Here is a 144,179-nt window from a genome sequence, read left to right on the forward strand (position 1 = left end):
TGTAAATGAGAACTTGTTCTCAACTGGCCTACCTGGTTAAATAAAGGTGAAATAAAAAAAAATACATAAAATTTTTTTAACAGACTTGCCAAACGTAGGTCTGTTGTAGACCCACTTCCTCTCTGCTAACCTCATGTCAAAAATAAAAGTCCCCCAAAATGTATTCCTTTATTGTCCACATGGCGCATGTACAGGACTTTTATTCTGACATGACGTAAGCAGAATGGAAGTTGGTCAACAAGAGACCCACGTTTGGAAAGTCCTTTTGATAATACGATCCTTTAGATATTTTCTCAAATTAACCCCATCATAATGCCCAATCATCCTCTCCACCGGCATAGTAAATTGAAATGGAATTGTATTTAACTTCTGGCTTCCCACTTACTGTTTTTGTGCAACCCAATACAATTGAGAGAAATGCTAGTGTATGCTAAATACACTCACGTTGCTAAAAGCAGCTAGTCTTGGACATGTTTGTATCTAAAGTACAGAGCAAAAAACAAGATCCTGTTCTTATTTTGATTACCTTTATGTAAACTCGACCTCCTTTCGCAAGGAAGAAACAGGCTAGATATCTGAGCATACAGAAACAATGTGCATAAAAGATTAACAGAGGCAAATATTTCAGTTCACAATTACAAAAAAAGCTAACTGCATTAAGTACAAAACAGTTGTAGTGGTCAAAAATATTATACATTTATCTGTACAATTTAACAATACCTAGAGTGGACCACCGACAGGCCAGTGGCCACCACCAACTCCTCTCACATCCTCTCCCCTTATGATCAGAAATGTCATGTAATCTTGATAAAGTGCACCTGTAAGGTTTTGAAATCAAGAAGCACAAAAAAAAAAAAAAATGGCTTGTTTTCTTGACACAGATTAATAAACCTAGTTCTGGACTCGAAGGCATTAACATTTTCATTGAAAGTGCTTTTTAGTCAAGGACTTCGCTTAATCTGGTTCGGGGAAACCAGACAGGTAGGTCAAGACAACACCTGATTTGAGGCAATACCAATTGTTACATATAACAAATCCCCAACAAGAGGACCTTACTATAGGCCCGGATTAAATGGAATGTACATGTCGGTGATCTGGGTGACAAACATAGTCCTCATGAATTATGATATTATAATAAAAAATGTATATGCTACAAATTAAATGACATGCATAGACAGGCATTTTTTTTAACTTTCAATGAAAATGCAAACTTATAATTTCATAGCGAGGATTATTTTGCATTTGGGACTAACAAAACCTTAATGGTAAAGGTTCTCACCCTTTCCAGTTCTCTTGGAAAATACATTGATTACACTTAGTAGTTGAGTGTCTTGTCCCATTTATCGATTAAGTTATACATCTTTTGACCGTGTGGTCTATAAATGCTTATGAGGTTGTTTTATGCAGTTAAATTGAAATCATGTGAATATAATCTCTTTTTTTCTCTCCTCTCTTTCCAATTTTACAAGCAGAGAGCTCACTTCTTCAACCAGTGACAGAGTTAAAATTGAGTGTTTCATTAACATTTTAATCATTGAATCAAAAATGTAATGTTGAAGCATTGATTAAAAAAAAATATTATTTTGTGTGAAAAAGCTGTAGTCCCAACAACAACATGATCTGCTTCATAGTAACTCAACTCTATTCCCTTAAAATCCAACACACCGGTCTCTAGTTCTTATTAGAACCAGCCACACAGCCAACAGTAAAAAGTGGAGGGCAAAAAAACAAAGTGATTATCTTAAATTGACAGAAGTAGAACAGAGATGAACACCTGTAAACACTACAACAGAGGGGGTAAACCCAGCCCTGCATCCCAATAATTTGTCATTTCTACCAGTGAGCACTGGTGAAATTTTTATAGCAGTCCTTTCTTTAAAATCCATGAAGGGAAGTCGGGAGAAATGACAGGTTGTGATGCAGGGCAGGTCTTGGAGAGCAGCAGGTGTTTTGCTTTCCGTCTCAGCAGCACAGTGCAGTGATGGATTCATTTGATGAGTGGGCCTGTGAGTGGCTGCTACTGGAGAAATACTGTCTGTTCGTTCTTCAGCTCTCAACAGAGACCAGAGTCTAACCGCTCCTGCAATCTGACACCATTACATGTTCATCACTGATTCTCATGATTCCTTCAAAACACTTGATAAATTATAACTGGGGTCAAAACCATCATCAATCCTTAGTAAGACAATCTGAATAACATCTCCCCTCCCAACTAGCCCAGTCCTGGAGTCACTGAGCCAGCAAGCAAGCGTTTAATTTTATCCAATTTCACATCATGATTACTTTGATCAAAAAAACAAATTTTATAAATTCTACTTCATAAGTCCTGCTAGAACTTTAACATATTTGTATAGACTGGAATGACTAGTACAGAGGTTGTGGTCCGTCCGTAACTCTGTCCAATTACTTTCCAGGAAGTTAGACCTGGCTGCTACTGCCGTGAAGCCACCTTGCCTGGTGTTGCCCAGCCCACAGTGCCATGGTGGTGAGCCAGGCACGACTGGCACCCCATAACAGGAAGATGAAGGGAGGGAGGGAGGGTCAGATGGATGGAGGGGCATGCTATCCAGTGCTGTTAGGACACCCCACCCAAAGTCAGCACGTCGAAGCAGATGTCACAGACCCTCACAGGCTTGTTCAGGTCAAACTTAATGATGGGGATTTCCTTTATGGAACACTTGTGGCAGAGCAAGCGGCCGCAGTGACGGCTGGGTGGAGACAGGAGAGAAGGAGGGAGACAGGGAGCGGGAAGGAGATGAGTAAGAAGAAAAGAGTGGGGGAGACAGAGCGTTAGGTAATTAAGGTCAACAGGACAGACTCAAATTCAGATATAATATTTGACAAAAATGTTTTAAAACCTTGTGGGAATACTTTGGAAGAGATTTACAAAGCAAAAAAAAATGTAAATCACATGGAGCTGATTTGCTGGTGTTTTTACAGTCTTATGTCCCAAAAAAATAAATAATACAATCACCCGCGAGTCGCCAGTTGGGGAACCCTGCTATAAAGTATTTGTTTATATTTACATTGTTTACAATGTAAAACATTGGAGTAAAACAAGCTGATATTTTGGGTTCTGAAGTTCAACCAAGCTCACGGAGGCATCAATAGTGCTATATTACTCAAGAATCAATGGCTATACCATTAATTCATTTATAAGTAAAAAAAAAATTTTTTTTAAAGTCACAACTGCAGATTGCTCCTTTAAAAGGACTGAAGCAGTCTTTATTAGGAAACAGTTTTTCCTGTTCTTACCAGTGATGTTTTCTTGTGGTGACTCCAAACTTGGCAGCACATTCATAACAGTTTGAGCCATCACACCACGGGGGCTCTTTGGACAACATATCTAAAACACACAAAAGGTAAGGTTACCTGCGTAACCCTGGTTATCTGTGTAACCCTGTTTATCTGTTAATATGAGTGAGATGTATCATGTGGGGTTTGCTAGGACCGCCTACTCTATTGGAAGTACCTATCAAAAGCTTCTCTGTTGTAGACAGACTGGTAGCGCCGAATGAGAAGAGACCCTCACTTCCATAAAAGGAGCCACTTTCCCGCCCTCTGGTTATCCTCAAGCATGCTTCTCTTTCTCACGCTCTTGCAAACAGGAGAATGCGGGATACAGCTCAGTCATTATCAAAGAACCGGAGTTACGCAAGTAACCTTAAGTTCTCTTTCAAATGCACGTGGGGATATGGCCTACTCCGGTTTGGCAAAGCATCCTCTCCGAAGCCAGGGTAGTCCCAACATCAGCACCCCTCAGGTCCCAAAACTATAGGAGTATGCACCGAGAAGGTGCAGGGACACCACCCATCGGGGAAAAACATAAAAGTGAGGGAAGCCCAGTACATGCCGCACAAAAACAGTGCACAAGAGGTACATTCGTCTGCAGGAGTGCGCTCTTCAAGGCCCCTCCGAAGGCCATCACCCATGCCATTATAAATACATATAAATGGTCTCCATGATCCGGCAGGATATAGTCAAAAAGAGAACGATTAGGTTTCCCCATGCCTTGTTGTATAGAGTAGCAGCGCCCTCTGTCGGGAAAACTGGAGCGGTGCATACCAAAACTGGCTAGACTGGCAGTCCGCGCCATAGCAGTCAGAGGCAAAAGGCCATAGGCACGGGGGGAAAAGAGCCACAGTGGATGGCGAAAGAGATTGCCTTACTGCTCCATGTGTCGGTGAGACCGGAGGGAGTGCTGACATGCAGACTTCTGCCACTGGCTGAAAACCTGAGAAGGCGCTGGGGGGAGAGCTTGAGGGAGGCAGGCACTCGGGGGAGGACACACAAAGTGCATCTACTCCATTCTCTCATATAAGCACGGTCATAAAAGTGAGCTTCTGCACAGATACGTTTTTTTTCTTAAAGCAGCTCTGCATCCCCACTGCTGCGAAACTCGGAGTGGAAGGAGTAGCAACCGTTAAACCCAAAGAGAAAGAGAGTAGGGCAGAAAGCCGTAGACCCTGCACACCAGCTTCCTCAGCCAAAAGGGCTGCGCCCTAGGTTGGCCGACCCTTACCTTCATTACGAGGGTTAGAGGGGTGGATCCTTGATGCTGCTGCAGTGTAAAACTACTTCCCTACAGGTTTGAACTGGTTCAGGGGCCTAGCCTGAGTTTTGGCAGACTGTTGTGTTGCAGAGGATCTCATTCCCCCAAGGCCAGCTCTTTGTTCCTTGCCAGCTGTGAGCAAGATGCAGGAACCAACAGGCTGCCACAGGGGCCCCGTTAGCTAGCTGTTTCAAGCCATCTCGTGGACCGGATCACCACCTAGCAGGGCCGGCTCATTAAGCACAACGCAATCAATGCTAGGCAAACTAAATACCAGTGCTAAGCTAGCAATAGCCAGACTGGTTAGCTAGCTGGTGTTAGCAGTGAGGACTAGTAGACTGGCCATGCACATGCCTGTACTCAGTAAAATCTCACTCGCAGGACTTGTTAGAGAATTTCACATTGCAGGGGCCATAACTCTGGGGGAAAAGCATTGCATAACCGGGTTATGTGTGCTAGTCAACGCTTAGCCATTAGGCTTTCGGTGTTGCTAGCTAGTGTTCACTCACCTAGCTGGTGAATGGCCGAGCTAGCCAGAACCATGTTAGCCAAAGACAACCGAGTGAATAGCGTTGTTTCTTCGGGTTTGAGAGTCTCTTTTTACCATAGGACTGTAAGGTGTAGCTGGTCAGTTTAGCCAATGAAAGTGAGTGAACATTAGGTGTACTAAAACGAGAGAAGCAAGCTTATCAGCATTGCTGCAAATTAGCCTTGACAGACGTGAGCTACTTCATTAGATGCCTCACGGCTAATGGCTAGCTGAAGTGAGCACTATGTATGAATGCTATAGCCATGAGGCTAGTGTAGGCGTTAGCTAGCTAGCAACCACCTTGTGAGGCTAAGGGTAATCTACAGCTAATATAGCGCTATCCGAAAGGAACAGCATGGGTGCATTGTTTGAAATCGGGCTGAAAATCTCCACAACCATAATGCCGTGAAACTAAACCAGTCAGTCGAGTCAACACAAAAGAGTGAACATAGGTTGTACTAAACGAGAGAAGGGAGCTAGCAATACTACCATCTGGGCAGGAAGGGAACTCGTTTCTGCGTTATCAAGCCATGCTAATGCAATCGTACGTGTAGGTAGGAATGCTAGTGTGGTTAGCTTGCTTTTCAGCGAGCTAGCCACAGTAAGATAGCTAGTTAGAAGCCTCGTGGCTAATGCTAGCTGGGGTGAGCATAGTAATGTGCACGCTAGCATCTACCTCGTGGCTAAGGAATGCTGTATCTAGCATAGTGCTAGCCGAAAGGAACCGCATGGGGGCAGTTCAACTTCGGGTAGGTATTCTCCCACGACTGCAGTGTCGTGAGGTTAGCCAGTCGCTCTAGTTAATACAAACAAATAAACTTAGGCTAAACGAGACAAGAGAAGGGAGTTAGCAATATTACCATGTTGCAAGTAGTAATGCTGATGTAAATGTAATGCTGGTGTGGTTAGCTTTCCTGGGGCGTTAGCTAACAAGCAGCTACATTGTGGTGAAGGTCTGCCGTGGCAAGCTCAGTGTTGGCTGAAGGAAACCGTGTTGGGGCAGAGTTGGCCTTAAGATTGTGCTCCCGCGACCGACTGAGCCTTGAGGCAGAGACGGTCGGTCTAGTTAACACAACGGGTAAACGTAGGTTAAACTAGACAAGAGAAGGTAGCTAGCAATGCCACCATGTTGCAGGTAGGGTATTCTAGTGAGGTTAGCTTACCTCTCAGCGAGCTAGCCATGTTAGCCTTGCAGCGTGGGCTAACAGTCTCAATAGCTAGCCATGAGACAGAAGTAGAAAAGGAATTTCTACATAAAAAAAAAAACTTAAGATTCAACCAGCGATATCAACCAGCGATATCCTTCACGGTTATCTTGTAAGCAGATTAAGAAGGCAAACAGGTATCCAGCCGATATGAGGAGAGCTAGAGTAGTGAGGAAGAGAAGCAATAAAAAACAGAGGGTGGGAGAGTGGCTCTTTTTGATAGGTATTCCCAAGAGAGAAGGCAGTCCTAGCGATACATCAAAACGAGTATTTGAAAGTGAACATAATGACAATTGCACCCCTTCTTAAAAATACCTATTAAAATTGTACAGACCGTGACGATCATGATTAATGCATAGATCAAAAGATCAAATAAACTCTTCTCTATGCTTAACTGATATATAACTACTGTAAACTACAGACTGTATTCTTATGAACTGTACTCTATGCTGAACTACTGTACAACAAACCAATTGCAGTGAATAGCATATCTATTCAAGAGTACACCAGGACCAAGCGTCTCACCTAGAAGGCGGAAGAGCAGCTGCTTGGTGGCTACTTGGTAGTTGAAGATGTTGATTCCCTGGTTGTTGTTGAGGCCCATACGAGCTCCAGACCTCACAATGGCACGGCAGAGGTTAGCATTGCCCTTCATGTAGGCCAGCAACAGAACTGAGGAACAAAAATGTTTGATGTTATTCTTTAGAACAGGGGTGTCAAACATATGGCCAGAGGGTGGTTTGAGGAAAACATTTATTTTCTGCCATTGAAATGATTGAAACGGTGTATAAATGAATCTACCTACATTTATAGTCTTCACTCTGTCCAACTTGCAAAGAGTCATCGAAACAAAAGCTAGACAGTCAGGGAGCATCGAATCCCAAAAGCGAAGGAAAGAGGACTATTTATAGCTCATTTTGACCGTGAGGAAATATAATACATTTTATGTTTGAAACCACTGTTCTAAAGAATAACATCTTAACATCAGTAAGACCAAGAAAGAGGAGAGAGAGCACACCCCCATCCACATCAACGGGGCTGTAGTGAAGCGGATCGAGAGCTTCAAGTTCCTTGGCATCCACATCAGTAAGGAGTTAACATGGTAGACACACACCCGCACAGTCATTAAGAGGGCATGACAGCGCCTCTTCCCCCACAGAAGGCTGAAAAGATTTGGCATGGGCCCTTAGATCCTAAAGAAGTTCTACAGCTGCACCGTCGAGATTATCTTGCTTGGCTGCATCACCGCTTGGTATGGAAAATGCACCACCCTCGACCGCAAAGCACTACAGAGGGTGGTGCAGACAGCCTATTACATCACTGGGGCAGAGCTCCCTGCCATCTAGGACCTCTATACCAGGCGGTCCAAGTGTAAGATCAGAACAATTGTCAAAGACTCCAGACAACCAAGCAATAGACTGTTGACTTTGCTACTGTCCGGTAAACAGTACCGGAGCATCAGCTCTCAGACCAACAGGCTGCGACACAGCTTGTATCCCCATAAGACTGTTAAAATAGCCATAAGACTATTAAAACTAGTTAAAAGGTAGAATGTGTAGAAATCGTTAAGAAATTTCCTTGTTGCTAAAATTCTAATAGTTCACCTCATTTCAATTTATGCGACAAAACAAGCAGTCGTGTAGAGAATCATTGTACCATCTAAGCTGCTGTGAAATATATTTTCCATAACCAAAAATATTATATTTTTAGCTGTTTGAAGCTGGTGTACAAAACCGATAGTAAAAGACGCAAAAATGAAACAAGCACGGGAACCATAGAAACAGCGCACATTGAACAGATCTACTGCTTCTTAGACTTGCCTTCATAGAAAATGACAAATCAATAAATCACATTCCTATGTGAATTTGGTCGGGTCGCCGAAAAAGTTACATATTGCAGCTTTGATTAATGGTTACCCGGACTATCTGCACTGACCCTATCTTGCAGTGACTATGCACACTAACAAGACTATATACAGTGCCTTCAGAAAGTATTCACACCGCTTGAGTTTTTCCACATTTTGTTGTGTTACAGCATGAATTTAAAACCGATTAAATTGTGTCACTGATCGACACACAATACTTCATAATCGCAAAGTGGAATTTTGTTGGTAGACATTTTTGGAATGTAAAGATACCTTAATATACAATGAAAAGTAAAATGTGAGTCACCCAGTAAAATTCTACTTGAGTAAAAGTACATATACTTAAAATAAATCCTTATAGTAAGCAAACCAGACTACACAATGTTCTTTTTTTTTACATTTACGCACAGCCAGTGGTACGCTCCAACACGCCGACATCATTTACAAACAAAGCATTTGTATTTAGTGAGTGCGCCAGATCAGAGGCAGTAGGGATGTTCTCTTGATAAATGTGTGAATTGAACCATTTTCTGTCCTTCTAAGCATTCAAAATGTAACGAGTGCTATTGGGTGTCAGGGAAAATGTGTAACGTACATTATTTTCTTTAAGAATGTAGTGAAGTAAAAGTCAAAGTTGTCAAAAATAAATAGTAAAGTATAGATACACCAAAAAACAAATGAAGTAGTACTTTAAAGTATTTTTACTTAAGTACTTTACGCCACTGAATGCCTTTGGACAATAAGTATTCAACCCCTTTGTTATTTTACCTTTATTTAACTAGGCAGGTCAGTTGAGAACAAATTCTTATTTTCAATGACGGCCTAGGAACAGTGGGTTAACTGCCTTGTTCAGGGGCAGAATGACAGATTTGTACCTTGTCAGCTCGGGGATTCGATCTTGCAACCTTACTAGTCCAACGGTTACTAGTCCAACGCTCTAACCACTAGGCTACGCAGCCGCCTAAAACTTCAGGAGTAAATATACTCTTAACAAATCACATAATAAAAGTTGCATGGACTCATTCTGTGTTCAATAATAGCGGTTAACATGATTTTTGAGCAACTACCTCATCTCTGTACCCCACACATACAACCATCTGTAAGTTCCCTCAATCAAGCAGTGAATTTAGAGCACAGATTTAAGCACAAAGTACAGGGAGGTTTCTCAATGCCTTGCAAAGAACGACACCAATTGGTGGATGTGATTATTATTGAATTTTTTTAAATAAGCAGACGCTGAGCATGTTGAAGTTATTAATTTGGCTTTGGATGGTGTATCAATACACCCAGTCACTACAATGATAAAAAGTGTTCTTCTTAACTTGCAGGAGAGGAACAAAACTGCTTAGGGATTTAACATAAGACCAATTGGTGATTTTAAAACAGTTACAGAGTTTAATAGTCATGATAAGAAAACTAAGGATGTATCAACAACGTAGTTACTCCAAAATACTAACTACAGGTCGACCAATTATGATTTTTCAACGCCGACACTGATTGTTGGATCAAAAAAAAGCCAATACCGTTAATCTGACAATTTTTACATATATATTTATAATAATGACAATTACAACAATACTGAATGAACACTTATTTTAACTTAATATAATACATAAATAAAATCAATTTAGTCCCAAATAAATAATGAAACATGTCCAATTTGGTTTAAATAATGCAAAAACACAGTGTTGGAGAAGAAAGTTAAAGTGCAACATGTGTCATGTAAAAAAGCTAACATTTAAGTTCCTTGCTCAGAACATGAGAACAAATGAAGGCTGGTGGTTCTGGCAAATTAATTACGGTCTTTGTTAGGAAGAAATGGTCTTCACACAGTTCGCAACAAGATAGGCAGCCCAAGCTGCTGCATATACCCTGACTCTGCTTGCACTGAAAGCAAGAGAAGTGACAATTTCCCTAGTTGATATTGCCTGCTAACATGAATTTCTTTAAACTAAATATGCAGGTTTAAAAAAATATACTTGTGTATTGATTTTAAGAAAGGCATTGATGTTTGTGGTTAGGTACATTTGTGCAACGAATGTGTTTTTTGCACTTTTGTTAAATAATCACTTAGGATTCACTTTTGGCAAAGTTGAAGGAGCATGTGATTCGATGATAAATTAACAGGCACCGCATTGATTATATGCAATGCAGGACAAGCTAGTTAAACCAGTAATATCATCAACCATGTGTAGTTAAGTAATCCAACAACACATCAAGGAGTACCACTCTTCATATTTTCAAGCATGGCGATGGCTGCATCATGTTATGGGTATGCTTGACTAGGGAGTTTTTTGGGGGTAAAAAGAAACAATACAGACATAAGCACAGGAAAAATCATAGAGGAAAACCTGGTTGAGTTTGCTCTCCAACAGACACTGGGAGACAAATTAATCTTTCAGCAGGACAATAACCTAAAACACAAGGCCAAATCTACAGGAGTTGCTTACCAAGATGACATTGAATATTCCTGAGGGGCCTAGTTAGTTTGACTTAAATCAGCTTGAAAATCTATTGCAAGACTTGAAAAATGGCTGTCTAGCAATGCTCAACAATCAAATTCTTCAAGCTAGGCAAGTCAGTTAAGAACAAATTCTTATTTTCAATGACGGGCTTGGAACAGTGGGTTAACTGCCTTGTTCAGGGGCAGAACGACAGATTTTGTACCTTGTCAGCTCGGGGATTCAAACTTGCAACCTTTCGGTTACTAGCCCAACGCTCTACCCACTAGGCTACCCTGCCGCCCTGCCTTAGTCTCCAGGTGTGTAAAGCTCTTAGAGACTTATGGGAAAGTTTCCATACATCATTTAAAAAAACATGTTTTCAATATGCAGGCCTGGGCAATTCCAGTCCTCAAGGGCCTGATTGCTGTCAAAGTTTTGCCCCAGCTAACACAGCTGACACCAATAACCACCTAATCATGATCTTCAGCAAAATTGTGAGTGAGCCCACTCCCTTGCTGAGAAGCAAAACCTACAAATGAACGGTCTCAGGATGCTTTACTGCTGGCATGACACAGGACTGATGGTAGCGCTCACCTTGTCTTCTCCAAACAAACTTTTTTTCCGGATGCCCCAAACAATCGGAAAGGGGATTCATCAGAGAAAATGACTTTACCCCAGTCCTCAGCAGTCCAATCCCTGTACGTTTTGCAGAATATCAGTCTGTCCCTGATGTGTTTCCTGGAGAGAAGTGGCTTCTTTGCTGCCCTTCTTGACACCAGGCCACCACCAACACTCACACCCGTGTTAACAAGAGAATCACTGACATGATGTCAGCTGGTTCTTTTGTGGCAGTGCTGAAATGCAGTGGAAATGTTTTTGGGGGATTCAGTTCATTTGCATGGCAAAGAAGGACTTTGCAATTAACTTCTTGTAGCTGGCATTATAGAAAATAAACACAGGTCTCAAACAGTCTCTCAAGCACAAGCCCATGTGCTAGCTAGCTAATCTTTATAATTCAAGTTTAGCCAAATTGGATCCATTTGCTAGCTAACAAGGTAGAACAGTTGAATTGTTATGAAAACACTCTTCTGTCCGTCTCCAACTGAATGTAAAGCATGCTACCATGTGCACTTTGTTCAGATGTTGAAATCTACCTTATTTCTCAGTATGAGAACGAGTTGCCAATTCCTTATATAAATTGTGTTTTATGCTTATTGCACATTTATAAAACAAACTAGACAGCCAATATCACAGTCTTTGCCTAAAATGCTGCCAGCAGTACCGCAATGCCGCGTGCGGCAAACTGAGAATACATTTTCCAGAATCAATGTTCTTAATACTCCTGTTTTAGTAGTTTCTGCTCTGCGTGCAATTTGAGTAGTTGATACATAAAAAAGGTATCATTAGAAAGGTTAACTCCTCTATTACAGTTAAATAATGTCTCAAAGTCTTTCGGTGTCCATATGATCGATACTGTTGGACCAAAACTCAAATAGTGAGTTGAAACCGCTTGTCAGAGAGGAAGAAGTGATCTCAAATCTTTTTTATTGTGAGTGGCAGGGGAAGGGGTTTGGTGTGTATGTGTGTAAATGGGAAGGTGTACAGTCACAGCAGAAGGAGCGAAGGAGATGAGACCAAAAAGACAACAAGTGGACATAAATGCTCATAAAAAAATTAAAAAAATAGATTTTTGCAATACAGGTATCTGGAATATCTCCCTAAAACATTACATTTGAATTAAATGTGATATATTACTCAGTCCTACCTGTGTTCCCTTCATTGTCCGGTTTGTCCAGAGGGTACTCAGGCATACATTCCAAGAACAGTTCAAAGATGGCCGCTGCATTCTCTTTCCCATATTGCCCCAGAACGTGCATCGGTGACTGGCCCCTACAAAACAAACAATATCTCAGTGAACAAACACATTTAACCTTTCTCTTTGTCCTTCAACATCTTGATCTTACTTGGTGTTTTTAATGTAAGAGCTTCGGCGAGAAAGATGTCCAATGTATTTTTACATTAAGTAAATCAATTTGAACTGTAAAATTGAACTGAAGTACTGTTGAGAGAGGGAGTGTACCTGAGATTGAAGGCCTCCGCGTCAATGTTGGACTCTGTGAGAAGGGCACGCACATTATTAAGGCGACCCTGCATTACGGCCAGGTGCAGGGCTGAGGAGAGAAAAGACAGAAGAAAACCTGAGTATTAGCACGAGCTAAACTGAGATTAGAGACAAAGAAACAGTTAAACGAGAGTGCAGGGTAATGGTACTGCATAGTAGAATTTCAAACTAATTCAATTTCAGGAGTTGGGAATTGAATCTAAGCTGAAACAGCCCCATCTACGGTTGTGTCCCAAATGGCACCATCATCTCTACTTCCCTGGTCAAAAGTAGTGCACTATATATAGGGAATAGGGTGCCATTTGTGTTACAGCCTACATTACGGCTCAGTCAGTACCATTGTTGCCATTCTCATCTACAGCGGTGAAGTCCACTCCGTTCTCCAGCAGCACAGAGCAGATAGTAGCAAGGTCCTGCTGGGCTGCCAGGTGTAGAGCTGTCTGTCTGTGTTTGGTCAGCTCATTCACTTTGGCCCCTGCCAGCAGCTGCAATGGACATACAAGAGTCAGATAGGAGTCGAAATCAGACACACAAGCATCTCAGACATGCACACAGACATTGGTTGCATTCCAGGTTGTGTCTTTCACATTTGAGTTGCGTATCTCAGAACAGCATATTAAATGTGGTTCCTGACATTAAACACTTCACAATCTGATCATCTGCACACCATGACTGCAATTATGATGGAACATCCTTGACAGACAATTGGGGCTCTATTTTGCTGGGTTTGGATAATACCACCACACAGTTACAGTATTAAGCCACGGAGCATGTTGATTGGCCAGTGAGTGGTCAAGCCCATGTCACACCTGTAAGTTATTAATGCATCAAAAGCCAGCCCTTTCTTGCCACAGGCAGCTACTGCGCCATTGATACCCACTGTGCTACAGCGCCACACAAGAGCGCCAAGATCGACTTAGGTGTGTTAAAATAGAACCCAAAGACACTGGTGAGAAAGCCGCTTAGCTACTGGTGAGGAGGTAGGGTAGGCATCATTACTAGGTTGCGGACGATGATCTCCGAGCCAGCCTGAACAGCCAGGTGTAGAGGAGTCTGCTTGGCAGCGTCCTGCACCCGGGAGTTCACGTTGACCTGGACACTGATCAGGAACAGAACACTCTCGATGTCAGAGTTCTGCACCGCCACATGCAAGAAGTTACGCCCTTTGTTGTCCACCTGAGAGGAAAGAGAAGGATGGTGGGGTTTAGACTTCTTCATACACAATGTGTTTGGCGTTAGTAACAAAGTAGGGATGGGCACGTTTATTTCAATATCCGAACGGACGTTAGGATTCGGCCTATTTTAACTCTTTACACTCGTACCTGTATACGGACTCAAAATAGCAGATTTGAAAACTGATAAGCACCTAAATTGGAACACAGTGGCTGTACAGTAACACCTTATACATTATGTCAGAGCTCAAGGTCTCCGCTTCACAGCGAAGTATTGTTTTGACTGACAGCGGATCTGAACTTGAACTCCGCGAGAAAAGAAGTGGCTCCCATCACTCCCGCTAATTGGGCGACATTGCAAATGTTTTGTTGTCGGAGTGAGGGAACTGCTTTAAATAGGACTCAATGTATTTTCAAAGAGGAGTATTATAATAATTACCGCTTTGATGTCAAACAAGCAATCCAAGCACCCGTTAGTCCAAATGTGCACTTCACATATCCAGATCATAAAACTCATGTCATACACATTGTCAATGTTTATGATCACCATGCTTGATGTAAAGCTACAAGATGACAAAGGATCATACGTTGGGTTGTTCTGAACAGAATGAGCCTGTTTGTCGTATTGTGAAAAGATTTGGCAGGGAACACGACTTGAATGCACCGGACTATTCTAGGCGCACTTAAATTACGATCGTATTTTGTAACATGTTGGCAATAGAACACGCTTTCAAATGATTGCTCTATCCCGAGAAAGTCTCCAATTAAGTTTAAAATATATATAAACTGTAATATTTATTTAGATTATGCAGCTATACCCCCCCAATTATATAATTTGAATAGTGAAATCATTTCAAATGCCCATACCTGTGTATGTCTCTCACCTGTTCGGCAGCCCCGGGCTCTCTCTTGAGGATGGACTCTGCAGCCTTGTTGTTTTTGTGTGTCATGGCACAGGCAAAGGGGGTCATGCCCAGCCGATCACGCGCGTTCAGACGTATGTCCGGGTGGGATATGAGCTGCTGGATGATGACATTGTGCTGGCTGCTAATGGCAACGTGGATAGGCGCTCGGCCCTCTGCGTCCTGGGTAGACACAGCTCATATTAGCCACAATAAACGGGGTTTGATGGGACAGACACGAGATACTCCTCACTCACTCATTAAGCATGCTTTTGGATCACAACTCTCAAAGTGGAGGAATCGATTAAAAGTGAGGAGTGGGAGATGCCTGTGCTTAGAGGAGTGACTGCCTGGTGAAACTGACCTGTGGATTGACAGACAGTGAGACTGCATATGCTGAAAAACTGCAGTAGATTGATTGCCTAGGCTCCAGGAGGAATAAAAAACCTAAGTAAGTAAGTAAGTAAGTAAGTAAGTGACCTGTGTGTTGACATTGGCCCCAAACTCCAGAAGGCACTGCACCACCTCCTCCAGCCCCCAGCTGCCTGCCAGATGGAGGGGTGACTGTCCGTCCCTGGCCTCCTCATCCCCCTCTCCGTTAAGACCTGGACGCCGTGGGCTGTTCACATCACAACCACTAGAGGAGAGACAGGGTTAGATTAGACACAGTCATTAGGCACAGATCACACTGGTTAACCATGAAACTACTTCCTCTTGCTGACTCATTTAGAACCAAGATGGATTCCTCAACTATGCTGAATAAAAATATCTAAAAAACGCAACAATTTCAAATATTTTACTGAGTTACAGTTCATATAAGGAAATCAGTCAATTTAAATAAATTCATTAGGCCCCAATCTATGGACTTCACATGACTGGGCAGGGGTGCAGCCATGGGTGGGCCTTTGAGGGCATAGGCCCAGCCACTGGGGAGCCAGGCCCAGCCTATCAGAATATGTTTTTCCCCCACAAAAGGGCTTTAATACAGACAGAAATACCAGCCTACCTCATTATTCAGAACTACACATACTGGTTTAATTATTTATTTACTCGCTTACTAAATAATAACACAATACACATACACCCTTTACATGAGAAAGGTCCTTAGTGGACCGACAAGATATGACTGCTTGTTACAACAGATACAGTTGAAGTCGGAAGTTACATACACCTTAGCCAAATACATTTAACCTCAGTTTCATAATTCCTGACATTTAATCCTTGTAAAAATTCCCTGTCTTAGGTCAGTTAGGACCACCACTTTATTTTGAGAATGTGAAACGTCAGAATAATAGTAGAGAGAATGATTTATTTCAGCACATTCCCAGTGGGTTAGAAGTTTACATACACTCAATTAGTATTTGGTAGCATTGCCTTTAAATTGTTTAACTTGGGTCAAACATTTCAGGTAGCCTTCCACAAGCTTCCCACAATAAGTTGGGTGAATTTTGGCCCATATCTCCTGACAGAGCTGGTGTAACTGAGTCAGGTTTCTAGGCCTCATTGCTCGCACACGCATTTTCAGTTCTGCCCACAAATTTTCTATAGGATTGAGGTCAGGGCTTTGTGATGGCCACTCCAATACCTTGACTTTGATGTCCTTAAGTGATTTGCCACAACTTTGGAAGTATGCTTGGGGTCATTGTCCATTTGCGACCAAGCTTTAACTTCCTGACTGATGTCTTGAGAAGTTGCTTCAATATAGCCACAAGTTTCTTTCCTCATGATGCCATCTATTTTGTGAAGTGCACCAGTCCCTCCTGCAGCAAAGCAACCCCACAACATGATGCTGCCACCCCCGTGCTTCACGGTTGGGATGGTGTTCTTCGGCTTGCAAGCATGCCTCTTTTTCCTCCAAACATAACGATGGTCATTATGGTCAAAAATTATATTTTTGTTTCATTAGACCAGAGGACATTTCTCCAAAAAGTATGATCTTTGCCCCTATGTGCAGTTGCAAACCGTAGTGTGTCTTTTTTAATGGTGGTTTTGGAGCAGTGGCATCTTCCTTGCCGAGCGGCCTTTCAGGTTATGTCGATATAGGACTCGTTTTACTGTGGATATAGATACTTTTGTACCTGTTTCATCCAGCATCTTCACAAGGTCCTTTGCTGTTGTTCTGGGATTGATAAGCACTTTTCGCACCAAAGTACATTCATCTCTAGGAGACAGCGCGTCTCCTTCCTGAGCGATATGACGGCTGCGTAGTCCCACGGTGTTTATACTTGCGTACTATTGTTTGATTTTCCCATGATGTAAAGCAAAAAGGCCTTGAAATACAGTCACAGGTACACTTCCAATTGACTCAAATGATGTCAATTAGCCTATCAGAAGCTTCTAAAGCCATGACGTAATTTTCTGGAATTTTCCAAGCTGTTTAAAGGCACAGTCAACTTAGTGTATGTAAACTTCTGACCCACTGGAATTGTGATAGGGAATTATAAGTGAAATAATCAGTCTGTAAACAATTGTTGGAAAAATGACTTGTCATGCACAAAGTAGATGTCCTAACCAACTTGCCAAAACTATAGTTTGTTAACAAGAAATTTGTGGATTGATTGAAAAACAAGTTAATGACTCCAACCTAAGTGTATGTAAACTTCCGACTTCAACTGTAGATAGCGAATGAGAGCGAGAGAGAGAACGAGAGAGAGGACGCTTATCATGGATACATTCTAGGACTGTCCTCATATTAATCATATAACTTGCATACGAACCGGAGCCAGTTTGGATTAAGAAATCATTAATGTATTTACGTGTGAAATGCCTTCATTCATCGTTTATCTCGGTCGGAACCAAGCTTTCTCTGAAATTTGTTGGCCTTCCCACTGTATGGCTCTGATTGTCCGAAAGGGGTCTCCACTTTCCCGTCTTCTACTGTTGTTCACTCTGGAAGATAACCAGCCATGTCGACGGTTTCCATTGGTGATGAGGGTAGTACGATAGTCTCACTTTTATTCGCTTTTCTCGATATCTGACTTAAGACAGCTATTCAGCTGTACCAGTGATTGTCTGATGTGAGCTTCTCGCCTCTTCCTCCTCGTGTTGGTATTCAGGATTCAGACAACGATGTACATAAGCTACATCTCTTCGTCTCTCTGGTCCAAAGGAAGGCGAGTTCATTTCTTCACCTCATGTTGAGGTTCAAAGCGTCAACCATTTCCAACATGAAGCTACCCGCCTCACGTTTCAAGGTTGAAACCTGTTCCAAGCCTTTATGCAATCTTGGTCAAAAGGTTCATTCTGTCATGCTGACAAGCTCTCTGACGTCACCTCGGGGCGTGGCTACTTAAATGTGCAAAGGATATGATTACAAGTTATCTTAAGACTCCTAAATTCACATTCCTATCTTAACAACATTACTTTCATAATTTGGCATATTGTATGCACCACATATTGGATGAAAACTTGACAGATAAAGGGGGTATCATTTCCAAGTTACAGTATTTGATCATTACAGTTTTTACTGACATCACAAATGGCAAAAAAATCAAGTTTGTTTTCTACATCTACCCACTGACCATTCCCCACGTTCTTCTGTTAGAAATATTGTTCCGATATTCACTTTTTGGACATTAGAGTTTTGGGTGGGCAAAAGTCTCTCTAGACAAAGGCTTTCCTTTGGTTGATACTAAAACGGAGAAAGAGAGAGAACGAGATCTCTCCTGCTTAAATTTACGCCCGGGTATGAACGGTCAACCATCCAGCACCCCCCCTCTCCCCTCTGTGGCAGAAAGAGAAGCCTGGTTACTGTCACAATCCCACCAGTCTGATCCTCACAGGACAGTCATGACAATAGTGATACCACAGGGTTTGCCACGCCAATAATTAAACAAATATAACAAACCCCATCACTGTCTGCACACCCCAGCTTGCCATCATGTCTAAATATCAAAACTGATGGCGATGCGCAGAAAGAACGGACGATGAGAAGCAGCTGAGTAGGCTAATGGCTGGTTAGGGGGATGCGACTGGCTGCTCACAGCTGTCACACAGGATATTGGATGAAGCACCCATTCTGATAGAACATATCTGACATCACACTCTGAACTCTGATACTATATTTGTAGGGCAAGGATGCATTCTTTGCTCAGTCATTAATTTCGAAAGAGAAGGTAGTGATCACACAGGGAATAGATCTGTTCGCGGCCCTCTTTTATAGCTCAATTGGAGATACACTCTGCTTCTGCGCACTTTGTCAGACCCCCCTCATGACTTTCTATGCGCACCAAAATTACGATCCGTTTCTCTGAATTGTCTTGTGAAAGCTTAGCACTAAGACCGTATTTTATAATTTAGCTAGTCATGTTGGCAATGGAACAAGCTTTCAAATCATGCCCACCTTACCCAGATTGCGATTTATAATACACCGTTTTTGGATTGCCTAAAGAGTAATTGTGTGATGGCAGGGACGCAGGGATGTGTTCCAAATTAACTTAGTGTGCTTGCTCTAGTTCCTAAACAGCCCAGCTAAGAGAGCTCCAAAAAGTACCTTATAGTTGAAGAATCTTCTTTGAGTCAAAAGTGCATTGAAATTGCTTAGGAACTGTGTACACTTTGGACAGGTGTGTGGCCACTTGGAGACACCAGTTAGTCCTCATTCAAACCCTTGTAAATGTTTTGTTTTACAGTATGGTTGCACCTAGCCCACATTTTCCACGAATAGTCTCATGTTACTGAATGTATCCAGAGATGGGGCTGAGCGGTGTACCGTATTTTACTATATACCGGTATTGATGCAAAGACCAGTTTGGGTTTTTACTTTACCTTGTATTACGGAATTTGAATGTTTGGTTTGTTAAAATGTGATATGCTGTGTTTTACGTACATCTTTATAGTTTACACCACTACTTGAGTCATCCCTCTCCACTCTCTCTGCCACTTTCCACACAGACCTAGCCCTGCCCCATCACTCAAGGAGCACATTGGCTGTTGCTTGACCAGGGGGGGACTTGTGTTCAGTCTGCATGGTCAATGCAGCACATGCAACAATGTTGATGACAACGATGTTTCCACTTTGCTTATTAATACAAATCCACAAGCGTTCTATAAATGCACTATTAGTTTGTGTTTCTTACTTCTGCAAACAGCTAGTTTGTATTTTCTTAGCAAGTTTTAGCTAAATTGTGTTAGCTAGCTCGCTAATAAATCTACTGAGTCAGAGCTATGCAGCCTGATACCCGTGATGGCATAGGCCTAAATTAGCATATTGTTTGTGCAACAGTATCTTCTAAATCAAAGAGGAATAGCCAAAGAAGAAACATTTAATGTAGCCATTGTTTATACAGTCCCCTAGATAAACCACTGACAAACACTTTGGTTCCTACCCAGTCAGAATAACTCCTCCTTGGCATTTTCATTCGTTGTCATGGCAAACACTGTATTCAAAGTGCCCTCAAATTTCATTGATTCCGACAGTTCACCCAAGTGTTTTGATCTAAATTGTAAGTCAAATAGCAATTGCAACATTAGGTTAAAAATAAGGCCTCGGTTTTTTGCCCATATCGTGCATCCTTAAGTGCTAGTGTGAAAATTCCCTCAAATCAGTGCAGGAAATTAAGAAATTGATAAAAATACGGGGGGGGTTGAACAGTATAAAACAATCAGAATGGAGAAAGACCCATTGAAATCCCTTAGAATGTATGTGTTGCCACCCTAGGATCACGCACTACTCATAAAGCAAAATGTGTAACTTTTATTATTCAAAAAACATGACACAGCGTCAAAGATATGAAAAAATATTGTGATACTATATTTGGCCCTAATTGCCCAGCCATATCCAGAGTATTTTCAGATTTAGTTATCAACAAATGGCGCAAAAAGTACAGTAAATGTAAAAGGCACATAAAATCAACAGTGTAATGTTTGGATTCAGCCTTGTGTCAGGTGAACTGTTGTGTATTCACCTTTGGTCTAATAATTTGTATGCAGTTGAAGTCGGAAGTTTACGTACACTTAGGTTGGAGTCATTAAAACTAGTTTTGGCAAGTCAGTTAGGACATCTACTTTGTACATGACACAAGTACATTTTCCAACAATTGTTTACAGACAGATTATTTCACTGTATCACAATTCCAGTGGGTCAGCTTTTTACATACACTAAGTTGACTGTGCCTTTAAACAGCTCAGAAAATTCCAGAACATTATGTCATGGCTTTAGAAGCTTCTGATAGGCTAATTGACATCATTTGAGTCAATTGGAGGTGTACCTGTGGATGTATTTCAAGGCCAACCTTCAAACTCAGTGCCTCTTTGCTTGACATCATGGGAAAATCCAAAAAAAGCAAATCGAAAAGTTGTAGACCTCCACAAGTCTGGTTCATCCTTGGGAGCAATTTCCAAACGCCTGAAGGTACCACGTTCATCTGTACAAACAATAGTACGCAAGTATAAACACCATGGGACCACGCAGCCGTCATACCGCTCAGGAAGGAGACGCGTTCTGTCTCCTAGAGATGAACGTACTTTGGTGCGAAAAGTGCAAATCAATCCCAGAAGAACAGCAAAGGACCTTGTGAAGATGCTGGAGGAAATGGGTACAAAAGTACCTATATCCACAGTAAAATGAGTCCCATATCGAAATAACCTGAAAGGCTGCTCAGCAAGGAAGAAGCCACTGCTCCAAAACCGCCATAAAAAAGCCAGACTACGGTTTGCAACTGCACATGGGGACAAAGATGGTACTTTTTGGAGAAATGTCATCTGGTCTGATGAAACAAAAATGTAACTGTTTGGCCATAATGACCATTGCTATGTTTGGAGGAAAAAGGGGGAGGCTTGCAAGCCGAAGAACACCATCCCAACCGTGAAGCACGGGGGTGGCAGCATCATTCAGACAATAGATGATTTGCAGTATCGATCAGAAGGTCATTACCACTAAATTAATTAATAGGGAAACTTTAGGTGTGCCGCAGAATTTTATATGCCATCAAGATGCCACAAAAAAATTTAATGTTGGAAACCACTGCTGTGTAGCTCAGTTGGTAGAGCATGGCACTTGCAATGCAAGGAATATGGGCACATTGAGGGATAAGGGCATTAAAAGGTGAGGTGCCACTCAGATATAAAAAACAGTTTATATATTTGCTATAAAGAGGGATGAGTTTAATTTGCTGTGAGACCACAGTAAGGGATGAGTGCAGCCACCCGTTGAGGGATGAGTGCATTAGAAGGTGAGACGCGTCGGCAACACTCGCTCCATTATACAAATATGTTAATTTGATCAAGAGGAATGAGTGCGTTGTGAGGGATGAGTGTGATCAGACAGACCTGCGGATGAGGAAGCAGGCGGTGACCTCGTTGTTCTCGTCCACAGCCCTGTGGAGGAGGGTCTGCTGACAGCCTGAGGGACCAGAGCTCCAACTGGTGGCGTCACAACCGTGTCGGACCTACAGTAGCAGAGACAAGCAGACAATCACATACCAATCCCACTCAAAACTAGGACCGGCCAGAAGTTCTCTCCTGACCTGGATGACTCCTGGCCCTACTCATGACATGCACGTTATTGACTAGAATACTTGAGGCTCTCACATACAACCATCACGGGATTACATGGTCACTTATTTACATTCACCTGTGGGCTCCCATTTCCACAACCACCCCCTTCCTCTTCCTCCCCCCATCGCTTTCTCCTTTACCCCCCTCTTCCTCCCCTCTCACCAGTGTGGAAGCGATGTCCTCGAGACCGTTCTCCAGGGCCAGCCACAGAGGGGGGTGTCCCCTCTCGTCCACCACGGACATGTCGGCCCCCCGTGTGCAGATGGCGTCCACCACCAGGGGGAGTTGGTTACTGATGGCCAGCTGCAGCGCCGTCTCACCCTCCTGGGTTCTGCAGGGAGAGAGACACGTTGTTTTTTACACCTACTAACATAAACACCTCACAGGGATACTCAGCCAATGTGTAACATTACAGATCATAGCACCTATGGCTTGTGCTTCCATACATCTTTGCATTGTTGTATAAAATGGGAGACTGCTCCACAGTTTCTTTATGATACGTTATCTGACTTTTAAGATGGCAAATTAAAATTCCCCTCAAGGGGAAATAAAGAACTGAGAAATGCATCTGCTGGTTTATGAAGCTCCTGATCTGAGTCCTCCTACTTGACATTGATGTCAGCCTGGTGCTCCAGGAGGAACAGGGCACTCTTGCTGTCCTGTCTGCGGATGGCCATGTGCAGCAGGGTCTGACCGTTGGACATGGTGTCGTTGATGGACGCCCCAGAGCCTAGGAGTTGGGCCGCTATGGTGTGCATACCTGAGGGACAGACGAGAGGACACAGACATACTGAAAGCTGTGGATCCCGAATGGCACCGAGGTTGAACACATGATCTGATGCAGATCATTGATCCGTGAGACCAAACTACCCTTTTAAAATCCTGTCAATTGCACTCCACATCTCCACTGTTAATTTGTTCGGTATCTTGATCTAAGAGGGGGAAAAGTCCAAAAGGAGCAGGTGCAAAGCACAGGCAAAGCAGTGGAGCACACAGCAGGATCCAGAACTCAATCTGGGATAATCTGTAAGGGGAACTACAGCTCGACTCCAGCGAGGACTACGTCTATAGCAGCGGTTCCCAACCTTCTCCTTTCCGGGGACCACCAAATTAGTCAAAAGCTTAAGGACCACCATTTGCAGAGTCAAAAATCATTTTAACAAAATCTCTTGGCGGTCAAATTTAGTCCATTTTAGCAGTGAAAGGCCTATTATTAACAATTTGCATTGTGAAAAGTAAATGTAAAAATTGCTTAAAATACTATAGTTTTTATAGGAAGTATCAATAGTAATTAGGAAGAAAACAAATCTATATTTTTCTTAAGTTTAAAATGTGTGGACCCACAGGTTGAAAACCACTGGTCTATGGACTTTGTTTTAGGTTGGATTATCATGACTAGATACGTTTGGCTGCACATACCTCCTCTGTTTGTCTCGCTATCCATGGCATGCGAGACTGGAAAAGGAGGAGGAAGTGTGAAGGTGTGAGCCCTACAAGGACATTAAACTACTCCGTTTTTAAAGTGATACGCCGCAATTCTGGCAATTAAGTCATCTTTCTACTTACCCAGAGTCAGATGAACTGGTGGAGTACCCGTAGTCTTCCGATGACTGGAAGTCTACAGGTAGGTACATTAGCATATGCTAGCGTACCTGTAGAGTTGAGTCATTGCGCTTACGCTTGTTAACATTGGCTCACAAAATGACCTCTAATTTCTTTCATACTGCACGCAGAAAGATAAAAATCGTGTCCACAAGTTAATCCGACTCTGGTTATGTAGACAAAGGCCATAGCATTTTAAATTGAGAGAGCGTCGGCAGGCTCTTTCACACTGACATAGCTAGTAGCTACCCATCTGATGAGTAAAGCGTTTTTGTTGTTGGTGAAACCTACCTGTCCAAAGGGCTAGGCCCAACACCGTCTGGTCCATGGAGTCTTTGAGGCTGAAGTCTGGGATGATCTGCAGGTTGTTGGTGGCGTGAAGAACATTGGCTGGAAACACCAGGAAATGAAATTGTCAGTATGCAGGTAACAATTCCAATTTTCCCTCTGGGTGTCAATCATGTTCATTCATCTCCCTGGGCTGCTTGACATGGAGATGCTGCCCACTGTCCACTAACCTACCTTTCTGCTCCAGGATGACTGACACCACGTCGGGGTGGTTGTGTATGATGGCCATGTGGAGCGGGCTCTGCAGGGACACCCCCTGGGCCAGGGCCAGGGTCTCGTCGGGGAGGGCCTTCTGCGTTTGCAGGTTAGGGTTAGCCCCCTGATGGAGAAGCTCTGCCGTCAGGCCAGCCAAACCACAGCGACACGCCGTGTGGAGAGGGGTCTCACCCTATGGGGGAGAGGAGACACACACAGAGTCAGACATACAAACAGACAGGATGGGGGGGGGTTTAGCTTGTATGACGCAGTAGTTTGTGATGCAGTGCAGTTTCAAGCAGTATAACTTATGATTCACTATTGCACTTTAGTGTCTGAAGTAGTAATTTGTGATGAACTGGCAGAGATTATGTTTCATGTGATCCTGCAGTACATCATTACATACCCATTTGTTGGCATGGTTGACCTTTGCCCCGTGTGTGGCCAGGAAGAGGGCAGCAGCCTCACTGCCTACACCCGTTGCCCTCTGCATGAGACAGTTCTCTGAGGAGGAATGGGGGGGAATATGCGAGAGAAAGAAAGGGGAAAAGAAAGTAAGATTCAAAAACATAATAGTGCACTGATTTCCGTATTGTTTAATACTTTATTTTATTGCATCATATTCATAAACATGTACATAAACATGTATACATTTTAGCATGTTCCCTTCAAATCAGACATTTTACCTGTGGCTGTGTCTGGTGCGTCTGGGTTACTGCCTCTCTGGATGAGCTGGGCAGCAAAGCTGTTTTCATCAAACAGTGTTCCATTCTCCACCACCGGAGCATCGTCCTCAAATGGGTTAACGTTGGCGTCAGAGGACACGGTGATGTACTGCAGGGCCAGCCACAGAGCTGTGCTCCCCTCATGGTCCTTCAGCTCCAGGTCCAGCCTCAGGAGAGAGTCACAGGAGGGAAGTGAGGAGGAAAGAGCAGAGGAAAGAGGGAGGGACGAGAGGAAAGATGACAGAATTACACCAGGAAATAGAGGCTACTCCATCGGCTGTTTTAAATAAGGTCAATGGGGAGTAGGACCCAGGTCGTTGGTTTAGTAAATGTTTTTCTGTTTTAACTCACTGTTTACACTGTAGGAGCTGGTTGAACACAGGCTCATTCCCCGACACCACTACTTCATGTAGGGGAGTTCTGGGAAACAAAAAATGTATAAAGTCACAGTATCGGGATCATGACAAAAATACGTCATGTAACACAAACAGATCAAAGTATTGGAAGCAATGGCAGATTTTCTCTATAAAGTTCGGATGCTGATTTGAAGTCAGAACAATCAGTCGAAACATCAACTCCCATTTGAATAGACCGTTGCTATATTACACCAGATGGGCTCAATGGATCAGAGGGATTGCCATATAGTATTACCCACCTTCCCTTGCTGTTCTGCCTGTTGGGGTTGGCCCCTGTCTTGAGCAGGGCCTCTGCGATGTGGGCCATGCCACTCATCACCTCCCCAGAGTGCTTCTTGGGGCTAAAGGAACACACCAGGTGCAGGGGGGTCTCTACCGCCCCAACCGTGGCCGCGTTCACCTGGGCCAAGTGGCGGATCAGGAAGGTGGAGGAAAACTCATCACCTGCGGGGGCGGAGGGAGAGAAGGGGCCAGGGGAATCATGATCTGTCTCTCCATTCTCCACACTTTTCCATTCCATGACTGGCTGTGTGCAGGTGCTGTAGTAGTGTGCACATCAGGAGACGTGTGGAGAATTAGGACGCACAATGGGGTGTATCTTTACCCTTAATATTCAACACGGTTAATCTCTAGCCCAGCATTGAGTTTACATAGGGAGGGCTGTGTTGTTGTGGATAACGCAATGTGCCTGAAGCCATATAGTACGTGACATATGGTTGAGAGAATGTGCGGCACCCCCTACCTCTTTGGATGGCTTTGTGAAGGAGGCTCCAGCCACTCTGGTCCACCATGTCCACATCTGCTTTGTTGTTGACCAGCGTGGTGGCGATACTCTCCAGTTTACGAGACAGAGCCAGGTCCAGGGCCAAGTCGCCATTGTTGTCCAGTTCATTCAGCTTCCCAGGCAACTGCAGATGTGGAGAATACAAGATGTATATAAAATAAGGGAAAAAAAGGTATAGTTGGCTTCTCAACACTGGTCTGTAAACTGATCCTTTATCAGCACTCCTCATATATCCAATTCATCTTTTAGCGCCATGTTCCAAATTGCTGTATCGCAAGAATCAAGGTTTTTATATTTTTTCATTTTTGTCTCTTCTTCGCTCCTTCCCACTTGCAGACACTAAGCTCCTCCCCCTGCCACTCGACAATGACAAAATATCACTTATTTCTCTCTGACAACAAGCAGTTTCAACTCGCTATTTGCATTTGAGTTTTGGGCCAACAGAAATCGGTTGATTCCCTTACCCTTTTTTATGTATCAACTTCCAAAATTTAGCAGAGCAGACCCTACTAAAACGAGAGTATTAATGATTGCGGAAAATTACGCTCAGTTTGTCACACTGCTAGCAGCATAAAATGTATTTATATAAGGAATTGACATAGCAACTCGAGAAATGCTTATCTTCTTATCCAGGTAGGGCACTTGATTTCACTAGATCTAAACAAAGTGAACAGGTTGTTCTAACAGTTGGAGGTTGGAGACAGACAGGAGGGTGTATAACGATTCAACCTTGTTAGCAAGCAAATAGATCCAAGTTGGCTAAACTTTAAATATAAAGATTAGCTGGCTACTGACTTGCATGTGGGCTTGTGCTTGAGAGATTGTTTATGGTCATTATTAGTGAATGTGCATTATGCATGGTTCTGGTAAAAATTGTAACAAAAAGGGCATTTTCATAGACAGACTTGAAAGCCAGATCCGTGACTATTGAAATAAAAGCAGGTTTAACCTGTCTGGGGTATGTGGGACACACTGCCAACAGCCAGTGAAATAGCAGGGTGCCAAATTCAAAACAACAAAAATCTCATAATTCAAATCTCAAAACATACAACTATTTTACACCATTTTAAAGATAAACTTCTCGTTAATCCAACCACATTGTCCGATTTCAAAAAGGCTTTACGGCGAAAGCATCGCATTAGATTATGTTAGGACAGCACCTAGACAAGAAAAACCACACAGCCATTTTCCAAGCAAGGAGAGGCGTCACAAAAACCAGAAATACAGCTAAAATGAATCACTAACCTTTGATGATCTTCATCAGATGGCACTCGTAGGACTTCATGTTACACAATACATGGATGTTTTGCTCGATAAAGTTCATATTTATATCCAAAAACCCCATTTTACATTGGCGTGTAATGTTCAGAAATGTTTTGCCTCCCATAAATGTCCAGTGAATGAGCACATCAATTTACAGAAATACTCATCATAAACGTTGATAAAATATTAAACTGTTATTCAAAGAATTATAGATACACTTCTCCTTAATGCAACTGCTGTGTCAGATTTCAAAAAAACTTTACAGAGAAAGCACACTTTGCAATAATCTGAGTACAGCGTTCAGACACAAAACCAAACCCGCCATTTTGTGGAGTCAACAAAACTCAGAAATAATATTATAAATATTCACTTACCTTTGATGATCTTCGTCGGAATGCACTCCCAGGAATCCCAGTTCCCCAATAAATGTTCATTTGTTTCGATAAAGTCCATATATATGTCCAAATACCTCCTTTTTGTTTGCGCGTTCGGTCGAGTACTCCAAATGCGCTGTGCTCACGCATTAAATTCAGACGAAAAGTCTAAATAGTTCCATTACAGTTCGTAGAACCAAGTCAAATGATGTATAGAATCAATCTTTAGGATGTTTTTATCATAAATCTCCCATAATATTCCAACCGGACAAGACCTTCGTCTTCAAAAAAGAAAAGGAATACAGCTAACTCTCACGTGAGTGCGCGCATCTGAGCTCAGTTTACTACGGGCATGCCTTTCATCCGGGCGACAAAATATTGCCCCCTACCCTAGAGAAGTTAAACAATTTCGATAAAATATTGTCATCATTAGTGGGTCTTATGGTTGTTCAAGGCTTATATTTAGCCTAGATATATTTTTTTACAAGGCCTAAATTCATTAGAATATCCCTAACTGTTTGAAATAAAGTGTATTGACCTTTAAATTGCGCAACAAAGCTTATTTAAAGAAAAAGTTTTAGAAAATATATATAGTGAATCGGCCATCATAAATTGGCGGGGCGGGGTATGACTTTTAGGACATATCGCCCAGCCCTAATACAGGCCCTGCTCCAACTGAGAACAGCATATTGGTCTTCAGTGAAATTACTTGTCAGAGGAAAACCTGTGAAGCTCTCTCACCTGCGAGTCCATCTCAATGAGGTAGAGGAAGACCACGTCTTCCCTCTCGACTTTGATGGCTTTGTGGAGAGGGAAATCTGTTTTAGACTTGATCATCTTGAAGAGCAGTGGAGCACTCATAGTGCTGAAGTCCTCTTTCCTCAGGTCATCCTGTTGAGACAAAGATAGGAGTTTATTAAAAATAATATATGAAAAAAGCTCTGTAATCTGGGTCCTAGAAGTATTACTAGAACAGACATTCCCATTGAAAGTGGCCTTAAGGAGGGACTTTTTACCTTCTAGAAATTCTATGATCTAGGAGGTGTTACAATTAGACAGGTGGATGCATTTTTATTCTATATTTCATTTTACTATTTTCTTTTGTCTTTAATGAAACCACCTGACAGTGCCAAATTATATTCATATTGAAAATCAGTTCAATCTCCTCAGTCCAAACCTCTAATCAAAGCCTACACCAGAGTAATTAAGTATAGTGAAACAGCAAATTGGAGGCTTCAGGAGCCACAGCAGTCAGTCAGACATAGTCAGCAGCAGCACTAACAGGAGTCAGTCAGATGAAGAATGCTGAAAAGTAATTTCCTCGGTCCTAGTCATTAACAGAAACTTGAGAATCACAGGGATCTGGCCTCTGAGCACGGGACTAATGAGGTGATAAGACGATGGGCTCCTTGACACGCAGAGATATAACTCAGGTATGGGCTCAGGACTTAAAATACATGGGATACACCCCACAGACTGGACACAAGGAGACAGTACAGATGACCAGTTGCAGTGTTTCCCCTACAATTTTTTTCAGCAGCGATGGGAATGACCACTGGTCTGGTCTCTGACCTACATTTTTTGAATCTGTCCTTTTAGACAAAATGTTGCTGTTTAAAAGCACATTTTCTGTTCTACACATTTTGCCATGGGCAGAGAAAAGTACAGTTTTAAAGCAGGTTTCCTGCAATTCTACACATTTTGTCATGGGGCTGAGAGAAGAAATGGCAGTTTCAAAGCTAATTTCCTGCAATGCGACATTTTGCCATTGCTTATGCCGTGTTCTTATGCTATCCGAGTGACTTAAAAACAACAACAACAAAAGCCATGGCCCATGGAATTTTTGATTCTCCCTGACTGTCTAGTTTATTTTGGTCATTGTTAGTGCTCAATTATGATATTATTTACAAACATATTGATATATTATCTTTTCTAGATACTGCCTATCCTGGTTTCAGTCATTTAAGTTTACACTGACAACATTATACCATCCAGAAAATTGTAAAAAAAAATATATAATAAAAAAAAAAAAAATGTCTCTCTCAAAAAAGTTATCATACAGTATCTTTTGCAGTGGCAGCCTGCTGCTGCTGAATAAATATAGGGTAATCACTGCCGTTGCTATGGGAAACTAGGTAGTGATACCATAGAGATTCAGCTGTTGAGTACAACTTGGCTGCTAGATTATTGACTGGATTGATTTTAATTTTAAAGAAGGACAGGTTGCACGATATATTTCCAAAAATCTAGCAGCGTAGATGGAATATAATCTATTTAAACGCTCTATTTGCAAAAGTTTATGCACAACAAATATTACGGACTTCTATTTTCGCAATTTGAATTACATTTGTCAAAAGCTCATACCAACAATACATTGCGGCTTTGACGTCAAGAGAAGAAAGGCCTGGTGGTGGCGGCAGTGCACTGTTCACCGGCATGCATGTTTGGTCGAAATTTCAAGAAGAAAGTTGTACCACTTCAGGCAGACTGGGTCATGGGAATCCCTGGCCCTTCAGACATAGTTGGGGCTCACAGGGCCTCCCGAACGCTGCATCGCAGTGCGAGCTGTGTTACTACAGATCCTGGTTAGATTCCAGGCTGTGTCGCAGCCGGCCACGACCGGGAGACCCATGAGGTGGCGCACAATTGGCCCAGCGTCGTCCGGTTTAGTGGAGGGTTGGGCCGGCCGGGATGTCCTTGTACCATCGCGCTCTTGCAACCCCTGTGGCAGGCCAGATGCATGCACGCTGACACAGTCACCAGTTGTATGGTTTTTCCTCCGACACATTGATGCAGCTGGCTTCCGGGTTAAGCAGTGCGGCTTGGTGGGGGTCGTGTGTCGGAGGATGCACGGCTCTCGACCATCGCCATTCCCGAGTGCGTACGGGAGTTGCAGCGAAGGACAAGACTAACTACCAATTCGATACCACAAAATCGGGGAGAATTTAACAATTCGTTTTTTTAAATGTAACGGTCAAATACCAATCGGATTAATGTCATTGTTCATGTCTTTATTTTTGCTGAACTACCTGGTCATTATTGGCCGATATAACATGCAGGATATCATGGAAGGCAATGTTTGTGTCAGTAATTATCCCTGGATTTACTACTGCTAGTAGTAGCACTCAGGTTGGCACGTGGCTAGACATAGCTACCATCGGCCAACAACAGAGTTTTAGCCAGTTTGGTTATAGACGTTTAATGTCTACTATGATGGTAAAGGTTTATCTTGATTTTGTGTAACAGTACAAGAAATACTGATGTGCTGAATTGCTAATAAGTGATGTGTTTCCAGCCTGCTAGTGGTTAGCTAGTAGGGGGTAAGCCAACAGGGGTGGAAAAGGGTCTATGCTAAAAGCCTGCGCACTGTGTAAGATTTTTTTTTTAACGATACAGAACAATGAAATTAGAGGATATGGTCAGATGATAAATTGGCTTTTTTTAATGTGCCAAAATATTTTTGCAAAAACAATAGGACTCGTTCTTTACCGTCTTATGTGGACAGTGGTTTGCGTCACTCCTGCTTGTGTATTGCTCCTCTTTACGTCACTTTTCCAAACAATTTTCCGATGTTACTTCGGTCAAATTCACATAAAATATAAGTTTTTCCCAAAATACAAATGTCAAGTGATATGTCACATTGGGACTTTTAGTTTGAAGGATTAAACAAATTAGAATGTTTAACAGCAACCTAATCCTGCAATCTTCCCTTTAAAGGTGTTTTGAAACAGAGTTTTAGTTGAGGTTAAGGAGAGTTAACAGGTCATCATGTAACAGATCATCCAGATGGGAGCTAGAGAATAATCAATAGCACTGTAAATTGAGATCACACTATAGTGATGCATGATCAGGCCGAGCACTTCGGGACGTCAACTGAGAGATTAAATGGACTGTGTATTGATTCAAGCCACTTCAATCTCAGGCATGACTTTCCCATGAACCCGGAGACAGTCTTGTCCACAGTTGGATGGTCAGTTGAACAGTTAACAGTCCGTTGGACAGTGGAGACTCACCCAGTGGCTGGCGATAATCTCTCCACAGTAGTTCATGAGTGTTGTGGCGTCCAGCTCCTCAGCAGTCTGGTAGAACCGGATACAATTCCTCACATTCACAGATGACATCACCCCTTTCTCACACCTGTTACAAGAGAACAAAAGCACTGTTTAAGAACACTGATGTCAATGGGAAATATTGGACCATGCATTTATAGCTGCCCTAGAGGAAAGGAAAAACACAAAGAGCACATGTGCCCTTAGGCAGTAAACACACCATTTGCCTTTAGAACAACTTCCAACCCCCAGAGTGTGTGTGCGCGCGTGTGAATGAGATGACAGTCGGTAACAGATCAGTGACTAAGCAGAATTTGATGCTCTCAAACACAGCCAATGTGTTTCAGCCCCTGCCTACCTCTCTCGGAGCAGCTGCAGCTGGAAGCGGTTGGCCAGCTTCATCAGGTCGATGAGGAAGGCATCGTTCTCACTGAGCTCCAGATCATCTGTGTAGGCCCAGCGCAACATCGCCATGGCAACCTCCGGCTTGGCATCTGGAACACCCAGCATGGGAGAAACGGTGTTAACTACCCAGAGTGGAATGAAAGATAACGTCAATGAACTAAAGCTACAATATGAATGAACTGCTTTTAATGCAGTTGTTGGAAGGAACAGTTTGTGGTGCATTTTCCCAAAACTGTGAACACAACGGACTCGAGGGTGGAGACTTCATTTTTGAGCAGCAAGTTCATGGCGTAGCAACCCAAATTACTGCGAGATTTTACTTCTTTCTGTGTTTACTGAGATTACATTCTGGGTTATAGTGACATGAGTGTGACAGCAGTGAGGGTAGCTCACCAGACAGGTCCAGTTTGGAGGTTGAGGCCAGGTTGGCCAGGCTCCAGGCATCACTGCGAGCAGCCAGGACAAACTTGTGAGCGTTGAGCGTCGTCTCTCCAACCGTCACCTTCAGATCACTAGAAACATGAAAACAACCACAACATAAGTGAGGAAGAATATATGTTCATAGCTAACGTAACTAGTTAAGTATTGTATAATTTCACAGGATTTCTGTAGATAGCTGTGAATCAGAAAATCTAAGACCGGCTTGGTATAATCAATGCGATTTTGAAAAATGATATTACATCAAGTGCAATTATTTTCTTGTTCTTGGCTTTCCACCTCAAGAAAAACAAAGGAGAAATGGCAAAGCAGGTCCTCTTACCGGGTATAACCATGACAGTATGTCGCTGCATACATCACAAACTACATGCCCCCACACACACCTCCCCTCACCTGTACTGGTCCTGCTGGTAGAGCTCGGCCACAATCTCCAGCAGGCGGCTGATGAAGGTGTCTTCTGACCTGGCTACGGCCTTGGTGGAGCCCTGGACAGAGGCCTGAGCAGCCAGCATGGCACAGCGCCTCTCTGTGTCAGCCAGCTTCCGCTGCATCTTCACATACTCCTGCCTCAGCAGGGCTAGGTGCTTCTGCAGCTTGGCCACCTCCTCTGTCACAGAGAGAGTAAAGAGATAAAGGAGGGGAAGAGAAGAAGAAAGCTGGTTAAGCATCAAGTTAATACCGTGCACTTTCACCACCATGTGAAGTTCATCACTTATTTAATTTGTAGCCTAATAATTCGATATGATGGTTATTATATAAATATTCGTGCATAAAGGAGTTTCCGTCACCATTTCTCCCATAATACATTTTACAAACACAAAAATATATCCCACCATGTCAAACGAACAAATGATCTGTCGGCATTTATAAAAATTGTACCAAAACTTCCTGTTTCCATCATAGCGGTTGTGATTTATTTTATTTATATGGTATGACATTACTCACATAAAAACTGGATGGATACGTGGTTATTTTCTCTTGCCGAAGTATCCCTAATTGAAGTTGTATTGTTTAAAGAAGACCTAGTATTTTGCAAGGCAGCTTCTTGTCTGGATATAGGCTATGGATGTTTCACATTAGGGTTTAGTACACGTCTGAGCCCACTCAGCCCAGAATTGCACTTAACTTCCCTCTCCCACTTCCCTCTCCCTAAATTTGAGTGAAGACAGAATGCTGAGGCGGCACATAACTTCGCCCTCCCTCGGGTCAGAGTGTAAGGCTAACACTAGCTTGCTGGCTATAGTCATGGGTAGAGGTCGACCGATTAATCGGAATGGCCGATTAATTAGGGCCGATTTCAAGTTTTCATAACAATCTGTAATCGGTATTTTTGGACGCCGATTTCCCGATTATTTTTTTTAATCATATTTTTTAACTAGGCAAGTCAGTTAAGAACACATTCTTATTTTCAATGACAGCCTAGGAACGGTGGGTTAACTGCCTTGTTCAGGGGCAGAACGACAGATTTTTACCTTGTCAGCTTGGGGATTCAATCTTGCAACCTTACGGTTAACTAGTCCAACGCTCTAACCACCTGCTTTACATTGCACTCCACGAGGAGCCTGCCTGTTACGCGAATGCAGTAAGAAGCCAAGGTAAGTTGCTAGCTAGCATTAAACTTATCTTATAAAAAAACAATCAATCATAATCACTAGTTAACTACACATGGTTGATGATATTACTAGTTTATCTTGCCTGTGCTGCATTGCATATAATCGATGTGGTGCGCATTTGCAAAAAAAGACTGTCGTTGCTTTAACGTGTACCTAACCATAAACATCAATGTCTTTCTTAAAATCAATACACAAGTATATTTTTAAACCTGCATATTTAGTTAATATTGCCTGCTAACATGAATTTCTTTTAACTAGGGAAAATGTGTCACCTCTGCAACAGAGTCAGGGTATATGCAGCAGTTTGGGCCGCCTGGCTCATTGCAAACTAATTTGCCAGAATTTTACGTAATTATGACACAACATTGAAGGTTGTGCAATGTAACAGGAATATTTAGACTTAGGGATGCCACCCGTTAGATAAAATACGTAACGGTTCCATATTTCACTGAAAAAATAAAAGTTTTGCTTTCGAGATGATAGTTTCCGGATTTGACCATATTAATGACCTAAGGCTCGTATTTCTGTGTGTTTATTATATTATAATTAAGTCTATGATTTGATATTTGATAGAGCAGTCTGACTTAGCGGTGGTAGGCACCAGCAGGCTCATAAGCATTCATTCAAACAGCAGTTTCATGCGTTTTACCAGCAGCCCTTCGCAATTCTTCAAGCATTGCGCTGTTTATGACTTCAAGCCTATCAACTCCCAAGATTAGGCTGGTGTAACCGATGTGAAATGGCTAGCTAGTTAGCCGGGCGCGCGCTAATAGCGTTTTAAACGTCACTCGCTCTGAGACTTGGAGTAGTTGTTCCCCTTGCTCTGCATGTGTAACGCTGCTTCGAGGGTGGTTGTTGTCGATGTGTTCCTGGTTTGAGCCCAGGTAGGAGCGAGGAGAGGGACGGAAGCTATACTGTTACACTGGCACTAGTAAAGTGCCTATAAGATCATCCAATAGTCAAAGGTATATGAAACACAAATCGTATAGAGAGAAATAGTCCAATAATTCCTATAATAACTACAACCTAAAACTTCTTACCTGGGAATATTGAAGACTCATGTTAAAAGGAACCACCAGCTTTCATATGTTCTCATGTTCTGAGCAAGGAACTTAAACGTTAGCTTTTTTACATGGCACATATTGCACTTTTACTTTCTTCTCCAGCACTTTGTTTTTGCATTATTTAAACCAAATTGAACATGGTTTCATTATTTATTTGAGGCAAAATTAATAGTATTTATGTATTATATTAAGTAAAAATAAGTGTTCATTCATTATTGTAGTAATTGTCATTACTACAAAGATTTTTTTTTAAATGGCCGATTAATCGGTATCGGTTTTTTGGGTCCTCCAATAATCGGTATCGGTGTTGAAAAATCATAATCGGTCGACCTCTAGTCATGGGTAAGGCAGTACCAACTGATCAACGACCACAGGAAAGGTTCACTGATGAAATAGCAAGATAGGCTGAGCCGTTGAAAAAAAAAAAAATAAATGTTCATGCTTTACCCCAGTGCCACTCATACCTGTCACACTTAATTCATAATTTTCCTTTCATTTTGAAGACAGGATATGAATGCGTTTTTTGTGTGTGCATGTTTTAAGCTTATTACCTTCAACTCAGCACTTATGGGCATCATTAGAATACACTTTATAGGGGCAATAAAACTATAGCCTTATCCAACTGTACGCATCACTTGGGACTACAAGTGAGTGACAAACTTATGAAATCTAACGTTTGCTTGTGAAAAATGATTGGCTGACTTAGCATGACAAAAGGGAAAAACTTAAAAAAATCAATCCATGCAAGTTTTAGGCAGCACAAACACTAGCTGAGTTTACTCAACTCCACGACGTGCTAGAGCTACACAAACACCTACTGGTGTAGCATTATAATTGACACCGAGTAGTTAGTTAGCATGTACTGTAGGCCTACTTTATATGCACTCTTCAAGGAGGCTGCCACACAGTTGAATGAGCAAAAAAAAAAAAATGGCGGTAGTCACATTATTCAAAACATTTTCACTGTACTGACAGCGCTGTGTCAAATCGGGTAAATTTGTTGTTGACTCGATGTTACATTTATCTTCAGTCGAGATTAATTGCCATCTATCCCACAAACTCATTCAATCTAGGCAGCTATACTTTTAGCTCACTGGCTACAATAAAAACAAAAGCGTTCAATAATGCAACACCAAATTGAGTAACTAAAGTTCAGTAGCCAACTAGCTAGCTACATTTTAACGTTATTCTCGACATAAATTGACTCTTTTGTGGGGGTCGAGTTGTACAGTTAGTTTTAACTACAATATCGACAAAAAAACGAAAGTAAGAAGTGTATAATCACTTCCCTTAGCCTTATGCATTCTGCGTTAGCAAATTCGGCTTTCTTAAAATATACCAATCCAGTTAATTGTGTTCAAACACCCCGCGAATTAAAGAAGTGTCTAGCTACACAAGTATTGCTGGCAAGATGCTTTCTCCGCCCAACCCACACCATCAACACCAGACCACCTTACCAGCTAGCTAGGGTTTCCACTAGATAGCACAGGCACTAAGTTAAAAATTGGCTATATCGTAACAATTCATGAACAATAAACGTAGCCTTTTGGTTAATTTAAGGTTATGGTTAGCAGTGTGGTTAAGGTTAAATTTCAAATAGCATGTTAAGAAGACACATTGTAGAAATGGGCGGGGTGTAAGACTTTGTGGCTATAGTAACTAGTTACGACCCCTAGCTAGCTGCAAATTAAAATAAGCCGCTAACTGCACAAGAAAAAGACAGTTGTTTATTTTTTTTAAGCACTGCCAATCCCCATTAAATCAAATCTCGTATAGTCATTCAGCGATTCCTGTAATACATTTAATTCGCATCTAGCTAGCTAATAAAGAAAGGGCGTAAAAATGCATATACCTTCCGCCATGTTGGTTCTGTTGCTTTTGGTTTGCCAGCGTTTTCTTCTTCTTTGGTACAATTGCGATCGCAACAAGAATATGTGAATTCCGCCACCTACTGTGCGGGTGGATATTAAAGATCCGAAAGTTGGCGGGGACAGTAAATTCTAGCTCAATATCTTCTTCATAAAATATATATTGGAGAAAATTAACAGTGAGTTGCATACACCGCCACCTACTGTAGTGGATTGTGAGGCCGGTTACTTCCTCCCTATTCATCCATTTACAGTTGAAGTCGGAAGATTACATACACCTTAGCCAAATACATTTAAAACTCAGATTTTCACAATTCCTGACATTTAATCCTAGTAAAAATTCCCTGTTTTAGGTCAGTTAGGATCACCACTCCATTTTAAGAATGTGAAATGTCAGAATAATAGTAGAGAGAATTATTTATTTCAGCACATTCCCAGTGGGTTAGAAGTTTACATACACTCAATTAGCATTTGGTAGCATTGTCTTTAAATTGTTTAACATGGGTCAAACGTTTCATGTAGCCTTCCACAAGCTTCCCACAATAAGTTGGGTGAATTTTGTCCCATTCCTCCTGACAGAGCTGGTGTAACTGAGTCAGGTTTGTTGGCCTCCTTGCTTCAGTTCTGCCCACACATTTTCTATAGGATTGAGGTCAGGGCTTTGTGATGGCCACTCCAATAACTCGTCTTTGTTGTCCGTAAGCCATTTAGCAACAACTTTGGAATTATGCTTGGGGTCATTGTCTATTTGGAAGACCCATTTGCAACCAAGCTTTAGCTTCCTGACTGATGTCTTGACATGTTGCTTCAATATCTCAAACAACATATTTGTTCCTCATGATGATCTATTTTGTGAAGTGCACCAGTCCCTCCTGCAGCAAAGCACCCCCACAACATGATGCTGCCACCCGGTTGGGATGGATTGGTGTTCTTCAGCTTGCAAGCTTCCCCTTTTCCTCGAAAATTAACGATGGTCATTATGGCCAAACAGTTACATTTTTGTTTCATCAGACCAGAGGACATTTCTCCAAAAAGTACAATCTTTTTCCCCATGTGCAGTTGCAAACCGTAGTCTGGCTTTTTTATGGCGGTTTTGGAGCAGTGGCTTCTTCCTTGCTGAGCGGCCTTTCAGATTATGTCGATATAGGTCTCGTTTTACTGTGGATATAGATACTTTTGTACCTGTTTCCTCCAGCATCTTCACAAGGTCCTTTGCTGTTGTTCTTGGATTGATTTGCACTTTTCGCACCAAAGTACGTTCATCTCTAGGAGACAGAACGCGAATCCTTCCTGAGCGGTATGACGGCTGCGTGGTCCCATGGTGTTTATACTTGCGTACTATTGTTTGTACAGATAAACGTGGTACCTTCAGGCATTTGAAAATTGCTCCCAAGGATGAACCAGACTTGTGGAGGTCTACAATTCATTTTCTGAGGTCTTGGATGATTTCTTTAGATTTTTCCATGATGTCAAGCAAAGAGGCACTAAGTTTGAAGGTATGCCTTAAAATACATCCATAGGTACACCTCCAATTGACTCAAATGATGTCAATTAGCCTATCAGAAGCTTCTAAAGCCATGATAACATTTTCTGGAATTTTCCAAGCTGTCTAAAGGCACAGTCAACTTAGTGTATGTAAACTTCTGACCCACTGGAATTGTCAAACAGTGAATTATAAGTGAAATAATCTGTCTGTAAACAATTGTTGGAAAAATTACTTGTATCATGCACAAAGTTGATGTCCTAACCGACTTGCGAAAACTATAGTTTGTTAACAAGAAATTTGTGGAGTGGTTGAAAAACGAGTTTTAATGACTCCAACCTAACATGGAACCCAAACCGGCTGCGCGCGTGCACCATCGTGCGCTATCGTGCATAAATTCATTTTGTCCCCCTACACCAAACGCGATCACGACACGCAGGTTAAAATATCAAAACAAACTCTGAATCAATGACATTCATTTGGGGACAGGTCGAAAAGCATTAAACGTGTATGGCAATTTAGCTAGTTAGCTTGCACTTGCTAGCTAATTTGTCCTATTTAGCTAGCTTGCTGTTGCTAGCTAATTTGTCCTGGGATATAAACATTGAGTTGTTATTTTAACTGAAATGCACAAGGTCCTCTACTCCGTCAATTAATCCACACATAAAACGGCCAACCGAATCGTTTCTAGTCATCTCTCCTCCTTCCAGGCTTTTTCATCTTTTAACTTTTATGGTGATCGCATCTACACTTTCATAGTATTACCACGACAACCGGCAAAACAGTTTGTCTTTCAATCACCCACATGGGTATAACCAATGAGGAGATGGCACGTGGGTACCTGCTTCTATAAACCAATGAGAAGATGGGAGAGGCAGGACTTCCAGCGCGATCTGCGTCAGAAATAGAAAGGAGTTCTATTTTAAACCTTGGCATCGCAGACGCTCGTTGGCGTGCGCGAGCAGTGTGGGTGCAATAATTGAATAACGTGGATTTCTAAATGTATTTTGCGACGGTTGCATACGCGATGTGTCCGGTCTGGTCAGCATGTAAGTGTATGTAAACTTCCCGACTTCAACTGTATACAGTTAACACACACAACCTCTTCCACTGGTACTACACAATCATTTGTCTCATGCCCTTCTGCACACTTCTGACATGTATGAATCTCCCTCCTACAAACTGCTGCAACATGACCATAAGCTTGGCACCTAAAACACTGTAATGGGTTTGGGACAAAAGCTCTCAAGGCACATCCTAACTTAACTTAACTGCCACATCCTAACTCAACTTTGCCGGGTAAAGACTCTGCATACAAAAATCAGCAAAACAGACAATGTCTTCTCTTTTTCACCACGATCTCTACCAGGTTTAAGTCGCAGCAAACTGGGGACATCACAGACACCGGGAATCTTCCATTTCAATTGCTCCTCCTCAACACGTAATGCCATTCCAGTTATCACTCCTTTCAACAGCGCCCTGCTCCGGAGAGCAAAGCAAGTAACAGGACTTGTCCCTAGGCGCTTGGTATGAATCGCCCACTCCCTCATCACGAGTTCACTTCGAGTTACTTTCACCAACTCAACAGTCCCCGACCTCTTCTCCACTATACCTGACACCACATATGGATCCTCCAGACTGCAAGGATCCATTCTCTCCAAAAGTCTCACTCCCACTTGGCCAGAATCATCATTGTCATCATCAGGATGAGACTCAATCTCAGCGGTTTTCACCACACCTGCCACCAGGTAATTCATCCTTACTCTTGTCAGGTGTAGTAGTAGATGTTGCTTGTTTGCACTTTTTGCTTTTATGTTTTCCTGCCACGCTGGATTCCTTTCGTTCGACTTCCTCTTCCAACCCATCCTCGCTCTCGTCAGGTGTAGTGGTAGATGTTACCTTCTTCCATCTTTCAATTTTCTGTTTTCCTGCCATGCTCAACATACATTCATTGACCTCCACGCTCTGCCATCACATGCGGTCTCTTTTCCCCTATTTTCCCCTTAGTTCGTCAATTACCTCATTGACACAGCTAAATTCCCTCTCTCAACATCCTTCCAACAAATGTCCTAAAAAGTAAAGTACCCACATGGAGATAGATAGAGGACTCATCTTTGTATCTCTGCCGTTATAGCGTCTGTGACAGCATGGGCAGATTCATTTTGAAGAAGCCCATTTTCTTCTTCACGATTTGGCTGATTCCTCCTGATGACCCGGTTGGACACCAACAGGGTCAACATTAGCGATCAGCCAATGAAGTTTGAAGTCCCACCCAGTTGACTACATTAACATGGTGGAAGCCCTCAATGGCGTTGCCAATGCTAATATGGCCTTTTTGCCAGTAGAGGCATCTATCATTCTCCATGAGTACCCCTTCTTGAGGCACATAGAACAGGGCGGGGTCAGCTGTGGGCGGGGTCGTAGCCTGCGGGGTGATACATCAGCACTACATGGGGCTGATTAGCTTGTTAGCTGGCTAACATTATAGGTTTACGGAGTCACGTTTAACGTTAAAAATCATTGTTTTCTAATACATTTTTGGGTTAGTAATTTATGTTGCCTGTAAATCATTTTTATGCATGTTTATGGGGATATAACATACACTTTTTTCATAAGTAGAACATTTTAGTTTACTCTGTTGCTATGGTAACTGGCTGCTGTCATCTCGTGTGTGTTTGGGGGTTCACTTTCAAAATAAAAGTCCCAAATTGACAGTGATGCAAACGGACACAAATAGTGGAATCATGCCATATTTGGACTAGATAATGCTAAACAAGATTGGAATGTATGGAGAACCAAATCTGCAGTAATTAGAAATAAATGAATGAAAAAATGCACACATAAATAGATAAATAAATGGATGAATGAATGCACACATAAATAGATAAATAACTATTTCAATAATTAATCACACTTTCTTTCATTTTATTCATTTATATTATTTCTTCATTTATTTATTTCTGTATTTTTTCCACATAGCGCATTGATCGATGCATTTGCCTGGGCTGCGTTCAGTTTGACAGAACGGTTTTCAATGTTTAAATGCTATGTTTCACATAAGCACCCCCCCAAAGGCGGGGGAAATGACAGCGAGTAGTGCGGACGAAATGGAGGAAATGGAAAAAAAGTTGGTGAAGCAACAGCTGTGCTGGAATAGTATGGGTGTCAATTCTGATGGTAATGAGCGGGAGAAAGAGGGTCAAGAACCGGAATGGTCGGTAGTGGAAAGGCATAGGAAGAAGAGAGATCATGATACAGAATGCAGTGGAGCGTCTAGTAAAGGAATCATAAAGAGGGCCAAGGTAGGAAGCAAGAGTAATGATGTGTTGGAGTGGAAAGTGGTGATAGTGTTTGATGAGACCACAGGGCCTCACTTACACCCTATCCGACTAACTAATGCCGTAGAGAAAGAGGTAGGGGAAGTGAAATTAGCTCGGTTCATTGGAAATGGTAGATTGTTAATATTGTGTGGTAGCTAGGCTCAGCAAGAGAAGATTCTGAAAATGGAAAACGCTTAACGGGAATTAGATTAAAAGCCATGTCCCTGGTGCTTCAAATCAAATCAAATTTTATTTGTTACATACAGATGGTTAGCAGATGTTAATGTGAGTGTAGCGAAATGCTTGTGCTTCTAGTTCCGACCATGCAGTAATATCTAACAAGTAATCTAACAATTTCACAACAACTACCTTATACACACAAGAGTAAAGGAATGAATAAGAATATGTACATAAAAATATATATGGATGAGCGATGGCCGAACGGCATAGGCAAGATGCAGTAGATGCAGTACAGTATATACATATGAGATGAGTAATGTAGGGTATGAAAACATTATATAAAGTGGCATAGTTTAAAGTGACTAGTGATACATTTATTACATCCAATTTTGAATTATGAAAGTGGCTAGAGATTGAGTCAGTATGTTGGTAGCAGCCACTCAATGTTAGTGATGAGGGCCTTGCGATAGAAGCTGTTTTTCAGTCTCTCGGTCCCAGCTTTGATGCACCTGTACTGACCTCGCCTTCTGGATGACAGTGGGGTGAACAGGTAGTTGTTGTCCTTGATGATCTTTTTGGCCTTCCTGTGACATTGGGTGGTGTAGGTGTCCTGGAAAGCAGGTAGTTTGCCCCCGGTGATGCTTTGTGCAGACCTCACTACCCTCTGGAGAGCCTTACGGTTGTGGGCGGAGCAGTTGCCGTAACAGGCGGTGATACAGCCTGACAGGATGCTCTCGATTGTGCATCTGTAAAAGTTTGTGAGTGTTTTTGGTGACAAGCCAAATTTCTTCAGCCTCCTGAGGTTGAAGAGGCACTGTTACGCCTTCTTCACCACACTGTCTGTGTGGGTGGACCATTTCAGTTTGTCCGTGATGTGTACGCCGAGGAACTTAAAACTTTCCACCTTCTCCACTACTGTCCCGTGGATGTGGATAGGGGGGTGCTCCCTCTGCTGTTTCCTGAAGTCCACGATCGTCTCCTTTGTTTTGTTGACGTTGAGTGTGAGGTTATTTTCCTGACAACACACTCCGAGGGGCCTCACCTCCTCGCTGTAGGCGTCTAATCGTTGTTGGTATTCAAGCCTACCACTGTAGTGTCGTCTGCAAACTTGATGATTGAGTTGGAGGTGTGCATGGCCACGCAGTCATGGGTGAACAGGGAGTACAGGAGAGGGCTGAGAACGCACCCTTGTGGGGCCCCAGTGGTGAAGATCAGCGGGGTTCCTACCCTCACCACCTGGGGACGGCCCGTCAGGAAGTCCAGGACCGAGTTGCACAGGGTGGGGTCGAGACCCAGGGTCTCGAGCTTAATGACGAGTTTGGAGGGTACTATGGTGCTAAATGCTGAGGTGTAGTCGATAAACAGCATTCTTACATAGGTATTCCTCTTGTCCAGATGGGTTAGGGCAGTGTGCAGAGTGATTGATATTGCGTCGTCTGTGGACCTATTGGGGCGTTAAGCAAATTGGAGTGGGTCTAGGGTGTCAGGTAAGGTAGAGGTGATATGATCCTTGACTATCCCCACAGTCTCTATGGGGGTACCACAGGGTTCAATTCTCGGGCCGACTCTTTTCTCTGTATATATCAATGATGTCGCTCTTTCTGCGGGCGATTCCCTGATCCACCTCTACGCAGACGACACCATTCTGTATACTTCTGGCCCTTCCTTGGACACTGCGCTAACAAACCTCCAAACGAGCTTCAATGCCATACAACACTCCTTCCGTGGCCTCCAACTGCTCTTAAACGCTAGTAAAACCAAATGCACGCTTTTCAACCGTTCGCTGCCCGCACCTGCCTGCCCGGCTAGCATCACCACCCTGGACGGTTCCGACCTAGAATATGTGGACAACTATAAATATCTAGGTGTCTGGTTACACTGTAAACTCTCCTTCCGACTCATATTAAACATCTCCAATCCAAAATCAAATGTAGAATCGGATTTCCATTTTGCAAACAAAGCCTCCTTCACTCACGCTGCCAAACTTACCCTAGAAAAACTGACTATCCTACCGATCCTCGACTTCGGCAATGTCATCTACAAAATAGCTTCCATTACTCTACTCAGCAAACTGGATGCAGTCTATCACAGTGCCATCTCTTTTGTTACCAAATCACCTTATACCACCCACCACTGCGACCTGTATGCTCTAGTCGGCTGGCCCTCGCTACATATTCGTCGCCAGATCCACTGGCTCCAGGTCATCTATAAGTCTATGCTAGGTAAAGCTCCGCCTTATCTCAGTTCACTGGTCACGATAACAACACCCACCCGTAGCACACGTTCCAGCAGGTATATCTCACTGATCATCCCCAAAGCCATAACCTCATTTGGCCGCCTTTCCTTCCAGTTCTCTGCTGCCAGTGACTGGAGACTTTTATTTCCCTCACCAACTGATCGCTGCAGATGTAAATAGTCCATCTGTAAATTGCCCACCCAATCTACCTACCTCATCCCCATATTGTTTTTATTTTATTTACTTTTCTGCTCTTTTGCACACCAGTATTTCTACTTGCACATCATCATATGCTCATTTATCACTCCAGTGTTAATCTGCTAAATTGTAATTATTCGCTCCTATGGCCTATTTATTGCCTACCTCCTCATGCGTTTTGCACACACTGTATATAGACTTTCTTTTTTTCGACTGTGTCATTGACTTGTTTATTGTGTTATTGGCTTGTTTATTGTTTACTCCATGTGTAACTATGTGTTGTTGTCTGTGTCACACTGCTTTGCTTTATCTTGGCCAGGTCGCAGTTGTAAATGAGAACTTGTTCTCAACTAGCCTACCTGGTTAAATAAAGGTGAAATAAAAAAATAAAATAAAAAAATAGTCCCTCAAAGCACTTCATGATGACGGGGGTGAGTGCTACGGGGCGATAGTCATTTAGCTCAGTTTCCTTAGCTTTCTTGGGAACAGGAACAATGGTGGCCCTCTTGAAGCATTTGAGAACAGCAGCCTGGGATAAGTATTGATTGAATATGTCCGTGAACACACCAGCCAGCTGGTCTGCGCATGCTCTGAGGACGTGGCTAGGGATGCTGTCAGGGCCGGCAGCCTTGCGAGGGTCAACACGTTTAAATGCTTTACTCACGTTGGCTGCGTTGAAGGGGAGCCTGCAGGTTTTGGTAGCGGGCCGAGTCGTTGGCACAGTATTGTTCTCAAAGCGAGCAAAGAAGTTGTTTAGTTTGTCTGGGCAGGACATCGTGGTCCGCGACGGGGCTGGATTTCTTTTTGAAGTCTGTGATTGACTGTAGACCCTGCCACATACCTCTCGTGTCTGAGCCGTTGAATTGTGACTCTACTTTGTCTCTATTCTGATGCTTAGCTTGTTTGATTGTCTTGCCGAGGGAATAGCTACACTGTTTGTATTCGGTCATGTTTCCGGTCGCCTTGACCTGATTAGAAGCAGTGGTTCACGCTTTCAGTTTTGCACGAATGCTGCCATCAATCCACGGTTTCTGGTTGGGGAAGGTTTTAATAGTTGCTGTGGATACAACATCACTGATGCACTTGCTAATAAACTCGCTCACCGAATCAGCGTATTCATCAATGTTATTATCCGACGCTATGCGGAACATATCCCAGTCCACGTGATCGAAGTAAACTTGAAGCCTGGAATCAGATTGGTCGGACCAGCGTTGAACAGACCTGAGCACGGGCATTTCCTGTTTTAGTTTCTGTCTATAGACTGGGAGCAACAAAATGGAGTCGTGGTCAGATTTGCCGAAAGGAGGGCGGGGCAGGGCTTTGTATGCGTCGCGGAAGTTAGAGTAACAATGGTCAAGGCTTTTTTTCCGCCCGGGTAGAGCATTCGATATGCTGATAAAATTTAGGGAGTCTTGTTTTTAGATTAGCCTTGTTAAAATCCCCAGCTACAATGAATGCAGCCTCAGGATATGTGGTTTCTAGTTTACATAGTCCAATGAAGTTCATTCAGGGCCATCGATGTGTCTGCTTGGGGGGGGGGGGAATATACGGCTGTGATTATAATTGAAGAAACTTCTCTTGGTAGATAATGCGGTCGACATTTGATAGTAAGGAATTCTAGGTCAGGTGAGCAAAAGGACTTGAGTTCCTGTATGTTATTATGACCACACCACGTCTCGTTCATCATAAGGCATACCCCCCCTGCCCTTCTTCTTACCAGAGAGATATTTGTTTCTGTCGGCGCGATGCGTGAAGAAACCAGGTGGCTGTACCGACTCCGATAGCGTGTCTTGAGTGAGCCACGTTTCCGTGAAACAAAGAACGTTACAATCTCTGATGTCTCTCTGGAAGGCAACCCTTGCTCGGACTTCGTCTACCTTGTTGTCAAGAGACTGGACGTTGGCGAGTAGTAAACTCGGGAGCGGTGCGCGATGTGCCTGTCTACGGAGCCTGACCAAAAGACCGCTTCTTCTGCCCCTTCTGCGGCGCCGTTGTTTTGGGTCGCCGGCTGGGACCCGATCCATTGTCCTGGGTGGTAGACCAAACAGAGGATCCGCTTCGGGAAAGTCGTATTCCTGGTGGTAATGTTGGTAAGTTGACGTTGCACTTATATCCAATAGTTCCTCCCGGCTGTATGTAATAAAACTTAAGATTTCCTGGGGTAACAATGTAAGAAATAATACATTAAAAAAAAAAACACTGCATAGTTTCCTGAGAACGCGAAGCGAGGCGGCCATCTCTGTCGGCGCCGGATTGAGGGGAGTCATCACTGTGGTTCCAATATCTATGTCCATAGATGATATTAAAGAAAATGTGAAGGGAGGCAGAGTGATTGAGGCCAAAAGGTTGATCAGTATGCAAGAGTGTCAAAGAAGTGAAGGCTTATCAGTGATGCTGAGGTTTGAGAAAGTCTTGCCGGAAAAAGTACAGACAGGATTCCTTAGCTCCATTGTTAGAGAATTTGTCCCATCTGCACTGCAGTGTTTTAAATGCCTAAGAATGGGACATGTAGCTGCTCAGTGTAAAGGAAAGAAAATATATGCCAAGTGTGGAGGGGCACATGATTATGGTGAATGTGGAAGCAATGTGATGGTTAAGTGCTGTAATTGTGGGAGAGAACACAGTGGCGCATTTGGTGGATGTCAGGTACAGAGAGAGGCTCAGAAATATAGGCTCAGTCATGATGTATCGTATGCAGAGGCCTTAAAACAGACTGGCAGAAGTACAGTGCGGACTGATGGAGCTTACATGATGTACCTGTAGTAAGTGAACCTACTGTTGGGGCTGGTGCTTCTGATTGTCCTGGAATGGTTTCAAAGCCTATTCAGAAATCCTGAGTTCATGAATGTGTGGTGTCAAAGCAAGCAACACTGAAGCATGCATGAGAGCACCAACTGTTCCGGACGACTGTGTGATCACGCTCTCCGTAGCCGATGTGAGCAAGACCTTTAAACAGGTCAACATTCACAAGGCCGCGGGGCCATACGGATTACCAGGACGAGTATTCAGAACATGGTGGACCAACTGGCAAGTGTCTTCACTGACATTTTCAACCTCTCCCTGACCGAGTCTGTAATACCTACATGTTTCAAGTAGACCACCATAGTACCTGTGCCCAAGAAAGCAAAGATAACCTGCCTAAATGAATACCACCCCATAGCACTCACGTCAGTAGCCATGAAGTGCTTTGAAAGGCTGGTCATGGCTCACATCAACACCATCATCCCAGAAACCCTAGACCCACTCCAATTCCTCTTCCATCTGGACAAGAGGACCATCTATGTGAGAATGCTGTTCATTGACTACAGCTCAGCGTTCAACACCATAGTGCCCACAAGGCTCATCACTAAGCTAAGGACCCAGGGACTAAACACCTCTCTCTGCAACTGGATCCTGGACTTCCTGGCGGGCCGTCCCCACGTCAACACTTCTGCCATGCTGATCCTCAACACAGTGGGCCCCTCAGGTGTGCGTGCTTTAATATTCTCCTGTACTCCCTGTTCACCCACGACTGCATGGCCAAGCACAACTCCATCACCATCTTTAAGATTGCTGACAACACAATAGTGGTAGGCCTGATCACAGACAATGATGAGACAGGCTATAGGGAGGAGGTTAGAGACCTGTCAGTGTGGTACCAGGACAACAACCTCTCCGTCAAAGAGAGCAAGACAAAGGAGCTGATCGTGGACTACAGGAAAAGGAGGGCCGAGCACGTCCCCATTCACAGACAAGCTGTAGTGGAGCGGGTCGAGAGTTTCAATGTTCTTGGTGTCCACATCACCAACAAACTATCATGGTCCAAACACACCAAGACAGTTGTGAGGAGGGCACGACAACACCTTTTCCCCCTCAAGAGACTGAAAAGATTTGGCAGATCCTCAAAAACTTCTATAGCTGCACCATCGAGAGCATCCTGACCGGTTACATCACCACCGGTATGGCAACTGCTCTGCATCCATCCGTAAGGCGCTACAGAGGGTAGTGCGTACGGCCCAGTACGTCGCTGGGGCCAAGCTTCCTGACATCCAGGACCTATATGCTAGGCGGTGTCAGAGGAAGGCCCAAAAAATTGTCAAAGACTCCAGTATCCCAGGTCATAGACTGTTCTCTCCCCGTAGTTTTTACACTGCTGCTAATCGCTGTTTATTATCTATGCATGGTCACTTTACCCTTACCTACATGTGCAAATTACCTCAACTAGCTGTACCCCCACACATTGACTCAGTACCGGTACCCATGTATATAGCCTCGTTATTGTTATTTTATTGTCTTACTTTTTATACAATTTTTTTTACTTTAGTTCATTTAGTAAATATTTTCTTAACTTTATTTCTTGAACTGCATTGTTGGTTAAGGGCTTATAAGTAAGCATTTCACGGTAAAGTCTACACCTGTTGTATTTGGCACATGTGACAAATTTTATTTTATTTGAAAGGACACTTTGATAATGAACAAAGTTGACTTCATAGTTTTTATTAGTAAGGTTATCAATACGACTCAGGTTATGGAAATGCAGAAATGCCAAGTTGAAGGTTATTGTGGAGACGCTAAAAGAGATATTGGGGTTAACAGATGTTACTGTTGAAAATGTTGTGGACATGCTGAACAATCCTAAGGGTGGAGTGTTTCAGCATGATATAGATCAAGTTTAATGGGATGGGGAGGAGTTTTGGGGGGAGGGGGAGGGGGAGGGTATGGTAGAAATCAGGGATTGATTTGGTTTTGAATTTATTAGTATTTTGTCATGGTAGTACAGAATTGGGCAGATCATGATCGCTCGTACATTCAAGCACTGTAGGTGGCGGCATGCACTTAAACGATTGTTTGCAGACCGCCATGATATCATAGAAGAGGAAGAAGCACACACACACACACACACACACACAGCAAACAATAATGTGTAGCACATATAGATCAATATGATATCACCTTTTTTGGGTGGAAATGTAAAATGTAAATGTATTATATGCTGCTGTGCCACACACACAGCATAAAAACACACAAAAGGAACATTATCCTTGCTTGACATAGAAACAGGTAAAACGTTTTGGAACACTGAGCCATTAGCTGTGATCGAATACTCATATGAACATACTGTATACTAAATACTTAATGAGTATATTCTGCATACTATTAGTTCATTTTAGTATAATGTAAACGAACAGTATCCATTCAGTTGAGTGTACTAGCACTTCCCCTGTCTACCGGAAGTTGATGCTGTTGCTATGCAACTTCTTGCTAGCATAACAAATTACTAGCTACTGCAGACATCTTATGACTTCATTAACAATGTCCATTAAGAACGCACAACGACTATACAACTTAGCTAAGCTAAGAATGACTCGAATAATCAAGGCAATATGTTACTTTCAGAAATTCACTCTGGCTGTCTACTCCGATTTCAGAGCAGTCGCAAAGAGAATGCCAAGAGTGTGCAAAGCTATCATCAAGGCAAAGGGAGGCTACTTTGAAGAATCTAAAATCTAAAATATATTTTGATTTGTTTAACACCTTTTTTGGTTACTACATGATTCCATATGAGTTATTTCATTGTCGTCGTCACTATTATTCTACAATGTAGAAAATAGTAAAAATAAAGAAAAACCCTTGAATGAGTAGGTGTCCAAACTTCTGACTGGTACTGTATATAAACTCAGCAAAAAAAAGAAACGTCCTCTCACGGTCAACTGCGATTATTTTCAGCAAACTTAAACATGTGGAAATATTGTTATGAACATAACAAGATTCAACAACAGACATAAACTGAACAAGTTCCACAGACATGTGACTAAGAGAAATTGAATAATGTGTCCCTGAACAAAGGGGGGGGGGGGAGGTTCAAAATCAAAAGTAACAGTCAGTATCTGGTGTGGCCACCAGCTGCATTAAGTACTGCAGTGCATCTCCTCCACATGGACTGCACCAGATTTGCCAGTTCTTGCTGTGAGATGTTACCCCACTCCTGCACCAAGGCACCTGCAAGTTCCCGGACATTTCTGGGGGAGAATGGCCCTAGCCCTAGCCCTCATCCTCCGATCCAGCAGGTCCCAGACGTGATCAGTGGGATTGAGAACCGGGCTCTTCACTGGCCATGGAAGAACACTGACATTCCTGTCTTGCAGGAAATCACACACAGAACGAGCAGTATGGCTGGTGGCACTGTCATGCTGGAGGGTCATGTCAGGATGAACCTGAAGGAAGGGTACCACGAGGGAGGAGGATGTCTTCCCTATAACGCACAGCGTTGAGATTGCCTGCAATGAAAAGCTCAGTCCGATGATGCTGAGACGGTTTTGGAGCAGTGGCTTCTTCCTTGCTGAGTGGCCTTTCAGGTTATTTCGATATATGACTCGTTTTACTGTGGATATAGATACTTTTGTACCCGTTTCCTCCAGCATCTTCACAAGGTCCTTTGCTGTTGTTCTGGGATTGATTTGCACTTTTCGCACCAAAGTACGTTCATCTCTAGGAGACAGAACACTTCTCCTTCCTGAGCGGATTGAAGGCTGAAAATTGCTCCCAAGGATGAACCAGACATGTGGAGGACTATAGTTATTTTTCCTGAGGTCTTGGATGATTTCTTTTGCATTTCCCATGATGTCAAGCAAAGAGGCACTGAGTTTGAAGGTAGGCCTTGAAATATATCCACAGGTACACCTCCAATTGACTCAAATGTCAATTAGCCCATCAGAAGCTTCTAAAGCCATGACAACATTGTCTGGAATTTTCCAAGCTGTCTAAAGGCACAGTCAACTTAGTGTAAGTAAACTCCTGACCCAGTGGAATTGTGACACAGTGAATTAGAAGTGAAATAATCTGTCTGTAAACAAATTGTTGGAAAAATTACTTGTCATGCACAAAGTAGTGTCCTAACCGACTTGCCAAAACTATAGTTTAAGAAATTTGTGGAGTGGTTGAAAAAAAAAAAAAAAAAAAAGTTAATGACTCCAACCTAAGTGTATATGACAGATTGCACACAGGTGGACTTTAATTTTGTGACTTCTGAAGGTAATTGGTTGCACCAGATCTTATTTAGGGGCTTCATAGCAAAGGGTGTGAATACATTTGCACGCACCACTTTTCCATTTATAAAACAAGTTATTTTTTTCCATTTCACCAATTGACTTTTTGTGTGTTCATTACATGCAATCCAATATATAAAAAAAAAAATCTATTTAAATTGCAGATTGTAACGCAACAAAATAGGAAAAACGCCAAGGGGGGGGGTTGAATACTTTTGCAAGGCACTCTATGTCTGGAGATTAACAAAGAAAAAGCAGGTCATCTGGACAGCACTGCCAGAGGTACCTATGTGGCGCTAGCCACAATGACATTTAGCCACAAAAGCTGAATTTGTTCACCTTCAAAAGCTAAGTCCTGCATTGAAACTGAAGCAAACAGAGGAACAATGCCTACAATTGGATTATATAATATTATCTATATAATGCTTAACAAGTTTGGAATGTTGTTACATAAATTCAAGAAAAACAAGTTAATGACAGAAAGGACAAATCAGTTGAAATGGCACTGATGTATTAGACTTCATAATTGCATTCGGGGCATCCTTATAATTAACTGTACAGCCTTATGGATTGTGGGTCAATGAAATGCGGTATCAGCCCATTCAGTGACATCCACAGAACACAACTGTTAAGAGTTTACACATGCAGTGCCGTTAGAAAGTATTTAGACCACTTGACTTTTTCCACATTTTGTAACGTTACAGCTTTATTCTAAATGTTTTCTCCCCCTCAATCTACACACAACACCCCATAATGACAAAGCAAAAACAGGTTTAGAAATGTTTGCAAATGTACACAAATATTAAAACTTCAGTATCACATTTACATAAGTATTCAGAACCTTTACTCAGTACTTTGTTGAAGCACCTTTGGTAGCGATTACAGCCTCGAGTCTTCTTGGGTATGTCGCTACAAGCTTGGCACACCTGTATTTGGGGAGTTTCTCCCATTCTTCTCTGCAGATCCTCTCAAGCTCTGTCAGGTTGGATGGGGAGCGTTGCTGCACAGCTATCACCTCCCTCACCAAGGCCATTCTCCCCCAATTCCTCAGTTTGGCCGGGCGGCCAGCTCTAGGAAGAGTCTTGGTGGTTCCAAACACCTTGCATTCAAAAATAATGGAGGCCACTGTGTTCTTTGGAACCTTCAATGCTGCATCAATGTTTTGGTACCCTTCCCCAGAGCTGTGCCTCAACACAATCCTGTTCCTTCAACCACATGGCTTGGATTTTGCTCTGACATCCACTGTCAACTGTGTGACCTTATATAGACAGGTGTGTGTCTTTCCAAATCATGTCCAATCAATTGAATTTATCACAGGTGGACTCCAATCAAGTTGTAGAAACATCTCAAGGATGCTCAATGGAAACAGGATGCACCTGAGCTGAATTTCGAGTCTCATAGCAAAGGTCTGAATACTCATGTAAATCAGGTATTTCTGTATTTCATTTTAATACATTTGCAAAAATTTCAGAAAACCTGTTGAAATTTTGTCATTATAGGGTATTGTGTGTAGATTGATGAGTAAAAACTAGAATACGTCTGTAATGTAACAAAATGTTGGAAAACTCAAGGGATCTGAATACTTTCCAAAGGCACTGTATATTTGTCCTGGCAAAGCGGTTTTATGCGCTGACTGAATGGAAGCTGATAATTATGAGATTTTTACTCCGCTGGTCTCAGCTGGTCTTGGGAAGAAATAAGGACTCCGCTCTGTCTGAGACCGAGTCAAGACCGAGTAAAAAAGTATCCTTCACTGAGACAAGAACGAAACACTCAATATGTGGTCTGGAGACTGGACTCAATCTCGAGTACTACAACACTGCCACCCAGGTTCAGACCCAATCAACCTGTAGGCCCACAGTTGGACAGTACTCAAACATACACCAACCTTACAGCTGTTTCAGCTCTACTTCACCACCTCTGTGCTGGGGACACTAATTTCCAATACCAACAATTATGGGCACAAGAAGCAGCAGGGGAGAAGAAGAAGCACTGGAAACATGTCACGATGGGCAACATGCTCTTGTACATTTCCCTGGTGATGTACATGGGACTGGCGATGAAACGTTGAAAAACGTTTCTTGGCCATCAGCTGTACTCTTCACATAAATTACCCACAGAAGGATGAGGAGAATGACAAGAAGAAGGGGACTGCAGGGTATGATCGTCTCACAGGAGTCAAGCCCAGTTACATTTATAATGTATATCTGTTCTCATTATTTTTCTTGCAAATAATTCTTATTAATGTAGGACCAATGCCTTTTAGACTTATTCACTGTGTAATAGCAGTGGAAATACCCCATTCGGACACTTTGGAGAGGTTGAAAGGACATTTGGATGTCCCCTGACACCACCACAATATTTGAGAGAGGTTGATATTGTAGAAATGTTGTTTTTATGGTGGCCAATAGCTTTTAGACATATTCAATGTGTAATAGCAGTGGGATCACCTCATTTCACTTAGGACACTTTGAAGAGGTTGAGGGGACACTTGGAGATGTCCCTTGACCGTACCTGACACCCCTTACTAGTGTCTACCAATTCCATTTCCCCCCAGACTTTTTTTGACTTATGGAAGCCATCTGATGAGTTTCAAGCTCTATTCATCAATAAAAGACGACTTTCAAAATAACAAAACTTTACTTTGTGTGCTTGATCTTGTGTGATCTGAACTGTGCCATTCATATCTATGTTCTGACCATTTCCTTGTAATCACCCAGGTGTTTTATTTCCAATGATATCTAGTTTATGCACGTCCTTATCATATAACTGCTCATTAAAAGCAGTTACTTTTGGGTATGTCTATTTTGGGGGAAATCTACATTTTTGCCATTACATTGACGCACTGTGGCTGATACCCCATTTCATTAAACCCAAGATCATGTAAGGCTGTACATATGAATGTCCAATACACACAACAGACCCTGGTGAGGCAATGTGCCATATTCAAAGTCATGCAATATAAGCTACAATGCTCATATTTGTGTAAACTCTTCACAGTTGTGCTCTGTTGGTGTCACTGAGGAGGCTGGTGGGAGGAGCTATAGGAGGACAGGCTCATCGTCATGGCTGGAATGGAATAAATGGAACAAAGTCAAACATGTGGTTTCCATATGATTGATGTGTTTTTAACCATTCTAGCCATTGCGCTCCAGCTATTACCAGGAGCCCGTCCTCTCCAATTAAGGGGCCACCAACCTCCTGTGCCCATTTCAAGATCCATAGGTAAAGCTGTACTTTGCAATATGAATGTTAAATACAAACAATAGGCTGAATAATGAGGTGATTTCCCACAGTTAAAGTCCTGCAATAAGAGCTAAGATGCTAATATTTGTGTAAAATCTTCACAGTTGTTATCATTTCATGGACCCAAGACCCATAGGCAAGGCTGTACAATGCATACAATATGCCCCGAATTCAATTCTGAAGTCTAATACATCCACATTGCGACTTCAACGATTTTTATTTAGTTATTGTCTTTTGTTGAATTTATATAACAGCATTCCAACCTTGTTAAGCATTATCTACTCCAATTATGGCATGATTCCACTATTTGCCTCTGTTTGCATCTGTTTCAATTAAGGACTTTTATTTAGAAGGCGAACAGCAAATTCCCCTATTGTAGCTAGCTTCACATAGGTGGCGCAAACTTAGACAAAAAAATGCAAAAGCAAACAAGCAACGTGCTGTTACATTGATCAACCAATGTTGTGTTAGATACCACCCACAGACGTTTGATTGACACCCGCTGTTTATCATGTTGGAAGACGAAATACAGAAATTAATTAATTAATAAACATATAAATGAATTAAAGTTTGAATAATTAGATAATACATAGATAAAGAAATACATAGATATGTAGAGAAAATGAATTAATTTTAAATAGTATTTTTGTATTTCCTTGCTCATTTAATTGTGTGTTTTTTTTTCATTCATTTATCTATGTGCATTTATATATGTATTTCTAATTATGGCAGGTTTGGTCCTCCCTAGGAATGTTGTTACATAATAAAAATGTAATACAATAATTAATTAGCTTGACAATAAACAGAAAAACTGTTGAAAAACCACTGTGGATGTATTAGACTGCATAATTGCATTGGTGGCATACTATCGTGCACCCATGAAACGGGGTATCAGCTTACTCAGTGACACCCACAGAAACAACTATGTAGATTTTAAACATTAGCGTTTTAGCTCTTATTGCAGGACTTTGACTGTGGGAAATCACCTTCTCAGTCAGCCTATTGTGCGTATTGAATATTCAAATTGCAATCCATAGGTAAGTCTGTAGAGTGCAATATGAATCTCCTATACACACAATAGATTGACTGGGAAGATGATTTCCCACAGTCAAAATCCTGCAATAAGAGCTAAGGTGCTAATATTTGTGTAAACTCTTGATAATTGTTTTCTGTGGGTGTCACTGAGTTGGCTGATACCCAGTTTCATGGTTGCACAATCCATAGGTAAGGTTATAGAGTGCAGACACAGTGCCTTCAGAAAGTATTCACACCTCTTTACCTTTTCCACATTTACAAAGGGTAATTAAAATGGATTTAATTGTAAAAAAAATTGGCAATGATCTACACAAAATACTCTGTAATGTCAAAGTGGAAGAAGAATTCTAACGTTTGTAAAAAATGTATGAAAAATAAAACATGAATATATCTTGATTAGATAAGTAATCAACCCCCGAGTCAATAAATGTTAGAATCACCTTTGGCAGCGATTACAACTGTGAGTCTTTCTGGGTAAGTCTCTAAGAGTTTTGCACACCTCGATTGTACAATATTTGCACATTCTTAAAACAATTCTTCAAGCTCTGTCAAGTTGGTTGTTAATCATTGCTAGACATTCGTTTTTAAGTCTGGCCATAGATGTTCAAGCTGATTTAAGTCGAAACAGTAACTAGGCCACTCAGGAACATTCAATGGCGTCTTAGTAAGCAACTCCAGTGTATATTTGGCCTTGTGTTTAAGGTTATTGTCCTGCTGAAAGGTGAATTTGCCTCCCAGTGCCTGTTGGAAGGCAGACTGAACCAGGTTTTCCTCTAGGATTTTGCCTGTGCTTATCTCTGATCTGTTTCTTTTTATCCTAAAAAAAATCCCTAGTCCTTGCCAATGACAAGCATACCCATAACATGATGCAACCACCACCATGCTTAACAATATGAAGAGTGGTACTCAGTGATGTGTTGTGTTGGATTTGCCCCAAACATAACACTTTGTATTCAAGACAAAAAGTTAATTTCCTTGCCACATTTTTTGCTGTTTTACTTTAATGCCTTATTGGAAACAGGATGCATGTTTTGAAATATTTGTATTCTGTACAGGCTTGCTCCTTTTCACTCTGTCAATTAGGTTAGTATTGTGGAGTAACTACAATGTTGTTGATCCATCCTCAGTTTTCTCCTATCACAGCTATTAAACTCTATAACTGTTTTAAAGTCACTATTGGCCTCATGGTAAAATCCCTGAGCAGTTTACTTCCTCTCCGGCAGCTGAGTTAGGAAGGACCTTTGTAGTGACTGGGTGTGTTGATACATCATCCAAAGTGTAATTAATAACTTCACATGCTCAAAGGGACATTCAGTCTGCTTTTCTTTTTTGTTTACCAATCTACCAACAGGGTCCCTAAACCTCCCTGATCTTTGTGGTTGAATCTGTGTTTGAAATTCACTGCTTGACTGAGTGACCTTAGAGATAATTGTATGTGTGGGGTACAGAAATGGGGTAGTCATTCAACAATCACTATTATTATACTATTATTGCACACAGTGAGTCCATGCAACTTATTATGTGACTTATTCAGCACATTTTTACTCCTGAACTTATTTAGGCTTGTCATTAAAAGGGTTTTGACTTATTGACTGAATTTTTCATTCATTTGTAAACGTAAAAAACATAATTCCACTTTTACTTTATCGGGTATTGTGTGAAGGCCAGTGACAAAAATGTTCAATTTAAGCCATTTTAAATTCAGGCTGCAACACAAAATATGTATGCCCCCAATGGAATTATGCAGTCGAATACATCCACAGTGGGATTTCAACAGTTTTTTCTGTTTATTGTCAAACTAAATAATTATTGTATTTAATCTTAAATTATGTAACAACATTCTGACCCGTGTGTTATTATCTAGTCCATATATGGCACGACTCCACTATTTGCGTGACTTTCAATGACGAAAAGCATCCACAAATGCAAAACGTGTGCTGGGTGAGGTCAGGTCTTCTCTAAAAAGTGACTGGCATCTTTGAATGCAGGGCCAGTCCTTACGCCCTAAGCGAGATTTGGTTGTGGGGCGAGGGAAAATGTTGCAGTTTTAAATCAAATCAAATTCAAATCAAATGTATTTATATAGCCCTTCTTACATCAGCTGATATCTCAAAGTGCTGTACAGAAACCCAGCCTAAAACCCCAAACAGCAAGCAATGCAGGTGTAGAAACACGGTGGCTAGGAAAAACTCCCTAGAAAGGCCAAAACCTAGGAAGAAACTTAGAGAGGAACCAGGCTATGAGGGGTGGCCAGTCCTCTTCTGGCTGTGCCGGGTGCAGATTATAACAGCACATGGCCAAGATGTTCAAATGTTCATAAATGACCAGCATGGTCAAATAATAATAATCATAGTAGTTGTCGAGGGTGCAACAAGTCAGAAACTCAAGAGTAAGTGTCAATTGGCTTTTTCATAGCCGATCTTTGAGAGTATCTCTACCACTCCTGCTGTCTCTAGAGAGTTGAAAACAGCAGGTCTGGGACAGGTAGCACGTCCGGTGAACAGGTCAGGGTTCCAGCAGGTCTGGGACAGCAGGTCTGGGACAGGTAGCACGTCCGGTGAACAGGTCAGGGTTCCATAGCCGCAGGCAGAACAGTTGAAACTGGAGCAGCAGCACGGCCAGGTGGACTGGGGACAGCAAGGAGTCATCATGCCAGGTAGTCCTGAGGCATGGTCCTAGGGCTCAGGTCCTCCGAGAGAGCATATTTAAATTCACACAGGACACCGGATAAGACAGAGAAATATTCCAGATGTAACAGACTGACTCTAACCCCCCGACACATAAACTACTGCAGCATAAATACTGGAGGCTGAGACAGGAGGGGTCAGGAGACACTGTGGCTCCATCCGATGAAACCCCCGGACAGGGCCAAACAGGCAGGATATAACCCCACCCACTTTGCCAAAGCACAGCCCCCACACCACTGGAGGGATATCTCCAACCACCAACTTACCATCCTGAGACAAGGCCGAGTATAGCCCACAAAGATCTCCGCCACGGCACAACCCAAGGGGGGGCGCCAACCCAGACAGGAAGACCACGTCAGTGACTCAACCCACTCAAGTGATGCACCCCTCCTAGGGACGGCATGGAAGAACACCAGTAAGCTAGTGACTCAGCCCCTGTAATAGGGTTAGAGGCAGAGAATCCCAGCAAAACATTTTACATTTACATTTTAGTCATTTAGCAGACGCTCTTATCCAGAGCGACTTACAAATTGGTGCATTCACCTATAATATCCAGTGGAACAACCACTTTACAATAGTGCATCTAAATCTTTTAAGGGGGGGGGGTTAGAAGGATTACCTTATCCTATCCCAGGTATTCCATGAAGAGGTGGGGTTTCAGGTGTCTCCGGAAGGTGGTGATTGACTCCGCTGTCCTGGCGTCGTGAGGGAGCTTGTTCCACCATTGGGGTGCCAGAGCAGCGAACAGTTTTGACTGGGCTGAGCGGGAACTGTGCTTCCTCAGAGGTAGGGAGGCGAGCAGGCCAGAGGTGGATGAACGGAGTGCCCTTGTTTGGGTGTAGGGCCTGATCAGAGCCTGAAGGTACGGAGGTGCCGTTCCCCTCACAGCTCCGTAGGCAAGCACCATGGTCTTGTAGCGGATGCGAGCTTCGACTGGAAGCCAGTGGAGAGAGCGGAGGAGCGGGGTGACGTGAGAGAACTTGGGAAGGTTGAACACCAGACGGGCTGCGGCGTTCTGGATGAGTTGTAGGGGTTTAATGGCACAGGCAGGGAGCCCAGCCAACAGCGAGTTGCAGTAATCCAGACGGGAGATGACAAGTGCGTTATGCAATTCTACACATTATGCCATGGGGCAGAGAGAAGTTTAGCGATTTTATAAAACTTTCATGCAAATCTACAAATATTGTCATGGGACAGAGAGAAAAAACATACAGCTAATATTCTGCAATTCTACACATTTTGACTTATGCCATGTAAATTATATCTGAGTGAGAGTGACTAACAAAATCAATGGGGGCCCCCAGGAGGTCAGGGCCCCTGGGCACATGTACTGTCTGCCCAGTCACTATTCGGCGATGATTACTACAAGTTTAGATTGCTGGCAAGACTAGTCAAAAAATGTGGACATTTTGGGTAACTGCATACGTGGAGTGTCTGAAAGTGGGTGTTGCGAAATCAGTGGGAGGATCAACATAAGTAGGTGTATGGAAACAGCTAATTGGGCAGATTGATTGCCACTCGAGACCGTTTTGCGTGGCTGCTCACTGCTTCCTTGTAGCATTTTATCTAAGCCGGTTAGGAGAATTAACTCATCAGGTTAGGATCATTAACATGGCAGGTTGCTCTTTTGCTCCTAGCTGGGTTCATCATCTTTAAAGTGAATATAAAAAATCTCACCTATTTGCATTTGCACACAAAATAACCCGAAGCTAGTTTTAGATTCTCTTTGTCTTCCTAGGGTTACCTCGGTGGAAGCCAACAATCTTTTACAGTTGGACGGTCGACCGCTGAAAGCCCTGACGCCCTACACTTCAATGAAGCACAATAGACAAAGAATATTGAGCTTTGGTTGACATTTGAGAAAGCAAGAAATGGTAGTTATGCTGAGTTTATAAAAATGTGCCTCTTCAATTTACCTCTCCAAATGACTTTAGGACCAAGGACTGTCCAAGCCCCCATGAGGTATCCTATCCACCAGAACCAATGAGTTCGGATCAGTCTGATTGTCTGTGCTCCGAGTCGGAGGGGGACCATCTTGAGGTAGGCTATAACTTCCAAAAGTGTTGAAAAGTACATATCCCCCATTTATAACACTGCACTAATCCATCACATTTTCTCACAGTAAAGTGTAACCTGTGTGTTTACATGTTAACGTCTCTGTCTGCTACCCTGTTCCCTTTAACTCTGCTCCTGTTCTGCAGGACCTAGGGGTTCAGCCCAACACACATGGATCCACCTGATGTCCTCCATTACCAACCACCCTCCAACTTTTCATTACATCATCTACAGCTACTGTTGTTGTCATGTTGTCATTATCTGCAAATATATATTTTTTGCTCTATCATACTGGGCACATAACATGTGAGATACACAGATTAACTCAGAACAAAGAGAGCAGCAGTGCCTGGACTTTTCAGTCTCCCTCTTCAAGTCCCCCTTCCGAGACTGGCTGGCTGTTGAGAACAAGTGACAGGCAGAACCTCCCACCCACACAGCAACCACCTTCTATATTCCACACACCAGAATTCAGTATTTTACTCTATGATTGCCATGTGTGTACAAAAAATCTGTGAAAATAAATTAATGACACAACTGTAACAAAAAATATAAACATTTATGTATTAAAATCTTAAATATTGCCAGGTTGGTTTTCACAGCTGTTTCACAAGGTGTTCATTATTGTAAGAGGTATGGTGTCCTATGATGGTATTTATTTGTTCCACATTATTCATTGTTGTATCCTAGGACCTACAATAGATACATACATGAATATATATATATATATATATATATATATAATTCAAGGGTGTATTAATGAGATATGTGAGATAGGAAAAAAAAAAGAATCATAATGGAGGACTTCTGAAATTATATTATTTCAGTGTAGATAAGGGAAGGGCAGGTTAAAATAAAAACATGAGTCAGACAAGCCAGTGTATGAATCAAATGGATTTGCCTATGAATGGAGTGGAAATTAGCTGACTTGATGATCTGTAAAAAAAATTTTTTTTAAACATGTATTGTAAATGTTTATCAGCACAGAATTATGACAGCATTTTCTAAACTGCACGTTTTCTTTGCCATTTCCGAAACGTAGCAACGTTTAAGACATGGATTTCATGTTGTAATGTTAATAAGGTACCAAAAAGTAGTTAGAATTCATGTTATTTTATTAGCGAAACAAAACTTGTTTCAACAAAATTGTCACGGAAATCAGCCTTGTTTGCATAGCGATGATGAAAATTACATAATTTAGGCTGTAAGGATACCTAAAATTCAAATCATTAGGTCATCACACCATTGCTATAGCAACAGACGAGAATAGTTTATTGAATCCCATCGTGACATAGAGGGACATTATTTGGCATGACAGGCCCCCTAGCAGCCAGGGGCCCAAAGTGACCGCTGATGTTGCTTAGGCCTGGAGCCCTGTTTGACTGAAATGCATTGTGAAATACACAGTAGGTGCCTAATCTTCATTGACTGTGTGTGAGAATACAAGTGGTTATCAACATTGATAGAGGGGGTTGATATTGAATGGATGGACAAAGATAGTATTTTTTTTCTTTGAGTCAAAAACTAAAATATTAATACTCTACCCTGAATATTGTTTCAGATCAGTTCCACTTGTTCAGAGTTACAGAAATACACACATTAGGAGTTTAGCTATAGTACAAGTCAAACATTTGGACACACCTACTCATTCAAGGATTTTTATTTGTACTATTTTCTACATTGTAGAATAAGTGAAGACAACTAGGAAATAACACTTATGGAATCACGTAGTAACCAAAAAAGTGTTTTACAAATCAAAATAGATTTTATATTCTTCAAAGTAACCACCCTTTGCCTTGATGACAGCTTTGCATTCTCTCAACCAGCTTCAGAAGGAATACTTTTCCAACAGTCTTGAAGGAGTTCCATTGAATGAGTAGGTGTCCAAACTTTTGACTGGTACATGTTAGAAATGATCATAATAATAATAATAATATGATTGCAGAGGGTGAGACAAATGGTCCTTGCCTAGTCTAGACTGGAGCCTGTTCTTGGCACAGCTCCCTGAAACCCATCCAAAAATAGACAAATCTGCTCTCCAAAGATCTCTGCCTGGCCAATTGTTCATGTGGGATAGGGATAATTGTGAGACAACTCGGAAACTCAGTTAAAATTAACATACACTTTTTTTACGTAGAGCTTCCTATTGGTTGAGTTTCCAAGTCAGAAATGTCAGAGTATTCTTGAACGCGCCATAAGTCTGTGGCAATCAAAACACCAACACCTCACTTGGTGTAATGTTGTTACATGGCTTTCTTCTGAATATGGGACACTACTGTACACAGAATACACTTGACCCATATAATATTCTCACCTTTGTGCCAAATGACAGTATCCTATCACTAACACTTGTTAAATCTAGCGTAATGTGTTGCATGACAAGTACATGATATGTTTCACCTAGGGGCCAGACACCACATGATAAAAGGCAGGGAGCTTTGGTCAGGACCAGGTAATGACATGCTAGGAAAGAAGATAATGTGTGTATCAATCATGCCTGATTGTATGACAAAACACTGCAGATATGAATTTCATTAAAAGAAAAAACACCAGCAATTATTGGGGAAAAAAAATCTTATTTTAGAAGAACTCACTACATAACACAGAAAATATACATTAGTATTTTGTCTTTGTACATTAGGCAAGTAAACTGCAATAGTCCATCAGAGACAGAATAAAATAATAAACAAGGGGAAAATCGAGGATCAGGGGAATAGAGGGTAAAGAAAAAAGGGCACGGGCGCACACACTCTTTCACACATTTTAAATCAAAACCCCAAAACTACCAGCAAGAAAACCTAAAGTTAAAAGCATGCATAACAAATCCTATCTAGGACACTACACAATTCATATCCTTCATCAAGGTGAATACAGGAGAAATAGGTCTCCACACCACCTGAATATCAGAATAGATTTTTTTTAATAAGACGGTACACCACACAGAGGGGAAAGTTATCGCTAAACCAAATTTTAACCAATATTTGAATTACACATTGTCCTGATGTTATAGAATAACTGACACGTTGTACAAACTTACAGGGTGTTTTGCAATTTCTCATATTTTTCTGAAACTCTGGTTCAATACAGGGGGCAATTGCCAAGCAATTTAAGAGGAGGCACTTTTGGAAAAAAATACTAATTAAAAACTTACCTATGACTTCAATTTGTGCATGCATGACTTGTAATGGTTATATCCATCTCCGAAGAAACACACATGAACTTGACAAATTGGGTCATGGTAAGGGGCGCACCGCATGGTGTTAAAATCCAAAATAAAGACTTGCATTTATAACCTTATTCATATGTTAAATGGTGACTTACAGCAACTTTTCCTGAAGTGCTGAGGTGAATGAACCCAACATGACAAGCAAGCTACAGTACGTGTAATGCACCCTTATGTCCATCTGCCATAAATGCAAATTCGGCCTGATATTTTGGTCATTCTAGAACCAAAGCAGCTCTCCTCCAATAGAGGGATTCTACAACAGCATTGCATTCTTACCATTCTGCTCCCTACAAGGCCTCCTGTCCGTCAAAGCAACCTGTAACAAAACTGAACTCATGCACACGAGAGCATATGTTGAAGAAGGGGGAAGTGGAATAAAAACATAAGAATCTATAGGACTCAGATTCTACCTACAGAAACACTATTTATTTGGTACTAAGTGTCTTGCTGGATGGATAGGGACAATTGATATATTATCCAGTTTTATGTCTGTGCTATATACAGGTCTTTACAATATCTTCCTGAAAAGCAGTTCATAGACTTTAAAAAAAAACTTGGTTATTCATCTTTTGCTTTGTTGTTGTTTTTGAGTTGGCACTTGCTTGGCGGTTTTCAGTCAGGATCTGGTAACAGCTGTTATGTTCTATTGCAGCCTGTTGTTGCCAGACGGTTTCTGACAAAGTCAATGAAGACCAGCCATGCAATAGAGTGCAGGAAAACATTGCCATGTTATTTCTCAATTGGAGACCTGTGTAAGACAAGAACAGGCAACTTAGCACATATTGGATATACTGTAATAAACTTCCGGCATAGTCTTTCAGAGACTTCAAGAGGTATGAATGAACCATCTACATATTTAATTTGAAGTGTGAACAGTGTAATAAGTTACTCAGAGATGCCATATAATAGCATTGGGACCTCCTCAAAATCACAACACTTGGTTTGTAAAAGATCCAAGAGGCAAAAGTCCACAACACTTACCCTGAAAAAATGAAGCAAGAAGCCGCTTGATAAATAATCACTCAAAGGCAGTCTCTTGGCTCTTTCTTACACAACGGGCCACTTTCCTTTTGAATTCCCCATGTCGGTCTTCCCTCCACTCTTTCTGCAGGGGGAACAATGAAGGGTGAAAAGATTTTAGCTGAAAGATGACAGATTCTTGCTCTCCAAAGGCAAATATGATGTTTGGGAACCTGGAACATTCAGAATTCTGTGCACTACAGGATGGAATATACCATTAAAAGGTCCAATGCAGTCGTTTTAAACTCAATATCAAAAAAATTCTGGGTAACAATTAAGTACCCAAACTCCATCCCACCAAAACAGGCTGAAATTTCAGGTGGTCTTTTCAAACAGCTCTTACACGAAAAGGGCAACATCAGCATTTCCACAAAATTATTATAACCTCAGTGTGGAAATGTATATAAAACACAGGAAATCATGTTTTTGACTGCACTGGGCCTTTAACTCCTTTTGTCCTAAATAACCATCCACAGATTGTCGATTTATAAAGAACAGTAATCAGAGTGAGCTCAAACCCCTGATTTGGCCCCTCAGGTGAAAATGAGACTTACTGCAGCGTCTACATTGGCAGGCGAGTCTCCGTTAGGGTCCGCCAACATGGAAATAACACTAATCATAATGGTTTCCACTGTGTGGATGGGCAGCCAGCGCTCCTCAGGCTTCTCATAGCCGTACTTATCTTCACCAGGCTCGTGCAAAATAGATATACATACGTCACCGTTCTTGTCAACTGCAAACAGGATAAAAGACATGAAATTAGAACAGATTTATTTACTTGTTTTTGTGTGCATGTGTGCATGCGTGTGTGTGTGTGTGTGTGTGCGTGCATGCGTGTGAATAACTGCCAGAGTAAAGGATTTGTGGGTTCCAAAAAAGTATTACTTTACTGAGAAACACTACTGATCCTCCTGAGGGATAGCCTACATTTATTTCCCCAACAGTAAACAGACAAAAAAGTGCTAATAATTTCAAGAGAAAACATACCCAGTGCAATACACTCATACTTACCATTAGGGTGCCATATATCTGTGATAAATTTCATTTTAGGTGGCCTGAGAGGGTAGTCTTTGGGAAACGTGAGATGTGCTTTAAACACACCGCCTTCACTGTGGCAGAGAGAAATATGGTTCATTATGTTCAAATATCAGGGGTTGGAATATAGGGATGTGACAAATGGAAAAAGTCTAACGTTTAAACAGCAATTCATTTTTTTTCTTCTGTTAAAACAATAAGAAAAATTCCTATAATTCCACGTGATGATCACATTTTGTCCGGACCTCTGGCAGTCTCTATGAGGGTGCCACAGGGTTGAATTATCGGATCGACTCTTCTCTCTGTATATATCAATGATGTCGCTCTTGCTGCGGGTGATTCTTTGATCCACCTCTATGTAGACGACGCCATTCTGTATTCATCTAGCCCTTCTTTGGACACTGTTAACAAACCACTAAACGAGCTTCAATGGCCTCCAACTGCTCTTAAAACGCTAGTAAAACTAAATGCATGCTCTTCAACCGATCGCTGCCCGCACCCGCCCGCCGCCTAGCATCACTACTCTGTACGGTTCCGACTTAGAATATGTGGACAACTATAAATACCTAGGTGTCTGGCAAGACTGTAAACTCTCCTTCCAGACTAATATTAAGCATCTCCATCCCAAAATTAAATCTAGAGTCAGCTTCCTATTTCACATCAAAGCCTCCATTCATGCTGCCAAACATACCCCCGTAAAACTGGCTATCCTGCCGATCCTTGACTTCGGCGATGTCATTTACAAAATAGCCTCCAACACTCTACTCAGCAAACTGGATGCAGTCTATCACAGTGCGAACCATTTTGTCACCGAAGCCCCATATACTATCCACCATTGCAACCTGTATGCTCTCGTTGGCTGGTCCTTGCTACATATTTGTCGCCAAACCCACTGGCTCCAGGTCATCTATAAGTCTTTGCTAGGTAATGCTCCGCCTTATCTCAGCTCACTGGTCACCATAGCAACACCCACCCGTAGCATGCGCTCCAGCAGGTATATTTCACTGGTCATCCCCAAAGCCAACACCTCCTTTGGCCGCTTTTCCTTCCAGTTCTCTGCTGGCAATGACTGGAACGAATCGCAAAAATCATTGTAGTTGGAGACTCATATCTCCCTCACTAACTTCCCCATATTTGTTTTTTTCTGCTCTTTTGCAAACCAGTATTTCTACTTGCACATCCTCATCTGCACATCTATCACTCCAGTGTTAATTGCTATATTTTAATTACTTCGCCACAATGGCCTATTTATTGCCTTACTTCATTTGCACACACTGTATACAGATTTTTTCTATTGTGTTATTGACTGTATGTTTGTTTATCCCATGTGTAACTCCGTGTTGTTTTTGTCGCACTGCTTTGCTTTATCTTGGCCAGGTCGCAGTTGTAAATGAGAACTTGTTCTCAACTGGCCTACCTGGTTAAATAAAGGTGAAATAAAAATAAAAAATTAAAAACCATTGCAGATGGTCTAGAGAAAATTGTATAATCTATGCTGGAGTTGGAAGGGGACAGTTATAGTTATGTAGTTTGAATTAGTCTAGCTGACGTTAGCTAGCTAGCTAGCTTGCTTCTCTCAGTTTGATGCAGTCAAGACAAAATACTATGTAATCAGATGAGATGCTAAATAACTAGCAATAAGGTAGTCTACCAGCACAAATCAACTTGGTTGCCCTGTCTCCCCCTCCCTGCATCATTCACAGATGCATACCGCACAGTTCCGGTTAACAAAGTAGCAAAAAAAAGAAAAATAATTCTGATCCCAATTTCATTTAAACGTTCACACTAATTGTAATATAGTTGAAAAGATCACAAAATCTTTACATGAACGGACAACTGCTGTATATGACAAATAGCAAATTCCTCCTCACATCCACATACTCCCCAGCTGGCTTATCAACCAACCCACACAGCAAAATCAGAGTGGAACTGTGCTGGCAGACTTACTAGCATGTGTCTGGTGGGCCGATGATTAAGACTTCCCATCTGTAGAGGTCATTATCGTCTATCAAGCCTGCTGAGAATCCCTCCACTGGGTTCTTATTCAGCTCTGGTAAATCAAGAGAAAACATTTTAAAATAATTTGGTTTTTCATCAGAACTTCATCCAGTCTATAAAGTAAGAAGTACATCTCACAAATCAGTTGTGTTGGAATGCTGGATTGAGCACTCAGATTTAAATGTTCCTCTCTGTGAACATAATAAATCTGTTGATCTTTAAATAATTTGTATCCCTATTAAGTAGCAATTTAAACAACTCAAACATTTAAACCGCTAACTCAAAAGTGCAATGTGGTTTAAATGTGCTGTCACACTGGCAGCCAGTCCCCTGCTGTGCTAAAACAGCAGCACAGTCAAAGGACTGCACCCATCTGTCACACCATGGGCTCTGGTCCTAAAATAATCAACTGCGTGTGGTTTCCAACTATTTCATTTCCTCTCGAAACAACCATTTCAAAAGTGAAGTCTACTAAAAGAGACATGTGAATGGTCCCAATAACGCACCTCTAACTGTATAAGTAATTGGTGAAGCATTGGGAAGCAAATATTCACTAACTTGATCAGGCCTTGTGCAACTCAACCTCCAACTCAAAGCACAGGAGCAGTGACCACTAGTTCTGCTGTTGATGCGGGTGAGTGAGGAGTCAAATGGCTACTGCAGTAGTAGGTTACACACCCTTTGAACAGCAACCCTGACATTTTTTACATTTACATTTTAGTCATTTAGCAGACGCTCTTATCCAGAGCGACTTACAGTAGTGAATGCATATATTTCATTTCATGCATTTTTTTTTTTGTACTGGCCCCCCATGGGAATCGAACCCACAACCCTGGCGTTGCGCACACACCATACTGGCGTTGCAAACACCATGCTCTACCAACTGAGCCACAGGGAGACTGACGAGTGCGTTCAGGTTTTCATAGTTACTTTTAAATCATATTAGCACATTTATTCAAGCAAATGTTTCATTATTTTGCATAGACCAGATCAAGTTAATCTAGTTAAATTCTAATTACTCCAGAATTTGTAGGGAGGGAGGCTTTGAAAGTGTGCCATTGCAAAAGAGAAACTGGTAAATATGACTGGCGCTTTTAAGTCACATGACCAGTAATCAATCCAGAGGAGCATTGTCAAGGAGGTCATAGGTTCAGAGAGTTCATGGAATATGTGAATCTCAAGGCTTCCCCTTTTGAGAAACAAAGCGGCAGGGACCAAGAAAGGCCTCTGGGACACAGCCACATAGGGCTTTAGAACAAGGTGTTCTCCCTCCGCTGAGAACTTGGCAAGGAGCCGCAGTAATAGGGTCCTGTAAAATCAGTTTTATTTTCTGCCTGATTCCGTTTCTCCCCCAAATTCCGTTTTCTCCAGGAGATGGTCTAGGGAAATTGATTAATTTAGAAAAAGCCATATCTCAGACTGCCCCCCCCAAAAAAATGTTTAAGATGTGCAAAAGAACACAAGACACATCCCGGAGTTGCCTCTTCACTGTTGATGTTGAGACGGGTGTTTTGCGGGTACTATTTAATGAAGCTGCCAGTTCAAGACTTGTGAGGTGTCTGTTTCTCAAACTAGACACTCTAATATACTTGTCCTCTTGCTCAGTTGTGCACCGGGGCCTCCCACTCTTTCTATTCTGATTAGAGCCCGTTTGCGCTGTTCTGTGAAGAGTAGTAGCGCAGTGTACGAGATCTTCAGTTTCTTGGCAATTTCTCACATGGAATAGCATTCATTTCTCAGAACAAGAATAGACTGATGAGTTTCAGTAGAAAGTTATTTGTTTCTGGCCATTTTGAGTCTGTAATGAAACCCACAAATGCTGATGCTCCATATACTCAACTAGTCTAAAGTAGGCCGGTTTTATTGCTTCTTTAATCAGAACAACAGTTTTCAGCTTTGCTAACATCAATGCAAAAGGTTTTTGTAATAATCAATTAGCCTTTTCAAATGATAAACTTGGATTAGCTAACACAAAGTGCCATTGGAACACAGGAGTGATGTTGCTGATAATGGGCCTCCGAATGGAATATCTACATAGGCGTACAAATTCAGCCATTTCCAACTACAATAGTCATTTACAACATTAACAATGTCCCACCCCCCACCACCACCCGGGGTGCATGCTTTGTTTTTTGCCATAGCACTACACAGCTGATTCAAATAACCAACTCATTATGAAGCTTTGATGATTTTGAATCAGCTGTGTAGTACTCGGGCAAAAACCAAAACGTGCAGGAGGGGGCCCCAAGACCGAGTTTGGGAAACCCTGCTTTAAAAACACCATAATGTTTCATCTGTATGTGCTTTAAATTTGAAAAAAAGTGCCATATGAAGCATTATCGCTTTCTCTGTAATATGAGTAGTATTTTGAGTTCAATAACAATTTTCTTACATTCATTTATGAATAAAAAAATATATAAACATGAATATTGAAAATATACACTTTCTGGTTGGGTTCATTCTTCAATATGAACATAATATACTCTACAGGCACATCAATGTTCCAGAGTGGGATCTCTGCTAGTTTTAGAGTTGAAGTTTGCGCCCAATATTTTTTTGCTCCATTGTTTAGGGGGCCAAGTGGACAGAAGGCTGTTTGGCTCATCTCAGTCACGAAGAGGAACAATTTAAATCTGCCGTTCTGCCCTTGAGCAGAGAGGTTGGGTTAAACGCGATAGACATATTTAGGTTGAATGCATTCAGTTGTGCAACTGACAAGGTATCCTAATTTCCTTTACCAATGCAGGTGGTAACATTAAAATAAAACCCAGCCCTTAAACGAAACAGGTTGAAAATAATTTGTATGTCATATCATAGGAAAAGATACCGCATTCGCACAGATTTTCACAAAATGGGCAGTTCGGATTTGTCACTTCAAGCCCAAATATCATACTTTGACTAAAACGATGACTTATTGATTTAAATAGTTGTGCAACATCATGGGTAAGCTCTGGCCATCGTCTTGGTGTGGCCGTTTAAAAGGATGCCTGGGTAAAGCCAAAATGCCACAAATGTAACCTTTATTTAACTAGGCAAGTCAGTTCAGAACACATTCTTATTTACAATGACGGCCTACCCCGGTGCCACCCTACGGGACTCCCAATCACAGCCGGATGTGATGCAGCCTGGATTCGAACCAGGTACTGCAGTGACGCTTCTTGCACTGAGATGCAGCGTCTTGGAGTCCTTCCTCCAAAGGTCCCTTATATGGATTCAATTTCGTAAAAAATAAGAACTATCGTAGCACAAATAACGTTACTTAATAGAATGAACACATTTAGCTAACGGGTGGTTCAGTTAAACTCACGGCTCTGTCTTCCCCAACGTTAATATAAAGTCTGACAATTGTGCATCAATGGCTACAGTTGACATGTGTCCGCTAATGTTAGCTAGACATCTAAATGACGTTCAAAACAAAGGGGTAACAAACGTTAACTAGTAAGCTACCGGTGAGTCGTTTTGCGTCCACAAAACAAAACCAATATAGACGTACAATATAAACATAACCAAAACATACATCTAGCATTAGATGGCTAGGCATCGAACTATTTTATCAACCGAAACTTTGTATAAACATAGCTACAAAAGTGTCCTATATCAACTGTCTGTAGCTAGCTCGTAACTGCCTAGCTCGCTGCCACTGGTGGGCTTACTTTACTGTATTCAACTATCAAAATTAAGTAATCAAAGATGACATTTCACACCATAGTCCATACATGACAGTATATAAAAGCCGGAACAAAGATTAGTTAGTTAACGTTCGCTAGCTAGCATAGCAGCCCGACAAGCAATCAGAGCGTTAGCCGGCTACGTTAGCCACCAGTTTATAAATTACCTGCCAGCTGTCTCCTGAGTAACAGTGCTGCCTGAGGCTCCGTCATGTTTTACAATTTGGATTCTAAAATGTTAGCTAGCTAATACTGCGAGGTGAGTGAATTAGCTAGCAACTTTCAATAAATAATGCCAGTGTTTTTTTTCTAGTCTGTTTTGCTCAACATTCTCATTCTGGGGCACATGCGCACTAAAGAAAACAGTAACGCTGCGTGAAGGCAATTATCAGTACGCGCAACAGCACTTGTGACATCACCTTCTTCTTCGGTGGAATTTTGACAACCTCTGCATATGAAATCTTCTGGACGGCCCTGACTTTGACAACCTAATTTTCACCACAGTTGCAACACTTCAATGCTCAAAAAAGTAAAAATGCTCACTAGAGGCAGTTGATATGTTGTACATTTTGAAATGTGAATTATGAACGTTTTTCAGTTTGAGCACCTGCCCCCTGAAAGGTCTGTGTAAGCCCCTGATCGAGAACTGCCCTATTGAATGGTCTGTGCACAGCCCTGATCTTCTTCGTCTTCTTCTTCTGTGGATTTTTATATGGTGTTGGCAATTAACTTTAAAGTGCATTACACCTGCCAGCTGGACTGGAGTGTGGACCAGACAGTGAAAGTCTAAATCCTACCCAATATTGTCGTCTCCCTAAGGAAACAAAATACATAATTAAATACTACATCCCCTGAACATAGCTGCGGGAAGTAGGAGTGCAGATTAAGTATTGGATGCCATTATAAGACACATCATTGCACAATGTATGAATCTCTAAATTGGCTGTCAGGGTGGTGACAAAGAACCCAATGTTCACTCTGACAGAGCTCCAGAGTTCCTCTGTGGAGATGGTAGAACCTTCTGGAAGGACAACCATCTCTGCAGCACTCCACCAATCAGACCTTTATGTTAGTGGCCAGATGGAAGCCACTCCTTTTTTAATGTAAAAAATAGGGACCACAATGGAAATAAGTCCCCGCCTTTATTTTTATTATTATAATTTTTTTAAATAATTATTATTTTGTTTATTTTTTTAAACTTCTTTGAAGGGGTGGATCAGCTTAATATCGTGGAAAGATTGTTGCTTCCATCAATGTAATTGTCTGCATCATTTCCAAACACCCATATATTTTTGGGGTAAATATATATATTTTATACATACACGTATGCATACTTATACACATATATACATACACATACCTATATAGATATACATACTTTTTAAAGAATATACCTTTATTATTCCCGACAAACCCTACCACACTTCCCCCAATTGGAGTAAACTAATAAACACTTAGGGTTCTACCTTCAGTTTACACATTTTATACACATATTACAGACACAATTTATTTTACAATAGTTATATTTTGTTTGTTTTTAGTCCTTCCTCTATTTCTGATGTCCATCCAGTTTGATTTCTATTTGTAACTGTGCTATTTCACAATATTTCTGAACCTATATACATTTTACAGACCCCGTATGTTTTACATTGGTTATCTTGTTATTAGTCCCACTCTTCAGCTCCATTCAACCCCTCCCATCTATCTCTCAACATCATCCATTTTGGATTTCTATTTGCCATATATTTTTCAACTGTGCTGTGATGCAACTGTGCTGTGATAAAGTCCCCACCTTTATTGTGTAATCCTAGTCACTTAAAACATTATTTTGTGCTGTGTGTAAATGTATGTTTTTTAACTGACAAATCAAATCAATCAATCAATCCAAACTGTGCAGCGGCCATTGGATGAATGGAAGGAGACATCTGTTGCAAAACAACAAAAACGTTAATGACATTCAGAGATTGTCAAGTCGAGCCTTCGGTACTGGGTAGGCCTATAAGGTAGGGAGGGATGTATTTTCTGTGTGTCGAGATTGACATGGTCTATTTATAGTGGTGTTAAAAACACAAACCATGATATTGAGGCGCCCAAAATTGGAATGCTTGTTTATTGGTTGTGTGGTGCATTAGCACAGAAACCTGTTGGTGGAAAATTTGTTGCAAAAATATGAAAGAATTATACATATGTTATGAAAATGTAAAAAATCTGATTTCCAACTTTGAACTAATGAAACAGGCAGGAAAAGTGAGCTTGTTCGTGGTGGTCAGCAAACCCTCAACGTTCTGGCCCGTAGCCCTGCGTGGCATCGACAGTGCCACAAAAGCATGTTGAAGTGGCAAAGTTGATATTCGCGTTTATAAACACAGGGTTGCTACAGTTATTGTTATTTGTGGTTGTAAACATTATTTAGAGTTAATTCTGTGAGGAGGAAGGTTATGCAATTGTTTTTACAGTACAAGCGGAGGGTAATGTGAAGAGAAAAAAAAAATACGTTGGGGAGGGGGGTGCATTTGGTTTTAGGACACATGCAACCCCCCCGGCCTCCTGCCTGGTGGCACCGGTAGTGTGGGAGCTGGACGTGGACATTGAGCAGGCGTTACGTGCAGAGCCCGCTCCCCTCCAGTGTCCCGCTGGGCGTCTGTACCTTCCATCTGCTGTCCGTGATCGGCTGATCTATTGGGCCCACACGTCACCTTCCTCTGGTCATCCAGGCATTGGTTGGACGGTGCGCTGTCTGAGTAGGAAGTACTGGTGGCCCACTTTGGCCAAGGACGTGAGGGTTTATGTTTCCTCTTGCTCGGTGTGCGCTCAGTGTAAGGCTCCTAGGCACCTGCCCAGAGGTAAGCTACACCCCTTACCCGTTCCACAACGGCCATGGTTGCACCTGTCGATCGATTTCCTGACCGATCTCCCCCATCACAGGGAAACACCACGATCCTGGTCGTTGTGGATCGTTTCTCTAAGTCCTGCCGTCTCCTTCCTCTGCCCGGTCTCCCTACGGCCCTACAGACTATGGAGGCCTTGTTTACGCACTTCTTTCGGCACTACGGCGTGCCTGAGGATATAATGTCTGATCGGGGTCCCCAGTTCACTTCGAGGGTCTGGAGGGCATTCATGGAACATCTGGGGGTCTCGATCAGCCTTACCTCGGGTTTTCACCTGGATGTGGGCAGGTTTCTGAGGTCTTATTGCCAGGACCGGCCGGGGGAGTGGGCGGTGTTTGTGCCCTGGGCAGAGCTGGCCCAGAACTCGCTCCGCCACTCCTCCACTAACCTCTCCCCCTTCCAGTGTGTACTGGGGTATCAGCCGGTTCTGGCTCCTTGGCATCAGAGTCAGACCGAGGCTCCTGCGGTGGACGACTGGTTCCGGCGCGCGCACCTTCAGCGCGCCGTGCTGCGCCAGAAAGCCAGCGCAGACCGTCACCGCAGTGAGGCCCCGGTGTTCGCACCGGGGGACCGGGTCTGGCTCTCGACCCGAAACCTGCCCCTCCGCCTGCCCTGCCGGAAGCTGGGTCCGCGGTTTGTGGGGCCATTTAAAGTCCTGAGGAGACTGAACGAGGTGAGTTACAGGTTACAACTTCCCCCCGATTACTGTATTAACCCCTCGTTCCATGTGTCTCTCCTCAGGCTGGTGGTGGCTGGCCCGCTCCAGGAGTCTGAGGTGAGGGAGGTTCCTCTGCCCCCTCTATCGAGGGGGCCCCGGCGTATTCTGTTCAATCCATACTGGATTCGAGGCGTCGGGCAAGGGGCCTTCAGTACCTCGTGGACTGGTGAGGGGTACGGTCCGGAGGAGAGATGATGGGTTTCGGTGGAGGACGTGTTGGACCCTTCAATGCTGCGGGAGTTCCACCGTCTCCGTCCGGATCGCCCTGCACCTCGCCCTCCGGGTTGTCCTCGAGGCCGGTGTCAGTGCGCTGCTGGAGCCGCGCATCAAGGGGGGGTACTGTCACGACTTCCACCGAAGTCGGTTCCACTCCTTGTTCGGGTGGCGTTCGGCGGTCGGCATCACCGGTCTTCTAGCCATCGTCGATCCACTTTTCATTTTCCATTTGTTTTGTCTGGTTTTCCTACACACCTGGTTCTCATTTCCCTCATTAAGTGTTGTGTATTTAACCCTCTGTTCCCCCCCATGTCTTTGTGTGGAATTGTTTGTTGTTTCGTGTATGTACACGCTAGACTGGTTTGCGCTGGGTTATGTCAACCCATCTTGTGTTTAGTGTTCTTAGTGCCGTGTGTTTGTTCACCGAAATAAAGGGCTCCTTTGGCTACCCACTTCTGCTCTCCTGCGCCTGACTCCCTTACAGCCAGTTACGCATACCTAACAAGGTAGTTGTGAAATTGTTAGATTACTTGTTAGATATTACTGCACGTCAGAACTAGAAGCACAAGCATTTCGCTACACTCGCATTAACATCTGCTAACCATGTGCATGTGACCAATAAAGTTTGATTTGATTTGATTACTGCCACTAATGTATGAAATTAGTTTTTTTCGTTTGCTCTTTGGGGTCTACATTTGATTGATTGATGCTCTCATCTTGCTCTCATTAGGAGCTGCTTAGTAAAACACATTTGAACAAACATTATGTTGACCATATGTTGTTTTTGTGCCTGTAAATGTCTAATTTTCCTCAGGGGTTCATTGGGGAGACTATATTATCACTGAACTGGGCCATTCTAGCTGATATTCTCCTGGTTAGTTTGATTCACTGCAATTTGAAGAGTCACACGATATCAAAATGCATTAACCAGTCAGTTTCAGTGAGTTAGCCATAAGTTCTTGCAGGGGCCACATTCTGAAATAGCATTTTTGGCCCCCCACCCAGTTTTATCATTGGAATGTGACACCAAACGATGTGCTTTAGGACCAAGCGGATACCTCCGAGCGGTCAGGTAGGGTGTTTGGAGTGTTTATCTGACTGGATATCTACAAATATATAGTTATGCCCCCCCACTTCTAAAACCAAAGTTGCGCCCCTGTGTTCTTGTGTAACAAAGTTGATATGCCTTTCCAACCCTGCACCCCCAAAAGATTGTTGAGCATGCCGTGCTCTTGATTCTACTTATCTGCCCTGAAATACACTCAGTGGCCAGTTTAGTAGGAACACCACCCCGTTCACAAAAAGTGTTTGTTCCTACAGACAGTGAGTCATGTGGTCATGGCTTGCTATATAAAGCAGGCAGATAGGCATCAAGGCATTCAGTTACAATTGAACAAGTGTACAAAACTACTGACCTAAGCGACTTTGAGCATGGTATGTTCCAGTATCCCCGAAACGGCCGGCCTCCTGGGCTTTTCACGTACGACAGTGTCTAGGGTTTACCGAAAATGGTGCAACAAACAAAAAATATCCAGTCAGCGGTAATCCTGTGGGCGAAAACATCTCGTTGATGAGAGGTCGAAGGAGAATGGCAGGCCACAAACAGGCCACAAACAGGCAAATAACGGCACGGTACAACAGTGGTGTGCAGAACGGCATCTCGGAATGCACAACTCGTCTGTCCTTGTCATGGATGGGCTATTGCAGCAGACGATCACACCGGGTTCCACTCATATCAGCTAAAAACAAGAAGAAGCAGCTTCAGTGGGTGCGCAATCAACAACACTGGACAACTGAGGAGTGGAAAAACATTACCTGGTCCAACGAATCCTGGTTCCTGTTGCATCATGCGGATGGCAGTGTCAGGATTTGGAGTCAGCAGCATGAGTCCATGGCTACATTCTGTCAGGTGTCAATGGTACAGGCTGGTGGTGGTGGTGTAATGGTGTGGGGAATGTTTTCCTGGTACACGTTAGGTCCCTTGATACCAATTGAGCAATGTGTCCATGCCCCAAAGAATTCAGGCTGTTCTGGAGGTAAAGAGGGGTGCGACCCGGTACTAAATGGGTGTACCTGATAAACTGTCCATTGAGTGTATATTGCAGTGTAATTATAAGTCACTGGTTTCACCTGCATGTATTTCTTCTCAGCTGAAGCTGAAGCTCTGCAAATCATGGGCTGTCATCTCTTAGGAGATGCCGGAAGCCCTTACCTGCTAGGACCAGTAAGACTGTCATTTACAATTCATTACAATACATTCTATTGTTGAATCAAAATCTATCAGCCCAACAGTAGGGTTTGTACGTCAGTGAACAGTGACAACCAGGATTGGGGTCAATTCCAATTTCAAATGTTTTTCATTCAATTCTCATTGAATTTACTTAAATGAAATGGAATTGAGCCCAACCCTGGTACTACTGCCTCTTCTCTTGCCCCTATCTGTCTGTTGATCTCTGATGCTCTGAGTAGACACCAACCTGACTCTCATGCGTGCAGTTTCCTTAGTCTGGAGTAGTTTCCTGCTGTGCTGCTTCGTAGGGGTCCTAGGGGGCCTCTTCTTCCTCATGACAACCCTCTACATCACAAAGGACAGGAAGGACACCCAGCTACTCATTGCAGGTACTATAACTCTTGATGATGGATTGGCTTCATATAGGTATATGATTGATGTATGTTTTGATTTGTCACAGTTGTCATATGAATGAGACCAAGGCGCAGCGTGTATCGTTCCACATATTTATTTATCTGTGAAACTATGCAAGACATACAATAAACTATAAACAACAAACCGTGACGAAGAGGTGCAACATACACTAACTCAAAATAAATCTCCCACAAACACAGGTGGGAAAAACAACTCCTTAAATATGATCCCCAATTAGAGACAACGATGACCAGCTGCCTCTAATTGGGAATCATACCAAAACCCCAACATAGAAAAAAGGAACTAGAACATAACATAGAAAAAAACTAGATAAACCCCCTAGTCACGTCCTGACCATCTCTACCATAGAAAATTAGACCACTCTATGGTCAGGACGTGACATGATTGTATGTTTTTCAACTAAACATTATGGAATTGTGAGGGTTATCCACTTAATGGATTTTTGAATCACTGTTAAATAAATTAGTTGACTCTATTTGGATTTCTGTATGCCAAACAGTTTAACATCCAACCTTGTATGTTCTGGAAGTATGATGCAAAGCCAAATAAATGTTATACTTTTAACTTTAAATTGTGTGTGTGTGTGTGCAGGTGTACGTTTGTGTACATGAGTGTGTACGTGTGTGTACGTGCATGCAGGTGTGTCAAAGTGTGTGTGTGTGTATTCTTGCACACGTGCATGTGTGAGGCTGGCAGTGGACTAAGAACCCTAGGTATGTGTTTGGTCGTTGTGTTATCTAGCATTGGTGCCGGACAGAGTCATGCCACATGATGGTGATGCTTGCTCAAGGCCTGGACAGAGGCTCTCTTTGTCCTCCTCACCTTTCCTCTGAGCCAAAGCAACACCCTTCCTCTCAGATACTGCTCTTCCTCACACCATAGAGACGACATGTCTGTACACACACACACACACACACACACACACACACACACACACACACACACACACACACACACACACACACACACACACACACACACACACACACACACACACACACCATCAGTACAGGTCCTTAATTACGTTAAAAGGGAATCAGACAGTGAGGGTGCAATGCTCCCTCCACAGACAGAGGAAGACAACATTGTATTGTAAGTTTAGCATCTTGTTAGTTTACTATCTCAGCTACCTCACCTCCTCTTCAGTCTGAGGGTCTGTGTTTATCAGTCTGGCACAAAGCAGAACCACAATTGTAATCTAAGACCCAACACTTCAGAAGATAAGATATAACCTTTTACTGCAATGGGCTAAATCAGGGTCACAGAGTGTTTCTTGGTAGTCATAAACAAATATACCTTGAAACAAAAGTATACACCTCACACAAAGGGTTATGGGCTTAAAAAGAAGAAGAAACCCGTAGCATGTCAGATATATAGTTGAAATGTGTAAAATGTTGAGTTTGCATCCCAATATTACACTTTATATACATCACATAAGACTGAAATATAACAAAACCGTTTGACAGAGAAACACCGGATGTTCAGCAGGTTCTTAAAATAATGTTTATTAATTATGAAAGATATGAGTACATTTCCACCCATGAGGCCACTAGGTCATTTGTCAGATTTTGGACCTGTACACATATCAGTCATCTGCAAAGGGAATATTTCACATGCATGATGCTGTCTAATTATGCTTTGCATGCCAGCCAGGAAAGCTCTCTGGGTCTCCATCTTACTGTACCTATCTCTGTGTGTTTATCTGTGTGTTCTCTGTGTGTTTCAAGGGTGTTCCAGTACAGCCTCCCACTCAGCTTGTCCCCACGGCAGGCTCCACAGATTGCTGAGGTGAAATTGAGATCCTTGGAGAAGATTGTATGTCTGCAAGAGGAAGGTATGTTAGATGTTGTTTGGTATGTGACCAAACGGAGAGTTGGGGTGACTGGCTGTAGTACCCCACAGGGACAACTCTATATGAGAAAATAATGGAAGTGGCAAAAGGTTTATATAGAAACATTCCAAAGTTGCACACTGATCCAAAGAAAATGTGTTGTATCCATGGTACCCAGACTTTAAAAACAATAATGTGCCTTTCATTACAAATCAATTTTTAAAGTATTTATATTCGCTGTCTTTTTATTTCTAACCACATCAATGTGTTTCATCTTTCACAACCTTAATTGAAATACACTGTAAATACACCTTGTAGTGACCCAATCCCTTTCCCCTTTAAATCCAAACCGACCACTGAACAACCCAATTACCATGGGGAAGAGCACTTGAAAAAGCACTTCAAAAACAGTTTAAGACCATCGGAGGAATCTACCAACCCAGACGTTTTGAAAGATTTTGTAGGAAAGTTCCAGATTGACATGTCCCTCCCCAGGCTCAAGCCTTCCTTTCCCTCTCCCATCCAGCAGCCAGTTGCTTCTTGCTATTGAGGACGGTAGGGGGCCTGGGGCTAGGCTATAGCAGCAGCACCTGGGTTTGAGATGGAGGCTTCTCCACTCCATCTTAGTGTGCAAGGGAGTCCCCTCCCAATTCTCACTCTCCTCTAGCCTGGTCAAGCCACCAATTAAAAGAACTGCAAAAATTATGAGAATAATGACCACATGGTACAGACATGGAGTTTAGTTGCTGTTGTTGAGAATGTATGTATGTGTGTTTCTATCGAAGTACATTTTTTTAATTTAAAGTCCCAATGCGCTTTGAGCGTCCGTTGGAAAAGTATGCCATTTAATCCACTAGATGCCGATGTTTCATCAGGAAAACATTAACTGCTGTTATTCAGAATCAGATAGACATACTGGCTGTAGCACAGTTAAGTTTAAAGATCCAGTGCAGTCAAACACATGATTTTACTGTGTTTTATATACACTGAGTGTACAAAACATTCCTAATATTGAGTTGCACCCCCCTTTTCCCTCAGAATAGCCTAAATTCGTCAGGGCATGGACACTACAAGGTGTCTAAAGCGTTCCATAGGGATGCTGGCCCATGTTGACTCCAACGCTTCCCACAGTTGTGTCAAGTTAGCTGGATGTCCTTAGGGTGGTGGACCATTCTTGACACACACGGGAAACTGTTGAGCGTGAAAACCCCAGCAGCATTGCAGTTCTTGACACACTCAAACTGGCGCGCCTGGCACCTACTGCCATACCCCCCCCGTTCAAAGGCACTTAAATCTTTTGTCTTGACCATTCATCCTCTGAATGGCATGCACATAATCCATGTCTCAATTGTCTCAAGGCTTACAAATCCTACTTTAACCTGTCTCCTCTCCTTCATCTACACTGATTGAAGTGGATTTAATAAGTGACATCAAAAAGGACCATAGCTTTCACATGGATTCACCTGGTCCTTCTACAGCATGTAATGGAAAAAGCATGTTTTGTACACTCAGTGTTTATTTCCACACTATGAGGTTGGAATAATACTGTGAAATTGAGAAAATTATGATAATGGCCTTTTAGTGTAAGAGCTATTTGAAAAAGACTGCCTGAAATTTCAGCCTGTTTTGGTGGGATGGAGCATTGGCCATTCCATGGTGACATCACTATGCGGTAAATTAGTTTATAGAACAATAAGAAAAACCTCTCTGCCAATAACAGCAAATGTTTCCCTCCCCACTCAGACCACTCCCAGACAGTCCTAGCAAAATTCATGCGAAATTTGAGAAACTGCTATTTGCTAAGAAGCAATTTTGTTTCTTTTTGACCAATTTAATTGAAAGCAATCACAGTAAGGTATTGTTCCCCAGAAATGATTTTATATTAAGATAAAAACGGCTGCATTGTACCTTTTAAGCTGAGCAGGATTTAAATGAAACAGTGGGGAATATACAGTTGAAGTCGGAAGTTTACATACACTTAGGTTAGAGTCATTAAAACTCGTTTTTAAACCACTCCACAAATTTCTTGTTAATAAACTATAATTTTGGCAAGTCGGTTAGGACATCTTGTTTGCCCATGACACAAGTAATTTTTCCAACAATTGTTTACAGACAGATTATTTCACTTATAATTCACTGTATCACAATTCCAGTGGGTCAGAAGTTTACATACACTAAGTTGACTGTGCCTTTAAACAGCTTGGAAAATTCCAGAAAATGATGTCATGGCTTTAGAAGCTTCTCATAGGCTAATTGACATAATTGGATTCAATTGGAGGTGTAACTGTGGATGTAGTTCAAGGCCTAATTTCAAATTCAGTGCCTCTTTGCTTGACATCATGGGTAAATCCAAAGAAATCAGCCAAGTCCTCAGAAAAAATATTGTAGACCTCCACAAGTCTGGTTCATCCTTGGGAGCAATTTCCAAACGCCTGAAGGTACCACGTTCATCTGTACAAACAATAGTACGCAAGTATAAACACCATGGGACCACGCAGCCGCTCAAGAAGGAGTTCTGTCTCCTAGAGATGAACATACTTTGGTGCGAAAAGTGCAAATCAATCCAAGAACAACAGCAAAGGACCTTGTGAAGATGCTGGAGGAAACAGGTACAAAAGTATCTATATCCACAGTAAAACGAGTCCTATATCGACATAACCTGAAAGGCCGCTCAGCAAGGAAGAAGCCACTGCTCCAAAACTGCCATAAAAAAGCCAGACTACGGTTTGCAACTGCACATGGGGACAAAGATTGTACTTTTTGGAGAAATGTCCTCTGGTCTGATGAAACAAAAATATAACTGTTTGGCCATAATGACCATCGTTATGTTTGGAGGAAAAAGGGGGAGGCTTGCAAGCCGAAGAACACCATCCCAACCGTGAAGCACGGGATGGCAGCATCATGTTGTGGGGGTGCTTTGCTGCAGGAAGGACTGGTGCACTTCATTTAATAGATGGCATCATGAGGGAGGAAAATTATGTGGATATATTGAAGCAACATCTCAAGACATCAGTCAGGAAGTTAAAGCTTGGTCGCAAATGGGTCTTCCAAATGGACAATGACCCCAAGCATACTTCCAAAGTTGTGGCAAAATGGCTTAAGGACAACAAAGTAACGGTATTGGAGTGGCCATTACAAGGCCCTGAATTTTTAATAGGATTAAAAGTCAGGAATTGTGAAAAACTGAGTTTAAATGTATTTGGCTAAGGTGTATGTAAACTTCCGACTTCAACTGTAAATAATATGTGTTATTTCATAGTTTTGATGTCTTCACTATTATTCTACACTATAGAAAATAGTACAAATAAAGAAAAACCCTGGAATGAGTAGGTGTGTCAATTTTTGACTGGTACTGTATATCGGGGGCCCCTCAGGGGTGCGTGCTCAGTCCCCTCCTGTACTCCCTGTTCACTCATGGCTGCACGGCCAGGCACGACTCCAACACCATCATTAAGTTTGCCGATGACACAACAGTGGTAGGCCTGATCAACGACGAGACAGCCGTATCAGGGAGAAGGTCAGAGACCTGGCCGTGTCGTGCCAGGACAGCAACCACTCTCTCAACGTGATCAAGACAAAGGAGATGATTGTGGACTACAGGAAAATGAGGACCGAGCACGCCCCCATTCTCATCGACGGGGCTGTAGTGGAGCAGGTTGAGAGCTTCAAGTTCCTTGGGGTCCACATCACCAACAAACTAACATGGCCCAAGCACACCAAGACAGTCGTGAAGAGGGCACAAGAAAACGTATTCCCCCTCAGGAGACTGAAAAGATTTGGCATGGGTCCTCAGATCCTCAAAAGGTTCTACGGCTGCACCATTGAGAGCATCCTGACTGGTTGCATCGCTGTCTGGTATGGCAACTGCTCGGCCTCCGACCACAAGGCACTACAGAGGGTAGTGTGTACGGCCCAGTACATCACTGGGGCCAAGCTTCCTGCCATCCAGGACCTCTTTACCAGGCGGTGGAGGAAGGCCCTAAAAATTGGCAAAGACTCCAGCCACCCTAGTCATAGACTGTTCTCTCTGCTACCGCATGGCAAGCGGTACCGGAGCGCCAAGTCTAGGTCCAAGAGGCTTCTAAACAGCTTCTACCCACAAGCCATAAGACTCCTGAACATCTAATCAAATGGCTACCCAGACTATTTGCATTGCCACCCCCCTCTTTTACGCTGCTGCTACTCTCTGTCATTATCTATGCATAAGTCACATTAATAACTCTACCTACATGTACATATTACCTCAATACCTTGACTAACCGGCTCACCCCGCACATTGACTCTGTACCGGTACCCCCTGTATTTGCCTTGCTATTGTTATTTTACTGCTGGTCTTAATTATTTGCTACTTTTTTCTAATTCTTATTTTTTGGGGTTATTTTTTTTTAAACTGCATTGTTGGTTAAGGGCTTTAGGCATTTCACTGTTAAGGTTGTATACCTGTTGTATTCAGCGCATGTGACAAAAAAATAATTTGATTTGATAAAACTAATGTCTGATAATCATAAGCTGCTATTTATTGCTGACTAGCAGATGCCACTAATGTGCATTCTGAACAGATAATGAAGCTCAGAGTAATGAACCATTTTTCGGTAGAATTTGGTGAAAATGCCAAAGCCTTCAGAAAGCCTTGGTTTCCCATCATTACGTTATACTTTGATCCACAAAAACGCAGACCTTGTTTGAAGTGATTCTAAAATCTCCTATGGGAAAAATGTATGGTGAAAAACCAATTGGAACCATTTCCGTGTTTGACCGCTAGGTTTTATGGGTATTATGACGACAACAGTGTGGTACTCTATCCGGTAGTATAAAGATTGCCACGAGTTAGCGGAGTCGGAGAGTATCCATCTTGAATAGCAGCGTACATTTTAAACAGTAAGCGCTATTTTCGTTTTATCTCGCACACATTGCGTTGTGATTCAACGATTTATGTCCCTCGGTATCGTGCTAGCTAAATGATGTATAGCTGCTCTAACGTCATTAGCTATTGCAAGCTAACTCGGTTTGTCAAATCAGGCACTGGCAGGCCGCAAACAAGAGCAGAATAACCAGCTAACATTAGCGAGCTATCGTAATTGCTAAATACATCTGTTCAGATTAGGATATCAGGCCTTTGGATTGTGTATGTGCACGGTTTGGTTGTATCCGTATAAAGTAGAATACAATTAAACTTTGGCTGTGGTGTTTTATCAACTCAAATGTTAAGTGTTCTGATGTTAACAAGCTTAGAGAAGCCGGTTAGTGTATGGCAGGGCAGTCATTGGGGCCTACTTCTTGAATGGTCATGGTTGTCTACAGGAAGTGCTATTCATATAGGCTGCTAGCTAACGTTCTTTTTCCCCACGGTAGGCGATCACTATGTCTGACGACGCTGAGCAGCAATTCATGGATACCGCCAAAAATGGAAATGAAGCCGAGGAAGAACTGAATGGAGCAGAAGAATCCACAGAACACCCCGAGGCTGAGGAACAAGAAGAACAGAGCTGCACGGTGGAGGGAGAGCCAGTGGCAGAGGAACCGGCTGTGGTGGAGGAAGGGGTCACGCAGAACGGAGCGGCAGAGGGGGGACAGATAAATGCAAGTAAAGGCGAGGATGACGCTGGGTACGTTTCTGTATGGTTGTTTTAACATATTTATGTAACATACTAACGTTACGTCCTTGATGTATTTTATTTTTTGGAGCCATGTACAGCCCGTTTGGTGGTTGGACTTCAACTGGCTAGGATTCAGTTATAGCATTTCATTTTTCAAAATATTTAGTGTTATGAGTTGCAGTGATTCAACTAGCTGAGAATTCTCAACTCTACAATGGAGTGGAGTTGAGAAACTGTGGATTCCAACTCCCACTGACAACTATGACAAGCACAAATACACAGTAAGCGTTAAATCATTGATATTTATAGAACTATTGCTTGGTAGTGCATGTTTTAAGTAGTAAACCTAATACTCATGCGCAGATTACGCGACGCAATTTGACAGGTCACACAGAATTTAGTTATAAAAAACTAGATTGCAGCACCCATAGAAAACAATGCCTTTACACAGGACTAATGAGGTATGCATTAAAGAATGATACCGACTCGATGTAGTTGGAGGTACACTCCACCAAAACTTATCGTGGCCAACTCTATTGAGATGTGATGTACATATCGTGGAGTTGAGAATTCTCAGCTATATTTCCACCAAAATATGTGTTAACACCCAGTCTGTTACTGGCTTGTACAAGTTTGTAAGCCACAATGTCCCTAGTAATTATTATTATTATTTTTTTACTCAAATAATATCAAAACAAATATGTTTATGGTGGCTGCTTAGTTGTCAGCCTATGAGAATTGTCCTTGGTGTGTTACTGATCTGTGTTTCTCTGCAGCAAAATGTTTGTTGGTGGACTTAGCTGGGACACTAGCAAAAAAGACCTGAAAGACTACTTCTCCAAATTTGGAGAGGTGACTGATTGTACCATCAAGATGGACTCAAACACAGGACGATCACGTGGGTTTGGGTTCATCTTGTTCAAAGAAGCAGGAAGTGTAGACAAGGTATGTGCCATGAGAAAGGTGACATGGTTTTACATTGTGACAAGTTGGGCTTTGTATACTAACCTTTTCTCTAACCTGGTAGGTTCTTGAGCAGAAAGAACACAGGCTAGATGGACGACAGATAGACCCAAAGAAGGCGATGGCAATGAAGAAGGAACCAGCCAAGAAGATCTTTGTTGGTGGCCTAAACCCAGAAGCCACAGAGGAGACCATCAGAGAATACTTTGGAACCTTCGGAGAGGTTTGTCATTGTCCTATGATGGCCTCAACCTGACCTTCCTGTATGTTTTAGTAGCTATTGATTTTCCAGTGTTCTAAATGTGTCATTATTCACATCTTCAGATTGAATCCATTGAACTTCCAGTGGACCCCAAGTTCAAGAAAAGGAGGGGGTTCATCTTCATCACATTCAAAGAAGAGGCCACTGTTAAAAAATGCCTTGAAAAAAAGTTCCACAATGTCTGTGGAACCAAGGTAACAAACGGAAAGGAAGGCCTTGTATGTATATTTCTTAATAAACCTTTTTTTAATTTATTTTTTTACTTATGGTTGATGGTGGGAAATGTGGGTTAACGTGTATGCTGTGGTTATCATTCTATACTGACAAAAATATAAGCGCAATATGCAACAATTTCTACGATTTTACTCAGTTACAGTTCATATAAGGAAATCGGTCAATTGAAATCATTTCATTAGGCCCAAGTCTATAGATTTCACATGACTGGGAATACAGATATGCATGTGTTGGTTACAAATACCTTTAAAAAAATGTGCTCAATGGGTTTCTGAGTGTGCAGGCCATGAACGAACTGAGACATTTTCAGCTTCCTGGAATTGTGTGCAGAACCTTGAGACATGCTGAAATATGAGATGTCGGCAGATGAATGGCACGATTAGGCCGTCATTGAAAATAAGAATTTGTTCTTAAGTGACTTGCCTAGTTAAATAAAGGTAAAATATATATATTTTTTAAAACACAAAGCCACACACGTGGTCTGCAGTTGTGCGGCCAACCGGCCTCACTGCCAAATTCTCTAAAACATTTATTGGAGGTGGCTTAGCGAAATGAACATTAAATTACCATATCTGGCAACAGCTCTGGTGGACATTCCTGCAGTCAGCATGCACATTGCATGCTCACTCAATTGGAGACATCTGTGGAGGTGTGACAAAACTGCACATTTTAGTGCCCTTTTATTGCCCCCAGCACAAGGTGCACCTGTGTAATGATCATGCTGTTTCATGAGCTTCTTAATCTATCCAGGTATGGCATATCATCTTGGCAAAGGACAAATGCAGGGATGTAAACAAATTTGTGCACAAATTGATTATGGAACATTTCTGGATCTTTATATTTCTGTTCATGCAACGAGTACTTTACATGTTGTGTTTATAATTTTGTTCAGTGTACATCGGTCTGGCTAAGCATCTTATTTGTGTGAAATGCAAACTTGTCTAATTGCCTAGTCTGTACATTTGTTCATTCCCTCCTGAAATGCTTTGGGACATGCTCATGCAATGTGGTGTTAAATAATGCTTCCTCACAGAAATGCACATTGCATGCAAGACTTTTTTTAGACCCACTTGCATGGTGTGAAATTACTAGAATTATTCTGTCCAAATGAAACACCATTTCATTTTTGCATGTCGGTATTCAGATACATTTTTAACAAGTTCAAAAGGATTGTGTTGGCAGTGTCCTGACTAAAACGGGGGTCCAGTGTGAGCTCGACACTAGAATCCAAATCTTCAACTTAAAAAGATGCGTACGAATAGCTCTCGCATGTTTGTACTGCATGCTGTCATGTCTTTACAGCATCTATTATTAAACATCCTCCTTGATTTTAATTCCAGTGCGAGATCAAAATCGCCCAGCCCAAGGAGGTGTACCAGCAGCAGCAGTTCGGAGGCCGTGGAGGTGGTGGCGGGAGCTACGGAGGAGGCCGGGGAGGCAGGGGGCGTGGTGGTGCGTACTAAAGCAAGCAGTCCAACGTAGTTATGAGTGACCTAAGGCATCGCGCAGGTATGCAGAGTATTTGTATAATGCTAGTTTCATTTTGAGTCAAAGGCAGGGTGCAATGGGTTGTACCTGCAGGAAGACCTCAGCTTTAAGGGTGCATGACAGGTGTTGAGCTCACAAGGCATGGAAGGATCTGAGAAATGGGTTGCTAATGGGCATTCGTCCTCGAACCATAAAGATCTGGATTATCATTTAGTACAAAATGATTTTGTCTGACTTAAAACCACATTTCTTTCCCTCAGGCCAAAACCAATATGGGAACCAGGGTTATAGTAATTACTGGAGCCAAGGCTATGGCAACCAAGGCTATGGCTATGGTGGGCAGCAGGGCTATGGAAACTATGGCAGTTACGGCAACTATGACTACTCCGCTGGATACTATGGAGGGGGCTACGACTACAGTGAGTATAGACCTCTGGCAAGCGCCTACCTGATTGTTTGACTTGTCTTTGCACAGAAGCACTCAGTCCTCTCTCTCTATTCCTGCAGACCAGGGCAATACAAGCTATGGGAAAACTCCAAGACGTGGAGGCCACCAGGGTAGCTACAAGCCATACTGATCACATGTAGTGCAGGTATGCATTTTAGTGCTTTGTAACATTGTGGTGCGATATAGCTGTTAGATTTGTGGCATTGATGCCCAAAAATTTCCTTGCCAAGATTTACAGTCTGGCTCAGGGGAAGGCTATTGTAGATTATAATGAAATTACTCCGCTCTTCATCAATTGGATTAAGTAAATACAGTGCTGTTGGGGATAGGAAACTTGTTTTGAAAGTACACAACCTCAAACCCTCAAATTTGCCAGCACAAAATCTGCATCAGATGCACCCCTACAACTACACTACTGGATCAATAAGGGTTGATGTTGCGGTGGACCACAATGGGTTTTCTAGAGTGGGAGATGGGTGACTATCTGCTTAAAGCTGCACAGCAAATTTAACTGTCTGCCGTTTCCCTTAATGCTATGCCATAACCACTCTAACCGGCAGCATTGACTTTCTAATCCATCCCCTGTTTCTTGCATGCTTGTTGCCCTAGCTGTTTGCTTGCTCTTTGATGCAGGGTGGTGGGCTCATGTCTTAAGCGGTGTGCAACAATTCCTTTTTCTCCTCTCTTAAAGGACTCAAGTAAACACAGATTTGAAAGACCATGGGTGCGGCAGAAGTATGCAGGACTTGATTCTTTCCTGTGGGATGAGACTCATGCTCCATTTGTACAGAACATCTGAGGAACTGGAGAAGTAAATGCCACTTTTCCACGTTTTTATTTTATCTTTTTTTTGGGGGGGTCCACATTTCCAGAGATGGAAGTGTTATTTTTACTGTACTTTTTGGTACCTTTTTTGAATCTAATGTATTGTATGGTTGTATTTTACATGTCGACTGGATTTACACGAGAATCAGAAGCTGTCAGAGCTTTTGAAATAAACCAATTTTGAGTAATTTTTTTCTGGTTTCTAGATGACTTTCTTTTCTGGCTCTGGACTTGCAACAAGGAATTCAGTGTGGGATTGGGCTATGATGTAAAAGGGATTTGCCTAAATCTGAATTCATTTAAGTTTGTCTAGAGAATGTCAACTTGTAGATGGAACCAACCAGTATATTTTGGATTCATTTTAATTTTGACCTGTTAAGTGGCATTTATAGAAAATATAGTTAAAGCCTGCAAAATATTGCTACGTGGAGTTGCAGCCCCTCTGGAATCTCATTCATTGTCTTTGGCTAATTGTTAGAAATAAAATTGATTTTATAATTTTGTCTCTTTTAATGCTTAACTTACAGATACTGTCTAATGTTAAATTATTCAAATGCTAAACAAGTGTAATCTTGGACATTTTGTATATGAGATTAATTTCATATAATTTGTAGACAATTATTTGCCCTTTCCCAACTGTTGCTGAAAGTCTCTCCTGTTGTGGCATATTTAAGTTGTCTATTTACTTGGTTGACTGTTTGCTCTTTGATGCATCATTTTGGTTTCATTAGATTTGTTTATGGCTGTGTTTACTTATACAGGAAGTCCAATTCTGATCTTTGCCTATTATTGTCAAAAGACCAATTGGTGCAAAATCTCATAATTGGGCTGGCAGAGTTATTCATGACATTCTCACTAACATGTTTGAGGGGCAACATCTAAATTGGACAGTGGTTTGTAATGGCAGACAACTGTAATGTTGATGTGTATGTCAGCTCTACAGCGTCTTTTCTACAGTTTGTGTGTGTGTGTAAAGCATTTCCATACACTAGTTTAATTGCACTGAAAATGATCTTTCACGGCATAGTAACTGTTTTGTTTTCTTCTGATGTGGGATTTTGATAGCCTGGTCCCAGGTCTGTTTGTGCTCTTGCCAACTCCATTGCTCATTGTCAAGCCAAACTATTTTTGTTTGGCATGATGGCACAGACGCACTCACGCTAGGAATTTGATTGAATTGAATATTTCTTACGTCATTTCACCGGCGCCAATCCGCGTTAATTCCGTACGGGCCCACTTGGTCTTCAGTGGTTTGGCAGGTCCCTGGTGGTGATTGGTTTCTTGGACCTGATAACTTGAATTTTTGTAGCCTGTTAGGATACTTAACATGGCAGGTAAGGAGAATTAGGTTACGGTTAGGCTTTGCTAAAATGCTACATTTGTCCCGAGGCAACTCAAACATGCAACACTTGGTCTGTAGCTGTACGCCATCTAGCCACAACCATAGAAGCCATCGGTTCCGAGAAACCGTTGTCTCGAAACTGGGCAGAAATGTCAGTTTTATTTCACACTAAATTAGCAAAATGACATGTAATTAAACAACTGGTAATATGGATTGAGAAACACGAGGTAGGTTATAACTAATTTGCCTGGATCTGTTCATTGCCAACTGAAACAATTTCTTAAGGATCACAAAGACTTGCACCCAGGCTAGCAACTAATCAAAGTTTATTGAACGGTAGCTGCTATTCTCTTGAGGTTTTGGGAAATGTGAAGACTAGATATATTCTGTTAAATAGCTGCGAGTGTGGCTATGGGAACTTTGTACCTTTTTGGAGGCTTGGCCACTTTTCTTTAGGCCTGTAGTCTACTTGAATATACACAACCTGTTCACATAACGATATAACAAATCTTTTTATGTCATCTTTTATTACTCTGACTTAGAGACATACAAAACATTGAGCAATAAGTGTTTCGAAAACATCCTCTGACTGTAGCAACCGATCCTAATAACCCTCATTTTCCAATTTTATTGAGCACCAGTGTGATAAAAGTCAAGGTCCTGTTCTCCCTTCATAGTTAAGTTTCTTGACAGATGGAGGTCAGAGAATCAAATTAAAGTAGCTGGTCGGAAACACTTCGCTTCTTCTGGTCAAGGCGATGGCTCTCGTTTCCTCTCTTGGTCGATTGCTACAACATGGAAACAAATGTTAAACCCTTTTTTGCGAAGAGAAGGCAATCTCTGATATTCATTTCTATACATATTTATATTATTGAATGATTAACATGATACAATGATCAAAGCAAAATGTTTGAGTGCAGTGGGGGCTGCTGAGGGGAGGACTCCTCATAATGGCTGTAATGGAGAAAATGGAATAGCATGAAACACCTGGAGACCATGTGTTTGATGTATTTGATACCATTCCGCTCTAGCCATTACCACAAGCCCATCCTCCCCAATTAAGGTGCCACCAACCTCCTGTGGTTGAGTGTGAGGGCCGACAGACCCTGACTAATAAAACCACCTCTACAGATTGCAGTTCTTGAGTGAAGCACAGATGTTGACCCATGCTGTCACCATGTAAAATGAATGTAAATTGAGATCCCCTTTGGGGCAGGGTACAGTACAAGGTGTCTTTTATACAGAATCTGTGGTTAACGCTATGGTTAATCTCTCACATATTTGCATTTCCATTGTTAATCAATTTATAAAGAAAACCCTCCCTTGAACACACAGTTACTCTTGCATGGATGGGTAGTAAATGGCTTATCTTCTTGCCTGGTCATCTGTTGCTAGGGAGAGATGCCAGCAATAAGATGGATCTGACAGCCCATGGAACACCTTACAGGGCTGAGCCCTAGCTGAAGCAGATTCATCACAGAGCTAGATGGACAAGATTCACTCACTTTCTTTGGTTGGCAATGGGTTCTTCACTCTGGTCTCCGTCTTCTTCAGCCTAGTCTTGTCAAAGCTGGAGATTTCTCTCATATTGGGTTTGTCAGACATGATAGCTGTACATGAAGAGGGAGACGCAAATGAGGCACAGTAGTTGCTATCAATATGTTTCCATCCGAATGGCTGAGTATGGACACGCCTTAGAATGAAACATTACTCATAATAATTTCAGCCAAACAGGGTTTCAAGACTGCTACCCTTGTGTGTGTGTGGGTGTGAAGGACAGCTGTTGTAAGATTTTCATGGATGAGTGTTGGTCTCTCTGCCTGACAGATCACCAATGCCCACCCCTCAGACCCTCTATGTATTGTTGGGCTTGGCCTTTGTTCTCCGATGTACTCATCCTTCATTCTCTCCCCCTTTCTACCCCTCCTTGTAAATCCAGTCCTGTTGCATGTGCTCCCCTTCCACCCAGGGAGTGCTCAGACAAATGGTTGAGAATAAGCGCCCCATCATATTACAGTATATTAGTAATATCCCCTCCTAAAACAATCACTGTCTTTTTGGACAATGCTGTCTAATAGCCAGCCTACTGCGGCACTTATAGTAACTGTCTTTATCATCCTAGTAAAAGGGTGGCAAATGGACTGTAGTAGATATGGCATGATATATAGACACAGATGCAGTATATATGATTTACATGTAATATATGAAGCTACAGATCTAATGCAGAGAATTTCTTACCGTAGAGCAGGGTGTGCCGCGTCCAAAAGCTACACGTGCCTGTGTCTGTCTATGAGTGGTCCAGAGCTGCATCTGACACTGCATGTGTGTGCCTCCTGCAGGGTGTGGGCAGGGGAGGGGGCTATTGATCTCTCTCCCCTTTTTTCTTTCTCTCTCTCTCTCTTTCTCTCTCTCTCTCTCTCTCTCTCTCCCTCTCTCTATCCTGACACATCATGAAATATTCATGCCACGTAGTAGGAGGGGTAGCAGCAGCTTCCAGAGTAAAACTGCTGATTCCACACTGATAGGAAATATATTAGGCTGCATTATGTTGGGGATAAAAGGCAATTATGTAATGGATGAACATCATGATTTTTAAAAGACGTAGTTAATGCTGATGTGAGTTAGTTTTAAAGCAACAGGACTTCTTCAAGGGGCATGTAGTCTGGTGGGAAACATAAAAGGATCAGTCATGCCTGTTAGATTTGCAGATCTTCACCACTGCCATTTGTTGTGTGTCATCTCATCTAATGACTTGAGTGTATACTGTGCTTTTCCGTCAGACTGAGCACAGCACTGGGGCAAGGTTTCAAAGACATTTATTCTGAAAATCCATAGAAATATACTGTGATACATTCAAAAGAAATATGCACACGCTGAGACAATGTGGAATCAGCTGGAGATGAAGACGGATTTCTTTGAGCAGATGGACAAATATCAATGTTCAAGGATACATTCTCCTCATTCCTGGTCAACTGTATGGCTGCTCAAGATAGAGGGGCCAACATTCTGTCTGCAGCCTCTGTGCTGCACACATGAAGAGGGTATCTGACACATTAGACGCATGGTGATTCTTTGTCTGACAGCTGCACCCTTAGACTGGGTGGCAGTCTGTTTCTGCTCTCTTGCCAACTCCTTATGGAATTGTCATACTTGGTAATGACAATGGCGTAGGCAATAGCACAAACAGATCTGGGACCAGGCTACTGCATCCTGGCTAGTCAATAAGAACAAGAAGTCTAACTTAATCAGACACACACAGCTGTTGACAGGGTCCAGGGTCTCTGTTAAGCTGGGGTGGGGCAGGCTGGGTTGGGACACATTCCATTAGTGCTTTGCGGTGGTCGATGCCCATATGACAGAGACCTCTCAATTTCATGACATTGTTACATTATTTAACAATAGTATGCATACATTAGATGCTGACAAACTCCTGAAGGGTCCACAAAACGCATGGCCAATTTAAATGTTATAGTTAGGCCTGCAGTCAATTTGAATATTCATATAAATGTCTGAAGAAAGGGACATTTTTAATGCGTTGACTATCTTCATGATCATCACTGATGGTGTTTATGGAAAAATGTCATCTTCACCATTAGATGGAGCCAGAGCACATTAAATATTACTATGAGTAAAGCCCTGCCACATGTATTTAGGCCACCTACCAACAGACTCACTTAACCCTGGTCTGTATGTCTGATCAGGTGAGCTGAGGGCTGCATCTGTCTGAGTATTGTTTCACTTTGGCTGTGTGTTTGATCATACAGTGCCTTTGGAAAGTATTCAGACCCCTTGATTTTTTCCACATTTTGTTACATTACAGCCTTATTCTTAAATGGATAAGATAAAAAAATGTCCTCAGCAATCGACACACAATACCCCATAATGACAAAGCGAAAAATGTTTTTTTTAGAAATGTTTGCAAATGTATAAAAAACAGAAATACCTTATTTACATAAGTATTCAGACCCTTTGCCATGAGAATCTAGAGCTGGCCGCCCAGACAAACTGAGCAATCGGGGGAGAAGGGCCTTGGTCAGGGAGGTGACCAAGAACCCGATGGTCACTCTGACAGAGCTCTAAAGTTCCTCTGTGGAGATGGGAGAACCTTCCAGAAGGACAACCATCTCCGCAGCACTCCACCAATCAGGGCTTTCTGGTCTGATGAAACCAAGATTGAACTCTTTGGCCTGAATGCCAAGCCTCACGTCTGGAGAAAATCTGGCACCATCCCAACGGTGAAGCATGGTGGTGGCAGTATCATGCTGTGGGGATGTTTTTCAGCGTCAGGGACTGGAATCAGAAACGAGGCAAAGATGAACGGAGCAAAGTACAGAGAGCTGCTTGATTAAAACCTGCCCCAGAGGGCTCAGTACCTCAGACTGTTGCGAAGGTTCACCTTCCAACAGGACAACGACCCTAAGCACACAGCCAAGACAACGCAGAAGTGGCTTCGGGACAAGTCTCTGAATTCCTTAAGTGGCTCAGCCAGAGCCCAGACTTGAACCCGATCAAACATCTCTGGAGAGACCTGAAAACGCTCCCCATCCAACCTGACAGAGCTTGAGAGGATCTGCAGAGAATAATGGGAGAAACTCCCCAAATACAGGTGTGTCAAGCTTGTAGCATCCTACCCAAGAAGACTCAATGCTGTAATCGCTGCCAAAGGTGCTTCAACAAAGTACTGAGTAAAGGTTCTGAATACTTATGTAAATGTGATATTGAAGTTTTTTATAAAAAACTGTTTTTGCTTAGTCATCATGGTGTATTGTGTGTAGAGTAAACATTTTTTTAAATACATTTTAGAATAAGGCTGTAACATAACAAAATGTGGAAAAGGTCAAGGGGTCTGAATATTTTCTGAAAGTGTAACCGATGTGAAATGGCTAGTTAATTAGCGGTGGTGCGCGCTAATAGCGTTTCAATCAGTGACGTCACTCGCTCTGAGACTTGAAGTAGGGTTTCCCCTTGCGTTGCAAGGGCCGTGGCTTTTGTGGCGCGATGGGTAACGATACTTCGTGGGGTGTCAGTTGTTGATGTGTGCAAGGGTCCCTGGTTCGAGCCCAGGTTGGGGCGAAGAGGGGGACGGAACCTACACTGTTACGTTGGTGCCGTGACCCGGATCATTGGTTGCTGCGGAAAAAGAGGAGGTCAAAAGGGGGGTGAGTGTAACCGATGTGAAATGGCTAGTTAGTTAGCGGTGGTGCGAGCTAATAGCGTTTCAATCAGTGAAGTCACTCGCTCTGAGACTTGAAGTAGGGTTTCCCCTTGCGTTGCAAGGCCCGCGGCTTTTGTGGCGCGATGGGTAACGATGCTTCGTGGGGTGTCAGTTCTTGATGTGTGCAAGGGTCCCTGGTTCGAGCCCAGGTTTGGGCGAAGAGATGGACGGAACCTACACTGTTACAAAGGCACTGTATATTCGTATTTGAAGAATGATTTCTCTTGTATATAGTGCCTAAATACAAGCACTGGACAGCACAGCATAATTTAAATTCATTGCTGAAGGAATATGTCAGAGCAACTAGTCAGGCTACTGGTTGTTTCTTTTTGACATCTAGCACCCAGTTGGAGATAACCATTACACATGCACTTCTATTGTGATGAGTACAGGATATTGGCTGGCCACACTGTCATACAGGTCCGGCTCCAGGCATAAGTGACATAAGTGTTGAAAATAATAATAATTAGGAACTCAGTCAGTCTCAACTTACTGTTAAGAGTTAGAATAGTAGAATAGACAAGGTGTATTTTCTCTTGCTATGTCATTCACTGACAGTCACTCAATTAGCCATGTCAGCTAAACATTTTTAGATTGGTCAGTTAGCTGGCTACACTATCTAAACTTGTAGTAATCATGGCCGAATACCGACCAGGTACGCAGGGCACGTGCCCAGTGGCCCTGACCTCCATGGAGCCCCCATTGATTTTGTTAGTCACTCTCACTCAGATATTAACATGGCATAAGTCATGGGAAAATGTGTAGAATTACAGGAATTAACTGTAAAACCGCATATTTTCTTCTCTGGCCCATGGCAAAATTAGTAGAATTGCAGGAAAATTACTTTAAAGTGTAATTTTCTCTCTCCGCAATCAAGAGGGGGGCCCCCAAAAGGCTAGAGCCAGCCCTGCTGTCATACATGTATTTTTGTCAAGCAGTTTTCATCACTGTCCACTAGAGAGCAGTGTAAATCATTTTTAGTTATGCTCTGCACCAACTAACATATCTTCAGATTTAGTGTCCAAAATTCTATCCCTACCTCTTGCACTCTGCATTACTCAATGTCTGCATTAGTCAGACACACTCAGACAACCTGGTTGGCCCTGTTACCACTCTTCACCAAATCCTTCACTGTCGAGAGAGAGAGAGACCACTCTGCAGACCACTTTTCTAGTCACACAGGCCCACTTCATCCTGAGCATCCTGTTAATGGGGGGATTTGAGAGGACAGAAAACATTTGCATTCAGAATAGTATTACAAATCCTGCGATCTGCTCAGTCAGACAGTGTATGAAATGTTTGTGAAGAGGTAACCTTGAGGGGATGACAATAAGGATTCAATAACAGGTGAAGAGACACTGTAGTCCATGCAGAAATAGTTATTTTTATTTTGTATTCTGTAGTTTAGTTAGTACTGCCCTTCTTGTGAAAATAACTGGCTGTCTGTTGACCCTTTGAAAGTGAAACGGCAAGACACAGCATCCCTCAACTGTTAGAAGTAGAATCTCATGTTTGCACCATTAGACAGTTAGACCTGACACAAAGCTGACATGATGAGTAATACAGACATACTATTAGTATTATACTCTACACACTGTGATGGCCGTGCTGCGACTTTGTACTGAGTCACTCGGATTTTGATTTTGTCACTGAGTGTTGTGAGTGGTTTCATGAAAATGGCAAAAGAAAGGAGAGTGGCAGCCTGGAATGGATGGAAATTGAAGTGCCTATAGTGCATGGAACTTTAAGAATTATGCAGAACACACACACACACACACACACACACACACACACACACACACACACACACACACACACACACACACACACACACACACACAGATTCCTAAGGTTTGAACATAAAAGCCCAGAGGGTTTGTTCAGAGATTATAGGCAACATCTCACATCAGTGCACAAATCGGTGCCCCCCTATCTTGCCCTTATTTTTCCCTCCATCTCCTTGGAGCGGAATGCACTTGACGTGTCGCAGCTGTGCTCAACAGAGCAAGGCGATGTTCCCCACTTCCTACGCACCGTCAGTCACCCTCCACCCTTAGATCCCACAGTAAGCACTCCATCTAGGGAGCATTAATCACCATCGTTGAGACAGAGTGATCCCCCCCCCGTCCCCTGTCTGAGATACTCAACCGGATTAACATGATACTGTCTCTTGAGGAAACGGTTTATTCTCTGACCATTTGAGGGTCAAACGAGTTAAACAATAATCAAAGGTTTTGTCATGTTGTAGCAGTATCATATGACAATGACATCACTATTGGTCCTTGCAATGAATGTGTTGTTTGTCCTCATCTCACTGTTCTTTTCACTGTGGGGACAAATCAACTTAGACATGTTTTTCCAGTGGCCACCACCACCCATTACTGTTGACATCAGACTGCTACACCAATGACATGAGTCTGTGGTTAGCTTACACCAATGACATGAGTCTGTGGTAGGCTTACACCAATGACATGAGTCTGTGGTTAGCTTACACCAATGACATGAGTCTGTGGTAGGCTTACACCAATGACATGAGTTTGTGGTTAGCTTACACCAATGCATGAGTTAGTCCCTTATCATCCCCAAGGAGACAATATAACCTCCATCCATGGAGATGCAGGAGAGAGAGCTGCTTCCCAGAACGAAGCTGTTGTCATGGAAACAGTGTAGGCCTACCGATGGAAACACACGACAATGGGAAAAGGGAGCTGAGAGACACACAGACCAGGTCTGGCCTCACCAAGGGCAGAGGCACTAAATGCTTTAGGTTCAGTACAGTAACTGGACTAACGGCAGGTGCTAGTTGTAGGAGGAGGGGAGTAGAAAGCAGGAAGCTGTGGTATGGGCTGTGCCAGACATTTCCATCCTCTCCCGCTGAGCTCTCTCTGTGAGAAGGTGCATTCTCCCTTCCTGTTACATAAATTCTCTGCGCTTGTGGAGGCGGCTTACATAAGCACCGGAGCTTAATTCTCCTTCGAGACGTTCCTCACTGGCTGACAAATCACATAGTTCCTGCCATTAAAGCCCCACTCTCTCGCTCTCTACCCCCTCTCTCATTCTCCCGCTCCTCTCTCCCTCGATCTTTCGGTTAACGTTGCTGGGGTGATTTTCCTGCCCTGTCTTGTGAGCTTTCTGTTCACACTGCTATTGTAAAGTTCATCTCCGTTACATCCTCATACTGTGTGGGCACTTATTCATCATTTTGATGAGAGAAACGTTCTTCCCGCCATCAATCCTGACAGTGATAATGAGCCATGTTTGTTTAGTGAATGACGTTTATTAGATTATATTATCTCTCCATCAGTGTGATTAAGAAGCCCTAACTCTCTGAGTGATATCTCAAACGCATTCCTGGCTGAATATTCGATTCTGCATAACTTAACATGGACCAGATGAGCTGAGGAGGCTGAGGAGAGTTGCAACGAACACAGTACATGAGAAAACAAAATCCAAGCAGATTGACATGGATGAGTTGACTTTTCTCCTATCCATTAGAGAAATTGAACTGAATTGGCCCTAACCTAGAATTAACCTATTATTTTGCACAGGGTGAAGTGTTTGTCTCTATTGGGAGTTACTATTGAATGATGTAAAAGGTCAATATGTTCTATGCATGGTCACAGGGGAATAGTCTGTGACAGCATCTGGAAAAATACCTCCCCAGAGTCATTGTTTTGGAAAAAGGTTTTCCAGGGTCCCTAAGGTGTGAGTCTGAGAGAATGAGTTGACTGAAAACAAAAATCAGAGAACAGAAAGAGAGAGAAAGAGAGAGAGAAAGAGAAAGAGAAAAAAGAGCGAGAAGGTTGGGGTGAGGAAGAGAGAGTGAGTTAGTGAGACGTTTTTTGAATCAGAAGTTTATGAATCCAAAACCTGTATGGGCCTTCACAGAGTTCCTGCCGAGATATACTGTCGCTGTCGGCTCTCTATCTTACTGATCAACTACTTTCTGTCCTATTTCACAGCAGCCGGCATCCACAGTACTCACTAACATCCCGGGAGTGGGGGCTATAGAAAGGGGAAATATTTTTCCCTTCATGGTTACAGGCGCAACTCACATCAAAGGAATGCACTGCTCTTTCCCATGAAACAGGAATAAAAATACAGTAGTGTAATCCAGAGAGTACACCCATGATCTTACCAGGCTTCTACCACTCCTGGAACAGGTGACCAGGTGCTTTATATGATAACCTGCTGCAAAACAGCTGTGTTTGGACAGAGCAGGTTCATTGTTTTTTGCTGTTGGCTACATAAACTGAGCAGTGGTCAACATGTGCTGATGTGAGTTTACACCAGTGACGTGCAGTCTGAGTATACAGGGTAGGCAATGCTTAACCTGTGATAATCAAATAAAAAAAAACTGTTATGAAAAGCCAAATAAAAAATGCAATTCTATAAAAATTCTCAATGATTCTGGTGGTTTTATGCAAAAAAATCTGTAAATGTGCTAAAACTGCATCAAAAGGTCTGCATAGGTGTCACTTCTTTGCCTAGCTTGAAGTAATTTCGTTTCATTACATTTTTTGCGCATGCGTATTTCCAAACATGTTGTGTGGGTATTGCCTGGGGTAAACTGTGCACATTTGGGCGTGTCTACATAATTTGGTGCTTTCATCCCCTGAACTGAACAAAGCTATCGAGCCAAAACGACCTGACAAATGAACACTACTGTATTGCGCCTCAAACAATTTTCCAAGTTGGAATAATGTAATGCGCTGTGACTTTATTCATGATAGGCAAGGCAACCATCATCTCCCTCACTGCTAGCTGTCGCGCTAGGCGAACAGTAAGTACTGGACTTGTCTGAAACATCACTACCAATTAATAATTTTTACCCAGACTTTAACACATCTTGGCATTTACTTTTGCTTTGTGGACGTAGTGGGAATGGGGCTTCTTCTCCCGCCACTAAATGCGGGCCAGAGGCTTGGCTTCTACAAGATGGATGTGACTAACTACACTACATTCTATTTGCATGCAGAATAACATTGGACATGGGGTGCTGCTGTGACTTCTACAACGCTGTCACAGAGGTTAACCAGACGAATGGACTTAATTTACAAGTAAAAGTAGGCCTAAATGCATTTTCCTTTGCGGGTTAGGCTACTGTTGAATAATGAGAATAGACAACATCCCTTTAAATGTATTTGACTTCATTTTCAGCTTTCTCTGGCCCTAGTCTCTCATTCTTTCACTACTGTACTCTCACTTGCCTACTCCCGTCACACGTCTGCATTGTCTCTGTGCTGCTGTGCTGTTTTTTGCTACTTGGCTACCTGCCAAACTTTTTTTGCTTTTTACTTAAAAAAAAGTTTAATCAAACTCTGTATTTAGCAAGTTTACCAAAGTCTTAGCTTTGTCTTCACTCAACTTTTGTCTCTGGCCCCATCCCAGTTAGGGGGAGTGATGAGCTCCAGTAATTGTCTCTGGCCCCATCCCAGTTAGGGGGAGTGATGAGCTCCAGTAATTGACCCTGACCCCATCCCAGTTAGGGGGAGTGATGAGCTCCAGTAATTCTCTGGCCCCATCCCAGTTAGGGGGAGTGATGAGCTCCAGTAATTGTCTCTGGCCCCATCCCAGTTAGGGGGAGTGATGAGCTCCAGTAATTGTCTCTGGCCCCATCCCAGTTAGGGGGAGTGATGAGCTCCAGTAATTGACTCTGGCCCCATCCCAGTTAGGGGGAGTGATGAGCTCCAGTAATTGTCTCTGGCCCCATCCCAGTTAGGGGGAGTGATGAGCTCCAGTAATTGTCTCTGGCCCCATCCCAGTTAGGGGGAGTGATGAGCTCCAGTAATTGTCTCTGGCCCCATCCCAGTTAGGGGGAGTGATGAGCTCCAGTAATTGGCCCTGACCCCATCCCAGTTAGGGGGAGTGATGAGCTCCAGTAATTGTCTCTGGCCCCATCCCAGTTAGGGGGAGTGATGAGCTCCAGTAATTGTCCCTGACCCCATCCCAGTTAGGGGGAGTGATGAGCTCCAGTAATTGTCTCTGGCCCCATCCCATTTAGGGGGAGTGATGAGCTCCAGTAATTGTCCCTGACCCCCTCCCAGTCAACTCAATCACTAGTTGAAAACTGCCCCTCCCAAAATATAATTATTTTTTATAATTGGCCCTCTTTCTGGGACTTACCCACAAACAGGACCAAGCCTGGCCTGCTGAAGAGTGACAGACTCCATCCTAGCTGAAGGGGTGCTCTCATTTTTAGCTATCAACATAGAAAGGGCCCACGACGAAAAGTTGATCGATATACGTGGAGGGAGGAGCTGATTTTTGTACAATAAGTTTTTGCTGTAAAATTTGTGTGCACGTTCAGTTCTTGTAATGTTTTTCAGAGGAAGTCCATTTCAAGACTGTCTGCCCAGGCAAATTTGCAAACCAATCAGAACTCCCATAATTACCCCTCATGATGAAGGCAGCCAATAGCCTGCTTCTAAGATGTTAACACAGCCTCTGATCTGCTGTCAGTGTGTTAAGAGGAACTAATGTTAGCTCACAGACTGAAATAAGATAAATATCTGTTTTCGAGTGCACTTGACATATGCGCTATGGTCTTGATCATATCGTCTTGATCATATGAAGAGAGACAATGTTACAGTTGACTAGCCTAGCCAGCTAATGGGCGGCTAGGCTAGTGGTTAGAGTGTTGGACTAGTAACTAAAAGGTTGCAAGATTGAATCCCCGAGCTGACAAGGTAAAATTACTTTGTTCTGCCCCTGAACAAGGCAGTTAACCCACTGTTCCTAGACCGTCATTGAAAATAAGAATTTGTTCTTAACTGACTTGCCTAGTTAAATAAAGGTAAAGTAAAAACAAAACAATTCTGTAAATATCAATATTCTTGCTCAGGAAGCTAGTGTTTCATTATCTATCTTTAAGTCAGTGAATTCGGGATGATTGTCTCATTTCAAGTAACAAGCTGCTGGCTTAAAGAAACATTCAATCATATTATTTTCATAGAGACCCAAATAAAAGCATGTAGATAGAAAATATGTGTCATGTATGCAATAATGGAGGTTTAAAAACGACAGCTGCATAGGGATATTAGCCAAAACATATGGCATAGCCTACACATATAGCATGCTGTACCTTGCAAAACAATCTGTTCTGCAATAAGATGACCATCTGCCCAATACCATGCATTGGAATATAAAGCATGGAAAATTATAAAGAGCCTGTATGATTATAGAAAAAGCCTGTAGGATTATATATACAGTATATATATATATATATATATATATATATATATATATATATGTATATATAACTTTCCTACTAACCTTCTAAAAGACGACTGTGCCAAAAACATGTCAATCCGTTCATTATTCTACTACCTATGACTGAGTGTAAGACATGTTTTCCATAATGTATGTTTCATGCATAGACATTCGAACAAAGAACACCATCACAAATAGTGATTCACTATTTATTGAGTACGGAGACAAATAGCTAAGGTGTCTCAGGCAGTCTTTTGAGGTATCTAAATATAGTGTAACCTACCAATCAAGCACATTGGTAGGTTACACTATTTTTGTTTTCATATATTTTGACAATATAGCCATTTTCTACTTTACAGCTGGCCCATCTTGCGGAAATCGCTCAATTCTGCCTCAAGGACAAGACTCATCCCAATAAATATCAACCTGCTTAAGAGGCATTAGAAGATTTATCCCTCTATTGAAGGATAAATCAATGTTAGAATTTACATAGCTGGACATAAATGGATGTTGCATTTTACTTTATGGGTTGGTTATGTAGGCTTCTAGCCCATTGCTTTATACTACAGATAATTATACGATTAGGCTATATCTTTACATTAAACACTGAGTCTGTCAGATTTCCAGTCATTCCAATTAATTTAATACCCCTTGATCTTCAAGAATAGGACTTGGAAATATAGATGACCAAATGGTTTTAGCTGAGCATAACCCCAAAACTAAGGGCTAATTAGCCTACTCTGTTGTCCATGATTTTGTTGTCTTGGAGGACTCACAGCTTTGAGTTGGAAAAATAAATTCTACTCTCGGATTGACATGCTTTGAGTACGAACAAAAAGTGCTATTTCCATGTGAAAATGTAATTCCATATGCTGCATTTGCTATAGGCCTATTGTTAACGTTTTTGTTGGTGACTTTTTTGATATCTCAATAATTTGCAGATGTTGAAGTCTGTTAAAGGTGTGCAATTTGATCATGCATCTGTTAGGCCTATGCAATTAAAAAAAAAATCATGCCTAATTAGATTGAGAAATAAAAAACCTTCTTAATTAGGGCTAGGCGTCCCGTCAGCGGGACACCTGCCGACAACTTCCGGTGAAATTGGAGGGCGCGCAATTCAAATAAATAATCATAAAAATTATGGATATTAAACATCTAGGTACATACAAGCGTCTTATATCGGTTAAAAGCTTAAATTCTTGTCAATCTAACTGCATTTTACGATTTAGAATAGGCTTTACAGCGAAAGCATGCCATGCAATTGTTTGAGGACGGCGCCCCACATCGAGATATTTTTCAACCAGCACAGTCTTCGTAAAATCACAAATAGTGATTAAATATTCACTTACTTTTTGAAAATCTTCCTCTGATTTGCAATCCCAAGGGTCCCAGCTACAACATGCATGATCGTTTTGTTAGATAAAATCCTTCTTTATATCCCAAAAGGTCTGTTTAGTTGGCGCCATCGATTTGAGAAATCCACTCATTCAACATGCAGAGAAAGGAATCCAAAAAGCTACCGCTAAACTTTGTTTAAACAAGTCAAAATATATTTCTGTTCAATCCTCAGGTACCCTAAAATGTAATTAAACTATAATTTTTCATACGGAAAGAAGTATGTTCAATAGAAAAGCTAAATTAGCAAGTGCGCCACCAGACTGATTTCCAACTCTGACTCCCTGTACCAAAACTCAAAATTCTTCCTCGTTTGGGAAGAAACAAGCCTGAAACCTTGAACAAAGACTGTTGACATCAAGTGGAAGCCATAGGAATTGCAATCTTGGAGCTGGAATTGCATAGCTTTCCATTGAAAGAGCATGAGCTCTCAAAAAAAACAATTCTGGTTGGTTTTACTTTGGATTTTCGGCTACCATATCAATTGTGTTATAGTCTCATACATGATTTTAACATTTGTACAAACTTCAAAGTGTTTTCTATTGAATGGTACTAATTATATGCATATCCTGGCTTCTGGAACTGAGTAACAGGCAGTTTACTTTGGGCACATCAGTCAGATAGGAAGTGGAGAAAAATAGACCCTAGCCTGAAGAAATAATTATTAAACTTGTTTTTGTCAGTATGGAGCACAAACCATGGGAGAGTTTAGAAGAGAGGAACTCAAACTTTTATTCCATAGGCTGGGATCCACACTATGCAGCTGTTACATTTTTCACTGGCTGTCCACTGGGGATTAGCCTAGGCCTAGTTATTCAAATCAAATCAAATCAAATGTTATTTGTCACATTTGCCAAATACAACAGTAGACCTTGCAGTGAAATGCTTACTTACAAGCCCTTAACCAACAATGCAGTTTTAAGAAAAATACCTTAACATTTTAAAAAAGTAACAAAGAATTAAGGAGCAGCAGTAAAATATCAATAGCGAGGCTATATACAGGGGTACCGGTACAGAGTCAATATGTAGGGGCACTTGTTAGTTGAGGTAATTGAGGTAATATGTACATGTAGGTAGAGTTATTAAAGTTGCTATGCATAGATAATAACAGAGAGTAGCAGCAGCGTAAGGGGGAATATGCAAATAGTCTAGGTCGCCATTTGATTAGATGTTCAGGAGTCTTATGGCTTGGGGGTAGAAGCTGTTTAGAAACCTCTTGGATCTAGACTTGGCGCTCTGGTACCGCTTGCCGTACGGTAGCAGAGAGAACAGTCTATGACTTGGCTGGAGTCTTTGACATTTTTTAGGGCCTTCCTCTGACATCACCTGGTATAGAGGTCCTGGATGGCAGGAAGCTTGGCCTCAATGATGTACTGGGCCGTATACACTACCCTCTGTAGTGCCTTGCGCTCGGAGACCGAGCAGTTGCCCTACCTGGCAGCGATGCAACCCATCAGGATGCTCTCGATGATTCATCTGTAAAACCTTTTGAGGGTTTTTCGTTAAGCAATGATATTCGAGTGACAGGCTGTTTTAAAACTCTGCAGCTGCAATTTAAAAAAGTATAATCTTTACAGTTAAAAAACATGGCGATCCCTGAAATCCAGATGGGGATGTGTAAATTAGACGCGCATTCGGTCTTTATGTTACTATTCTTAGGCTATTCTGCAGAAAATATAGGACTACCTGTCACATGAAAAAAGTTACCATGATGAGATGATAGGTCTACATGCATTGTGAACTGCCCTCCATACTGAGATGGGCTGTCTGTCGCCGCCCTGAGTGTTGGTTCATCATGCAGAGGCCGTAGAGAAGCCAGATTTAGACACTACATATAATTTAACAGTTCCATTTGACGTCCTGCTGTTCATATAAACAATTGAATATAATTGACCAGTTTCTCGCAGTTACTTATCCCTGGGAAAAGGGACTGGTTTTGGTCAGACATTCTGTGTCTTGCAATCACGTTGTGCTTATGAAAAGAAATATTTCATAATGATGTGGTGGTACTGGTGATTTTAAACACTTCTCCAATCGTTGTTGAGGTCTGATATTCTGCACAGCGCAAGATGAGACGTAGGTCAATGCCATAGACCTATCGTTAACCAATCACATTTCTCAAATCCATTCCTTATAAGTTCCATCTAAACTTGGAGAGGTTGGGACTAACAAAAAGCGTGTTTCTGACAAAGAGCTACAAAAGTAAGTAAATAGCCGTATTAGCCTCCAGTATTTATGCTGCAATAGTTTATGTGTCGGGGGGCTAGGGTCAGTCTGGAGTATTTCTCCTGTCTTATTTGGTGTCCTGTGTGAGTTTAAGTGTGCTCCCTCTAATCCTCTCTTTTTCTCTCTTGTTCTCTCTCTCTTTCTCTTTCCCTTAGGACCATGCCTCAGGACTAACTGGCCTGATGACTCCTTGCTGTCCCCAGTCCACCTGGTTGTGCTGCTGCTCCAGTTTCAACTGTTCTGCCTGCGGCTATGGAACCCTGACCTGTTCCCCGGACGTGCTACCTTGTCCCGGACCTGCTGTTTTGGACTCTCTCTCTACCGCACCTGCTGTCTCTAACTCGGAGTGATCGACTATTAAAAGCCAACTGACGTTACTCCTTAGGTGCTGACCTGTTGCACCCTCTACAACCACTATGATTATTATTATCTGACCCTGCTGGTCATCTATGAATGTTTGAACATTTTGGCCATGTACTGTTATAATCTCCACCCGGCACAGCCAGAAGAGGACTGGCCACCCCTCATAGCCTGGTTCCTCTATAGGTTTCTTCCTAGGTTCTGGCCTTTCTAGGAAGTTTTTCCTTGTCAACGTGCATCTACATCTGCATTGCTTGCTGTTTGGGATTTTAGGCTGGGTTTCTGTACAGCACTTTGTGACATCGGCTGATGTAAAAAGGGCTTTATAAATACATTTGATTGATTGATATTAGACTTAAAGATATAAGGTAATTTCGTCAAACTTGAGGCTGTCCATGCTCATTAAACATATTTGCTGGTACTTCACTTAATCCTGTTATAAGTCTCCCTTCGTAACTGATTTACGTTCCCTGAGAGCTGAGACCAACCAGCAATGTTTCCTTGGCCAAATATTCCCAAATTTTCATAAAACACCCACACATGGGGTCTCTCATTTCTGCATTACCACATTTTTTCTACGAGGCAAAAGAGTAGGCTAGGTGCACTTCAATTAGCTTGTTCAGTGCAGCGTAAGCAGCCACCACTTCTCACTGTGCTCGTTTAGTAAAGTAAGATCAAAGCTGAATCAATCTAATAACAGAGTATGATGTTACTGTTTACACCACCTCATTTCTTATGAGATTTTAGGATAGTTAGCTGAATAGTCCCCCGAAAACTCAAACGCACGCACCACTAGGCAGAATATGCCCCCAAAAAATGATTATGTAGGTAGGCTACGCTGTCCCGCGAATGTTCCGCAAAAACATCCTGTTGTCCCGCATCTGGGTATTTTAAATGTGGTCACCCTATGCTGACATGTTGCACCCTATATAACCACTGTGATTATTATTTGACCCTGATGGTCATCTATGAACGTTTGCACATTTTGAAGAACGGTCTGGCATTGCTTGCTCTTTGGGGTTTTAGGCTGGGTTTCTGTATAAGCACTTTGTGACAACTGCTGATGTAAAAAGGGCTTTATAAATACATTTGATTGGAATTTGATTGATTTATCAAGCTATAATTTAGTTTTGATGAGAAACTGCACATTTCAGTCATTTTGATTGTTGATATGGACATTTAGTTAGAACCTTATTATACACTGAGTGTACAAACATTAGGAACCCCATTCCGTGGCATAGACTAACCCAGGTGAAAGCTATGATCCCTTATTGATGTGAATTGTTAAATCCACTTCAATAGTGTAGATGAAGGGGAGGAGACAGGTTAAAGGAGGATTTTTAAGCCTTGAGACAATTGAGACACGGATTGTGTATGTGTACAATTCACAGGGTGAATGGGCGAGACAAAAGATTTAAGTGCCTTTGAACGGAGTATGGTAGTAAGTGCCAGGCGCACCGGTTTGAGTGTGTCAAGAACTACAACTCGGCTGGGTTTTTCACGCTCAACAGATTCCCATGTGTATCAGGAATGGTCCACCACCCAAGGGCATCCAGCCAACTTAACACAACTGTGGGAAGCATTGGAGTCAACATGGGCCAGCATCCCTGTGGAATGCTTTCGACACCTTGTAGAGTCCATGTCCCGATGAATTGACATTGTTCTGATGGCAAAAGGGGGTGCAACTCAACATTACGAAGGTATTCCTGATGTTTTGTACACTCAGTGTACATGTGTGTAATAATATTTCACATAATATTATTATTATTTTGTGTGTGTGTATGTTTGTGCATGCTGCGCATTGGAAGAATTGTAAATTCAATGTGAAAGGCTATGGAGTTTGCGTTGCGAATTGTGACTGACCGGCTCGATTCGGTCTTATGTAGCAAAATTTGAAATTATGTTTTTTACATTGGATAAAAGTAGAGACAGAGAGCTAGAAAATGGTATATCATACACAACAGTTGAAGAACAATGGGAAAGTAATTCTGCTTTAAAAGTTGATAAACTTGTAACCTCACTTTTGAGAAAATGGCCTTCAAATGTTTTGGTACACCTACTGGAGAGCTCTTCTTTGTCTATACCCAGTCAGCATCGGTCACACCCTCTTAAGCTTTAGCCCCAGCCATCTCTTTAAGGAGTAGGGTTGATCCGAGCGTTCTGTCCTAACAACAGCAGACAACAGCAGACACCCAAGCTAACTGGCTAAGGTTGGCTAGCTTGCTAGCTACTTCCAGACACATAATGAGAGAACAGCTCACTCTGACCATTTTACTCACCCTAGCAGAGCTGGTTAGGCTGTTTTTATGTTATCCAGAGCTTTGGTGACTGCAACTGTGCTGCTGGCAACAATTTAATTCAGCTTTTTTGCCAATGTTCACTGACACCGGCCATACTCAACGGGTGTTGAGCCTTCGTAAATCTGTCAGTTATACCAGCTACGTCTATCAACAGTTGTCGCAGTGACATCATGAACATTCTATTGAAATGGTTACTTGCATAGTGGAGGCTTTTGTTAAGACATGTAGCTAGCTAGCTAAACAATGAACCATCATTTCAACTCATGATGTTTCTACCCTGCATGAATCTGCAGGTAGCTAACCAACCAGGTTCCATGTTAGCTAGCTAACATTAGGCTATAACTATCAAATCAAATGGCTCTGAGATACAGATCATATTACTACACAGATCATACACATAATGTTAGCCAGTGTAACAGTTTAGCTTCCGTCCCTCTCCTCACCCCAACCTGGGCTTGAACCAGGGACCCTCTGCACACATCAACAACTGACACCCCACAAAGCATCATTACCCATCGCGCCACAAAAGCCACGGCCCTTGCAGAGCAAGGGGAACAACTACTTCAGGTCGCAGAGCGAGTGACGTCACCCGATTGAAACGCTATTAGCGTGCACCACCGCTAACTAACTAGCCATTTCACATTGGTTACACTCACCCCCCTTTTGACCTCCTCCTTTTTCCGAAGCAACCAGTGATCCGGGTCAACAGCATCAATGTAACAGTTTAGCTTCCGTCACCCTCCTCGCCCCAACCTGGGCTTGAACCAGGGACCCTATGCACACATCAACAACGAACACCTCACGAAGCATCGTTACCCGTCGCGCCACAAAAGTTGCGGCCCTTGCAGAGCAAGGGGAACAACTACCTCAGGCCGCAGAGCGAGTGACGTCATCCGCTTGAAGCGCTATTAGCTCGCACCACCGCTAACTAACTAGCCATTTCACATCGGTTACACTAGCAAGACAGCCAGCTAACATTAGCTAGCTAGCTAACAGTACACTAACTTGAAATTAAAATTACTTTCTGACAAAATTAGAAACGTGTAATATCTGAAAATGTAGCTAGCTAGACTATCTTACCTGTATACATGGAGGGACGCTTCTCCCTCTGTCACAGATGCCATGGTTAGCCTTAGTTTGAAGATGTAATCCAGAGACAGGTGTTTTCTCCATCCCCTTAGGTATCATACTCTAATTCAACTGATTTCAAAACTCAGTACTCCAGAAAGTGGAGAGCAACACTTATGCAGTTCTACTATGTGATAACTTTAAAAAAAGGAGCATTAGAAAGCATTACCTACACATACTGACCAGCTCAAATAGACAGAAGCTGCTACATGGCAGACCAATCCTATCTCATCTCTAGGCATGTCCAGCCCATTCATTATCTCAGCTAATCATGGATAGCGGGAAGTTTGCTAACTTTTTCTGTGGCTAAACCAACTAGGCTCGTAATTTTTAAATATTATTCATATTTACAGATGGCATACAAGTTTGTTATTAAGGCACATGAAAGTTCACATGTTCCAGAAGGCATTTCTGCCCAAAAACACATTTTGATAAAAATAAAACGTTTATAATCAAATAGCTCTCCTGTGAAGTAATGACATGCGACATACACCTAGTTTCCTGAAACGAGTCAGTTATTCAGATTAAATGTGTCCATATATTTTAGTGCCACCTATCAGTTATAACTGTGGATGCAGTTGAGTTGAGTAGTGTGTCAATTTGACGGATGATATGAAATATACGGCCATCGGAGGCTATTGCTTGTGTATCTTGGCTACATTGGTATTTACATTTGGCAAAAATTATTTGTCAATTTCTGTTAATAGCCTATGTCGCTCTGGTTGTTGGAGTGATCTGTTGTATGGTGAACTTGGGCTTCATCATGGTTTATTTGTGATTAAATCTGGCTTTGATAATAGCCAGTTCTTTCCCAGCCACTGACCTCACCGCATATCACTGGTTTACACAGCAAGACCAGCTTCATTGAGAGAAGAAGGGTCTGACTGACTTGGGGTTGAGGAAAGAGAAGGTGTTTCAAGGAGGGTTGCTCCCTATCCGGATGACTGGGCCAGATTTGGGGATGGAGTGTCCTACTGAGGAACAGTGCCTTCAGAAAGTATTCATGCAACCTGAATTCAAAATATATACACACAATACCCCATAATGACAAAGTGAAAACATGTTTTAATAATATTGCTCATTTATTGGAAAAGAAATACAGAAACATCTAATTTACATAAGTATTCACACCCCTGAGTTAACACGTTAGAATCAACTTTGGCAGCGATTACAGCTGTAAGTAAAATTCTTCAAGCTCTGTCAAGTTGGCTGTTGACCATTGCTGTCACGCCTGCTCCTTCTCCCCCTCCCTGGCGCTCGAGGACGCTAGGCTGCCCATCATCATGCACACCTGTCACCATTGTTATGCGCACCAGCACGTCTTTTGACTCACCTGGACTCCATTACTTTGTTGATTGTCCCTCCTATATCTGTCTGTTCCTCGGTTTGATCCCTGTGTCAGCATTATTGTTGTTGTGTTTTCCCCTGTCCAGACGCTGTCCTTGTTTGTTTCTTGTCCGTTTTTAATTAAATGTTCACTCCCTGTACTTCTCATCTCATACGTCTGTCTTCACAATTGCTAGACAGCCCTTTTCAAGACAATTTAAGTCAAAACTGTAACTAGGCCACTCAGGAACATTCAATGTCATCTTGGTAAGCAACTCCAGTGTATATTTGGCCTTGTATTTTAGGTTATCATCCTGCAGAAAGGTGAATTTGTCTGTTTCTGAAGCAAGTTTTCCTCTAGGATTGTTGCCTGTGCTTAGCTCTATTCCATTTATTTTTGTCCTAAAACACTTCCTAGTCATTGCGGATGACAAGCATACCGACAACATGATGCAACCACCACCATGAAAATATGGAAAGTGGGACTAAATGATGTGTTGGATTTTCCCGAAACATAACGCTTTGTATTCAGGAAAAATTACATTTCTTTGCCACATTTTTTGCAGTTTTACTTTAGTGCCTTATTGCAAACAGGATGCATGTTTTGGAATATTTTTATTCTGTACAGGCTTTCTTCTTTTCACTCTGTCATTTAGGTAAGTATTGTGGAGTAACTACAATGTTGTTGATCCATCCTCAGTTTTCTCCTATCACAGCCATTATTAAACTCTGTAACTGTTTTAAAGTAACCATTGGCCTTATGGTGAAATCAATGAGCGGTTTCCTTCCTCTCTGGCAACTGAGTTAGGAAGGGCGCTTGTGTCTTTGTAGTGACTGGGTGTATTGATACACCATCCAAAGTGTAATTAATAACTTCACCATGCTCAAAGGGATATTCAATGTCTGCTTTGTTTTATTTTCACCCATCTATCAATAGGTGCCCTCCTTTGCAAGGCATTGGAAAACCTCCCTGGTTTTTGAGAACCTCCTTACCTCATTTGCACACACTGTATATAGACTTTTCTATTGTGTTATTGACTGTATGTTTGTTTATTCCATGTGTAACTCTGTGTTGTTGTTTGTGTCGCACTGCTTTGCTTTATCTTGGACAGGTCGCAGTTGTAAATGAGAACTTGTTCTCAACTGGCCTACCTGGTTAAATAAAGGTCAAAAAATATATATATACAGTATATTTGTGGTTGAATGACCTTACAGATAAATGTATGTATGTGGTACAGAGATGAGGTAGTCATTCAAAAATCATGTTAAACACTATTATTGCACACAGAGTGAGTACTTGTAACTTATTATGCTAATTGTTAAGCAAATGTTTTCTGCTGAACTTATTTAGGCTTTCCATAACAAAGGGGTTGACTACTTATTGACTCAAGTCATTTCAGCTTTGCATTTTTTATTCATTAGTAAAAATTTCTAAAACGTCATTCCACATTGACATTATGAGTTATTGTGTGTAGGCCAGTGACACAAAATCTCAATTTAATCCATTTAAATTCAGGATGTAACAGAACAAAATGTGGAATAAGTCTAGGGGTGTGAATACTTTCTGAAGGCACTGTAAAGCGCTTATCTGCCGTGGAGTGGGCTGGACTCAGGAGATTGCAGCATAAGTGTCTCCATGGGATCTCTGGGCTTTGTCACAGATGGAAATCAATGATTTACTCTAGCCAAGCTGGTCTGCTTGTAATAATGCAATTTTTTTTTATTTGCCAAGATTGGAAAGAAAGCTTGATATCCAAATGTTTTTGAGATGTAATATGACACTTGTGGATTTACACAAAATAGCTAAGCATCTCTGGTGTGCAGTGCACTGTAGATAAGTCGTTGCAGGAATACATTAACTGGAAAAAGGTTTTATGTGGTAGGATACTTTTTAATGGGTGCCACGTAGCTCTTTCTCACTGTGTTACAACTTTCTTACTGTCATGGAATCTCTCATCGATGTCTTGTATAGCCTCAGAGTAATTCTCTGAGGATAGTTAGGCTATTGCCTCACTCACACTATCTCATGCTGCACGCTGTGCCACATAATTATATTGCCAATCACCACTGTGAGATGACAAGCAATTTTCTTGAAGACAATGGCAGTAAAAGACAATACATATAGGCCTCCTGCATAGAAAGTCTATCATCAGTAAAGCCCCCTCACTGATAGATACTAGCTTGAATATGGAGAGAGGCTGTATACAGCAGCCATGATGGGATAGGATGCTGTCTGTGCAGTGTCATTATTTAGTCAATGCCAGGTTTCTGGGACCAATTTTAAAGACATTGATAGAGGATCAGGGATGGTCCGCCTGCCATCTCTACCTGGTGAAAAGAAACAGGAAAGACATGGGGAGATAGAAGGCGAGGGTGATTGCTGGCACACCATGGAAACCACGCTTTTAAATCCATTTTCTCTGTGGAACTACGACAACCACCCACCACTCCTAGTCATTATAAAGGTTGCCTGCTATTTATATTGGGGATTTGAAAATATTGAGGAAAGAAGTGACTTGTGGGATGTGGAGATGTCCTGGCAATGTGTGTGTGTGTATGAATCTCTTTACAAATTAACCCTTAATGGTGTATCAACAGATATTCAATGCCTGCTATATACACTGTCTCATAACCCAAGGAGACAGCTCCTCTCCAGTCTGTCCTAATTTAACCCCTGGTCAAGAGACTGTGATGCCCTCTGGGTTGGTGATTTCTGCCTTCCTGCTGAGGGAATGTGCAAGGTGTCAAAACATCAGTATCCATCCTTGTGACAAATGTGACACAGTGTAGAGAACAGCCAACCAAGGAAGTGCCTCATCACATCAACCCAGTGCTGGAGGAGAAGGGAGCTGTAATGTCTCTCATTACAGCTCCAGGTCTCTCCTCAGAAAGAGATGATCTCTCAACAGGACAAACCCTGTCGTTGCTGTCAAATAAAGGTTAAATGGAATAATGAACCAGAAGTTATCACGAGTAGAGTGTATTAAGGGCATGTGTAAAGGGCTGTTCAATACAGGCTGGGTGAGATTGTGATGGCATCATCATCCTGTAATGGATGACATGGAATTCCAGCCAGACATTAGCGAGGATGACACTTTGCTGTGTGTTGCTGTAACTGTTGGCCTGCCCTGGGCAGTGGTCCACTAACTGGTTTTAGTTTTTACTGACTCATGTAGTAATCAAAAAAGTGTCAAACAAATCAAAATATATTTTATATTTGAGATTCTTCAAAGTAGCCACCCTTTGTCTCGATGACAGCTTTGCACACTCTTGACATTCTCTCAACCAGTTTCATGAGGTAGTCACCTGGAATACATTTCAATTAACAGGTGTGCCTTGTTAAAAGTTAATTTGTGGAATTTCGTTCCTTCTAAATGCGTTTGAGCCAATCAGTTGTGTTGTGACAAGGTGGGGTTGGTATACAGAAGATAGCCCTATTTGGTAAAAGACCAAGTCCATATTATGGCAAGAACACCTAAAATAAGCAAAGAGAAACATCAGTCCATCATTACTTTAAGACATGAAGGTCAGTCAATCCAGAAAATGTCAAGAACTTTTAAAGTTTCTCAAGTGCAGTCACAAAAACCATCAAGCGCTATGATGAAACTGGCTCTCATGAGAACCGCCAAAAGGAAAGGAAGACCCAGAGTTACCTCTGCTGCAGGGGATAAGTTCATTAGAGTTAACTGCACCTCAGATTGCAGCCCAAATTAATGCTTCACAGAGTTCAAGTAACAGACAGATCACAACATCAACTGTTCAGAAGAGACGGCGTGAATCAGGCCTTCATGGTCGAATTGCTGCAAAACCACTACTAAAGGACACCAATTAGAAGAAGAGACTTGCTTGGGCCAAGAAACGAGCAATTGACATTAGACCGGTGGAAATCTGTCCTTTGGTCTGATGTGTCAAAATTTGAGATTTTTGGTTCCAAACACTGTGTCTTTCTGAGACACAGAGCAGGTGAACGGATGATCTCCGCATGTGTGGTTCCCACAGTGAATCAAGGAGGAGGAGGTGTGATGGTGTGGGGGTGCTTTGCTGGTGACACTGTCTGTGATATATTTAGAATTCAAGGCACTCTTAACCAGCATGGCTACCACAGCATTCTGCTGCGATCCGCCATCCCATCTGGTTTGCGCTTAGTGGGACTATCATTTGTTTTTCAACAGGACAATGACCCAAAACACACCTCCAGGCTGTGTAAGGGCTATTTGACCAAGAAGGAGAGTGATGGAGTGCTGCATCAGATGACCTGGCCTCCACAATCACCTTACCTCAACCCAATTTAGATGGTTTGGGATGAGATGGACAGCAGAGTGAAGGAAAAGCAGCCAACAAGTGCTCAGCATATGTGGGAACTCCTTCAGGACTGTTGGAAAAGCATTCCAGGTGTAGCTGGTTGAGAGAATGCCAAGAGTGTGCAAAGCTGTCATCAAGGCAAAGGGTGGCTACTTTGAAGAATCTAAAGTCTAAAATATATTATGATTTGTTTAACACTTTTTTTGTTACTACATGATTCCATATGAGTTATTTCATAGTTTTGATGTCTTCACTATTATTCTACAATGTAGAAAATAGTAAAAATAAAGAAAAACCCTTGAATGGGTAGGTGTGTCCAAAGTTTTGACTGGTACTGTACATAAGGTATTTATTCACAGGCCAGCTCAGCGATGTTCTTTGAAGTACAAAGCTTGTACAGACCCAGATGCACTGGGTAAGTATGTTTGAGAGGCGTCTCCTGTCTGGTACTTCATAATGTAATTTGTAATGTAATAATGTAATGCCATATTGGTCAAGTACATGGAAACAACATTGATTCAACCAATGTGTGCCAACCACTTGCAACTGAGTGACAGAATCAAGTACATTTTATACAAAATACTTAATTCCCTTCATGTTTCCCTCGTTCATTCATGATAAGAATGTTCTACATCCCTTTGTTCCTCTACCCATAGAATAATCATTCAGGTGACACAGTATGTGGCAAATAGATTAATTTGAGATTGAGTTGTTAAAGTTCATTCATATTGGGTTGGGTTTATATCTAGCCCTAGAGGCTTATGAGGCCAATTACCAGAACCAGTAGAGCCTAACATGGAGATTAGATAGAACAGGAGGAAAGGGAGCAAAAAGGTCAGTGTAATTTGGAATGATGCAAAGATTTGACGCATTGGTTGGCACCCCTTCCTACCCCTTCCTCCTCATCCCAATCTGACTCCTAACATCCTGTTTGCGTATCTGTGAGTATGTGCCCATTTCTGGTAGAAGATAGAACACCCAAATCTCCTCATGGTGTGAAAGTGTTAGGCTAAACCCCATAAATTAAAGTACTATTGCAGTGAATCGGATGGGATATTCACAGCCGGGACAGGGACATGGTTCATACCAAAGTGTTTCTCCTAAATAGTCACCTGGGTATGACTGGTCTCTTGTATTTCCATCTAAATATGTGCTCACTAACAATGTTTCCATCCACTGTTTTTATGTGAGCAAAGTCAAACCGTATAAAAAAACGAATCATGACAGCAGTGATGGAAACAGGAATCTTCTGTAGTTTTATAAATGCTGACAGATTATTTGTTCGTTCGACAGGTGTGATCTTTTTGTGTCTGTAAAATTAATTATGAGAGAAATGGCGGTGGAAACGCCTTTATGCGCAAATATTGATATATAACCATCATATCAAAGTAAACTTGGAGTCACGCCATGATGTGGTGTGTGGTCCTCCCACTACGACTCGGGAAACCATGCAGTTTAGTAGGCTACAGATGAAATAATTTATCAACTTCACAGGGTGGTGAAAGTGCATGGTGATCTTGATGCTCCTTTCCAAAAAATATCGAGGGTTCGATTCTGGTGATTTGATGATCAATGATTGACTGCCGTTTGACATATATTCTCGCTCTCATCCATAACAATCTCATCATGTAGACTAGCCTATATCTGCGAGCTGTTTTTGGCACATTTGCTATTTAATGCAGCAATCTTTGTAACAAAACAGTAGAGTTATCAGTAGAGTTGAAAATGTGATGTAAACACATTGAACTTTAGATTTTTATTCTGTACATGAAAACTTAAGCGAAAAAGTACATTTGTGTGCATTACGTCATCACGCACGGATTTTTATCCACAAGAAGTCTGTTTGGTGGAAGCACACCAATAGTGGGAAAATGCAGATCTTTTCTTTATACAGATTTCAGAATATTTGGATCAAAATCTGTTGCCAATTGATTGGAAACCAAGCTATTTTCATGTTTTGTTTTCCCCAAATGTCCCCATGTCATATGTGGCAAAAGGGGGTTACTGTGATTTGTATAGGATTCCCCAGGTATTCCTCTTTAAGGAATACCTGGGATAGGATAAAGTAATCCTTCTAACTTCTAACCCCCCCCCCAAAAAAAAAGATATAGATGCACTATTGTAAAGTGGTTGTTCCACTGGATATCATAAGGTGAATGCACCAATTTGTAAGTCGCTCTGGATAAGAGCGTCTGCTAAATGACGTAAATGTAAATGTAGGATGTGTCAATCTCATGCTATTAACCCGCCCCTTTGTGTGTGTGAGCCCAAATCACGTTAGGTTGCCTTGGAGTACCTGAATGGGCACACCTGCTTGGCTCCCTTTATAACAAGGGATGGACACACCTTTCTCTCTCTCTCCTCCAGCACCTGCTACCAGCCAGACCTCCAGATCCACGTTTTGGCACAGCCACAGCGTAACCATACATTACCACCACAGCCAGCTGGCTACAAATCTAACAGAGCCAGCAACGAGGCAAGCACGGATGACAAGTAGACAAATAAAAACAGACAGCCACAAATACTCCAAAAGGCGCAACGACACACTCACTGGGAGGTCGACAGGGCAGTCGACTCCTGGGCATCTGGTGAGCTGGTCCAAACCTTGAGTCTGTGTCGAAGTGTGGAGGCGAACGTAATTGAAGAAGACTAAGCCAATAATTGCTGTAGTAGCCTACTTGTAGATGGTGGTGTAATTATTGTGTGTGTTGGCTGGCGGAACGAGGGGGGTCTTGATTGAGTGGGGATGGTGATAAGGTGAGGGGACTGTCGGTCAGGGTAGGGGCAATTCGACCACAGCCGGCCCCCAAATATGGCAACATATTTCCCTCCTAAGAATTGCAATTTCCATCCTCATCCTCCATGGCTGGTAGGGCAATCAGTCAGTTCCTTCTAGGTACTGAAGTGAGTGGCGTCAGGCAGAGGAGGCACAGCTTCCTGGGGGCTTTGGTGAGTCCACAGAACAGTGGTTTCCTCAACTCTGATAGTTGCTGATGTGGTGCTACAGAGGAAGTCTTTGGCCACTGATCAGGGGGTAGGGGAAGGGATGGAGAGCCATGATTCCACCTGTGATTCCACCAGACAATGATGTGTGGTCCAGGGTTGCAGTTACACGGTTGGCAACAAAGGCTGTATCGACAGGACTCTGAGTGCACCCAAGTCAACACTGTAGTGGAGTCTGACCACCGAACTGTCCTGTCCACAGATAAGGTGATCTCGGTCTGTAACAGTTTGGCCAGCTGGGCACCTGTAAGGGCAGCGCACAGTCCATGGCAAGGAATGGAGAGGATGTTTAGGAGCTACTCTTGAGCGAGCCATGACAAAGGAGACCTGGACTTGTGGCTGCTGGGTTTCCATCCTGATGTATGCCACTGAACAATAAGCTTGCTCTGATGCATCACGGAACACATGCAACTCTGGAAAGTGACTCTGTGGGATGTTCACTGGGGCTATAGAGTACCATAGTGTGAGTCATAATACCCATAAAACTTAGCAGTCAAACATGGAAATGGTTCCAATAGTTTTTTCACAGTTTTTCCAACAGGGGATTTTAGAAACACATGTAGGTTTACCCTGCCGTGTAAATCTCTCAAGGACAATGTGACTTATCAATATATTCGCCTGTATTTACCCCCACCAAAAATGAAATGCAAATTAGCTGCTAATGTGGCTATCATAAAGAACTGCAAATACCATAATGATCTGGACGAGACTGCCGAATCGAGGGAAAGGTAAGAATCTCTGGATTAACTATCTAATATTAGCTAAATGTAGTAATTAATAAATTGGTTGCATTTCTTTAAATTAACAATTCTGTGAACTGTCTTGTGCAAGTTTTCAATTGACACAATAACTATTAGCAAAGGTGTCAGCTAAAGATGGCTTGCAGGGATTTGTAGTTTTGCATGATGTCTACTTTGATGCTAATTAGCATTTTCCAATCAGAGTAAATAGAGTCGCTATATTGACAAGTCAACTTGTCCAAGAGAGATTTACATGGCAATGAAAACGTTACGCCAGGGTAAACCTACACAAAACACAGCCCTTTAAGGCAGGGGTGGGCAACTTCAGTCCTTGAGGGCCTGATTGGTGTCACACGTTTTCTCCATCCCTAGCAAACACAGCTGATTAATCAAATTGCATTCTGAACTGAAGATCATGATTAGGTGATTATTGGAGTCAGGTGTGTTAGCTGGGGCTGGGGTTAAAACTGTGACACCAATCAGGCCCTCGGATTGGAATTGCCCACCCCTGGTTTCTAAAAACCCTTATGGGAAAAATGAATGGTGAGAAAACTATTGGAACCATTTCCCTATTTGACCGCTAGGTTTTAGGGAAATGGATCACCTGGGCGGATTCTAGGAAGGTTCAGAATGGTTGCGATCTCCCTCAGAACTAGGTGATGGGGTTGGCCATACTTCTGGTCCAGTGCGGCAAGTGCTGAGGAGTATGACTGGGCTTCATTAGCATAAACCAGGGCCATGAACTAAGTTGGGGAAGGTAGGTCCCTCTACCCGGGATTAACACATGGGTCTCTGTGGAGCCACTTCAGGGCTGTAAGTTGGTACTACTGGGACTAGCTGTTGGTCGGATGGTTGGTAGTAGTGAGCAGTAGGCATGTCGAAGGCTTGTGAAACTGGAAAAGCTGGTTGGGGTCTACCATACTGCTGAAGGGCCTGATAGGATGCTGTAGGGTAGCACACTGGGGGGTTCACCAGAGGTCTCTCTGGGATACAGAACTTTCTGGGTTTGAGAGGTGATGTTTTGAGGCTGGTGTGCTGGGTAACGAGGCTGACTTGGTGCAAGAGTTGCATAGGACGGGGTAGAGTAAACCTCTGGGTGCCGGGGTGGAGGAGGCTGGTATTGGTTGGAATAGACTTGAGGAGGCTCTGGGTAGTATTGTGGTTGTTGGTGAAACTGCACAGTAGGTTGAGAGTTCATGAGAGTCCACAGGAGGTCAATGGGGTATAGAAGGCCGGTACACATCAGAACCCTTGATTCTGAGTCCACGGGCGGCTGGTGAGTCCACGGGCGGCTGGTGAGTCCACGGGCGGCTGGTGAGTCCACGGGCGGCTGGTGAGTCCACGGGCGGCTGGTCACACACATTACTGAGTAGTCAGAGCAGGCTGGACAGGAGGTTTAGTCTGAAGAGGTGGCTTAGACTGGATATGAGGCACAGACAGTTGTCTTACACTTGAGTGGAGAATGTGCACATTGGTGCTGGGGCAATGCTGAATGAATGCCTTGAGAGGAGCTGGTAGGGATGGAGCTTGTGAGGATGCTAATTGTTCAGACTGAGGGGTTGGTAACATGGACCTGTAGGGAGGGGAAGAGACTCCTGTCTGCTCTGTTCGGTTTGTTCTGGCAATGATGAACTTTTGATCTGGCTATTCCTCCACAGAACCATATCTCATGAACTACAGAGGGAGCAGCCTCTCCCTGATTGGCCACTGCTGAAGCTCCAGTGTTAGCTGCTGCTGCACCAATGTGTGAAATGCTACTGCATTAAGAAAGAGGACCACTGTCAGACTCATAGTTATTGAACCCTCGCTCCGCCAATGGCTCTGCCATTGCATAAACAGTTTGTTTTAATTGCTCCATTTCCTGCTACATGCTGACTTTTGCTGTGGTTAGCGCTTGAATTGTGGTGATATAGGGGTAGGCCTCAGCTTGAGCCTGGGGCTCCATTTGCCCTTGTTCATACTCTTCTGGCCTTTATTGAAGGGGTTGGATTGGGTGAGGGCTATAGCTGGAGCCATGGAGTTTGAACATGGTAGTCAGACAGGTGAGGTGGAGGCCTTGTGTTCCTCCTTGGCCTTGCTCATCCCCGTCCAGATGGGGGTCTGTTATTGTTCTCCTCTATTGTGATCCGTTCCACCATGATAGCCCGATCCGGTGCAGAAGGACCATGAAAAAACTGATCAGAATTGTGTTGGTAAAAAGACTGTCTTGCTGTAACTGTTGGTTTGAGTTAGGGGCTATCGTGGTGGTGTCAGAGCAAGGCCCTAAAAATTGTCAAAGACCCCAGCCACCCCAGTCATAGACTGTTCTCTCTACTACCTCATGGCAAGCGGTACCGGAGTGCCAAGTCTAGGACAAAAAGGCTTCACAACAGTTTTTATCCCCAAGCCATAAGACTCCTGAACAGGTAATCAAATGGCTACCCAGACTATTTGCATTGTGTGCGCCCCCAACCCCTCTTTTACACTGCTGCTAGTCTGTTTATCATATATGCATAGTCACTTTAACTATACAACCGGGCTATCTGCATTGTCCCACCACCCACCAACCCCTCTTTTATGCTACTGCTACTCTCTATTATATATGCATAGTCAATTTAACCATCTCTACATGTACATACTACCTCAATCAGCCCGACTAACCGGTGTCTGTATATAGCCTCGCTACTGTTATTTCACTGTCTTTTTACAGTTGTTTTTATTTTACTTACCTATTGTTCACCTAATACCTTTTTTTAATTGCACTGTTGGTTAGAGCCTGTAAGTAAGCATTTCACTGTAAGGTCTACACCTTTTGTATTCGGTGCACGTGACAAAAACTTTGATTTGATTTCTAGGCTCCCATGCCAAAGCTGGTTGAACAGGTTCCAGTGCCTCAGCCGAGGCAACCGGGGAGGTCTCAGCCGGCTCATCAGATTCACTCCTCAGCCTGTTCGTCAGGTTTTTGCACCGCAGCGGAGGCGACCGGTCTGCTCCGGATCCCCGGCATTGTCCCTGTGGTTGGCGTCCTGTGGCTGGAGCCGACCGCGCCGGGTAGGGGGTACCGTCACGCATGCTCGCTCTCCGGCACTCTAGAGCGTCATGCTCCCGCACCTCGGCTGATTCGACAGGTTCCCACGCCTTAGCAGAGGTGTCTGCTCCTGATCCCTGGGATCGTCATCTTGGTTGGCGTCCTGCGGCTAGAGCTGCGTGTCGGGGAAGGGGTACTGTCACGTGTGCTTCCCCTCCGGCCTCTAGGTCACCAGGCTGCTCGTTAGGGTGCACACCTGGCACCAGTGTTAGGCTCATAATGACATTCACCTGGACTCATCACCTCCTTGATTACCTACCCTTTGAAACCCTTTGGTTTTTTTCCTCAGTCGTCATTGTTCCTGTTCTATGTTGGTGCGCTGTTCGTGTTTCTTGTTTTGTACTTTTAATTATTAAATGTATTCACTCCCTGAACTTGCTTCCTGACTTTCAGCGTACATCGTTACAGCGGTGGGTTTAAACATGACTGAAGGAAACAAATACACTGCTCAAAAAAATAAACGGAACACTTAAACAACACAATGTAACTCCAAGTCAATCACACTTCTGTGAAATCAAACTGTCCACTTAGGAAGCAACACTGATTGACAATAAATTTCACATGCTGTTGTGCAAATGGAATAGACAACAGGTGGAAATTATAGGCAATTAGCAAGACACCCCCAATAAAGGAGTGGTTCTGCAGGTGGTGACCACAGACCACTTCTCAGTTCCTATGCTTCCTGGCTGATGTTTTGGTCACTTTTGAATGCTGGCGGTGCTTTCACTCTAGTGGTAGCATGAGACGGAGTCTACAACCCACACAAGTGGCTCAGGTAGTGCAGCTCATCCAGGATGGCACATCAATGCGAGCTGTGGCAAGAAGGTTTGCTGTGTCTGTCAGCGTAGTGTCCAGAGCATGGAGGCGCTACCAGGAGACAGGCCAGTACATCAGGAGACGTGGAGGAGGCCGTAGGAGGGCAACAACCCAGCAGCAGGACCGCTACCTCAACCTTTGTGCAAGGAGGAGCAGGAGGAGCACTGCCAGAGCCCTGCAAAATGACCTCCAGCAGGCCACAAATGTGCATGTGTCTGCTCAAACGGTCAGAAACATACTTCTTGAGGGTGGTATGAGGGCCCGACGTCCACAGGTGGGGGTTGTGCTTACAGCCCAACACCGTGCAGGACGTTTGGCATTTGCCAGAGAACACCAAGATTGGCAAATTCGCCACTGGCGCCCTGTGCTCTTCACAGATGAAAGCAAGTTCACACTGAGCACATGTGACAGACGTGACAGAGTCTGGAGATGCCGTGGAGAACGTTCTTCTGCCTGCAACATCCTCCAGCATGACCAGTTTGGCGGTGGGTCAGTCATGGTGTGGGGTGGCATTTCTTTGGGGGGCCGCACAGCCCTCCATGTGCTCGCCAGAGGTAGCCTGACTGCCATTAGGTACCAAGATGAGATCCTCAGACCCCTTGTGAGACCATATGCTCGTGCGGTTGGCCCTGGGTTCCTCCTAATGCAAGACAATGCTAGACCTCATGTGGCTGGAGTGTGTCAGCAGTTCCTGCAAGAGGAAGGGATTGATGCTATGGACTGGCCCACCCGTTCCCCAGACCTGAATCCAATTGAGCACATCTGGGACATCATGTCTCGCTCCATCCACCAACGCCACGTTGCACCACAGACTGTCCAGGAGTCGGCGGATGCTTTAGTCCAGGTCTGGGAGGAGATCCCTCAGGAGACCATCCACCACCTCATCAGGAGCATGCCCAGGCATTGTAGGGAGGTCATACAGGCACATGGAGGCCACACACACACGACTGAGCCTCATTTTGACTTGTTTTAAGGACATTAAATCAAAGTTGGATCAGCCTGTAGTGTGGTTTTCCACTTTAATTTTGAGTGTGACTCCAAATCCAGACCTTCATGGGTCGATAAATTGGATTTCCATGTATTATTTTTGTGTGATTTTGTTGTCAGCATGTTAGAGCCTATTTGGACATATTTGTATAAAAGACAGAACATTCAGAGCTCCATGTATATTTGTGTAAATATGAATGTATATGATGAAATATTAGGTACGTACCTTTATGATTTATATTTACCTGTTTGAGATGTATTCATTTGTTGTTAGTGTAACTTAGTTTTGTCCCCCCCCTCTTGCCCATTCATTGTACTGCAGTAAGTGTGTTAGGATAAAAGCAGGAAGTTGGGCCTTTGGGGGGAGGAGTCCTTGCTAGACGCGGGAGCGGTATAGTTTTTTGACCATACAGACAGGTCATATTGTGTATTTTCCATATCAAGTAACCTATGTTTTAAGTTGATTGGATATTCATTTTCCTGTTAGATATAAGAAGAATAAACATTTTTGTTGCACCATATCCCTGGATCACATTGAATGTTTGGCTTTTTGGAAACCTTGAGTGTGGACTGTATGCGTACCAAACAACCCCGCTTCAGGCTTGGGCAGTGGCTATGGTAAAGAGGAAAGGAAGCCACTACAATCAAGTCAAAAAACTCCGTGAAGGATTGCTATCGGAAGGAAATCTCCGGTTTTGGACACACACTGGATATTATTCTATTTGTAATTGCATTCGTACCATAAGGACAGCTCGCTTGGAAGGACTTGAACTCCTAGAATTCGCCAGCCGTGAGTAACCACTGCGAATGAATGAGCTGCCCTGTTCAATGCGATCGTTTGATCATGCATATTATGGAAGCGCAAATGTGCTTATAATTGGAATGTTTGATAAACTTGGGAATGGAATTCAAAACACAGCGCTGTGAAAACAATTAAGATGTTTAAGTTTGGGAAACACTGAGATCCTATGCACAATGTAACCTAATCATATGTCTAATATTTGGCCTAACGTGGAAATGCAATGCATCCACGCAACGAATGATACTGCGTGTTCAAACTTCATTAAAGGGACAAAACGTATAAAGGGATGAAATGTTTAAAACGCAACTAAAATGCCGAACTTGCACATGTTCAATTCAAAATGGGTCAATATGCTGAAATGGATGACTGTGTTTTAAAGCATTAAAGGAGGTCTAAAGGGGCATTACGTTTAACAATCAAACCAACAACTGTGTCATTGTAAATTGAGTGAACTAAAAGTGAATGATGGAGGATGAAATCCCAAATAAGACTCCACTGGAGAGGGCAGAGGATCATTTAAATTCACTATATGCAGCCCGGAGAGGCAAACTTGGAGCGTGTACACGCAAAATGAATGAAATAAAAGTCCTTCTTGTTGATGGAGGAAACATTGAAACTGTGAATGAGAGTCTTGAAGCATTTGATGCTGTTCTCAATGACTTTAAGAATGCTCATGAATCTGTGCTAGAGCTGGTCACAGAGGAGGAACAAGAACAGGAGAGCATGAACTATTATCAACCAAGAATGAGAACTTATGAACATTTCCTGAAAGAGGTGGAAATATGGAAAAAGCTGAAGTTGAGCCACAAACGCTCATTGAACCACACGACAGCATTTCCAATGTGTCAAAAACATCAAGTAAAACAAAGTATTCTAAGACGGCTTCCTCAGTGTCGTCTGCACGCCTAAAAGCTGAGGCAGAACGAGCAGCTCTACTAGCTCGCCAAGCATCATTACAGGACAAGCATGCACTGGAACTGGAGAGAGCTCAACTGAATGTTAGGATGGAGAAAATGGCACTGGAAACGGACATAGCAGCATATAATGCCAAACTGAAGGTCCTGGAGAGTGTTGAGTCAACTTCTCAATCCCATGCTGTGGCAGCCCATTTACTAAGCCAAGAAGATGGAATGAACTCTTATTTTGAGAACCAGGTACCTGAGGTCTATGTGGAACCTGAAACATCACCTGTTGAGTTTGCTGCATTAGGTGCAGTTCCAAATACCCCACTACAAAGGGTTTTACAACAACCGACAACAAAGCCATCAAAACCTATTCAGAAAACAGTCATGAACCACACCCTTCAGCAGCCAACAGCAAGGTCTAGCAATCAACACAGAATCAACACTGCAGGTATCAGCGATAATGCCAGCCATGATAACCTCTCTACTGTCATGCAAAGGCAGAATGAAATTGCTGACCTCCTTGTACTACAGCACAAACAGGCCACACTCCCTGTTAGGGAGATACCTATGTTTGACGGTGATCCTCTAAACTTTAGGCCATTCATGCGTGCATTTGAACATGGTATAGAAGATAAGACGAGCAGTCACCAGGATAGGCTCTATTACCTGGAACAGTACACCACTGGTCAGCCCAAGGATCTGGTACGTAGTTGTCTGCATATGGAAGCCAGAAGAGGCTATGCAGAGGCTAAGAGGTTGTTAAAGGAACACTTTGGCAATGAAATCAAAGTCACCACTGCTTACATGGAAAAAGCTTGGAACTGGACAAACATCAAACCGGATGATGGAAAGGGACTGGGTGGCTATGCACTCTATCTTAGAGGTTGCTGTAATGCTATGCAAGACCTACAGAACATGGAAGAGCTTAATCTTCCCTCCAACATAAAGTTGATCATGTCAAAACTTCCCTACAAACTAAGGGAAAAATGGAGGTCTACGGCATGTGATATTTTAGAGAGAAGACACCTGAGGGCCCAGTTCAGTGACCTTGTGACGTTCATGGAAAAACAGGCCAAAATACTGCAGGATCCGTTGTATGGAGATATTCAAGATCCCCTGTTCAACAAAAAGTTTTTAAAAACCAGAACAGAAGCTGACTTTAAACAGCAGTTCAAGTCCAAGAGTAGGGGAAGCAGCTTTGCCACTGCAGTAGCTGTAGTGGCAGATTGTGACTCTGAAAAACCTCTAAAAGAACAAACATTAAAAGTAAGGAGACCAGGCACCTATCCTTCTGACGCTCCCAGTACCTCATGCGTATTTTGTGCTGGAGAGCATTTATTGGTCGACTGCCAACAGGTGAAGGCACAGCCACACGAATCCAAGGTTGAGTTTCTGAGATCAAAAGGCCTTTGTTTTGGCTGTTTGATGAGAGGACACTTAAGCAAAGAATGTAAAAGAAGGATGACCTGTCAGAGCTGTCAAAGAAAGCACCCCACTATCCTGCACATTGAAGGAAGAGAGAGATTTAGATCTCAAAAGGCAGATATGAGTGGTGTAGCAGTAAAGCGGGAGGAGACTGTCAGCAGTGCTCTTGTCTCACTGGAAGCTGGTGACGATACCGGGGCCGGTACAGATTGTGCACTTGCAATTGTGCCAGTTCAAGTAAAGGTGGCAAATGGAAGCAAGTCTGTGTTAACCTATGCGTTTCTCGATTCTGGTAGCTCGGCAACATTTTGTACGGAGAGACTCATGAGGCAGCTAAATGCTAAATGCAGTGAGACTGAAATTCTGCTACGCACAATGGGGCAGGAGAGTCCTACCAAGAGCTTTGAGATATCTGGATTAGAGATTGGCAACGTGGAAGGCAACACATTTCTTGCATTACCAAAGGTCTACACCCAAAATAAGATCCCAGTGACAAGAGAGAACATTCCCACTCAGAAAGATCTCAAAAGGTGGCCATACCTGAAAGGGGTTCAGTTGAAGGAAATTGATGCCGACGTCGAACTCCTGATTGGCGTAAATGCTCCAAAGGCAATGGAACCCTGGCAAATCATAAATAGCCAAGGCAACGGACCGTATGCAGTGAAAACCATCTTTGGATGGGTGATGAACGGTCCTCTTAACAATTGTACCATGGCAGAAGAATCTGGATGTCCTACGGTGATGGCCAATCGTATCTCAATGGCCGACCTGGGGGTTCTTCTTGTAAATCAATACAACCATGACTTCCCTGAGAGAGAGTATGAAGAGAAGAGTGAGATGTCAGCTGAGGATCGTAAGTTTATGGAGATAGTATCAAGCTCCATAACCCTCAAAGACCATCACTATTACTTACCGTTGCCCTTTCGCAACAAACAGGTAGTCCTGCCGAACAATCGTGACATGGCAAAGCAGCGGGCTCTAAATATCATAAGGAAGTTTAAGAAGGATGAAGGTTACGCTGCAGAGTACAAAGGCTTCATGGAAGAGATGATAACAAAAGGTTATGCCGAGAAGGTACCACAAGAACAGCTTCTCAGAGAGAAAGGCAAGGTATGGTACATACCACACCATGGCGTTCACCATAAGCGCAAAGGAACAATACGAGTGGTGTTTGACTGTTCATCATCCTATAAAGGTACATCTCTTAACAGTGAACTCCTTCAAGGCCCTGACCTGGCAAACACGCTTATAGGAGTCTTGCTAAGATTTCGGCAAGAGCACATTGCCATGATGGCAGACATCGAAGGAATGTTCCATCAAGTACGTGTCCACGAAGATGACTTGGACTTCCTGCGATTCCTATGGTGGCCGGATGGTGACACTAACAAAAGATTGGAGGAGTACAGAATGACAGTACATCTTTTCGGTGCTATATCGTCTCCAAGTTGTGCAAATTTTGCACTACGAAAGACTGCAGAAGACAACTGTGAGAGGTACGATGAAGAGGTGATTCAAACAGTGAAGTCCAACTTCTACGTTGATGACTGCCTCAAGTCAGTGGCCACAGAAGAACAAGCCATAGCTCTCACAAAAACCTCAGGGATGTGTGCTCTCAGGGTGGGTTCAAATTGACCAAGTGGGTCGGCAACAGCCGTGCTGTGCTGACTTCTATCCCTGATGAACACAAAGCCAAGCAGATAAAAGAACTGGACCTGGACAGAGAAAAGCTGCCTGTTGAAAGGGCACTTGGAATCCGATGGAACATTGAAAGAGATGTGTTTACCTTCCGAGTCATTGTCAAGAACAGACCCCTTACAAGAAGAGGTATTCTCTCTACTGTCAGCTCTGTTTATGATCCATTAGGTTTCCTCGCACCATTCGTATTAAAGGCAAAGCAAATTCTTCAAGTGCTCTGCAAGCTAAAGTGTGGATGGGACGAAGTCATCCCCGAAGAACACTCTATTTCATGGAAGAGATGGCTCTCAGAGCTAGACCAGCTTTCTAGATTCCAGATAGACAGGTGTATGATGCCTGAGAACTTTGGTCAAGTCAAGACCGCACAGCTGCATCACTTCGGTGACGCAAGTGAGCAAGGTTATGGCACGGCAAGCTACCTTAGGTTCACAAACGGTATGGGAAAGGTCCACATTGCATTCATACTGGGGAAATCAAGGGTCACTCCACTCAAGCAGATGACGATCCCCAGGCTGGAACTTGCTGCAGCAACATTGGCAGTGAGCGTGGACAGGATGTTAAGGTTGGAGCTCCAGATTGAACTTGAGGAGTCAACTTTCTGGACAGACAGCCAGTCTGTGCTAAAATACATCCGCAACGATACCAAGAGATTCCATACCTTTGTGGCTAATAGGGTTGCTATGATCCGTGACCTATCGAAAGCAAAACAGTGGAGGTATTTGAACTCCAAACACAACCCAGCCGATGATGCTTCAAGAGGATTACATGTTGAAATTTTCCTGAACTCAAAGAGATGGCGCAAAGGACCAGAATTCCTGGAGAAAACAGAAACACAATGGCCAGAAGTCCCCGAGGAGCTTGGCTCCATCCCTTCAGATGATCCAGAGGTGAGAAAAGACGTCATCGTAAACAGTACATGTGTGGAAGAAAAGAGTCCGACCAGCAAACTGATCGAGTACTATTCAACATGGAACAGCTTGAAGAAAGCAGTTGCCTGGATGCTGAAACTGAAGAGACTTCTTATACAGTTAAGCCAGAAAAGGAAAGTTCTCACACAAACTGATCCAGGTTCAGATCAGAGTCTGACAAACTCACTGAAGGAACAAATTGACAAGTTCAAACTGACATTTGGAAAAGAAAGTCTGTCTGTGGATGACCTAGATGAAGCAGAAAAGGCCATCATTCGATTTGAGCAACTACAGCACTATAAACAAGAAATTGCACTAGTTGTGAAAGGAAAACAATGTGCCAAGAGAAATGGCTCAATCTGTAAGCTTGATCCAATTGTTGACAATGGCATTCTGAGAGTGGGAGGAAGGTTAAGCAAAGCTGCTATGCCTACGGAACTAAAGAATCCTATGATCCTACCCAAAGACTCCTACATCTCCAGACTGATCTTACTCCACATCCATGAGCAGGTTGGCCACTCTGGGAGAGGGCACATGCTTTCTAGACTTCGCCAGCGATATTGGATACCCTGTGCCAACTCCTTAGCAAGGAAGATCCTTAAGAGCTGTGTCTTCTGCAGGCGGATGCAAGCTAGAGCTGGAGAACAGAAGATGGCCGACCTTCCACAAGATCGGGTGTCACCTGATTTGCCGCCTTTCACCCATGTGGGCATAGATTACTTCGGCCCCATAGAGGTGAAGCGAGGCCGCGTTCATGTGAAGCGGTATGGTGTGATCTTTACTTGCCTTGTGAGTCGAGCTGTCCATCTAGAAGTTGCTAGTTATCTGGATACTGATTCCTGCATCAATGCCCTGCGCAGGTTCATCTGTCGAAGGGGCCCAGTCACAAGTATCAGAACAGACAATGGCACCAACTTTGTTGGAACACACAGAGAGCTCGGAGAAGCTCTGAAAGAGCTGGATCACAACAAGATTCAAAATGAATTACTGAAGGAAGGAGTGACATGGTCATTCAATCCTCCCTCTGGAGCCCACCATGGCGGGGTATGGGAGAGGTTGATCAGACTAGTAAAAAGATCCTCTATTCAGTCCTTAAAGAGCAAGTACTGGATGATGAGGCTTTGCAGACAGCCTTGTGTGAAGTTGAGGCAATCATGAACGACAGACCAATCACAACTGTAACAAATGACCCTAATGATCTAGAACCCCTGACTCCGAACCATCGGCTTCATCTGAAAGCAAAGCCAGTCCTGCCACCAGGACTATTCCAGAGAAGCGACCTATACTCACGAAGGAGATGGAAGCAAGTACAATATATTACTGACCTCTTCTGGAAGAGATGGATCAGGGAGTATCTTCCACTTATGCAGGAACGGAACAAGTGGAACAAAACTAAGAGAAACTTCAGTCCTGGTGACCTTGTGGTCATCGTCGACGACACCGCCCCTAGGAACTCTTGGCTAATGGGGCGTGTGGTGGAGGCTTTGCCAGGGGCCAAAGGTCTTGTCCGGAGCGTCTTGGTTAAGACCAAGACCAATATCTTACAGAGACCTATCAATAAACTCTGTCTGCTCCTGGAGGCAGCGTAGTGAGACACACACACACACACACACACACACACAACACACACCCCCACACACATACACAGTGCTCCATCTTTGAATCACGTGCACCTCTGATTCGTTGATGTTGTACTCTTACATTCTTTGATGTCGTAGTCATACATTTTTTGGACGTCATACTCTTGACATTTTTGGAAGTTGAACACCTGAACACTTCAACTCAGACTGAGATCTACGGACTATTTTCCTATATGGCACCTTGTATATTTGTATATAGCTATGAACTGTAATAGTGCTCTGGTATAGAATGTTTTGTGTATTGGCTCTACGTTTGAATATTAAGTAATTGTTGTCCATTCAGTGCAGTCAACAATTAGGGGCCGGTATGTTAGAGCCTATTTGGACATATTTGTATAAAAGACAGAACATTCAGAGCTCCATGTATATTTGTGTAAATATGAATGTATATGATGAAATATTAGGTACGTACCTTTATGATTTATATTTACCTGTTTGAGATGTATTCATTTGTTGTTAGTGTAACTTAGTTTTGTCCCCCCCTCTTGCCCATTCATTGTACTGCAGTAAGTGTGTTAGGATAAAAGCAGGAAGTTGGGCCTTTGGGGGGAGGAGTCCTTGCTAGACGCGGGAGCGGTATAGTTTTTTGACCATACAGACAGGTCATATTGTGTATTTTCCATATCAAGTAACCTATGTTTTAAGTTGATTGGATATTCATTTTCCTGTTAGATATAAGAAGAATAAACATTTTTGTTGCACCATATCCCTGGATCACATTGAATGTTTGGCTTTTTGGAAACCTTGAGTGTGGACTGTATGCGTACCAAACAACCCCGCTTCAGGCTTGGGCAGTGGCTATGGTAAAGAGGAAAGGAAGCCACTACACAGCACATTCAACTATGTAAAGAAAGTATTTAAGAAGATTATTTCATTCATTCAGATCTAGGATGTGTTATTTTAGTGTTCCCTTTATTATTTTTGAGCAGTGTATATCAAACAGTAAATGTTCTCAAAGAGAAAAGGTGTCTCATAACACTTGCAAACTGAAATAATCTGATTTTCCACACTGATTAGTGACAGGTGTGGGTATTTAAAAGTGGTTAAGGAGCTAGCGTCCCGCCTCAGCTGGAGAGGGATGGACAGGGGTTGGCGATAGGGTGAGGGGACTGTCGGTCAGGTAGGGACAATTCGACCACATATTGTTTCTTTACTTTGTGGCACCCACAAAGGAATTTGGTTTAGTACTTGGGCATATTGTATTACTATCTTTCTTGATGATTTAACATAGACTGATTGACAGAGTTATTCAGACATCACACTTACTAGTTTTCTGTCTTGCAGTTCTTATGCTGATGTTGTGGGTAGCCTTGACGGGACTCCCCTAGAACTCTGAACAATCGCCACGTCCCATTCCCCTAGTGCACTACTGCTAATCTGCACTACGGGCCCATACTACTGTGGGCGCCAACAAGTCAAGGACTCACCGCTGTTGTATCTTGTGTCCAGCACAGGGAAAAAATGTATGCATTCACTACTGTAAGTCGCTCTGGATAAGAGCGTCTGCTAAATGACTAAAATGTAAATGTAAATGTGTCTTCATTGTAACAATTTTTTATTGTTATCTTTTATATTTGGTATATTTTTTAAAAGAGACATAGTCCAAATGAAATATTCAGAACGTTTTCTGGTCTCAACCTCTTCCCTGGATGAAACAATTTGAGCTCCTACCAGATCTAAGAACCTGTGTGATGACCCTCCCACTCTGTCTGCCGTATTCTCTCTCTTTGTTCTTGTTTCCTTATTAGGATGGCGGAGTTGGGAGGGTCGTCAGCTACATGGGAAACACCTGGGCCCGGGTGTGTCCCAGGATAAAGGCACCTCTTCCACATTCATTGGGGAGGCTCTCTCCATGCAGACACCTTGTTGTGGTAGTTGTGGCGTTTTGGTTATTTGCTTTGGCACCCTTCAACACTCTGCATTATTACATTCAGGTATGCAAAACACTCACTTACACTACTGATTACACACACACCATTGTTAATTACTTAGTTACTTTATTTAATAAATATATATTTTGATACTCCTTGTCTCCACGTTGTCTCCCTTTTGTTGCAAACTCTGAGCCGGTTCGTAACAAGTAGGGGCTCATCCGGGATATTGAACTTGTGTTTGGGACAAAATGTGGAGGTATGTTAAATTCTGTAGGTGCTTTGTTTGTATATTTTGTTAGTTTGAGTTTGGTGCTCAGTACTGGTTGCCTTTGTTTTGTGTATTGTGTTGGAGAGAGTACATTGGTTAGTTTCCAGGCCCCTGCCCAGCCTGGAAACGCTTGTTCTAATCGCTGATGGGACATTGGTCTGAGGAGGTGAGTGCAATCAGCTGTGTACCTCAGTGGGAGATTTGGATAGGGTAGTGAATCCTACTACCTGGAGCTATACCCTTTTTCCCCTGATAGGCTTAGCGACGTGTTTCATTTTTGGAATATGTTGGGCATTGTTAATGTTTGTTGTTTTTGTGTGGTGTCTGTGGACTGAGCAGTTGTCTCGGGGGCACATCTGTGGCTTGGTGGAATCTGCCAGTGTGCTGGGGGGTTACTTCCTTGCCAGCGGGCTACAGTGCATAATTACCCACCGCAAATCTGCATGAAGACTAGGGTTGAGTTATTGTAGGTTTTGGGGAAGCTCCATATCTCATCTCTCTTTCTGTGGTGCCAGTGTGATTTGTTATTTCTCTTGTGGTCTGGTGTGCTCAGCAGAGGGGGTGAGTGAGAAATTTTTTTTCTCTCTGACTATGGCGTCTAATGTAGACGAGTTCATTCGCTTTCCATCAGAGGAACTGTTAGACTTATGTACTAAAGAACAGCTGTTGAAGGTTGCTGAACACTACAAGGTTGAAATTGGTGATAAATGTCAAAAAAAATTCTATTAGGTTAATATTGAAGGCCAATCTGATGGAGAGTGGTATTCTTGACGTTAACACTAGGGCAGCCTCTGCTGAGGACTCGCTGTCTCCCCGATATGTCACAATTACCACTCCATTGGTTAGTCCTAGTAGTCTTCTTTTTGAACAGCAGAAATAGCTGCTTCTGTTACAGCTAGAGCATGATCGTGAGAAGCTAGAGCATGATCGTGTAAAGTATGAAAACGAATTGGAATTTTAAACAGGATATGGAGCGTGCTAAAATCAAGCTGCAACAAGAGCGACTAGAGTTGGTTAGGGAAGGAAAGCTCTCGGGAGAGTTTGCTCTGGGAAGGTGACGCAGATTTACTTAGGAGTCGTTCCTCTTTTGGTCGTGCCCCGGACACGTTTGACATTGTTGGGAATTTACGGTTGTTGCCTCAGTTTAATGAAAGGGACCCTGAGACTTTCTTTTCGTTGTTTGAGCGTGTTGCTGATGCTAGGAGTTGGCCTGATTCTGACTGAACTTTAATGTTGCAATGTGTGCTGACTGGTAAAGCGCAGGAAGCATATTCAGCTCTTAGTGTAGCCGACAGTGTCAGTTATGATAAGGTTAAAACGGCGGTGTTACAGATTTACGAATTGGTTCCTGAAGCTTACCGCCAACGATTTAGAACTTTAAAAAGGGATGATAAGCAGACTCATGTTGAGTTTGCGCGAGAATTATCTTCACAGTTTAATCGCTGGTGTTCCGCCTCTGCAGTTATGACTTTCCAAGGGCTGTGTGATCTGATTATGTTAGAGCAATTTAAGGACACAATCCCTGATCGTATAGCGACGTACATTAACGAACGAAAAGTAAAGACTGTCGCTGAAGCTGCGGTTTTGGCGGACGAATATGTTTTGACTCACAAAACTGTTTTTGCAGAACCCCGTATTCGGAGTGAGTGGAGACGTTCGGAGAGATTTGGACCTCGCTCACCGAGATACTCTGGTTCACGGACAGAGTTATATTCAACTAGGGTTGAGCCTGACTCCTGTGGTAAAACTGACTTTGGTCAAGAGTGTCACTACTGTCAAAGCTCAGGTCATTGGAAAAACGAATGTCCGGTTCTTAGGTCTAAGAATAAATTCAGTACAGGTACTTTTGTTAAATCTAAGCCTACGACGTTAGTTGCACCTGTTCCACATCAGTTCACTCCTGACACATTGTCTCATGCCCAGGGGCATGTGAAAGTCCATATTGATCCAGACTACCTTTCATTACGGAGGGTTTTGTGTCTCTGTTAGGAAGTAAGAACCTAGTGCCAGTGAAGATCCTAAGAGACACAGGTGCCTCTGAATCATTTGTGTTGGAATCTCTGTTACCCTTCTCTGCTGAGACTGATTCATGGAATAGTGTGCTACTACGGGGAATAGGTTTGAACACTCTGTCAGTTCCATTGCATAGACTAATGTTGGATTGTGGACTGGTGAAAGGTGAGGTTGTTGTGGGGGTGCGTCCTTCATTGCCTATTGAGGGTATCGACGTTATCCTTGGGAATAACTTGGCTGGTGAGCGTGTGTGGCCTGTTGTGTCTCCATCTCTAGTGGTTTCCACTACACCGTCAATTGTAGGGATTCCTGATGAGTCTGCAGAGTTTCCCAGAGGTGTTCTCTGCGTGTGCAGTGACGCGTTCTATGATCCATGGCGACCTAGTTACTGCGTCGGTAAATGAGAATACCACAAAGAAGTCTCTCACTGTTTTCCCTGTTATCCCGTTATCTGTACCCCGCTCCGATCTAATCGATGCGCAACGGACTGACCCCACATTAGAAAAGTTGCGTGACCAAATTGTTCCTGTGGAACAGTTGGGAGATGTCGCACATGGATATTTTCTCCAAGAGGATGTCCTGATGAGAAAGTGATTGTCTCATGGTAGTTGTTTTCTGGGGGAGGCGATTAGTCAGGTTGTGGTACAAGTTAAGCTTCGTGAGTTGGTTTTGACAACTTCTCACAACGACGTTGCTGGACATATGGGTGTGAGGAAAACCTACAATCGCATATTAAGACATTTCTTTTGGCCTAGATTGAAGAGATGTTTCTGATTTCATCAAAACTTGTCACACCTGTCAATTAACTTGTAAACCTAATCAAGCTATTAAGCCGGTACCACTGTTTCCTATTCCTGTACTCAGCCAACCTTTTGAGTACCTGATTATTGATTGTGTTGGTCCTCTGCCTCGTTCTAAAAAGGGTAGTAATTATTTGTTGACTGATGTGTCAGACCACTAGGTTTCCTGCTGCCTATCCTCTCCGGTCTATCACGACTAAGTCTGTTAAAAGCTTTGACTCAGTTTTTCTCACTGTTCGGAATCCCTAAGGTCATTCAGAGTGATCAAGGATCAAATTTCACCTCTAATCTCTTTGGTCAGGTTCTCCAACAGCTCCATATTAAACACAATTTGTCTAGTGCCTATCATGCGCAAAGTCAAGGCGCATTGGAACGTTTCCATCAAACACTTAAGTCTTTGTTGAGAGCTTATTGTACTGAGATGGATAAGGATTGGGAGGAGGGGTTGCCTTGGTTACTGTTAGCCGCTAGGGAGGTTTCACAGGAGAGCACAGGTTTCAGTCCAAATGACCTTGTGTTTGGACATAGGGTGCGTGGACTTTTATCTGTTCTCCAGGATGATTGGAAGTCTCCCGAGCCTCCTCAGTCCCTGTTATCGTCTGTGTGTGATTTCCGGCGACGCTTGTACGCCGCTGGTGAAATGGCGAAAGAAAAGCTATCATCTTCGCAGGAAAGGATGAAGGGCATATTTGATCGTCGAACTGAGACTCGTCACTTTAGTCCAGGTGACCAGGTTCTTGCTCTGCTGCCAATTGTTGGTTCTCCTTTTCAAGCCAAGTTTCAAGGTCCATATACAGTGGTGCGCCAGTACACTGAGCAGAATTATCTAGTTGCCACTCCAGAATGGAGAAAAGCACACCAACTGTGCCATGTAAATTTGTTAAAACCCTATTATGCACGTTCAATGGAGACTGAACAGTGGGAGTCTACAGAGGACGGTAAACCTGTTCTTTTGGCTGATACCGTTACTTCCTTTGGTTCTTCTCATGCTAGGTCTGTGCATGATGAGGAATATGTTCCTGGTCCCGACGATTGCATACTGCAAGGTAGATTGAAAAATTCAGAGACCCTGGATATTGGACAACCTTCTTACTCCTCTACCTGTTGATGGGCGGATAGAGATGGTTGGTCTGATTCAGAAATTTCCAGAGTTGTTTTCTGATAGAGCATGATATTGACATTGGAGATGCTGACCCCATTTGTCAGCGGTTCTATAGAGTTTCTGCAGAGAAACGGCGTTGTCTGGATGCTGAGGTCAGGTACATGCTGGAGAATAAGATAGCAGGGCCTTTCTCCAGTTGGGCTTCTCCCTGTATCTTGGTCAGTAAACCGGATGGAACAAACAGATTTTGTACGGACTACCGTAAGGTAAACGCTGTCACTAAGCCAAATTAATTTCCTCTTCCTCGAATGGAGGACTGCGTAGATCAAGTCGGAGCAGCTAAGTTTGTAAGCAAATTTGACCTGTTAAAGGGCTATTGGCAAGTGCAACTAACGAGTAGGGCACGTGAAATCTCTGCCTTTATTACACCCTCTGGTCTGTACTCTTATTCGGTTATGAGTTTCGGCCTGCGTAATGCACCTGCCACTTTTCAGCGACTTATGAACAGGGTTGTCGCAGATCTGGCCGGGTGAGCTGTTTATCTGGACGATGTAGTGATATATGCAGATACCTGGGAGGAACATCTGTCCGGGATTCAAGCCTTGTTCGAACGTCTGGCTGCAATCAATTTGGCTAAGTGTGAATTTGCTCAGGCGACTGTTACATACCTTGGAAAGGTGGTTGGGCAGGGTGAAGTGCATCCTGTTCGGGCTAAAGTGGTAGCTATTGATGCTTTTCCACCACCAACTACAAAAAAAGAACTTATGCGTTTCTTGGGAATGATTGGTTACTACCGTGGTTTTTGTAGGAACTTTTCTACTGTGGTCGCTCCCTTGACAGAATTGCTGAAAGCTAAGGCTGTTTACGTATGGTCTTCTCATTGTCAACAGGCTTTTGAAGATGCAAAGAGGTTGCTTACTTCAACTCCGGTGCTGGCTGCTCCTCGCGTGGATTTGTCATTTACCTTGCAGGTGGATGCTAGTCATGTGGGGGCAGGTGCAGTTTTGCTGCAAGCAGATGAGTCTGAGGTTCTGAGGCTATTGGTTTCTTTTCCAAAAAGTTTAACCGTTATCAGTTGAACTATTCGGTCATTGAAAAAGAAGCGCTAGCACTCATTTGGGCGCTACAACACTTTGAAGTGTATGTTGGGTCGGGAGTAGTACCTATTGTGGTCTACACCGACCATAACCCTCACCTTTTTCAGGTCCATGATGTGTCCTAATCAGAGGATAATGAGATGGTGTTTATTTTTACAATCCTTCCATCTCGATGTGCAGCACATCCGGGGAACTGATAACGTGATTGCTGATGCGCTCTCTCATGTGCCCTGTTCCTGAATATTTACGTGACTGACCGTTGTTTGTTGTCAGGTTCTGTCTTTCCTGTCTGTTCCCTCCTGGTCTCGTTTTCTTCTTTCCTCTTAAAAGTTGCTTCCTGTGTAAAGGTTGCTGAGGTCTGGGGAGGAGGAGGAGGTTGGTTGGGGCAGGTGGAACTGTGAACATGTGGCCCCTCGTCAATTTGGGACGCAGAGGGCTGTGTCAATTTGGGACGCAGAGGGCTGTGTCAATTTGGGACGCAGAGGGCTGTGTCAATTTGGGACGCAGAGGGCTGTGTCAATTTGGGACGCAGAGGGCGGTACGTTGTTCTGGGGCCCTTGTTGGTCCCCGGTTTTATGGGGGGGTGTGTGACGACCCTCCCACTCTGTCTGCCGTATTCTCTCTTTGTTCTTGTTTCCTTATTAGGTGGAGTTGGGAGGGTCATCAGGTACATGGGAAACACCTGGGCCCGGGTGTGTCCCAGGATAAAGGTACCTCTTCCACATTAATTGGGGAGACTCTCTCCATGCAGACACCTTGTTGTTTTTGGTTGTGGTAGTTGTGGCTTTTTGGTTATTTGCTTTGGCACCCTTCAACACTGCATTATTACATTCAGGTATGCAAAACACTCACTTACACTACTGATTACACACACCATTGGTAATTACTTAGTTACTTTATCTAATAAATATATATTTTGATACTCCTTGTCTCCACGTTGTCTCCCTTTTGTTGCGAACTCTGAGCCGGTTCGTAACATATGGTAAGGCAGAGCTCCCCATGCTCTGGTTTAAACCTGGGGTGGCGTAGAATTGGTTACTCTTATTTTCTCTACCACCTCAGACATGGACCATGAACCTCACTTTTGCTACCCTCCATGTCTTTCTCACAAAACACAAGTCTAGTCACTGCATTACTCAGGCCTGTCACTGTCACTTACAAATATTGGAGGCAGAACTCTAACCTCACTGTCACACACACACAACTCACTGTTACAAGCATGTCACCTGTGCAATTAGAGGCGACAAAACTCGCTAACAGAAACGCATACAAAGCTCTCCCTCGCTCTCCATTTGTGAAATCTTACCCTAAACTCTATCCTCCTGCTTACAAGCAAAAACTCAAACAGAAAGTACCAGTGACGTGCATTATACGGAAGTAGTCCAATGAAGCAGATGCTAAGCTACAGGACTGTTTTGCTGGCACAGACTGGAATATGTTGCGGGATTCATCCGATAACATTGAGGAGTTCACCACATCAGTCACCTGCTTCATTAATAAGTACATCGACGATGTTCTCCCCACAGTGACCGTACGCATGTACATATCCCAACTAGAAGCCATTGATTACAGGCAACATCCGCATTGAGCTAAATGTAGAGCTGCTGCTTTCAAGATGAGGGACACTAATCCGGACACTTATAAGAAATCCTGCTACGACCTCCGATGAGCCGTTAAAACAGGACTACGATCGAATCCTACTGTGCCAGCTCTGACACTCTTCGGATGTGGTGGCGCGTGCATACATTCACGGATTACAAAGGGAAATCCAGCCGCAAGCTGCCCAGTGACGCAAGCCTACCAGACGAGGTAAATGCCTTCTATGCTTGCTTTGAGGCAAGATACTGAACCATGCATGCGTGCACCAGCTGTTCTGGACGACTGTTTGATCTCGCTCTCCGTAACCTGTTTAAAGTTCTTACATCAGCGAACATTTACAAGGCCACAGGGCCAGACGGATTACCAGGACGCACACTCAGAGCATGCACTGACCAGCTGGCAAGTGTCTTCACTGACATTTTCAACCTCTCCTTGACCCAGTCTGTAATACCTACATGTTTCAATACCTACATGTTTCAAATGAACACCAAGATCACCTGTCTAAATGATTATCGCCCCATAGCACTCACATCTGTAGCCATGAAATGCTTTGGAAGGCTGGTTATGGCTCACATCAGCACCATCAACCCAGACACCCTGGACCCACTAACATGTACATATTGCCCCAACAGATCCACAGATGGAATTTCTGTTGCACTCCACACTGCCCTCTTCCATCTGAACAAGAGGAACACCTATGTGAGAATGCTGTTCATTGATTATAGCTCAGCGTTCAACAACAACGGTGCCCTCCATGCTCATCACTAACCTCAGGACCCTGGGACTGAACACCTCCCTCTGCAACTGGATCCTGGACTTCCTCCCCCCAGGTGGTGAGGTCAGGCAACAACACATCCGCCACTCTGACCCTCAACACGTGGTTCCCTCAGGGGTGTGTTCTTAGTCCCCTCCTGTACTCCCTGTTGATCCACAACTGCGTGGCTGCGCACGACTCCAACACCATTAAGTTTGCTGACGACACGATGGTGGTTGACCTGATCACTAATGACAATGAGACAGCCTATAAGGAGGAGGTCAGGGACCTGGCAGTGTGATGCCAGGACAATAACCCATCACTCAACGTCAGCAAGACAAACGAGCTGGTCATGGACTAGAGGAAACAGAGGGCCGAGCACGCACCCAACCACATCGACAGGCCTGTAGTGGAGCTGGCCGAGAGCTTCATGTTCCTTGGTGTCCACATCACTAAGGAATTATCATGGTCCACATACATCAACACAGTTGTGAAGAAAGCACGACAACGCCTCTTACCCCTCGGGAGGCTGAAAAGATTCGGCATGGGTCCTCAGATCCTCAAAGTTCTACAGCTGAACCATTTGAGAGCATCTTGACTGCCTGCATCAACACTTGGTATGGCAACTGATTTGCATCCGACCGCAAGGCGCTACAGAGGGTAACGCGTACAGCCCAGTATATCACTGGGGCCGAGCTCCTGTCATTCAGGACCTCTATACCTGGTGGTGTCAGAGAAAGGCCCTAAAACTTGATAAAGACTCCAGCCACCGAAGTCATAGATTGTTCTCTCTGTTACCGCACGGCAAGCGGTACCGATGCACCAAGTCTGGAACCAACAGGACCCTGAACAGCTTCTACCCCCAAGCCATAAGACTGTTAACCAAATAGCTACTCAGACTAACTATTTAACTGTCTGCGTTGACCCTTTTTGCATTCTTTTGACTCCTCACATACGCTGATGCTATGGTTTATTATCTATCCTGTTAACTAGTCTCTGTATCCCTACCTATATGTACATACAGTATCTACCTAAATTACTTCGTACCCTTGCACATCGACTCGGTACTTACTCTGTGTGTATATAGCCAAGCTATCATTACTCATTGTGCATTTAATCCTCATGTTATTATTTCTAAAAAAAATTATCTGCATTATAGGGAAGTAATAATTTCACCTGTTGCAGCCTTCACACTCTTGTGTGGTATACCCTCAGTGTAAAAAATATTAGGAACACCTTCCTAATATTGTGTTGCACTCCCTTTTGCCCTCAGAGCAGCCTCAATTCGTCGGGGCATGGACTCTAGAAGGTGTCAAGTGTTCTAAAGTACAGGGATGCTGGCCCATATTTAGTCCAATGCTTCCCACAGTTGTGTCAAGCTGGCTGGATGTCCTTTTGGTGATGGACCATACTTGATGCACACAGGAAACTGTTGAGCGTGAAAAACTCAGCAGCGTTGCAGTTCTGGACGTTCAAACCGGTGGGCCTGGCACTTACTACCATATCCCGTTCAAAAGCACTATCTTTTGTCTTGCCCATTCACCCTCTGAATGGCACATATACACAATCCATGTTTCAATGCTTAAAAATCCTTCTTTAAACTGTCTTCTCCCCTTCATCTACACTGATTGAAGTGGATTTAGCAAGTGCCATCAATAAGGGATCATCGCTTTCACTTGGATTCACCTGGTCAGTCTGGAAAGAGGTGTTCCTAATGATTTGTACACTCAGTGTAGTGCAGCAATGCACAAACACACCTTTACTTCACCCACACTGTGTTGATTGCCTCAGTAATACTTGAGTGTTTCCATAAATCTTAGTCAGCAGAGTTTATTTTCCCAGTATGAGCTGCTCTTGCTCATCATTAACATATTTCCAGGTCAGACCATAATGCGACATC

The 144,179-nt window shown here is 42.8% G+C and overlaps 3 protein-coding genes and 2 long non-coding RNA genes across 8 annotated transcripts; 2 read left to right on the forward strand and 3 right to left on the reverse strand.

Annotated features, from left to right (window-relative positions):
• Positions 1–510: 510 nt before the first annotated feature.
• LOC106567412 (rabankyrin-5) lies at positions 511–37,720 on the reverse strand. 2 transcript variants are annotated; one of them, XM_014136617.2, is made up of 25 exons: positions 37,416–37,720; positions 33,280–33,493; positions 32,842–32,960; positions 32,402–32,537; positions 32,008–32,131; positions 28,736–28,885; positions 26,316–26,481; positions 25,813–26,017; positions 25,509–25,577; positions 25,119–25,324; positions 24,839–24,936; positions 24,412–24,625; positions 24,181–24,279; positions 22,894–23,047; positions 22,450–22,618; positions 22,060–22,178; positions 15,271–15,427; positions 14,773–14,973; positions 13,716–13,892; positions 13,054–13,201; positions 12,675–12,765; positions 12,360–12,484; positions 6,812–6,958; positions 3,256–3,346; positions 511–2,708 (listed from the first exon to the last, which is right to left on the reverse strand). In XM_014136617.2, exons 1-25 carry the CDS (start codon positions 37,423–37,425, stop codon positions 2,576–2,578), a joined length of 3,522 nt encoding a protein of 1,173 aa, XP_013992092.2. In that variant the 5' UTR covers positions 37,426–37,720; the 3' UTR covers positions 511–2,575. The 2 variants fall into 2 exon arrangements, with proteins under 2 accessions (XP_013992092.2, XP_013992093.2); XM_014136618.2 differs by lacking the exons at positions 511–2,708; positions 3,256–3,346; positions 6,812–6,958 and adding an exon at positions 11,373–11,448 and having other exon boundaries at positions 37,416–37,514.
• Positions 37,721–56,587: 18,867 nt separating this feature from the next.
• LOC106567413 (uncharacterized) lies at positions 56,588–61,438 on the forward strand. The gene is made up of 3 exons (XR_006758463.1): positions 56,588–56,628; positions 60,776–60,881; positions 61,043–61,438. It is a non-coding gene; the product is annotated as an uncharacterized lncRNA (long non-coding RNA).
• A 555-nt stretch (positions 61,439–61,993) lies between these two features.
• Positions 61,994–72,253, reverse strand: LOC106567414 (ubiquitin-conjugating enzyme E2 G1). Its single transcript, XM_014136621.2, has 6 exons — positions 72,011–72,253; positions 68,125–68,227; positions 66,154–66,251; positions 65,697–65,875; positions 65,104–65,227; positions 61,994–64,870 (listed from the first exon to the last, which is right to left on the reverse strand). Exons 1-5 carry the CDS (start codon positions 72,054–72,056, stop codon positions 65,141–65,143), a joined length of 513 nt encoding a protein of 170 aa, XP_013992096.1. The 5' UTR covers positions 72,057–72,253; the 3' UTR covers positions 61,994–64,870; positions 65,104–65,140.
• A 12,666-nt stretch (positions 72,254–84,919) lies between these two features.
• LOC106567415 (heterogeneous nuclear ribonucleoprotein A/B) lies at positions 84,920–90,476 on the forward strand. Of its 3 annotated transcripts, none has more exons than XM_014136622.2 (9): positions 84,920–85,039; positions 85,514–85,767; positions 86,535–86,703; positions 86,786–86,944; positions 87,046–87,201; positions 88,558–88,669; positions 88,966–89,124; positions 89,213–89,298; positions 89,845–90,170. In XM_014136622.2, exons 2-8 carry the CDS (start codon positions 85,523–85,525, stop codon positions 89,281–89,283), a joined length of 1,071 nt encoding a protein of 356 aa, XP_013992097.1. In that variant the 5' UTR covers positions 84,920–85,039; positions 85,514–85,522; the 3' UTR covers positions 89,284–89,298; positions 89,845–90,170. The 3 variants fall into 3 exon arrangements, with proteins under 3 accessions (XP_013992097.1, XP_013992098.1, XP_013992099.1); XM_014136623.2 differs by having other exon boundaries at positions 87,046–87,177; XM_014136624.2 differs by lacking the exon at positions 89,213–89,298 and having other exon boundaries at positions 89,845–90,476.
• Positions 90,477–91,828: 1,352 nt separating this feature from the next.
• Positions 91,829–93,761, reverse strand: LOC106567416 (thymosin beta-11). Its single transcript, XR_001320063.2, has 3 exons — positions 93,559–93,761; positions 92,826–92,930; positions 91,829–92,108 (listed from the first exon to the last, which is right to left on the reverse strand). It is a non-coding gene; the product is annotated as a thymosin beta-11 (long non-coding RNA).
• Positions 93,762–144,179: the final 50,418 nt, after the last annotated feature.

The sequence above is a fragment of the Salmo salar genome, chromosome ssa13, assembly GCF_905237065.1.
Source record: "Salmo salar chromosome ssa13, Ssal_v3.1, whole genome shotgun sequence".
Lineage (NCBI taxonomy): Eukaryota > Metazoa > Chordata > Actinopteri > Salmoniformes > Salmonidae > Salmo > Salmo salar.

Excerpts from the sequence above, each read along its gene's own strand:
- LOC106567414 (XM_014136621.2), bottom strand. The coding sequence starts at position 72,056 with ATGACGGAGCCTCAGGCAGCACTGTTACTCAGGAGACAGCTGGCAG. Across the intron at positions 66,252-68,124 it reads GGCCCACCAGACACATGCTA|TGAAGGCGGTGTGTTTAAAG; the intron begins GTAAGTCTGCCA and ends TCTCTGCCACAG. Across the intron at positions 65,228-65,696 it reads CTGCCAATGTAGACGCTGCA|AAAGAGTGGAGGGAAGACCG; the intron begins GTAAGTCTCATT and ends TTCCCCCTGCAG.
- LOC106567412 (XM_014136617.2), bottom strand. Across the intron at positions 24,626-24,838 it reads TCAACCATGCCAACAAATGG|GGTGAGACCCCTCTCCACAC; the intron begins GTATGTAATGAT and ends TCTCCCCCATAG. Across the intron at positions 12,485-12,674 it reads GCGGAGGCCTTCAATCTCAG|GGGCCAGTCACCGATGCACG; the intron begins GTACACTCCCTC and ends TTTGTTTTGTAG.
- LOC106567415 (XM_014136622.2), top strand. The coding sequence starts at position 85,523 with ATGTCTGACGACGCTGAGCAGCAATTCATGGATACCGCCAAAAATGGA. Across the intron at positions 85,768-86,534 it reads AAAGGCGAGGATGACGCTGG|CAAAATGTTTGTTGGTGGAC; the intron begins GTACGTTTCTGT and ends GTTTCTCTGCAG. Across the intron at positions 86,945-87,045 it reads ACTTTGGAACCTTCGGAGAG|ATTGAATCCATTGAACTTCC; the intron begins GTTTGTCATTGT and ends TCACATCTTCAG.